At 39.1% G+C, this 144,179-nt stretch overlaps 4 protein-coding genes across 5 annotated transcripts in view; 2 read left to right on the top strand and 2 right to left on the bottom strand.

Moving 5' to 3' along the window:
- The first annotated feature begins 9,668 nt into the window (after nt 1–9,668).
- Nucleotides 9,669–28,036, top strand: LOC124114138. Its single transcript, XM_046474702.2, has 3 exons — nt 9,669–11,329; nt 11,500–12,286; nt 25,926–28,036. Exons 2-3 carry the CDS (start codon nt 11,605–11,607, stop codon nt 26,477–26,479), a joined length of 1,236 nt encoding a protein of 411 aa, XP_046330658.2. The 5' UTR covers nt 9,669–11,329; nt 11,500–11,604; the 3' UTR covers nt 26,480–28,036.
- Nucleotides 28,037–48,855: 20,819 nt separating this feature from the next.
- Nucleotides 48,856–111,723, top strand: LOC124114137. 2 transcript variants are annotated; one of them, XM_046474700.2, is made up of 3 exons: nt 48,856–49,008; nt 103,919–104,779; nt 109,986–111,723. In XM_046474700.2, the coding sequence occupies exons 2-3, from the start codon at nt 104,095–104,097 to the stop codon at nt 110,537–110,539; spliced, it is 1,239 nt and encodes a 412-aa protein (XP_046330656.1). In that variant the 5' UTR covers nt 48,856–49,008; nt 103,919–104,094; the 3' UTR covers nt 110,540–111,723. The 2 variants fall into 2 exon arrangements, with proteins under 2 accessions (XP_046330656.1, XP_046330657.1); XM_046474701.2 differs by lacking the exon at nt 48,856–49,008 and adding an exon at nt 81,565–81,581.
- Nucleotides 111,724–122,427: 10,704 nt separating this feature from the next.
- Nucleotides 122,428–140,430, bottom strand: LOC124114136 (actin, cytoplasmic). Its single transcript, XM_046474699.2, has 3 exons — nt 140,281–140,430; nt 139,410–140,154; nt 122,428–123,174 (listed from the first exon to the last, which is right to left on the bottom strand). The coding sequence occupies exons 1-3, from the start codon at nt 140,401–140,403 to the stop codon at nt 122,438–122,440; spliced, it is 1,605 nt and encodes a 534-aa protein (XP_046330655.1). The 5' UTR covers nt 140,404–140,430; the 3' UTR covers nt 122,428–122,437.
- Nucleotides 140,431–144,044: 3,614 nt separating this feature from the next.
- The window catches only part of LOC124114135 (actin, cytoplasmic-like), an 8,195-nt gene continuing 8,060 nt past the window's right edge, over nt 144,045–144,179 (bottom strand). The window contains exon 3 of the mRNA XM_046474698.2: nt 144,045–144,179. This exon is cut by the window's right edge and continues 793 nt beyond it. The gene's annotated coding sequence lies outside the window, so the exon portion shown is untranslated.

Genomic DNA, 144,179 nt, shown 5'->3' with positions numbered 1-144,179 from the left:
CCCTTCGCATCCTTGTTTTGTTAAATACGGTTCAAAATCATTTTAAAATATTGAAAACAGTAGCGGTGATAGATTTTCGCCCTGTCTGACATCTGATTAAAAGGGAAATACTCCGATTCTGCATTTTTTGATTGTACCATTGGTTTAATATTATTGTACATATTAGAGTTAGAAAACGTCCCTCAATTCCACTGTTTTGCATTTTCGACAACAGTCCTACTCTCCAGACAATATAAAACGCCCTTGTAAAATCTATGCACGCACAATAAAGTGTGTGGGTTTTTTTTGTTATTGTTTTTTTGTTTTTTGTTTTTTTGTTTTTTGGGGGGAGGGGATAGTTTCAAAATATGCATTAATAAGTGGATAACGAATATATTATCCGCAGCTTGAAATTGTTTCCTAAATCCCGACTGCTGCCGAAGGATATTATTTGCATCTAGAAATTTCGTCACTCGTTCATTTAGGATAATGTTTATTTTTTTCCGAAACAGCTTTATATCGTCATAGGTCTGTTACAGTGCATATATTTCATTACACTTTTTATATTTTTAACAAATTAAACTTAAACTAGGAAATTCTAAAATTCGAAAGTCGCTAGACCAGTATTTCTCGTTTTTATCGCCACTGGTCGACCATGACGGCTGCTCCTCGGCAAGCTCATTCACGCGAACAGTAAATTACGTAATCATAGATAAAGTCGGCGCGTACGTCCGCCCCGGCCCTTGTTCTCTTGATAAATGTTTTGTTACCAGCTGGCGCAGGTTTTGACCACCATCTTAAACTGTAATTAAAACAAACTCTTCTCAGGCAATACTGATACCATTCTATTACCACCTGCTTTTGTGTAGTCAACTTTGACAGCCCAGGGCAGATAACAGAGACCGAAATTACAACTTCAAAGTTATTGTTAATGTGTGCTAAGAGTAGAGCTGTGGGGGTATATAACTCCTTGGGTGTTGGTCCTCAGCACACTTGCTTGAATAAACCTTAAGGACCTCACAGCTCTCTTCTCTCTTGTTTCAAGGTAAGAAACATTTAAATATTCTTATTTTATGACTAAACTTCTTATTTCATTGTTATTATTGTCTAGAAAATGTTATAGTTAAGTTGAATCAGTACTGCCATATTGTTACTCTCAATCTACTGTGTACAAGTTCTAAATGACTGTTCATTATATATATTATTTACTGTTTAATACACAGTAACTTCCCAGTGTTATTTGAAGTGTAATGCGTCGTGGGCTCCTCCAGTTTATGTGTCATTAATATGCGGCACCAATAGTTCTCTCCTATATTTCGACATCCATAATTATATTCCCCTTCTATGTCTAACATCATCTGTTCAAAATGCCAGATGCATATACAGTTTATATTTCCGTGCAGTAGCGTAGCGTACATGTAGCTTAGTCACAAAACGGTTCCTAGAGTTAACACAACTGTTTCAAGCAAGATTTATTACTAGGTTGGTTATTCCATACTTTCCGACAGTCCAGGTTATATGTGCAGCTTTACCTTCCGTGTACGCTTACAGCATAGGCTATAACAACGCATTCCATATTTCTTAGGTTTTATCTTCATCAAGTAAGTATCTGAATACATTGTAAAGAGTCCCGTCCCTCCTATAGTTGCATACGCTGCAACACAGCCTATACCACAATTTCATTACCGTAGTCATTTAAATACTGTAAAAGTCATCTTTTATACTTCATAATAACGTACATTCAAACGCGCACCGTTCAAGTATACAATTACCGTATTCACTCCATTAGCTGTTATGGTATAGCTCCGTATATATGTAGGAAATGCGCGTAGTCAATAGCAACATAGCCGCCGTGATTCATTACCGTAGTCACCAAAGTAATCACTACTAAAACTAATAATGACACTAACTAAAACCGAGCTATATCTTCTACCGCGTACATTCGTATCTTTATTTGGATCAAGTATTTACCTTCCGTATAAGCCGAAATTATTATGTTGTGATAATTATTACTGAAACCACAAATATTAATGTTTACCGTCTTTTCATAAGTAAATGTCATGTTCCTCATCTTAGTAGTTTGCGCAGTCTACCGTACATGCTCCATTAAAATATTACGACTACTCAATTTAGCTGTTAAGGAATGTTATTTAGCATTACCGTTATTATTCTAGTAAATACTGCATCTGTTGTATAATGTTACCGTACATACTCCAATTTAAATACATTGCCTTTATTATTATGCCTTTATTAGATGGACAATGTGTTAGCATATTATTATCATTATTATGATTGTACGTCACTATTATATATTAATTGATGTAACTTGAATAATATGACACACTTGCTTGAATAAACCTTAAGGACCTCACAGCTCCCTTCTCTCTTGTTTCAAGGCTAGCTCCCAATAGCTAATTCCCCAAACCGAGGCCTGACAGTATTGGAATCCCAACAAGGCTGTCTTAGGTCTATACGAGTTTGGATCAAGTGGATCACCTTTATATTTAAGGATAGATTTTATAATACACGTCTGGCACGTTTCAGGGATTGCACCATCAATTTCATGAAACGTATCATCTGTCATATACTTTGATCTATCGGGTGGGATATACACAGTTCCTAAGTAAAGATCCTGATCAAAATTGGATAGAGTTTTACATACTTCAGTCCAAAAAATGTAATCACATTTTTCTTGAGTTACGGATTTATAATCTATATATATATAGTTTTATATGCCGCACCAAAACCTCCTGAATGCCTTACACTGCCCACCTTATTTTGAAGAAAGGGAGTATTTCAGGTATATGTAGCTCATCCAAACTGTTTGTTTTTGTTTCTTGAAATCCAATTATGTCTCTTTTAGCTATTAGATAAAGAAATTCCTTGTATTCTAGGCGCTTTCTGGGGCCACATACATACATATCAGTACAGTCATCATTATCATCAACATCACCATCATCATCAGTATATTCATCATCGCCATCTTCATCAACAACAACGTCATGCGCAACAACAATGGTATCAATATCACAATTACTAGCCAACTCAGAACAATGATTACAGCCTTCACATTATTAAGTACGAGTGTGTTGGCCATTTGGTTTACATGAAATATGTGCTTCCTGGACTGCGCTAAAAGTACCTGGGGTACAGGTATGATAATTCAGGATATCTCTGTGCGTCTGTGTTAGTGTGTGTTGAGAGACAATATTTACATCAGCAGAATTGTTTTCCTTATCTGAGGAAACATGGTTATTCCAAATATTTACAGAGTCCATTGTATCATACACATTGTGAACACCATCTGTGGTTTCATTTGCCTTGCTAAGTACATTTACCTCAGAGTCTTTCTCAGGATTATTTGTGGACAAAGTGTGACCTGTGGTATTCGTACTATCAGATACATTGTGAGTATGATTTGTGTTTTCATTTGAATAAACTAGTACATTTACGTCAGAACATTTGTCAAGATTATATGCAGTAGGGGCACAGTTAATCAGTAAATCTGAAAAGTTCAAGTCATCAAGTACTTGGTTGACAACATTTGCCCCAGAATGTGTACAGTTATTTGGGATAGGGTAAGGTTATTACACATATTTTCAGTATCAGTAACTACCAATCTACCCATCTGTGGTTTGAAGTATTACAGTTACAAGGAGTTCGCGCAACAATTTTTCTTTTATCTACTATTAATTATCTATTCTATATTGTCAAACTGTCTTATTTCACTTACATTTCTTGATTGAAAAAAACAAACCTTTATTTAATCTTACTCCATTACTAAGAATTTCAATAAATACACTGCTATATTAATCTCTGTCTGACGTTGCCCAGACCCAAACACATCAATGCCCATTCTCTCCCAAACATTATACGGGTCAGTGACAGCAAGTATTACTCTGAGCCATGGAGAAACCCTTGCATTGTAAAGATATTCCATTGCATTAAGAATAGCTTTAAGAATAGCTTTGTATTGAGGAGGAAGGAGTTTGAAAAGGCTGTTCAAATTGCAAAGCGTGGATACGTGAGTGAATGTGTGCTGCACCCCAGACCAAGTTTGAAAGACATTGGTGACAGATCTGTCAAAGAGAGAGTGGGGTAATATCCACAACACGGATAACTGTGAGACATGGAGAAACCACTCTTGCATGGCGAGACAACCCCGAAGAGTGAATCTTAAGCATAGCTTTCTCATGAGGAGAAAGGAGTTTAATAAGGCTGTTCAAACTGCTAAGCGTGCATATGTGAGTGAATCTAGCAAACGTCTGGAAAAGCTGTGTGAAAGTCATGACCGGGAGTTTTGGAAGAAGATAGGTAAAATCGGTGTGGGTGGAGAGAGACAGAAGCAGATTCCATTGAAAGTGTTAGAGGATTTGCATAGTGAAGCTCTAAGCATGAGACGACCCGGGTGGTAATCACTCATGTTGTGGCAAGAGTTTAATGTTGTGACATGCAATAGACCTTAATTAGTCAGTACATGGGTCTGTAACAACTTATATAATATCCAAGTAACATAATTTTACGTAATTCGTATTTTTTCGAAAAGTGACTGAACATTTTTCAAATATAACTTCGTTTTTGAGGATAAAAGTGAAACTTTTGTTTTTTGAAACTACCCAAATATACACTTACAAATGTATGATCAAAGACTTTCATGATCAAACGTTTCTTGCAGTAATGCCAGACTACACACAAACTGAAAAAAGAAATGCCTGTATTTAGCCAGATATATATATATATATATATATATATGCATAGTACAAAGATTCACATTAAATCATTACGTTGATCATGATTATTAATTTATACATTTCGTTGTTACCGTTATCCTGAAGATGTATATAATGTTTTTGAGAGGTATTTTATTTCTTTAATTCTTTCTCTGAATGAAACTAGGTTAAAACCATATACATGAACAGGAAATAAGGGAAATATAATATGGCATATATCCTCAGTAAATTGGAGTGAACGCTTTTGCATCATTGAAAACTAGATTCCGATTGACGAAACGTTTTTTAAAAAAAATGTTTAACCATACAAATGGTACATATAATATATAGAGATTACTACACGAGTGTCTGTCAGATACTCTTGATCTTACAACGAGTTGTTTCAAAACGTATCTAACCAGCGAAAGCGAGTTAGATACGCTTTGTAACAACGAGTTGTAAGATCAGTGGTATCTGACAGTCACGAGTGCAGTAATCTGTTTCTTACACACCCTAAAATCGCACTTTTTTGCATCGAATCGATGCATTTTGTCTAATTTTCATGATCGCAGCAGCGCATTAATACATAACACCACTGTCATAAGTGACGTCATCCTATGTATTGCGTACTACCCGTAAATAATGTGAGATGACAAAATAAAACAAAGAACACGCTGGATTCCGAGAAATTACCAAAGATGTACAACAATGTTTGCTTCCGTATGACATCACTATAGGTGACCGACTTTTACAAAATGGCGTGTTCACTGACAACAGTACGCGGGATTTCCAGATTAGGGTTTTCGTTGATTGAGGGATTATTTGTACATAAATGTGTCACGTAAGTAATCAGAACCATTCTGACAATCTGTATACTGTTATTGGTTTACCATGTTTTCCAATGTAACGAAGAGAATTAGTCAGAAATGCAGATAACTACCGTCGTTGTGCGTGATTTAGCGTCAGTCATGGCGTCACACAGGACAGAATTTACCACATCATTGTAATGTATATATTTGAAATTCCATACTTAGTGCAACGATACTCTTCTCATGAATATTCTCAAACGCGTGATCTAGCCAATGCATATGCAACAATTAGACGAAAGTACCTCTAAAAATGCTACACAGTGTAAAATCTGAATTTTGCTTGTTTACATTTCAGCAAATACAGTTTTCCGAGCAAAGTGTTTGTTTCCACACCTAATTCATTTCGAATGATTTCATCTAGATAATTTGCAGTGGTGACATTTGTTTCTAAAATGTATGAGGAATTGAGGGATGCATGTAGAGCAGCTGAGTTTGAAATATACCTGATCGAATAGGCGTCTCATAACCGGTGTCCCGGTATAAACTCTCCCCCGTACAAATTCTTCCCCCGGAGATTTTATACCGGTACAGATTCTCCCCCGGCGAATCTGTTCTGAAATAAAATCTCCCCCGGGCGGATATATTTCGCGCCCCCCTCAGTATAAAGTCTCCCCCCTGATTATTCGGTTTGTTGCGTTTAAATGAATGTATGATTTGTTATGCGGTGCGATCCAATGATAGGAAACAATCTATTTTTAATCTCCAACCAGTTCTTTGGTTTTGGCACGGAATAATTGACGCGCTTGTGTCCCCTGTTCTATGTACTTTTTTCAATATCCTTATTTCAATATTGTATTCAATTCCACCCATGACTGTACACAACATTTATATATTTACATGTATACGACGGCTACATGGGCAAGTATAACGGTAAACACAAACGTGTGTTTGTTTAACATTTTTGTGTGTTGAAACACTGTTATATTAAAGGGAAATATAACCATTTAGTCTGTTCGGGTAACCAATTCTAGCTATTATTTCCTGAATAAAATATTATCTACTTCAGGCATACACATATTGTTTTGTGTCATGTGACACCAGTTGTTGTTATGAACCAATACTCATGTCGTAAACAACCATAGAAATGTGAAACATCAATGCTAGAGAATAACCAAGTTCGATTTTCCAACGAAAAAATTCCTTTTGGCGTGAACGTTGACAATAGCGGTACAAATATATTAATGGATCACTGAAAATCTGTTGCCTCCGATGAATAGATGAAGTTATGCCGCAACAGTAAGCTCTTAGAAGTCTTGTTTGCCAGCTGGGACCATGTCAATATATCAGGTATGAAATGCATTTACACGTTGAACGCATTCGACAGAGAGTATTAGTTATCTTGAACGGTTGGTGAAACCGCGCAAATCGAAACAGTTCATTTATGGTGTAGTATTTCCATTGGCAAATCGAAACAGTTCATTTATGGTGTAGTATTGTCCACATGTTGATATAAGACTTTATCACTGTCTTCAATTCAAAAATGTTAGATATAAACTTTCGGACCCAACACAAGCCAAACACAAGTATTTATAAAAATCCCTACGAGATTTTATTTCGTAGGGTTGGGGAGAGTTTATTTCGAGAGGGGCTGAACTGTACCGGTATAAATTCGCCGGGAAGGGGTGGGGGGGGGGGGGGGGGGGGGGGTGGGGTATTCTGGGGGCTAATATATTTCGTGACACCGGAACTACTGATGTAACTGATTTCAGAGATCTTATTAATCCTCGCAAACATTCGGTTTTAACACTAACTACGTAAAAACTGTCAACATATCCACGCCGTTATACTCTGATTAAAGATCTAAAATATATTCCTTAATACAGGCTACCATTTGAAAATGGTATCAGTGTAATACCAGGGGCTAGAATATCATGGTGCAACCAGGTTTCTGTTAAACATACAACATCATAACTATCTAATTCAGCACTGATTAAATCTACTTTAAAATCTACTAAGACTGCGTACGTTTACATGTATAATCTTTATAAGCAAAGTAACCCCAAATATAGATAATGTGTATCATCTTCCCGAAATGATTAGCATGTAGAAAAGATTCAAAAACACCTGTATTGAACAACATCAACCGGCATCGTCAAAGCAAAGTGTACATGTAATTGTTACAATGGGGCTGGCGGTGAATATTAATGAAGAACATCTTGTTAAAAAGACACACCGAAACTGATTTGCATAACTGATGACCACAACATATTGCAAAATATCAAAATAGTAAAAATGATACAGTTTAACCTCACACTGAAGAGAAAACAAGAACGACACAGAAAAGTAAAATAGTACGTCATATAGAACTGAGATAAAGTAATCTGAGAAGGGATTCATACGTTATATACAACTTAAAAATATAATATTATGAAAAACGAAAGGAAAGGTGGGACACCCCCATTTTTCTAAACACACAGTATGTACTCTCTGGTAAATAACACTGTGATTTGTGATTTGGCGAGCTTTGCGATGTACCTAATTTCAAGAAGTCACTTTCAGTAAATTTGCTATGCCTAAAATGACAGTAAATGATAAACAGAAGGGGGAATACAAAACTGTGAAGTGTATTAGTTTGCGTGATGTATTTTGAATTTTATTCGACTTCGAAGTGAGTGTTGAAGAGGAGGGACATTACACTCTAAAAACGATAACGTTGACATAACAACAGATAATGTAACTGATAATTATTATTATTATTATTATTATTAATTACACGATCATATGGTTCAATACAGACGTAGGTGAACATTCGACTGAAACACGAGAAACTATCACGGGCCTGGAATTCGATCTCACACATATTTTTGATACCAGTTATCTCAAATGGGTTTCTCACCCACAGGTGTGTAAGAAAAACATCGTCCTCATAGTCCATATCATTTTTTAACCACAAAACAATGAGGATGCAGATTGAGTATATTTATTTATATAACTTGTTCTTAGTTGATCACGGAGGGTCTGTGAAGGAGAAACTACTTTCAATGAAAATAATATCCCAACTTTTGTAATTTAATCATGGGGACAACATTTAGAATATTCATTCACGCGAAAGGTAATAAGTCATGGAACGATATTTCACTCCAGCCACACTGTGTCGGGCTTGCGTCAATCTGTCCGCGTTGTCAAGAAGCATAACTGATGGGTTTCTATATGTTTGACAGAGTTCCCCATTCTGACACTCAAGACACTCCCTAATTTTATCAATTCCTGTTTTTTGTGTTCAATATTTTTTGCCAAAATGCGGTCATTGGCTGAAACGCACAGTGACAATAGCACCTGTTCTGGAAGGGGTTCCCCCTGGACGACCTTAGATACAGCTGTGCTGACCCATCGCCTTCTACAGGCGCCTCTTCGCTGGTCATTGATGACCCACCGAGATCTTAGATCAGTAATACCATCTGATGACAAGCACAGCGCGCCTGAACTATATCTTCGTCACGCAAAATCTGCACTGTCTTACTGGTCAAATGGCGGTCACTGAACTACTGTCCAAAGTGGAACTGACTCGGCTCTTTCTTTTCCGTCAATCATTGATGACCTCGGTTTAGATAATAGGTCAGGAATTAGAAGCGGTTTCCTTACTTGCTGCATGGATGTGGTTAAACTTGTATAGCTCGTGCTATCTCTGTGTAGCAGGGCGATTGTGGATGTGGTTAAACTTGTATAGCTCTGGCTCTGTCTGTGTAGCAGGGCGATTATGGATGTGGTTAAACTTGTATAGCTCGGGCTCTGTCTGTGCAGCAGGGCGATTGTGGATGTGGTTAAACTTGTATAGCTCGGGCTCTGTCTGTGCAGCAGGGCGATTGTGGATGTGGTTAAATTTGTATAGCTCGGGCTCTCTCTGTGTAGCAGGGCGACTGAGGATGTGGTTAAACTTGTATAGCTCTTGCTCTGTCTGTGCAGCAGGGCGATTGTGGATGTGGTTAAACTTGTATAGCTCGGGCTCTGTCTGTGCAGCAGGGCGATTGTGGATGTGGTTAAACTTGTATAGCTCTGGCTCTGTCTGTGCAGCAGGGCGATTGTGGATGTGGTTAAATTTGTATAGCTCGGGCTCTCTCTGTGTAGCAGGGCGACTGAGGATGTGGTTAAACTTGTATAGCTCTTGCTCTGTCTGTGCAGCAGGGCGATTGTGGATGTGGTTAAACTTGTATAGCTCGGGCTCTGTCTGTGCAGCAGGGCGATTGTGGATGTGGTTAAACTTGTATAGCTCTGGCTCTGTCTGTGCAGCAGGGCGATTGTGGATGTGGTTAAATTTGTATAGCTCGGGCTCTCTCTGTGTAGCAGGGCGACTGAGGATGTGGTTAAACATGTATAGCTCGTTTTGTCTCTGCAGCAGGACGAATGTGGATGTGGTTAAACTTGTATACCTCGGTCTGTCTGTGTAGCAGGGCGATTGTGGATGTGGTTAAACTTGTATAGCTCGGGCTCTGTCTGTGTAGCAGGGCGATTGTGGATATGGTGAAACATGCGTCACTTGAGATGTGACCTGCCTCATCAAATAGTTGACAAATATACTTATAGTCCTAATTTGTATTCATTTGTTTTTGTAATTTAGGTCATAAATGGTTTTTAATTCTTGTTAAGATCACCCTGTTGGCTAATATTAATATATGCACGCTAAAGAATGATAACTGGGCATCCTAAGCTGGCGACATGTAGCTTACTTCACTTGTTTTTAATGATACCATATCTTTACATATTATCTGAACCCTAACGCTTACTATTGGCTGAGGATATTTCTTGTTTGAATGGAGATAAAAACATTGGCACTTGACATTCGGAACAATATGTCATTGCATTTCCTACCAGAACAAACATGTCAATTCACTTTATGCAACCTGCTGTCTTTGTTTTGATGACATCTGTAAGTCCAAATAACTATAATTTTTGTGCTTCAGTACTACTCGCATTGTAAACTATTTGCGTCCATTCACAATAGTTGTGCATATGGGATGTAATCTTTTACGTCCAGCAAAACCTTCTTCGTAAAATGTTTCAAGTAAGGGATAAAGATGACGACAATGAGAATCACGAGCTACGCCCAGTTTAATTGTGGAACGCATCGAGACATACATTGTGTGTATCACAAGCTATTAAGTGAAGTAAGTATGGTTTATGCATTTTATGTACACTCACAAAGAAATTAGGAATAAAACCAGTTCATGGTTTTACATCATCAAACCAACAGAGTTGTGTTTACATTACGGCCCAGCTGAATTAGACGGAGACGGTGTGTGTTACCATCACCACATGTCGTTACTGCTGTTAAATACTCCACACAAAACGCATGATATGAGTAGTTCAAAGCGGGTTCAGTTCTATCGCATGTCAAGCTCAGCAGTATCCAAGATCACAAGTTATTTGCCAACGAGCCCGAAAGATAAGTGACTCATCAAATGCGTTAATGAAAGTTGGAAACTAAATAATGTAAGTGTTACTTGAATATGTGTATTGAACGATGTCTTAAATATGAACAGATTATGGAGTTTAATGAATGACCATATGAATGAGTTTAGTAAAATAAGTGTTACATAGGAACTTTAATGGTCTATTATCTGTCGTTGCGTCATATATGATAACCGCCTTTTCTGTCAATAAACATGTTTATTTCATGTTTATGTCACTCAGTTACGATTGAAATGTCCACATAACGTCATGTTTCCAGGGCACAATACGAAATAAGCAGCGTCTTCTAGAGGCATCATCTACATGCTAGGGCGTGGCGTCGTCTACTGTGACTTCAACAATGGCCATAGCACTACGTCAGCAATGGTATTAACATTACGTCAAAAATGGTGTCAGCATTACGCCAACAATGGTGTTAGCATTACGTCAATTCAGAGAACATGGTATGACAGAGTGTTACATCCACATGTACTTTTATTTTTAGCACTTATTGATAATGATATTTGAAATGTATCATTATAAATTCTCTCTTCCAGTGATGCACAAAAGGAAAAACTTTGGGCCTTTTCGATGGACAGAGCCAGATTATGTGAACCTAGTATGAAGGCACATACACAGTGGGCATCACCGGTGTTGAAGTCATGCTGAAGAAGAATCATGTGTTCCTCACCGCTGTGTTTGTGGGGACTGGACTCCTTGTCTTCACTACCTGGGAACCTGAGCAGTTCATGGTCATCCTGCACGCAGGCTATTCGAACTTCACTTATCACTTTTCTCTCCACCCAAAAGGCTCACAGACCGAGTGCAAAAACGTTTTGGACGAAATGGTGCGAGGAACGTGGACACCGAGGAGCGTGACGTTTGAAGAAAGAGAGAAAGTTGAAAAATTCTTGATTACATCCAGAGGAAAGTATTTTGTACCAACAACCTTGGCACGCCCTGATGGTGTTTGTGGAAATACAACTTTTGACTTTCTGAAAGGCCTACAACACCAGGCTCTGTGGTTCCGACCCCTGTGTGATCCCTTTGGTCCCACACCATGTTGCTATAACAATAAGTGCGTGTATAAGACAGTGAAGGAATGTATGTGTGAGAACTGTTTTGACATGCGCAGGCCTATTAATGCTGAACTTGCTGATTGGAAACCATCCAGCCCCAATTGTCAGATCTCAATGTTGAACAAAGATGAAGCGTGTGAACTAATTAAAGGGGCTACTATCTACTACATCGGGGACTCGTTCTTGAGGCAGATGTACACCGTGACTGTCCACCTCCTCACTGGCAACTATAAGGACTCCACGCTAAAGTCTACAACACCAACAGGTTTGTTTGTGTGTTTGTTTGTTTGTTTGTTTGTTTGTTTGTTTGTTTGTTTGTTTGTTGATGCTGTACTCCGCACTATTCCAGCAATATGACGACAGTCTGTAAATAATCGAGTCTGGGCCAGGCAATCCAGAGATTGACATCATGAGCATCAATCTACGCAACTGGGATACGATGACATGCTTCATTTTTATCAACCAAGACAGCGAGCCTGACCACCCGATCATGTTGAACTATACTGAGTGTATCTTGTTTTCTTTCTGACCAATAAGGGATAAAAATGTCCCAAATGGTGTCATATCTTGTCCAAAAAAAAATCAACTGTTCATTGGGACACCATTTGGATGCATGTTTCTGATGTCATAAATTTTGGCCTTTGCTACAATTACTTGAACTGGGTCTATGTTACTGCTGGTGGACAGAAGTCCCCGACTTTTATCTTAAGCTCAGTAGCATTTATCAAATATGCTGAGACATTAAAACTGCGCCTCTCACCTGCCCGCACACGCACACGCGCACGCACACACACACACACACACACACACATACTCTTTATAGCAAAAGGAACATATCTCTGCACTTGTACACAGCAGACGTAATTCAAAATTAGATATCGTCTTTGGTTTCAACAAAATTAGTGAATGCGCTATCGCAACATGACAGGGGTACTGCTGTAAGGTGTCATCAACAACCACACACTTTCTTTTGCAAATTGTGTGAGTAGCGGGTGGTAGGGTATGTCATGCTAACCCTTTTCGCGTACACAGGGTGTCATCACTGACTTACAGCGATCCACTCATCTAATTTCTATTGCTACATTCCAATGGAATCTCCGGAAATTCGAGCCGTTGACGATTTATATTAAGATGACTGTCAGTGTTGCTTCGACTTGGGTTATAACGACACGGCATTATCAACAGCTCTTTCAACGGTTGATTTAAAGTCCTTAAAGCTGCCAGAGCAACAGCAACGGTAAAATCCTTACAGTAATTACTCAGGTGAGCTAACCATGTGGTAAAAGGTTAAGATTATAGTTACATCATTGTTAATATCAGACCCTAAGGTCCAAGTTTCCATATGTGACGTAAAGGCCAATACAGACCGCGGGTTTCCATTATTCTTATCCCGAATGTCATATTTTGTGTACAAGGGCAGCATCTGACATAAAGTAGTTCAGAAGCCCTTTTATAACACTTTTGTGCTGTTAGGACATTGTGGTGTCATTAGTGCACGGGGACATTGGTACACTGGGACATTGGTACACTGAGGACATTGGTACACTGAGGACATTGGTACATTTATGCCACTGATCAATTGAGGACATTGGTACACTGAGGACATTGGTACACTGATGCCACTGGTACATTGAGGACACTGGTACACTGAAGACACTGGTACACTGAGGACACTTGTACACTGATGACACTGGTACACTGAGAACATTGGTATACTGAGGACACTGGTACACAGAGGACACTGGTATATTGAGGTCATTGGTACAACGAGGACATAGGTACACCGAGGACACTGAGGACACTGGTACACTGAGGACACTGGTACACCGAGGACATAGGTACCCTGAGGACACTGAGGACATGGGTACACCGAGGACACTGGTACACTGAGGACATAGGTACACCGAGGACACTGGTACACTGAGGACATAGGTACACCGAGGACACTGGTACACTGAGGACACTGGTACACCGAGGACATAGGTACACCGAAGACACTGGTACACCGAGGACATAGGTACACTGGTACACTGAGGACTTAGGTACACCGAAGACATTGGTACTTTGAGACATTCGTACACTGGTGATGAAGCAGAAAAGAGAGTTCTGCATCACTTATAAATAGATTTTTCCGGTGCGAGTCTTCTGACTGGCCAATGACAGTCACGTCTGTGATGACGTCACGCTTTAAATAGCTCGCCAGTTGTAAGGAGCAATATCTAACCTGACCCTCGATTTTGCCGGAGGTAAACGATAAACATATGTTATGACTGACTAATCATGCACTGTTGGAAACTTTTAAATGGACCAGCTACACTAAGCCTAATGTGAAGCGTGTCATATAAATACCCCTAGTAAAGAGAGTTGTTATGATTTATAGTTTCAGCATGCCTGGTGAAGGATGGGTGTGGTATTTATTTTAATCCAAAACACCCAGTCTCCTTTTTTGGACCCACTTAACTCTAAATTATTGTGAATAAGGAGGGAAAATTTGATTATATCGCATAGTAAGTGAGTGAGTTGGGTTTAACGCCGTTTTTTACGGTATACCAGTTATATCACGGCGTTTCAGCTTAATGTGGGAGGAAAGCCGGAAGTGATGCAGGCCTCAGACGTTTACCACTTCGGTGAAACCCACGAGCACGGGTATGGTGCTGACAAACCTTGCAACATAATCGCGGCAAACCGGGATTCGAAGCCACTATCATAGGTTTCTGGTGTGCCCAACTCTGCACAGCGAATCGCGACACCTTAGACAACTGGTTCACTCGTGCCATCTTACGTCGCATTAAGAAGTGGCGTGCTTCCCAAGATGCCTTTTCTCTTCAGAAGCCTTTGAATGCTCGATGGGATATAAACCTTGCAGACCTGTCCAACATAGCTTCGGACAATGATAATGTCAATCACTTGTTTATAGCATTCAATATTTTTCAAGATAAATATAACAGGGATGAAAAATTCTCCCAAATTATTTTCTTTGTTTTTACTTTGTTTACCTTCTCTTCTTCTCATTTGATGCTGCCATTTACAGTACCGATGAGCAGCCCCTCTGTACACACCAATTAGATGGTGGTAGTCACGTACCCGGACGAATGCCAATTTTATCTGAGAGATATGACAAATATAAGCTATCTTAAAGGCATTATTTTCATTAACTGTCAGCTGCGTTGGTTCTACAATTTTAAGCCTGTTATCGAAATATACTCCTTCTTTTATCAAACACTCAATGAAATGTTCTATAACATCAGGCCCCCTGTGGACTGTAGCAGGTTTGGAGTAAGTGGGATCTGTACAAATCACTTTATATAATCACTTTATTATATACTTTTCTCGTTCATCTATTTGAGGGTTACATCTTCTGACTTTACTAACAGTGTATTCAAAATCCGATACTGTCACAAATGATTGAATGAGTATGGTTTTAATTTTGACACGTTTTTCTTGTTTTTGAAAGGGTGACAATGCGACAACGCGACAATGTCCCTTCTAGGATTCCATAGTATTCCGTGTAACTAAATTTGACTTATGAGTGAGTTGGTATGGTTTGACGCCGTATCTGTTTATTTTTTTTTATTTAAACATATTTATTCACAGAGAGAGCCGGCGCCGAGAGAGAGAGAGAGAGAGGGAGACATTGTTGAATGAACAGTTCTTTACACGGATCTTTTAGTTGTACATATATAATGTTGTACTGCCTTAAATATAGCTTCATTTCCTGTACCAACGGGATCTGCATTGCCGTGTAACAGTAAGTGTACATCAATAGGTATGTTATGAACAATAATTTTAAGGCTGTTTAACATAATTTCACGCTGATGACTAAACAATGGACATTCCATGAGATAATGATATGCATTTTCACATGTATTCGAACATGTACAGTTCGGGTGATCTTTTATACCAATTCTATATAAATCATAATTCAACTGACTGCACATGTATCTCAGTTTTGTGTGTAAGATATTATATTTTCTTTTTCCATAAGCGAAGTACGCAGGTTACGCGGGTAGGTGCTTTTGTAGCGAATTTTTAAAACAAGAAATCGTAGAATTTCGATCTGATAACGGAATAGAGTTCCACAATCAGATAGACGATGGGTAAAAGGATTCACATGAATGTCTTAGTCTTGTGAGAGGAACACTGATGTTTTCAGAGTTTCTGAGACTGTATGAGTTTTTTGCAGCAACGGTTTTGGGTAGAATATCTGTTAGATAGGAAGGGGCCATGTTATGATTAATTTTGAAGAAAAGACAAAGTTTACGTTTCTTTCTACGCTCAACTAAGGGTTCCCAACCGGTTTCGTAATATAATGAATGCCTGGGGGCATATTTAGGTAGACCAGTTACAATGCGTGCAGCTTCTAATTGTAATTGTTCTAATTTCTCACTTTGTCCTTCGGTGCAACCATCCCATACCTCATATGCGTATTCAAAGTGTGGTCTTATGAACATTTTATATATATTGTTAATAGTATTTCTGTGAAGTAGATGTTTGAGTTTTCTCATTGAGTAAATCATCTTGGAAGTATTTTTAATTATGGTATCTATATGACAAGACCATTTGCAACTGGCTTCAAGTATAACACCTAAGTGCTTATGACTGTTTACAGAGCTGATTTCTTTTCCGTTGAAATATAGTTTTAGACCTCCGTTGTTGTCTTTGCGAGAGAATAGAACCGATTTGGTCTTATCGGGATTGTAAGTTATGAGCCAAAGTTTCGCCCATTCACTTAAGATTGCTAAATTTGTGCTTAAGGAACGTTCCAGTACACTGTTATCATTGGATGACATGCCAATCGATGTATCGTCGGCAAACAGTCTTGTCATACAGTCTAATTTATCAGCAATGTCATTTACATAAACAATAAAGAGTAAAGGACCAAGCACGGACCCCTGTGGCACGCCAGCCTTCATGTATCTTGGTTTGGATATTTCCCCATTCACAAATACGCTTTGGCTACGATTACTTATGTAACTGGTAATCCATTTTAACAATTGGCCTTTTATACCATACCTCTCTAATTTATACACAAGCCCACTGTGCCATACACGATCAAAGACTTTTGATACATCACAGAATACAATACAATAGTTTTCTTTGTTATCTAACGCTGTACAAATTTGGTGGTAAAGTTCTATTAGTTGATGGACAGTTGAGTGACCAGCCTGAAACCCAGATTGGTACTTATACAACAATTTGTTCTCATGAAAATAATTATATAAATGTTTGAACACTACTCTCTCAAACAATTTTCCTAAACAACTAATGAGTGATATCGGTCTATAATTAGAAACGATAGTGTGATCACCTTTCTTAAATAATGGCATAACGTTTGCTTGTTTCCACACTGATGGAAATATACTTGATTGTAGTGACATATTGAACAGTAAACACAATGCTTCGCTTATAGAATATACAGTTTTCTTTAATAATTTATGACAAATTTTCTCCGGTCCGGAGGCTTTATTAAGAGGCAAACATTGTATTATGTCTTCAATTTCCTTTTTAGATATGATTATATTGTTCATCTCTGTCTCTGTGCGAAATGTGAAGTCGGGCATAGTTGTTCTTGTATCGTGGACATCAGATATAGATTGAAAATATTATTCAGTTTCTCTGCCTCTTCAATATAGGTAAAAATTGTCGGGTGTTCGTCCGTATCATACTTTTTAAGAGCGGTTATGTTGTTAGCTGAGCCAGAGTTCTTCACAACATAACGTAAAACTTTCCAGTAAGAGGGTTTGTTTTCTGCATGTAATTCTGATAGCAATTCATCGAGGTTTGAGTAAAAATGTTCTTTAGCGTGACATTTCATGTTATTTACTTTGTTCCTCTGATTTTTATAGGCCCGAATGTCTTTTTCCTTTTTACTTTTTCTAGCCTTCTTTTTTAATCTATCTCTTTTCCTGGATTCTCGTCTTAAACTGAAATCATACCAAGGTTTGTCCTTTGGACGAATGGTTACTACTTTGGTTGGAATGCATATTTTAACATATTTATTCAAGTATTTATAGAACAGATTACATGCTTCATCAACATTTGAATTTTGATTAAATAATTCATTCCAGCAAGTATTTTCAATGAGCGAATTGAGTTTATCATAGTCACCGTTTTTAAAACATGAAATTTCTCTTTTATATGCTAATTTTGTTCGCAAACCAGTGTCTATTTCAATGTAAGTTCCCCTATGGTCGCTAATTTTACTATCAAAATCAATTACACCACTGTCGATGACTTTTATATCTTCACTGATAATAATAGGATCCAATAAACTACTGGTATGGTTCGTAATTCTGGTAGGCTCGGTTATGATATTGTGTAGATTTTTCCTATTTAGTAATTCATTTACGTTTAAGCTCCTAGACAATAACATGTTTTCATTTATGTCACCAACAATAGTAATCTTGCACGAAATATCCAGGGCATTTTCAATGCTATCATCTAGGTGTGTCTCGGTAAAACAAACGACGCTGTAATCTGAAAGGTATTCACTTAAATAAGAGAGTTTGTTACGTATACTTCTAGCATTTAGGTGAAATATAGACAGTGACTGGTCAGCGTTGTCACGGTTCGGTGGTCCAGGATTTGGATGTACGTCCCCGGCTAGCATAAGCAACAATAACAATACAATTGTTACATTAGCGCTTCTGATCTGAGCTTGTATGAAACAAAGAAATACAAACACGCTGCACGCTCAGCATTCGACATGCAGTATATCACACAATTTGTGAAATTCGTTCAGAAAAAATACAGTGAGTGAAGTACTACTTAGGCTGAGTTTATGTGTGCAACGCAGACTCTTTTGATACAAAATACAATTGAAAACCGTATCTGTGTAAAGGGTTCAAATGAATACATTCAATTCATGTTCTTACTCACCGGTGAGGGTGTATTGTTAGAGGCAACTGTGGCTGCTAACAGTTCAGTACGTTTTAGATTCATGTGAGGAAGTCTGAATGCCTGACGTATTTTCACTAGAATATGAACTCTTAACACAGTCTTTTGTGGAATACTGTAAGGGACATTCTCGCTATCTCGACCTTTGGAAACGAGCTAAATATGAGAATCCGAGATCACGAGAACGCGAGATTTGGCACTGACCAATCAGAAGACTCGCACTTGAGAAATGTATTCAACACCATCGTTTCTCCTTCATCACACTGGGCGTTGGTACACTTGGGCGTTGGTGCACAGGGACATGAGTCACAGGGACATGTTCACACCGGGAGAGTTCACAAACCATGACATATATTAAATACTTTGGATAAACACTGCTGTTTCTGATTATACTTTGCTGTGTGTTTCTCCACTGCTATTTCTGATTATACTTTGCTGTGTGTTTCTCCACTTCTGTTTGTGGTTATAGTGTGCTGTGTGTTTCTCCACTTCTGTTTGTGGTTATAGTGTGCTGTGTGTTTCTCCACTTCTATTTGTGGTTATAGTATGCTGTGTGTTTCTCCACTTCTGTTTGTGACTATAGTGTGCTGTGTGTTTCTCCACTTCTGTTTGTGGTTATAGTGTGCTGTGTGTTTCCCCACTACTGTTTATGATTATACTTTGCTGTGTGTTTCTCCACTGCTATTTCTGATTATACTTTGCTGTGTGTTTCTCCACTTCTGTTTGTGGTTATAGTGTGCTGTGTGTTTCTCCACTTCTGTATGTGGTTATAGTGTGCTGTGTGTTTCCCCATTTCTGTTTATGATTATACTTTGCTGTGTGTTTCTCCACTTCTGTTTGTGGTTATAGTGTGCTGTGTGTTTCTCCACTTCTGTTTGTGGTTATAGTGTGCTGTGTGTTTCTCCACTTCTATTTGTGGTTATAGTGTGCTGTGTGTTTCCCCACTTCTGTTTATGATTATACTTTGCTGTGTGTTTCTCCACTGCTATTTCTGATTATACTTTGCTGTGTGTTTCTCCACTTCTGTTTATGGTTATAGTGTGCTGTGTGTTTCTCCACTTCTGTATGTGGTTATAGTATGCTGTGTGTTTCTCCACTGCTGTTTGTGGTTATAGTGTCCTGTGTGTTTCTCAACTTCTGTTTGTGGTTATAGTGTGCTGTGTGTTTCCCCACTTCTGTTTATGATTATAGTATGATGTGTTTCCCCACTGCTGTTTGTGGTTATAGTGTCCTGTGTGTTTCTCCACTTCTGTTTCTGGTTATAGTGTGCTGTGTGTTTCTCCACTTCTGTATGTGGTTATAGTATGCTGTGTGTTTCTCCACTGCTGTTTGTGGTTATAGTGTCCTGTGTGTTTCTCAACTTCTGTTTGTGGTTATAGTGTGCTGTGTGTTTCCCCACTTCTGTTTATGATTATACTTTGCTGTGTGTTTCTCCACTTCTGTATGTGGTTATAGTGTGCTGTGTGTTTCCCCACTTCTGTTTGTGGTTATACTTTGCTGTGTGTTTCTCCACTGCTATTTCTGATTATACTTTGCTGTGTGTTTCTCCACTGCTATTTCTGATTATACTTTGCTGTGTGTTTCTCCACTTCTGTTTGTGGTTATAGTGTGCTGTGTGTTTCTCCACTTCTGTATGTTGTTATAGTATGCTGTGTGTTTCTCCACTGCTGTTTGTGGTTATAGTGTCCTGTGTGTTTCCCCACTTCTGTTTGTGGTTATAGTGTGCTGTGTGTTTCTCCACTTCTGTATGTGGTTATAGTATGCTGTGTGTTTCTCCACTGCTGTTTGTGGTTATAGTGTCCTGTGTGTTTCTCCACTTCTGTTTGTGGTTATAGTGTGCTGTGTGTTTCTCCACTTCTGTATGTGGTTATAGTGTGCTGTGTGTTTCTCCACTTCTGTTTGTGGTTATAGTACGCCGTGTGTTTCCCCACTTCTGTTTATGATTATAGTATGATGTGTTTCCCCACTGCTGTTTGTGGTTATAGTGTGCTGTGTGTTTCTCCACTTCTGTTTGTTGTTATAGTGTGCTGTGTGTTTCTCCACTTCTGTATGTGGTTATAGTGTGCTGTGTGTTTCCCCACTGCTGTTTGTGGTAATAGTGTCCTGTGTGTTTCTCCACTTCTGTTTGTGGTTATAGTGTGCTGTGTGTTTTTCCACTTCTGTATGTGGTTATAGTATGCTGTGTGTTTCTCCACTGCTGTTTGTGGTTATAGTGTGCTGTGTGTTTCCCCACTCCTGTATGTGGTTTTAGTGTGCTGGGTGTGGTTATAGTATGCTGTGTGTTTCCCCACTGCTATATGTGATTGTGGTGTGGGGTTTGTTTCCAAATTGCTGTTTGTGATTATAGTACGCCGTGTGTTTCCCCACTTCTGTTTATGATTATAGTATGATGTGTTTCCCCACTGCTGTTTGTGATTATAGTGTGCTGTGTTTCCCCACTGCGATTTCTGATTATAGTACGCTGTGTCCCCCACTGCTGTTTGTGATTATTGTGTGCTGTGTTTCCCACTGCTGTTTGTGATTATAGTGCGCGGTGTCCCCCACTTCTGTTTGTGATTATAGCGTGCTGTGTCCCCCACTGCTGTTTGTGATTATAGTGTGCTGTGTTTTTCCCCACTGCTGTTTGTGATTATAGTGTGCTGTGGCCCCCACTTCTGTTTGTGATTATAGTGCGCTGGGTCCCCTACTTCTGTTTGTGATTATAGTGCGCTGTGTTTCCCCACTCCTGTTTGTGATTATAGTGCTCTGTGTCCCCAACTGCTGTTTGTGATTATAGTGCGCTATGTCCTCCACTGCTGTTTGTGACTATAGTGTGCTGTGTGTTTCCCACTGCTGTTTGTGAATATAGTGTGCTGTGTTTCCCCACTGTTGTTTGTGATGATAGTGTGCTGTGTCCCCCACTCCTGTTTGTGATTATAGTGTGCTGTGTTTTTCCCCACTGCTGTTTGTGATTATAGTGTGCTGTGGCCCCCACTTCTGTTTGTGATTATAGTGCGCTGTGTTTCCCCACTGCTGTTTGTGATGATAGTGTGCTGTGTGTTTCCCACTGCTGTTTGTGATTATAGTGCTCTGTGTCCCCCACTGCTGTTTGTAATTATGGTGTGCTGTGTGTTTCCCCACTGCTGTTTGTGAATATAGTGTGCTGTGTGTTTCCCCACTGCTGTATGTGATTATAGTGTGCTGTGTCCCCCACTCCTGTTTGTGATTATACTGTGCTGTGTTTTTCCCCACTGCTGTTTGTGATTATAGTGTGCTGTGGCCCCCACTTCTGTTTGTGATTATAGTGCGCTGTGTTTCCCCACTGCTGTTTGTGATGATAGTGTGCTGTGTGTTTCCCACTGCTGTTTGTGAATATAGTGCTCTGTGTCCCCCACTGCTGTTTGTGATTATAGTGCGCTGTGTCCTCCACTGCTGTTTGTGAATATAGTGTGCTGTATGTTTCCCCACTGCTGTATGTGATTATAGTGTGCTGTGTCCCCCACTCCTGTTTGTGATTATACTGTGCTGTGTTTTTCCCCACTGCTGTTTGTGATTATAGTGTGCTGTGGCCCCCACTTCTGTTTGTGATTATAGTGCGCTGTGTTTCCCCACTGCTGTTTGTGATGATAGTGTGCTGTGTGTTTCCCACTGCTGTTTGTGAATATAGTGCTCTGTGTCCCCCACTGCTGTTTGTGATTATAGTGCGCTGTGTCCCCCACTGCTGTTTGTGATTATAGTGCGCTGTGTCCTCCACTGCTGTTAGTGATTATAGTGTGCTGTGTTTCCCCACTGCTGGTTGTGATTATAGTGTGCTGTGTTTCCCACTGCTGTTTGTGACTATAGTGTGCTGTGTGTTTCCCACTGCTGTTTGTGACTATAGTGTGCTGTGTCCCCCACTGCGATTTGTGACTATAGTGCGCTGTGTCCCCAACTGCTGTTTGTGATGATAGTGTGCTGTGTTTCCCCACTGCTGTTTGTAATTATAGTGTGCTGTGTTTCCCACTGCTGTTTGTGATTATAGTGTGCTGTGTTTCCCCACTGCTGTTTGTAATTATAGTGTGCTGTGTTTCCCCACTGCTGTTTGTGAATATAGTGCGCTGTGTTTCCCCACTGCTGTTTGTGATTATAGTGCGCTGTGTTTCCCCACTGCTGTTTGTGATTATAGTGTGCTGTGTGTTTCCCACTGCTGTTTGTGAATATAGTGTGCTGTATGTTTCCCACTGCTGTTTGTGATTATAGTGTGCTTTGTGTTTCCCACTGCTATTTGTGAATATAGTGTGCTGTGTTTCCCCACTGCTGTTTGTAATTATAGTGTGCTGTGTTTACCAACTGCTGTTTGTGATTATAGTGTGCTGTGTTTCCCACTGCTGTTTGTGACTATAGTGTGCTGTATGTTTCCCACTGCTGTTTGTGACTATAGTGTGCTGCGTCCCCCACTGCGATTTGTGACTATAGTGCGCTGTGTCCCCAACTGCTGTTTGTGATGATAGTGTGCTGTGTTTCCCCACTGCTGTTTGTAATTATAGTGTGCTGTGTTTCCCACTGCTGTTTGTGATTATAGTGTGCTGTGTTTCCCCACTGCTGTTTGTAATTATAGTGTGCTGTGTTTCCCCACTGCTGTTTGTGAATATAGTGTGCTGTGTTTCCCCACTGCTGTTTGTAATTATAGTGTGCTGTGTTTCCCACTGCTGTTTGTGATTATAGTGTGCTGTGTGTTTCCCCACTGCTGTTTGTAATTATAGTGTGCTGTGTTTCCCCACTGCTGTTTGTGAATATAGTGCGCTGTGTTTCCCCACTGCTGTTTGTGATTATAGTGCGCTGTGTTTCCCCACTGCTGTATGTGATTATAGTGTGCTGTGTCCCCCACTCCTGTTTGTGATTATACTGTGCTGTGTGTTTCCCCACTGCTGTATGTGATTGTAGTGTGCTGTGTCCCCCACTCCTGTTTGTGATTATACTGTGCTGTGTTTTTCCCCACTGCTGTTTGTGATTATAGTGTGCTGTGGCCCCCACTTCTGTTTGTGATGATAGTGTGCTGTGTGTTTCCCACTGCTGTTTGTGAATATAGTGCTCTGTGTCCCCCACTGCTGTTTGTGATTATAGTGCGCTGTGTCCTCCACTGCTGTTTGTGAATATAGTGTGCTGTGTGTTTCCCACTGCTGTTTGTGACTATAGTGTGCTGCGTCCCCCACTGCGATTTGTGACTATAGTGCGCTGTGTCCCCAACTGCTGTTTGTGATGATAGTGTGCTGTGTTTCCCCACTGCTGTTTGTAATTATAGTGTGCTGTGTTTCCCACTGCTGTTTGTGATTATAGTGTGCTGTGTTTCCCCACTGCTGTTTGTAATTATAGTGTGCTGTGTTTCCCCACTGCTGTTTGTGAATATAGTGCGCTGTGTTTCCCCACTGCTGTTTGTGATTATAGTGCGCTGTGTTTCCCCACTGCTGTTTGTGATTATAGTGTGCTGTGTGTTTCCCACTGCTGTTTGTGAATATAGTGTGCTGTATGTTTCCCACTGCTGTTTGTGATTATAGTGTGCTTTGTGTTTTCCACTGCTATTTGTGAATATAGTGTGCTGTGTTTCCCCACTGCTGTTTGTAATTATAGTGTGCTGTGTTTACCAACTGCTGTTTGTGATTATAGTGTGCTGTGTTTCCCACTGCTGTTTGTGACTATAGTGTGCTGTATGTTTCCCACTGCTGTTTGTGAATATAGTGTGGTGTGTCCCCCACTGCGATTTGTGACTATAGTGCGCTGTGTCCCCAACTGCTGTTTGTGATGATAGTGTGCTGTGTTTCCCCACTGCTGTTTGTAATTATAGTGTGCTGTGTTTCCCACTGCTGTTTTTGATTATAGTGTGCCATGTTTCCCCACTGCTGTTTGTAATTATAGTTTGCTGTGTTTCCCCACTGCTGTTTGTGAATATAGTGCGCTGTGTTTCCCCACTGCTGTTTGTGATTATAGTGCGCTGTGTTTCCCCACTGCTGTTTGTGATTATAGTGTGCTGTGTGTTTCCCACTGCTGTTTGTGAATATAGTGTGCTGTATGTTTCCCACTGCTGTTTGTGATTATAGAGTGCTTTGTGTTTCCCACTGCTATTTGTGAATATAGTGTGCTGTGTTTCCCCACTGCTGTTTGTAATTATAGTGTGCTGTGTTTACCAACTGCTGTTAGTGATTATAGTGTGCTGTGTTTCCCACTGCTGTTTGTGACTATAGTGTGCTGTATGTTTCCCACTGCTGGTTGTGATTATAGTGCGCTGTGTCCTCCACTGCTGTTTGTGGTTATAGTGTGCTGTGTGTTTCCCACTGCTGTTTGTGACTATAGTGTGCTGTGTCCCCCACTGCGATTTGTGACTATAGTGCGCTGTGTCCCCAACTGCTGTTTGTGATGATAGTGTGCTGTGTTTCCCCACTACTGTTTGTAATTATAGTGTGCTGTGTTTCCCACTGCTGTTTGTGATTATAGTGTGCTGTGTTTCCCCACTGCTGTTTGTAATTATAGTGTGCTGTGTTTCCCCACTGCTGTTTGTGAATATAGTGCGCTGTGTTTCCCCACTGCTGTTTGTGATTATAGTGCGCTGTGTTTCCCCACTGCTGTTTGTGATTATAGTGTGCTGTGTGTTTCCCACTGCTGTTTGTGAATATAGTGTGCTGTATGTTTCCCACTGCTGTTTGTGATTATAGTGTGCTTTGTGTTTCCACATGCTATTTGTGAATATAGTGTGCTGTGTTTCCCCACTGCTGTTTGTAATTATAGTGTGCTGTGTTTACCAACTGCTGTTTTTGATTATAGTGTGCTGTGTTTCCCACTGCTGTTTGTGACTATAGTGTGCTGTATGTTTCCCACTGCTGTTTGTTCTTATAGTGTGCTGTGTGTTTCCCACTTCTATTTGTGAATATAGTGTGCTGTGTTTCCCCACTGCTGTTTGTAATTATAGTGTGCTGTGTTTCCCACTGCTGTTTGTGATTATAGTGTGCTGTGTTTCCCCACTGCTGTTTGTGAATATAGTGTGCTGTATATTTCAGGGTGGCGGGAGTACTGTTCAGGCTGGATGCAGCTGCTGTGCGACTCCTACTTAAACTACGCCGCTCCCGTGTGTGGCGGCCAGACCAACGTCATCCATGTTGAACTCATCACACACAATCAAGGCCCAAGATTACTCAGCTTACTGAAAAGTAAAAAGAACCAGAAGTCTATTTTCTTTGTGGGCATTGGTATCCACGGGACCTATCATGAACAGCTGGTCTGGAAGAACTTTCTTTCTCCATCAATCAACCTTCTACACGAAAACGCAAGAAATAAGACAGCATGGCCGAAACTGGTGTGGGTTTCCCCCCACGCTCCCGGAATACTGAAAACACCACGGGTTCCAGGCCAGAGTTACAGCAGCGTTGTCAGATATAACGCCTTCATCAACAGCCATGTCAGAGCAGCTGGGATACCAATACTGGACACCTTCAACATGACAGACGGCATCATGAGCTACGATGGGGCACACTACGGGTTCGGAATTAATATGATCAAATCTCAGATTGTGTTTAACTACCTTACACATCTGCGGGCACATGGCATATGGTGACTCAGCATGAGAAAGTGTGAGTGTGTGCCGGCACGTGGCATGTGATGCATATTTAAGCAATAGTTGTACATTGAGGGATGGGGTGGGTGAGTTAGAAAGTCCTATTTCCTTTTTTTATTTTATATACTTATATCTTTTCATTTGTTTGTACCAACTATGATAATAGACCTTTTATAATTTTAATGTAATTGGGCATCTAAAATTAAGCTGTATTTGTATAGGTTTGGTTTTGTGTATATTTAGAGGAGTCAGGGTGCCGATTTGTCTAAATTGTTTATTTCTGAATTTGACGTAAGACGTTTGGAATTATGAACAGGACTATCACACTCAGCCAATGTTGGAAGCTCAAAGATGCAACATTATGATCTTTTTAAATCAACCTCCACTGTGATATATTATCTATCAGTTGCCAATTTTGATAAATTTGGATCGACAATGGCTAGATTCCGCTGTAGCTCACATGCTTTACCCGAGTGAGTAAGTTAATATCTAATGTCAAATCGGCAGTATTTCAGCCATGTAGTAGCGAGCGTGCTTTACCTATGGAAGCTAAATTTAACATTTGAAACCTCACGCTGCGCGTTCGGTTCCAAATTCAATTTAGCGAGGTTAAATCTACAGGTAACCTAGCTCTACATTGAAAACACAGTATGTTTATCTCCTAATTAGAAAATGGTAACAGATAGGAATAAACCAAACCGTTGATAGCTGCAATGAGGTAGTTACATTACATACACAACGTTCGTGGGAGAGAACTATTACTTCCAAAGGAATTAAATTAAAAGAGAAAGGACATTTCACATTTGTCACATGAGTATCCTAGACATTTCATATTGATCGTTATCACTGAAACCATGCATCACCCTCACTGAAACCATGCATCACCCTCACTGAAACCATGCATTACCCTCAATGAAACCACGCATCACCCTCACAGAAACCATGCACCACTTCACCGAAACCATGCAGTACTTCACCGAAACCATGCTGTACTTCACCGAAACCATGCAGCATTTCACAGGAACCATGCATAACCCTCACCGAAACCATGCATCACCCTCACAGAAACCACGCATCACTCTCACAGAAACCACGCATCACCCTCACAGAAACCATGCACCACTTCACCGAAACCATGAATCACCCTCACCGAAACCATGCATCACCCTCACAGAAACCACGCATCACTCTCACAGAAACCACGCATCACCCTCACCTTTCATATTGATCATTGGATTGGTTCCATGTTATCGTTATCACTGAAACCATGCATCACCCTCACAGAAACCACGCATCACTCTCACAGAATCCATGCATCAACCTTGCTGAAACCACGCATCACCCTCACAGAAACCACGCATCACCCTGACTGAAACAATGCATCACCCTCACTGAAACCACGCATCACCCTCACAGAAACCAAACATCACCCTCACAGAAACCACGCATCACCCTCACTGAAACCACGCATCACCCTCACAGAAACCATGCAGCACTTCACTAAAACCACGCATCACCCTCACTGAAACCAAACATCACCTTCACAGAAACCATGCAGCACTTCACTAAAACCACGCATCACCCTCACAGAACCCACGCAGCACTTCACTGAAATCGTACAGCACTTCACAGAAACCATGCATCACTTCACTGAAACGATGCAGTACTTCACCGAAACCATGCTGTACTTCACCGAAACCATGTAGTACTTCATTGAAACCATGCAACATCTCACAGGAACCATGCATCACCCTCACCGAAACCATGCATCACCCTCACAGAAACCACGCATCACTCTCACAGAAACCACGCATCACCCTCACCTTTCATATTGATCATTGGATTGGTTCCATGTTATCGTTATCACTGAAACCATGCATCACCCTCACTGAAACCACGCATCACCCTCACTGAAACCACGCAGCACCCTCACTGAAACCACGCAGCACCCTCACAGAAACAACGCAGCACTTCACTGAAATCGTGCAGCACTTCACCGAAACAAAGCAGTACTTCACCGAAGCCATGCATCACTTCACTGAAACCATGCATCAACTCCCTGAAACCACGCATCACCCTCACAGAAACCTTGCAGTACTTCACTGAAACCGTGCAGTACTTCAATGAAACCATGCAGCACTTCACTGAAACCATGCAGCACTTCACCGAAACCATGCAGCACTTCACTGAAAACATGCAGCACTTCACCGAAACCATGCAGTACTTCACTGAAACAAAGCAGTACTTCATCGAAAGCAGGCATCACTTCACTGAAACCGTGCAGCACTTCCCTGAAACCATGCATCAACTCCCTGAAACCACGCATCACCCTCACAGAAACCTTCAGTACTTAACTGAAACCGTGCAGTACTTCACTGGAACCGGGCAGTACTTCACCGAAACCATGCAGTACCTCACTGAAACAACGCAGCACGTCAATGAAACCATGCACCCCCAACGATGGAGATTTGATCCGGGTTCGATGTTGTAGTGAATGAACTTACACCGATTCACTTAGCGGTTTCAGCTTGACCTACTGTGATGAATGTTTACATGGAGTGATGTTTCGAGTCATTATTAACTCGTAAGCTACGCTCTGATTGCCCGGATAAAAGGTCGTTCTGATATAACATTTACTTAGATTTTTTAGTGGCAGTAGCGAGCTCTAGGATCTGGTTTTAAAGAGATTGTATAACGACAAGTATCAACTTTGATTTCAAAATTACTGTTTATTATAAACTTCAGTGTGAAAGACTATATTTAACGCAGTACAACATTATATATGTACAACTAAAAGATTTGTGTAAAGAACTGTTCATTCAACAATGCATCTCTCCCCTTCAAACTCTCCCACCCACCCCACCCCACCCCACCCCACCCCACCCCATCCCCATCCCCCACCCCCATCCCCCACCCCCTCTCTCTCTCTCTCAACATTTTATGTCTCTTCTATTGTGCTGTATGCATATAAATTGAATTTGAAATTGTGATATTTTGTAAAGACCAGGGAGGGGGCAATCTGAGTTGAAAGAACTTGTCCCCCAATCCCGTTCACTTGTGAATAAATATGTTTAAATTTAAAATCAAAGACTGAGTTTTCCGAAGTTGAGAAAACTGACATTTTCATTTCAATATCACGGTGGGGGACACCAGAAATGGGCTTCACACATTGTACCCTTCTCTGAATGAAACTAGGTTTAGATCATGTACATGAACAGGAAATAAGGGAAATATAATACGGCATATATCCTCAGCAAATTGGAGTGAACGCATAATTGAAAACTAGATTCCGAGTGACGAAACGGTTTTTTAAAATAATGTTAACCATCCAAATGGAACATATAATATAACATCGTTCTTATCATAGTCCATATCATTTTTGAACCACAAAACAATAAGGATGCAGATTGAGTATATCTATTTATAGAACTTGGTCCTTGTTGATCACGGAGGGTCTGTGAAGAAGAAACTACTTTCAATAAAAAAAATCATCCCAACTTTTTTTAATTTAATCATGGGGACAACATTTAGAATATTCATTCACGCGAAAGGTAATAGGTCATGGAACGATATTTCACTCCAGCCACACTGGGTCGGACTTGCCTCAATCTGTCCGCGTTATCAAGAAGCATAACTGATGGGATGGTTTATGTTTGACAGAGATCCCCATTCGGTCCCTAATTTGATCAATTCCTGTTTTTTGTTGTTGTTGTTTTTTGCCGAAATGCGGTCATTGGCTGAAATGCACAGTGACAATGGCACCTGTTCTGGAAGGGGTTTCCCCCTGGACGACCTTAGATACAGCTGTGCTGACCCATCGCCTTCTACAGGCACTTCTTCGCTGGTCATTGATGACCCACCGAGATCTTAGATCAGTAATACCGTCTGGTGACAAGCACAGCGCGACTGGGCTATATCTTCGTCATGCAAAATCTGCACTGTCTTACTGGTCAAATGGCGGTCACTGAACTACTGTCCAAAGTGGAACTGACTCGGCTCTTTCTTTTCCGTCAATTTTATTGTTCACGGACATTCTTCTTTACAGTGTTTAAAAACAAGTAGACCAAGATAAAATAAAAATTCTGAACTTGTAGCCGGCATGAGCAAATAGTACAACAGACGATAAAGAACACCACCAAGAAATCTCAGAAATCCCCACGTCAACGGTCTGCACACTTTATGATCAGCCTCCCCTACTTTGGAACAGTTAGCCACAAAATCCAGAGACTCTTAAAGAAACAGGCCAACATTGATGTTTGTTGTAAGACCCAGAGATATGTTAAACCGTTTCTACCCAATACGATAAGCTTGTGGAACGCTATGCACGGGAAGTGTATTGACGATTGGTCACGAAGAAAATTTACAATCATTTCCCCTAGCTTAAACAACACACTTGAACTTCGGTACTAGTCTTGTTACCTTATTCATTGTTGCCACAGGCTCTGTTGTAGCGAGTGAAACGCTGATAAATCTAACTGACATGTATGGGGGAGATAAGACTGATTATGTTGTTATCATTTTAAAGGTGCTATACATTTTCCATTTACATACAAATACCAAGCAAATATCAGAAATAATATGCATTTTTACACCCATGGTTATAATCTGAACATAATTTTCAATAGTGACTCAACTCATATTGAAATATTTAAATCAGTGCAGTACTTTAAATAATGAGAACTAACTTTTTTTTAATTAAATGTTGATGTTTTGCAACTGCAACATTCTTAAACAGATTCCATTAAGTAAACTAACGGTATTCGATCTAACCATATGCATTTAGTTATGTTTAGAGTTAACATGTTTATTTTACCAGCTCTAAGCCAAACGATGCATATATTTTAAATGTTTGTCACATAGGCCATGGAGTAAGCACAGAGACGAGGTTAACGTGGGTGGAACGTCGGGAGAAAATTGATAGCCATGACCAAGCCCTGATAATATTTCAAAATATATTTGTCCTTTGTTAGACTTTATCGCAGTATAAAAGGGACCCAAAGCCTAGCTTATATTCAAATATCAGAAAAACTCTTGCTGAAAACATTGTATAGCTTCACATATACACTTGATCAAAATATTGAAGAGTAATGAAGTAACAAAACTATTTCGTAGCAAACGTTTGTTGTGTAAAACAGATAGATGTCAACGGTATGTTTGCAAATTCATCTACGCATATCCCAGGAATTGGCGTTGTTTCAGTTTTGACGTATAATCTCGCTCTGAAGGCATCGACGTGCAGAATGAATGGAATCTCTGTGAGGGTGTGAGTATTATCATCTGTTAGGGTGTACATTTAGCATTTCGAATCACCAACCTTCCAGAATGGAAACTTCATGTATGTTTTGATACTTATCTTTTAGGGGAAAGGGGTTGTGTCTGAAAATTATTTAACAAGGACATTTCTTAGGAATATGGAATGAGTTTTGTCGCTTGAATTTACAAGTTGAAACACACATATGTAACAAAATAAAAGATGGTGAAAGGATGTGTAATTTATGCAAGCAACATGACTTTGATGATGAGTATCAGTATTTAAAACAAAGTGATTTCTTGGAAGGGAAAAGAATGTCGTTAACCATGGAAACATTTAAAGTAGCCAGGAATAGAACAAGAGCTTTAAAAGTAGATTGTGTTAAGACATCTTAAGACCAGAAAAGCACACATCTATTGTTTACAGGATGCACACTTTACAGGTGATATGGAGACACATAGATATTAATGACACTAAAATGAGTGCAGAATTAATTTATATTCAAATTATATTTTGACTTTGATCTTGTCAGAGAAAAAAGTACGTTGGTAAGGAAAATTATCACGCACGCCAGACTTAAATTTCTTACAAAACACCTACGCTAACACACCACCTAACACATATAGTACGGTCCAAACCATGAATCTGCCTATTTCCTGTTTTCTATTTTCTATTCGAGGACGTCAGAATATTGTCTTGTCGAAATTCCAACCCAAGCTAAAGATTAGATCATTCACGATATCGAATTACACTACAATTGACTGATACTGAATACACCAAACTGCTGAAAAAGTAAGGAAGCTGAATTGCAATATATCATGGGCAGTGATAGCATAAACGTATTTAACTTAAATGGAAAACTGTCTTGGGAAACACTTTAACCGATGTTAAAAGTAAAAGTATTAAATCGTAATATCACAAAATGATAAGGAAAGAAATCAACAAATTATAGCACAAATTTTGCTAAATGAACCTGAACTACATGCTAATTGCTAATTTATACGCAAATAATACCAAACATAGATATAACAAAAACTAAATAAGATGAAGTCACTAATACAAATATCGAAGGTCTTATCATTAGATCAAAAGGCAATGGATTGAAAATTAGAGAAACCAACTAAACATATTTTTGCCATTGAGGGAAAGACGTTTTTAAGCAAAGCACTTTTGAAACTTGAAACCAAAAACGGGAAAACTGTATCAAAAACAAAACAATTCATCAACCAAGCACAAATGTATTAAGATATTACCAATATCACGAGGATTTCGAACATTTGGTACACCTAAGCCTAATACAGATTAACATAATAGCATAGAGGGAGAATTAACCCATAATGAAGTACCAAACGCCCTCAAACATAAAGGAAATGAAAATGTCCCGGACCATCGGGTTATACTGTCGAATTTTAAATATCCTCTTGGAAAGACGTTAAAATTTACTTTAGCATAACAAAAACAGGGATATATTTCATCTTTGCCTCAAAGCGTTGAACCAAAACACTTTCCAAAAAATTGGTAATCATTCACAATTCAGGGATGTAGTCAACAAACAAACTCTCACTATTTCATGCAAATTGAGTGAGTGTTGGGTGCTACCGGGAGGACAGTACTTGTTCATCCTTTTTCGCTAACTCTTATTGCCATTCATATATTTTTCACACATAATTCACCGCTTTATTGCTTTTTACGCCAAATATTTTGTTTGTTTGTTGTTTAACGCCGCGCTCAGCAATATCACAGCTATATGACGGTTTGTAAATAATCAAGTCTGGACCAGACAATCCAGTGATTGATATCAAACGCATCGATCCCAGCAATTGGGATACGAGGACATGCATGAACTAAGTCAGCGAGCCTTACCACCTGATCCCGTTGGTCGCATCTTACGACAAGCATAGTCGCCTTTTACGACAAACATGGCTTGCTGACGACCTATTCTAACCCTTTACGACAATGGAATCTGTTTCGGCGGATAAGCGAGACTGGTTATTCTCCGGGGTTGACCTTTGTATAACCATGAATAATTAACTTCGATCTTCGACATCCTGTTGGAAGTCGCACTTTTCAGATCATAACAACGCCAATACATGCCGGGCACAAGAAACGGTTCTCATGAACGGCACATATGATCATGTTAGTTCAGGTTCGAGCGGGAAATCTCGCTATTAAGATAATTACAATGCTAAGACAAACTGCGGAGGTCCAAGAAACTGTTCTCACGACCTGCATGTATGATCATGATTATTCTGGTTCAAGTATATGATGACTGGATAAATGTTTCATGTTATAATGCGACTATAAAGTCGGTAAGACTACCATTAAGATTTGTATATATTTTGCATTTACAAGTGGGCAGAGACGAAAAGGCTGTGTGTGGTTTGGAAATGGCAATTCATTTAACAAGAGAAACCACATCTTCTTAAAAAGACATTATTCTCTGGACAAAGTGACGTCTTTACATTAGTCATGGGCTTGTGACAGTCCCAATAGAAAATCAAATTCGTTTGTATCTAAAGCTTTGACACCAGATCATGTGACCGGATCCTTCGGTGAATGTGCCTTTGAAATCATATGACTTTAAAGTGCTATTTGGTACATTACGAAGAGCTTTCAAAAGCGAGTGTCGTCAACTTCACGGATACATTCCACGCCGACAGCAACCGATCCACGGCAACAGCTCACAGTGATTTTAGATTTTTGTGAATGAGCCTTTATAATTATGTTGAATGAGGTTTTTGATTTGCTACGCGTCCTTACAGTCCTAGTCTCCTCTCATATTAAATCTCAGTAGGTATCTGTTTCCGCGATATTTCAAGGACACGGGAACTTTGTCACTTGTTGTTCCAACACATGATATGTATGTAATGGAGCATAGGAAGAATGGTCTTATACTTCGATAAGTTAAGCAACAACTTTAGACATGGCAATTAAAACATAATCTATGTGTCATAATCTCTAGGCTCCAACTAAAACAAAACACATATTAGCTTATAGGAGCTGAATCCATTTTGTTCCATTCAACTACTGCAGTGTCTGTCTTGATACAGAGCTCAGTGTCTTAGTGAATCATGATAGACTCACAATGGGAATTTTGTCTTGTGAAAACCACCCTGACTAGATCTGTGCATTGTAGCGTACGTGACATTCTACTGGGGAATTACGTGGATATAATGCATTCATTAAGACGTCTTCTTAATGACGAATACATACACATCCACTCGAGTCAATGTATGTGATATAATTATATTTTAGCTAGTACTGACCGTTATTCATTATCAAAGAAATATAGGTTGTGATATTTAAAGTTTAAATTTGTCATTCAAAGTCGGCATGGAGCGTCATTTGTACAGGTGCGTTGGCTATTTAAACTCAGTATGGAGCATTAGTAATTACCAACATAACATAAGGTGTGTTATATTCGTTCTAAAAACCTATTGGGTGTAATTTTCAAAGTTTCTGCGCATGAATTAACATATCCTATACTTGTTATGCTGCATCATAAGAACATCGGGCCCTTTGTTCTCTGCCGCCTAATACATTAATATATGCAACACACGTTAAAACCTTACAGTGATTAATTATTGATCATAGCCATAGTGTTACATAAGGAGAAAACATTTCCGCGCGTCGGTCGCGATATTTGTCCCACACGGGAGACACCGTCCCTAAACATGTAGAGGACGTAACGTGTACGCAGACGGCTCTCCCGTCTCGCGTACAAGTGACCAACTGAGAGGGGGTCACTCGTATGCGTGACGGTCTGTCAGTCGACCATGGATTTCTGCATGTTGCACAAAAATGTCTCTACAAGTGTTATTTGTGAAAATAATAAAACAAAATTACGTAGAGTCATTGATAATCATACTAGTTATCGTATGACATGAAAAAAATGTCATAAGAAAAATAATAAACGGTCAAATTCGGAGAAAAATGTGCAAAAATTGAGCAAAATGTTCCGTTTTTGACAGCGATTTTCTCCTATGTACATATTTTTCAGAAACTAACATGTAGTATTTTCTAAAAGCTTATTCATCGTAGAGTTACAAAATATATGAATTATTTCACGCACATCAACGCACACCCATTTGCCATCGCGTTGAAACATGTTTACTTTCTTCGAAACTGCGCGAACCGTCTCGCGTACAAGTGACTGGTCGACAAGCCGATAAAGGGAGGTAACCGATGCCTGACTAAAATGTTCAATCGGATCATCCGTCTTGTTACAATAAATGTGTCTGAATCAGAATGGTGCGTGTATAGTATCCACGATATTTATTTAGCGCGTAGTTTCGTGGTTAGAACAAGGAGGAAATGTATTTTGATCACGTATAAGGAAAACAATTCTGAATAGCACAACATGGGCAAGTGCAGACTATACAACAAACATCATCTGGAACTCAAGACAACAATTCTGCAGTAATATTTTGATGGATTAGATCGACAACCAAGAAAATGGACAATCATTCCATGCTAGTGCCAACCCAGGGAGCTACAACTGACAAAGATGGCGCCACAAGAGAGAAACCCTACACCATAAACAGGGCCAAGGCACTCAGAGCCAAGATGGATGCCACAGAGAGGGAGGCAGTACAGATCAGAGAAACAGGTGGGGGTCTTTGTTTGGACATGAATACTGGTACCTATGAAATATTCAGACACAATTGTGATGCATTCTTCTCAAATCACCTCAGCGACAGTATTCTCAGTGTTGATAAGAGTGGGGCCAAAATAGAAACAATCTATAAGGTAAACTGTTGTGATGCACAGTATACCATCAACCTCTACCACACAAGCAGTTCTGCTTTGGTCAATGGAAAAGCCACTGACACATTCCGATATACTCATCTACCACTCATATTATCACAAGATGACACCAGAGAAGGAAATAAGCTATCGATTGCGCTTCAAAAACTTCTTGTGAAGAATCAAACCAAAAATGACAATCCATGCCCAGTTTGCAATATACAAGATGATGAGGATCACCAGATCATGTGTGACACATGTGGAGGATGGTGCCATCAATCCTGTGACAATTTCACAGACGAAGAATATGCCGAGCACGTACAAAACCCAACCCTGAAATTTAAATGTACAGTGTGCAACAACAACAACCTGAATATCACCAGCCAGCAAAGTGATATCAAGGACACTCCAATATTTCATCGGAAGAAAAAGATCATTAAAGCAAAAGGTAAAACACCATGTTTCAGCACGAAAACACTGCGGTCAAACTTTGCGAAATCAGACTCAAGAAACACGTTTGCCATCCAAAACTTGCAAACAAAGGTGTATCAAATACAAGAAGTGACTAATTCCTTAGAGTCAAAGCTATCTGTAAGCTCAAATCAATGTTGTGAATCATGCAAAGGCGCCGATGAAACTGTAAGACAACTAAAAGAAGACATGAAAACAATGGGAAACCATATCCAACAACAGAGTAAAGAAATAAATAGACTAAAGGATATGAATTGTGGGGTGGATAAACTCAGAAGAGAAAACGCAGCCCTGCTAGACAGAATATCCTATCTGGAGCGGATTATAACTGACCTCAAAAGTCACATGCTGATGTCATCTGATACTGCAGAAAATGTGCCCCGAGCCGCAAGTATCCCTCCTACCACAGCAGCCTCCCTCCCACCATGTCATGAACCCCCTCCCAAGGCTCAAGATGTCCCTCTTACCCCTGCACCTACGCAACAAGAAGCCGAACAAACAGGGAGACAGTCCCAACCAGCAGGAGGGGAATCTGACCCGGACGATGAGGTCAGCTTCACCATCAAAACTGACCATGAAAATACTCCTTCTCCCAGGAGCAGACAACTGCCTGGTACAGTGCAGCATCTCATTGTGGGTGATTCCTTACTGAAGAACCTAAGTAGGAGGAAAATCAACAGTGAAGGAAATGCCCACGTTAGGACCTTCTCAGGTGGCACATATGAAGATTTAATATTATTTGTGCAGCAGCAGCAAAGACACCTTGAGACCAAAACAGTGACATGCCTTGTTGGGTCCAATAACTGCATCAGAAAATGTGATATGCTCCCTCAAGTCGAACGACTGCAACAAGCTTACACAGAGAAGTTCCCAAATGCTAGACTAGCCTTCTGTGGTATCCCTCCCAGATTGAATGATCAAGGCCGCAAATACAACAGGAATATTTGGAACCTCAATCACATAGTTGAACAAATGTGTGCTGAAAATAGTTTTGACTTCATACCCCTCGATAGCTACTTCACTGACAAAAATAATTTTGCCAAAACCTATCTATATACAGACAGTGTGCATCCAAATCACATTGGCTCTGCTGTTATGGGCAAATTAATGAAGACATTCATATATAAACATGGAAAAAGAATGCATAATCTTGTAAATTTGACTAATTCTCCACCATCTTCGAACACAGAAAGCAGGAATTCTAGTTGCAAAGGGATTTCACATGATGATGTAACATCTCAAGCTGTGAGCTGCACAGAGACAACAACTCCCAGCATCAGCCACCCAACAATGACTACTGAATACACCAGATCCTCTCCACCTGCTGTGACAAGACATACCTCGATACCAGATGTGACAGAGGATCCACCAAAACAATCGCAAATAAACCCCCAGACAACTTTTTCACCACCTCCGATGTTCCCTTGGGCACAACTACCACGACCCTGGCCCACAATGATTCCGCCCCCACCCCCTGGATACTCACCACCAAGAATATCACCATACTGGATGGGTAATCCCTATGTGAACTCCCTTACCAGTAACATGACTGCGTCACCGTTCTTGTGGAATCCCTGGGGACCTCATTGTGGAGCCTGAGATATACAGACTTGTTTGTGAAATATTGTCATATGACTGGACTGGGGGTATCCCTCAGCGTTTCTGTTCATACAACTTATTGGCATTAATCTCAGTTTGACTATTATTTCAGCGAACATTTTGATGATATATTTGGACTCTGATATCCATATGATATAGTTAGAGTGTATCCACTTATGTTTTTACATCATATATTGCTTACCATAATCTCTATATTGTACTTGCCCAAGTGCCTAGTGATTAGCTATTTCTTCGTTACAATCCAAAATGACAAATTCACTGACTTTTGGCTTTTGGAATATACAGGGACTAGCCAGCAAGACTAATGTACTTTGTAGTGTAGAATTTCCACATTTCCTAGGCTTAACAGAGTGCTGGATTAGCCAGGACGACATAGAAGATATCAGAAGTAGATTTAACGGTTATAATGTTATAGTTAATCCAAGAACGTGTGGTGTAAATACTAGAAGTAGCATATCTAGAGGTGGCACAGCTCTTATGTACAGGAAAGAGTATGAGTCTGCCATTCAAATTCTAGACAGAACTGATGGGGATATGCTGTGGATAAGAGTCAGTGGCAAGCCACTAAATAGTTCCCATGATATCATCATTGGAGTTATATATATACCCCCAGAAAATTCTAGCATATGGAAAGTGAAATCACAAGACCCCTTTGCTTCTCTTGAACAACATCTAGCTAGTTATGGTCAAATAGGAAAACTAATAGTTGGTGGCGACTTTAACGCAAGAACGGGAACCTTAAGCGATCAAATTACATCAGAGCAAAACAATGGCCATTCTCCCCTACCTTTGCTAACTAACTACCCCCTTCTTCCCTTAAGCAGGAATAACACAGACCCTGTGACAAACAAATTTGGACGCAACCTCATTCAAACCTGTCAAAATACCAACACTTGCATCCTAAATGGTAGAATAATAGGTGACTTGTTTGGAAACTATTCATCCTTCCAGTATAATGGCTGCAGCACTGTGGACTATATCATAACAAAGTGTGAAGATTTTGGTTCCTTTAAAAGTCTGAAAGTACATCCACTTACCCATATGTCAGACCACTGCTCTCTGTATGCAACTATGACATTTTCATTAAAACCAAAGATTAAGAGCAGTTCCAAAGCAAGGAAGACACAGTCTAAAAGACTTTTCAAGTTCATATGGAAGGATGATTCAAAGACGACTTTTAGTAATAATCTGCTTTCGGTAAATTCCAAAATTCTTTCAAACAATTTCCTCATTACTCCGCATGAGAATTCCCAACGTGGTATTGATGATGCTACAGCCAACCTCTACGTATTCTACTATATGCAGCACAGGGGGCTCTAAGACTTGTCCAAGTAAAAAAGAAGACAAAGAGAAAAAATAAATGGTTCAACAAAAATTGTAAAGAACTAAAAGATATAATGCAAGTCGCATGGCGGGACCTAGCAAAGGACCCATATGATAGAAATAGACAACATCAGTTTTATAATGCCCGTAAAAAGTACAAACATTGTAGAAAATGGACAGAGAAGAAATATACGGAGGATTTACTAAACAAACTTGAAACTTTGTCTTCAAGAAACCCACAGGAATACTGGAGACTTGTCAGGGAACTCACTGAAAATAACGTTGATGAAAAACAAGGTGACATATCTACTGAGGAATGGGAAAATCACTTCACTACGCTAAATTGCGACGTACCAGATAGCACAGAATTTCATTGTAATATCTCAGAATCCCTATTAAATCAGGACACAAGAGAAAATAAACTAGAAGATAAACCTGGAATATGTAATTCTCAAATAACAGCCTCAGAACTTTACACTGCTGTGAAGAAATTAAAACGTGGCAAATCTGGTGGCCCAGGTTTTGATTCTGAATGAAATGATTTGTAATTCTGTTACTTTATTGGCCGACCACTACCTGAAGTTATTTAATATGATTTTGGATAGCGGTATATTCCCATCACAGTGGAGAACATCCTACATTGTTCCAATATACAAGAAGGGGGATGTTGACGATGTTAATAACTACAGAGGGATTGCCCTCGGAAGCTGCCTATCTAAATTTGTGCTCGCTATTATCAACTCGCGAATCATATCACACATGGAATCATCCAAGTTGTTTGATAAGAGACAGGCTGGCTTTAGAAAAGATTTTAGAACACCTGATAACATCTTCGTACTGCGGACTCTGATTCAGAAATATAAGAAGTCTAAGAAGAAATTGTATGCTTGCTTTGTTGATTTTAGTAAAGCTTTTGACACTGTGTGGAGAAATGGTCTAAGACACAAGCTACTAAATAACAACATAAATGGGAAAATCTATAATCTACTTGATAATATATACTCTACACTCTATTATGCTGTGAAAACTCAAGAAGGCTCCAGTACCCCAATTTGTTCTAATATTGGTGTCAAGCAAGGATGTGTCTGCAGCCCTACCCTCTTCAGTATCTACGTAAATGACCTCCAGGATTACCTCATGTCAGACAATTCTAACAATGCCCCCCTACTAAATGATAAGACCCTAACCCACTTACTATTTGCTGATGACCTTGTACTATTTTCATGCTCTGCTCGTGGTCTGCAAAACAGTCTTAACAGCCTACAGACCTTCACTGAACATTGGAAACTTAAAGTTAACTTATCCAAAACTAAAATAATTGTATTTGGGGGCTCCTCAAAAGAACATAAACTTCAATTTAAATTGGGCCATCAAATCGTTGAGGTAGTGGACTCCTACTCCTATCTTGGAGTAGTACTAATGAGGACTGGATCTTTTAAGGCCGCTGTCAATACACTGAGAGGAAAGGCCATGCGAGCATGGTATAAGATCAAAAGTTCACTGAAATCAACTTCTCATCTCCCAGCAGACATTCTCATTCGCTTGTATAATGTCTTAATTGTACCCATTGCGTCATATGGAGCCGAGGTATGGGGCTGCAGCCTTCTAAGACCCTCACATGAAATGTATCATAACTGGTCAAAACAACTATGTAATGAGATCACTATCAAAATAGCAAAACAGATTCTAGGAGTACCAAAAAGGTCGAGTAATATTGGATGCCTCAGTGAATTAGGAATGTACCCTCTTACTTTACAAATATATATGTCCATGTTTAGATATTACCAGCGCCTGAGAGGCTTGGAAGGTGACAGGCTCTTATTCGATGCATACCAGGAGGATATTCTCTTGGCCTCACAAAAAATATCCTGGACATCCTCGATCAAATATATGATGGCACACCTACTTCCCAAATCCAACAGTGAAAATGCCCCTTGCTCAAAATTCTATGAAGCTCTTCAAACAAAATTTAGAAATATATTTCTCATTGAAAGTGACCAAGTAAACACTGATAACTCCCACAAACTTAGGCATCTAGGACTTATTAAAGATAAATTTGAACTTAAGAAGTATGTTTCAGCTGTAAAATGTAAAGATCATAGATTAGCTTTAACCAAATTAAGACTCAGTTGCCATAATCTGGAGATTGAAAGAGGCCGATACACTAACACGCCTGTCGACCAGAGAATATGTAAATTATGTAACCTAAATAAGATAGAAGATGAGAAACACTTCCTTTTGTACTGTCCAAATTATCAGAACGAAAGGCAGATACTTCTTCGAACACTAGACCTCCAAACCTGCAAAAATGATAATAAAATCCTAGCAAATATCCTGAACCCCTGTCCTGAAAGTGCAAAATGTGTTTCACAAACTATCTCCGACATGTTTATTAAAAGAACCTCTCTTATAGACAACATCAAGATATGACCTTATGACTATTATTATGTCTTATCTGTACAGTATCAGCATCATTAAAGTACACGCTGCCAACCACCTCATGATATATATATATATAAATGTTTATACACTATGAATGAAATAATATGTAATATTTATATATATAATGTACATTATGTATATATACCTCTCATGTTGATAGTTATATTTATTCCATATGTAGTTAGTTTGTACCCTGCCCTACGAGGGTGTTCCGTACAATAAAAATTCTTGATTCTTGATTCTTGAATGGGTAATATATTATATGGTGGAAGATATAAAATGTAGAAAAATAAATTAAACGAGTCAAACTTGTAGAGAAATGTACAAAATTGGAGCCAAATTTGCCGATTTTGGATAGCGATTTTCTCCTATGTGCATATTTTTCAGAAACATAATTTCAGTATTTTCTTAAAGCTTATTCGTCGTAGTGTAACAACATATATATACTTATTCGGGCACACGAACGTACACCTTTGTGCCAGCGCGTTGAAACATGTCTACTTTCCTCAAACTGCTCGCAACTAGTAAACAAGTCGTCCCACAGCCCCGTTACGCGTACGAGAGACGGCTCTCCGAACAAGCGAGTGAAAGGCTAATAGGCTAACTGATCACCATGGATGAACTGACTGCATAATGTATGACATTGTGCTAGATCTGTACCTGCCTTGATAGAAACCACAGAATAAAAGTAAAAAGTAAAGGTATAATCACTTACCTTGACGTTCTCGCTATAAAAGCTTCAGCCACTTGGCCTTCAACTGCAAGGTTCAGACGGTCATTTTGATCAAGTTGTGAAGGGAGGATAACTCTTACTGTTGCTTTGTCTTGCAAATTTTAATGTCAGTTTCAGTTTCAGTTTCAGTTTATTTCTCAAAGAAACCACCACCGGTGTACATGTGACAGAACATGGTCAATGATGACAGAGCATGAGATAACACGTTCAATTCTCTATTAGTAATGGGTTTATGAAATGTATGTTATTTGTCTTAAGTTGGTAATTTTGAAGCCTTTCTAATTATTTCAATCATATTAAATGATATTATTTAGATTCCATATGTATCAGAGACCATAAAATATTTAACGGTCTCTCCATATATATGAGGACATTTTGCTGGCAAAATGGTTATGAAAGCTGCAATGTATATATGTCAATAAGCTACCAGGAATGGTTCAATGATTTTCCCAGTTAACACTCTCACATTCCGCATCTGCTATGCCTTGAAGCAGTTACATGCACCTCAAACATTAATTTAAAAAATAGTTGCTTTTATCATCATGTACATAATAATCAAATGGAGTGATTTTGAATAATTCTTACCACACCATTCTTGCATTATTGTGATAATAATATTTACAAAAAATGACTTTGGGACTTGAGAATACAAACAAAAATACACGCATCAGTTGCCAGAGGGCTGTGAGGTATTGGGGCTTAGAAATCTCTTGAATAATACAAATGTAAATGTACCCCTTTTAATTTGTGTATCATATTCTCTGTTTGATGTTTAATGACACACTCAGTAATATTCAAAATAATAGTATAATTATATTACTGCACATACCCTCCTACATATATGTGTGAACATCATCGCCTTTTGTACAATGTCATGAGTGTATACTCATATATATTTTCATCCTGTGTTTCTGTGTATGAGAAGAATAATTAAAATAATCTTGAAAAATAGCATAACACATTTGGCTTTTGCTATTTCATAGGAAAACACTGTGTTCAGAAGTGGCCAAGATAGCTATTTAACAAAAACTTTACTCTATTGTTAATCATGTCACCACCTCACGAAGGTTATGATATGATAGACAATCAAACAATACATTTGGAAGTGATGTCATGGTTAGAAATTAAACATGGCAATGGGTAGTAATTACAGATAATAAGCAACACGACCATTTTTTATAGGAATTGCATTTTTTCATTAGCGATCTGTATAAGAGAAGAAATTGTATTCCGCTTTAGTTCCGCATTACCACTTTTATGCGCTGCTATATTTAGCTACAAATGACGGATATCGAGTCAGTAGCACTGCCATTGGCGCACTTTGCAGAACGGAGTAAAAATAAAAAACACAAGAAGTGCAGATGATTTTGCTCTCATTGTCAATCAAACACATAGTTGCATGTGACAGATATAATTCTCAATAGTGTTTATGCCAGTTCTGATCGTATCCCACTTCTGGTCGCTACACACGTGCATGCACGTCGGTATGTAAGTCCAATAATCTTGGTCGCGACGTTAAACCCCATTTCACCTCACCTCATTTGGATAGATTCTGTGATGTTCGCTGCGCAGATTTAACTATTTCTTTCACTCTTGTTATCTTGAACGTTGAAAGAAAGGATACTGAAAGTCAGCAACCCAGTTAAACTGATTACGCATCCATAATTCATAATTCGTTCAATCGCTTAAAAAGTAAATGTTGTAATTCGTTCTATGCATGTTTAAGGATATACCTCTTTCTCACGGTATGGACGCGCCATAGGCATGTGTTTTGTACCAGGTAATGCCAAGATTTCTTGCTCGATCTTGTGAGCTATCAAGGTGTGCTGCTGCTTCAGGTATTACTTGGGTACCTTTCGGGAAAGTGTGGTCTATTCCGGAAGGTGTGCTTTGTACAATGTATTACTTAGCACTTTGCTGGAATGTGTGAGCTATGCTATGTGTGATGTTGTACCATGCACTATCTTGCTGGAATGTGTGAACTGTTCTGTACGTTGTGTTTTGTGCAATGTATTACCGGCGTACCTTGATGTACGGTGTGAACTATTCTGTAAGGTATGTCTTTAGTACTATGTATTACTTCGTTACCTTGCTGGATGGAGTGAACTATTCTGTAAGGTATGTTTTTGTACCACGTATTACTAGAGTACCTAGCTGGAATGTATGAATTATTACATAAGGTTAAAGTGTGTTTTGTACCATGTGGTACCAGGGTACCTTGCAGGATGGTGTGAACTATTCTGTAGGGTGCGTTTTCTATCATGTATCACTTGGGTAGCTTGCTGAATAGTTCGGGTTATTCCATAAGGTGGGTAAGTTCTTGTAGAATGTATTACTTGAGCTAATTGCTGCATGGTGTGAACTATTCTGCAAATAATGTTGTTGTTTTTCACAGGGCGATTGTGGACGTTGTAAAACATGTATAGCTCGGCTCTGTGTACCAGGGAGATTGTGGATGTGGTTAAACTTGTATAGCTCGAGCTCTGTCTGTGTAGCAGGACGATTGTGGATGTGGTGAAACTTGTATAGCTCAAGCTCCGTCTGTGTAGCAGGTAGATTGTGGATGTGGTTAAACATGTATAGCTATAGCTCTGTCTGTGTAGCAAGGCGATTGTGGATGTGGTTAAACATGTATAGCTCGAGCTCTGTCTGAGCAGCAGGGCGATTGTGGATGTGATGAAACTTATATACCTCGGGCTCTCTCTGTGTAGCAGGGCGATTGTGGATGTGGTTAAACTTGTATAGCTCGGGCTCTCTCTGTGTAGCAGGGCGATTGTGGATGTGGTTAAACTTATATACCTCGGGCTCTCTCTGTGTAGCAGGGCGATTGTGGATGTGGTTAAACTTATATACCTCGGGCTCTCTCTGTGTAGCAGGTCGATTGTGGATGTGGTTAAACATGTATATCTCGAGCTCTGCCTGTGTAGCAGGGCGATTGTGGATGTGGTGAAACTTGTATAGCTCGAGCTCTCTCTGTGTAGCAGGGCGATTGTGGATGTGGTTAAACTTATATACCTCGGGCTCTCTCTGTGTAGCAGGCCGATTGTGGATGTGGTTAAACATGTATAGCTCGAGCTCTGTCTGTGTAGCAGGGCGATTGTGGATGTGGTGAAACTTGTATAGCTCGGGCTCTCTCTCTGTAGCAGGCCGATTGTGGATGTGGTGAAACTTATATACCTCGGGCTCTCTCTGTGTAGCAGGTCGATTGTGGATGTGGTTAAACATGTATAGCTCGAGCTCTGTCTGTGCAGCAGGGCGATTGTGGATGTGGTTAAACTTATATACCTCGGGCTCTCTCTGTGTAGCAGGGCGATTGTGGATGTGGTTAAACATGTATAGCTCGAGCTCTGTCTGTGTAGCAGGGCGATTGTGGATGTGGTGAAACTTGTATAGCTCGAGCTCTCTCTGTGTAGCAGGGCGATTGTGGATGTGGTTAAACTTATATACCTCGGGCTCTCTCTGTGTAGCAGGCCGATTGTGGATGTGGTTAAACATGTATAGCTCGAGCTCTGTCTGTGTAGCAGGGCGATTGTGGATGTGGTGAAACTTGTATAGCTCGGGCTCTCTCTCTGTAGCAGGCCGATTGTGGATGTGGTTAAACTTATATACCTCGGGCTCTCTCTGTGTAGCAGGTCGATTGTGGATGTGGTTAAACATGTATAGCTCGAGCTCTGTCTGTGCAGCAGGGCGATTGTGGATGTGGTTAAACTTATATACCTCGGGCTCTCTCTGTGTAGCAGGGCGATTGTGGATGTGGTTAAACATGTATAGCTCGAGCTCTGTCTGTGTAGCAGGGCGATTGTGGATGTGGTGAAACTTGTATAGGTCGGGCTCTGTGCAGAAGGGGGATGGTAGATGTGGTTAAACTTGTATAGGTCGGGCTCTGTGCAGCAGGGCGATTGTAGATGTGGTTAAACTTGCATATCTCGGCCTCTGTCTGTGTAGCAGGGCGATTGTGGATATGGTGAAACATGCGTCACTTGAGATGTGACCTGCCTCCTCAAATAGTTGACAAATATTCTGGTCTTAATTTGTTTCCATTTGTTTTTGTTATTTCGGTCATAAATGATTTTTTTATATTTTTTGGTTAAAATTACACTGACGACACTAAGAATCAAAAGCTACGCCCAGTTTAATTGTGGAACGCATCGAGACATACATTGTATGTTTCACAAGCTATTAAGTGAAGTAAGTATGGTTTATGCATTTTATGTACACTCACAAAGAAATTAGGAATAAAACCAGTTTATGGTTTTACATCATCAAACAAACAGAGTTGTGTTTACATTACGGCCCAGCTGAATTAGACGGAGACGGTGTGTGTTACCACCACCACATGTCGTTACTGCTGTTAAATACTCCACACAAAACGCATGTTGATATGAGTAGTTCAAAGCGGGTTCAGTTCTATCGCATGTCAAGCTCAGCAGTATCCAAGATCACAAGTTATTTGCCAACGTGCCCGAAAGATAAGTGACTCATCAAATGCGTTAATGAAAGTTGGAAACTAAATAATGTAGGTGTTACTTGAATATGTGTATTGAACGATGTCTTAAATATGAACAGATTATGGAGTTTAATGAATGACCATATGAATGAGTTTAGTAAAATAAGTGTTATATAGGATAGTTTATGGTCTATTATCTGTCGTTGCGTCATATTTGATAACCGCCTTTTCTGTCAATTAACATGTTTATTATATGTTTATGTCACTCAGTTAAGATTGAAAATGTCAACATAACGTCAACATTTTCAGGTCATAACACAAATTAAGCATCTTCTTCTAGAGGTATCATCTACATGACATCTACCCTGATAGGGCGTGGCGTCGTCATCTAATGTGACTTCAACAATGGCCTTAGCATTACGCTAACAATGGTGTTAGCATTACGTCAACAATGACGTCAGCATTGCGTCAACAATGGTGTTAGCATTATGCCAACACTGATGTTATCATTACGACAACAATGGTGTTATCATAACGTCAACAATGGTGTTAACAATACGTCAACAATGATGTCAGCATAACGTCAACAATGGTGTTATCATTACGTCAACAATGGTGTTATCATAACATCAACAATGGTGTTATCATTACGACAACAATGGTGTTAACATTACGTCACCAATTATGTCAGCATTACGTCAACAATGGTGTTATCATTACGTCAACAATGGTGTTAACATTACGTCGACAATTATGTCAGCATTACGTCAACAATGGTGTTATCATTACGTCGACAATTATGTCAGCATTACGTCAACTATGGTGTTACCATTACTTCAACAATGGTGTTAACATTACGCCAACACTGCTGTTAGCATTATTTCAACAACGGACTTAGTATTACATCAACAATGGTTCAGCATTACGTCAACGATGATGTTATCATTACGTCAAACACATGGTCTTTGCATTATGTCAACAATCCGCGTGTATTTTTATATAAATCGCTTATTGGGGTGTATTTATACGCTGCAGTCGGAAAGCGCACGTTAAATCTTCTATATCAGTCAGAGTATTTATGCTGTAAACCCTCCGGTATTATCGCTGTTGCATTCGTTGAGGGAACACTGTTGCAGAGCTTTTCTTACAAAAAGTTTTTACCTCTGATATTACGTGTCGGGCAACAGTGAAGGGTATGTGTGTATTTGTGATCGGTGATGGCAGTTGTATGCAAGCCGGGGACTGGCCATGTATTATGTTGTAATAAATTCGGTCGTGTATCGCACAGCGTGTTCCACCGTTATATGTGGTATATGTTGTGATTCGGTGTAACGGGTGGGTTTAGGAGAAATAGGTGGTGTTGGATCGCCAGGACATGGCAGTTCCTGGAGACGCGTGCATTTAAGCGTGACCCACGGTAACAGGTATAGCGAGACAGCAGTAGCGCTATCACACAGTTATTGACCGCGCTTTCGGAATACTGCGTTGTTGACCAGGTAAGTACTTCCCTGATATCAATTATATCTAATATATTACGTAATAACCAATCAAGTAACGGCACTCAATCTTCAAATACAATGTACATGTGTACATGTACTTGCCTGGAACAATTAGAAGCCTCACCCTGCGACATATCCTAAAGATTTGGGTTGTTATCAATGGGTATAGTTCAGACTTACCACCAGTTACGGCCGGAGTTCCACAAGGGTCAGTTTTAGGACCGCTACTGTTTCTAAGTTTCATAAACGACATTATAGACGATATTGATAGTAATTTAAGATTGTTTGCCGATGACACATCCCTATATGTCGTGGTAAATGACCCGAATACAGCAGCACATTGTCTGAATAACGATCTAAGTAGAATATCCTCTTTGGCAGAAAACTGGCAGGTCGATTTCAATCCTAATAACACAGTATCTATCCAATTTTCCCGGAAGATTCTTCCAAATGTAAAACCAGTTTTGAAAATGAGTAACACAACTGTTCAGGAAGTTCATTCTCATAAACATCTTGGACTTACTCTCCAGGAAGATTGTATGTGGAACGATCACATTGATAGCCTAGTCAAGAAGGTCAGTCCAATGATTAACTGTCTCAGGAGTTTCAAGTATCGTTTAAATAGAAAAACACGAGAAACTATGTATAAATCTTTCATATTACCGATATTTGATTATTGTTGCCACATATGGGACAACTGCACAAAGGAACAGGCGTTACTACTTGAAAAACTAAATCTAGATGCACTCAGAACTATTTGTGGGGCTGTTCGTAGCACCAGTCACGGTAAACTTTATAAAGAAACAAATCTTACATCATTAGAAGAAAGAAGGCATTTTCAAAAGTTAAATATTTTTTATAAAATGGTTAACAATCTAGTATCGGACTATCTCTCATCCTTAGTTCCAAATAGAGTGTCGGGTGCAAGTGATTATAATTTGAGAAACTGCTCACAGCTGCAAACCACAAAGTGTAAATCAAATAATTATGCCAAATCATTTATTCAAGATACAGTTAATATTTGGAACTCACTACTTATTGAATACACCAATGCCAGTAGCTTAGGAAGTATTAAAAGTTTTATAAAAAGCAATGATAGGAATGGTATATACTTTGATACAAATTATGGATCAAGGTTCTGTCAGGTTATACACTCCCGTCTCAGGCTTGGATGCAGTCATCTAAACGCTGACAAATTTGCCAGATTTATATCCGACAGCCCGAGATGTTGTTGTGGCTATCATACGGAAGATGCACTTCATTTCTTTCTTACGTGTCCCTTAAACAGTACAGTAAGGCAAAACATGTATTATTTCGTAAAAGGCTACGAATTAAATTCAATACTAAATGGTAATTCAAATGTAACGAAATCGGTGCACAGTTTTATTCTATCTTCTTGCCGATTTAGAGATTTTGTCTGAGATGATGGCTTTGTTGTGCTGAATGTAAATAATAATGTAACTGTAGTTAAGGAAGATAATCCAGTAATTAAACACTTACAGAACAATACTTACCTTTAATGCCAATTATACAATGTATGCTATTTCTCATGTCACTATAAATACATTGCTATTTGTATATGTATTATGTTTGGGAGAGGCATTAAGATAAGCAAAATGTGTTTGTTTGCCAATCCCTCCACTTTATGGATAAAATAAGTTTATATCACATATCTTAAAGATTTGGTGACCCCCCTTCGAGATGAACCAGACGAAAATATATTCACAGAGGCGTGTTCAAGATGGCCGGCGATCGTGCTTTCTCGCTCTCACGACACAACATTCCAACTGGTGTAGCCGGGGCTGAAACAGCACCATCCACAAGTTTGAAAGGGTCACACATTAACTTTATGACAATATTGATGGGTTCATTCTTTGATGTACAAAATGTTTATTTTTGATATTGAACATATTTGTTTGTTCGTCGTTTTCCGCCGTATTCAGCAATATTCTAGCTATATGACGGCCGTCTGTAAACAATCGAGTATGGACAAGACAATCCAGTGAACGATTTATGGGATATGATGGCATCAACCAAGTCAGCGAGCCTGACCACCCGATCCCGTTTGGTAGCCTCTTACGACAAGCACAAGCGGATTTTCAGGGGTTAAAACGGCAATGAAGCTTTTGAATGGTAGATCTAGTCAAACATTGTACAATGTGCGAGGCCATCTTGGATTTCAAGGCGAACGACCTCCCGGGCTTTATCGCGAGTAAACCATGCGATCGTTCAGTCAGTCATGTTCAAAAGGACTTGGCAAAAGAATAATCAAAGGGATCCTTTTGGGAACACTCTGCACAATAGTACCTATTGTGCTGTCAGCTTGTATCGGTTTCCTACTAAAACAAGACATTGTCTTAGGTATGCGGTTCTCATTGAGGTGTATGTGCGCACTCACCCGTGACGATAATGGTCAGAATAAATAGAGGTTATCACGCGAGTGTGTTTGGGGATGGTAAATATCCTGCATTAGGAATAAACATTGTATTTAGCGAGCCTTGGCAAGCTAAATACATTGTGTTTATTCCTAATATAGGATATTTACCATCCCCAAACACACAAGCGTGATAACCTCTTTATCATATAATGTCATTCTTAAATTCTGTGCTTCAAAATCGCTTTCCCTCTCTCACAAACATTACCGAAACATTGCGAGTTTTCCTGGAATGCGCGCATTAATATTTATTACATCACAGGGTAAGTGATGTGTCAGTCTGACAGTGACAGTAGCCAATATAGTTCCAACTGAAATCTGTTTCTTATACACACTGCAAACACGAAAACGTCGTTTTTTTCCGTATATGGTCATTGGACGGAAAAACGACTAAAAATTCATTAAAATTGATTAATTGGTCAGCGTCTAGAAAGTGTCCAGAAAAGGGTCGAGTTTTTCAAGCGTAAAATGGACGGAAAAACGATGCATTTTGCTCCGCCTTGTACAACTGTTAACGGCCAATCAGATGGCGCTGGTCCCCCGACGCACGTGATGTCCAAGGCTTTCTTTCGGAAGCTTTAGGTTTCGTATTTCTGGCATGCCTTGCTCTAGTATCTGTCGCGCGCAGTGCAGCGAGATTTGCTGATAAGCTAGTTTTAGGATATGTTACATGTTAATGGAATTCAGACACGCGCCAAGAAGTCAAACCAAACAATGTTACTAAGTTTATTGTGGTAACGGCTATGTACAGTTACCCCTATCGGATAATGGGTTGTGTTTCATTTGGTTATAACAATAACTAATTTTTTAATGTGAAGTTTACAAGATATACGACTTGGACGCGAGGTCGGTCACATGACGTTCTTCACGTGACTGTATTCTTGAAAAGGCGTAAACACTGACTATTTCCACATTCCTGCGGAAAACCCTTGGAATTCCCTGGTACGAATTCATACAGAAGCGTGGTTGCAAGCCCATTTAAGGATACCCTCGCTACAACCCATCCCAGAGAGAAAAAACACGAAAAAAAATCCAAACTGTCGCAGTGACAATTTACAGAAATCTATGAATTTACCTTAGTATCTATTTGACACATCTTCACAATCACCTTTCAATGATCGGCCAATTGATCAGTGATGCCAAAGGCTTGAAATAGCCACAGGTTAATTAACAACTTCGAAAATATCTCCCGTCATGTTTATCGTGTCGGCCATTTTGACGTATTGTACTTGATGTAAATGTATTACGACGCTCTGTCATTGTAATTGACTTACTGAGGTAATTCTGTAAAAGATCTTCTCATCTAATGAGGATATTGTTTGGAATATATTTCTTGTAAACATACTAAAACATATGTTCCTCGCTTTGGGGGGAACTATTTTATTCCGGGGTGGCCCATTAAATCTAGTAGTAAGTCAAGGCACCATGCGTGATCTGTTATTTTATGTGTTTAAATTACGATTTGGGGCGTTAATAAAATACACTGACGCAAGTATATTCTATTCTAATGATGCCCGTCCTCAGTTTAACCGAGCATGTAAATTATTTTGTCCGTCAAAAACATGGACGAGTATAAACAATATGTTCATTCACGTAATACATGTCATACATTTGACAAAATGTATTGACTCGGAGCATTATTGTTAATCACAGCGTATGCAGTTGAACTCATCACCCATCCCATTATTGATAACCCTTCTTGAAGATCTATGAAATCAGAAGCTGCAACACTCTATCTTTTAACTGGCATGTCAGACTTCTATTTCATTACTCAGTTTTATTTGCACGATTACTATGGAAGGGACATTGTCTCGTTGTCGCATTGACGCCTTTACAAAAACAAGCAAAACGTGTCAAAATTAACAAAAGCGCGACAATTGGCCATTTGTCGCATTGTCGCGTGTTCGCATTGTCGCTCTTTGATAATCCTTTTCTTTATTTTACAAAAGGGCGACGATGCGGTAACGCGACATTTTCAAGGTCAAAATATGTCTCGTTGTCGCATTGTCGCCCCATCACAAATGTGTATAAAAGGCGTAAAGTTCAGTTATTGTTACAGTTAGAAAGTTCAACCTGATAAATGTACGTCTTGAAATGAAAACACAAGTCCGTCCGCGAGTCCAAAACGTTTTATTGTGAGTTCTTCTCTAAAAGTGCTTAGTGTTCAACTCCCAGTTCCAAACACGTAGTACCTCCTCAATAATCCACATACCTCCAGTGCAGTGGTCTTCCGGAAGATCTTACTCTTGACCGTATTAGACAACTGACGAGTGCACGCCTGACCTGTGACCTCGTTGCAACCCTCGTGGTGTGTTTGCCGAAGGGAGAGGTGTAGGAAATGTGTGCTCCAGCCCAGCGCAGAGCTCGCGACACACTCTATACTGATGTATACATAGACTAATATATAGTCTCTGAAATGAACATATCATACAGAAAAAAACAGTTGTTCAGTTATCTTAATAAAAATCTAATAAAAAGGGAGCCCATTGATTCTCTTCATTTTCAGATACTGCAGTAATATAGACTTGCCAAACATTATAGACTTGCATGGGCTGTAGTTGATATAAATGTATCAGGGTCTGTAAGACAGACTAATGTATACAGTATATTGCAGTTGATATACTGTATACTGCATGTGATACTTATTTGCGGAAATGTTACAACTTTCAAGATTCAAAATTCAATTTGTATATATTTCATATACAACAGACCGCCGTCATATATCACTGGAATACTGCTGAGAGCGGCGTGAAAACAAATTGTTTTCATAATGGAGCGCTGCAGTCATTTAAAATAGAACCGTATACATATGTACATGTAGTACCAACTCACTCTATTTGTTTCGAATATTCAGCAGAAAATATATTATTAACCAGGTCTTTGGGAAAAGATATCAGATTTTTATAAGCAGCCACATAGGGATGATAAAGGACCCCTCGCTGATTAGGTTCTTGTTTACTTAAGAGCAGAGTTGGCCATGTTAGATGATATAACCAAAATCCGGGAGCTCCTGCGGGGGGCAAGCTGGTCTTGTTAGTGTATGGTATGAGCTGTGACGTTGACCCAAGAGAATAATGTAAAACATGAGACCAACTCAAGTCTATAATGATTGGGAAAGTCTAGATTTCCACAGCCCTAGCCTGAAATTAAGAATGGTTCTATGCTCCATTTTAATTGTATTATTTTCATTTTGTAGACATGGATGGACCAACCAGGAAAGAAATTGATGGAATATTAATACCACATGTTACCACTGATCCAGTTAAATTCATCACACAATAATAAATTAGTATTTGACATTACGGCATTTGATTATTAGGGCATGATCATGTACATGTTCACTGTAGTAATGTACACACCAGTCAACTTGATTATAAGTTTTATCAAAGTGTAGCGCGGCATCAACGATTACTTTATGATATCCTCACTTGTCATCGATGTATTGACATCGAACAATGGACGGCAATTCGAAATTCTTATGGATAGCTTCAATAGGGACAGCGCCGGTGTCAGTACAATTTTCCTAGTTAAAATAAGTATCTACAAAACATAATCTGAAGCAGACAAGAACAATATTTTTTTATTAATGCTTACTTTCATGGATAGAATTAAGGCAATCTAGGCTTGCCAAATCGTTCTAAACTTGAGCTGGATTCCTTTTAAATTTATTTTGTATGGTCTGGGAGACGAACGGGCGTCAGTATCGCATGGAGAACTGGGACAGCCTTAATCAGTGTGATCGGATATGTTGTGGAGTTTCGGTTTTGGGCTGTTTGCTGAATATATAGAATTGCGAGTTATGTATACTCTGTATTCTTTCGTCTTGGTAGCACTGAGTGCGGCGTTAAACAACAAACCAACCAAAAATCGTCTTGGTAGCATATATATTTTCTATGTTGCTTTTTGAATTATCCACAAATAATGAGAACTACAATGTTAACCTGTCTCTGGAGATATGCAATAATACTACTGAAGGGCATATCTGAAAAATGGGACTTCTCGACAAATATTTCTTTCTTAAATACTACCCGTTACAGGCATTCTGATCATTATATCATACTTTGTACAGTTTAAAAGTCAAATAATGGCAAATTGTGTATCTTTCTAAATTTTGAATTAATTATATTTTCTGAAATAAAACCTTAGCATCAGATAGTGATATACACGAATATGATCTATACTATTATAAATGAATTATCAATTTCGTATTATGAATTAGATAAACAGAAATATGATAGTAAAACAAATTATTTTAATCTATTCTTGTGAGTAGGTAACGAGAGATCTAGGCAACGCACTAACGTAGCCATTTATAAAAAAATGAAATATTAAAAGTTTAGGGGTTTGAACATGCACATTGAATGACAGGGAAGAAAGCAACGCAATAATTAAATTATGAATCAAATTATGTTATAAATATAAAAGAATATTTAGAAAATATAAGTTTAATTTCTCATTGTTGGAAGGTGTTTAATAATTATATAGATTTTGTTTGATTGTTTGGTGTTTAACGCCGCACTCAGCAATATACCAGCTATATGACGGTGGTTCGTAAATAATCCAGTCTGGACCAAACAATTTAGTCATTTTCATCAAGAGCACCGATCTACGCATTTGGGATACGATGACATGCATCAACCAAGTCAGCGAGCCAAGTCGCCTTCGTACAAGCATGGGTTGTTGAATGCCTATTCTAACCCGGATCTTCACGGGTATTTTTTTAAATAATGAGGTACAATGAAATTCTGTATATGGATAATATGTCCATACACGCCAAGTAAATGGTATATGCAGTAATTTAAATGCAAATGATTCAATGATGAGTTCTTTCACAAGTCCATATTTCAAGGCATGTATTTGATATTCATAATAACTCCACAAAAGCTACACAATGGCAACAAAACGGTACCAGCATCACAGATACCAATAATACATGAGATACATATAATTACTTTAAAGTTAAAACATGTATCTAAATAGAAAATTAGAAGGAGACACCAAAATGAAACAAGCCTTGTTCAACAGGTTCAGACTCAAATTTCTATCCCACTTGGGCTCCTTTTAAATTTAAATATAATTTCTCGTGTCGATATGTGTCAGAAGGAATGAAATAGTACAGCACTGGTGAATAGGTTATATGCGCATGTCAGCGTCGATCCTATAATATCCTTTTATGCAAAATACTTATATACTGATGAATTAAGGTAGTAATACTACGCAAATATATGTCCAGATGCATACATCAGTATCATCTCGTGATCTTAATTCGTGCTTTGAGCCCTTTTTCTACCGGAGATTCTGGGGTGTTACATCACACCAGAAAGCCAGGTCCAAATTCAAGTCATAATTTCATGGTCCGTCTTGTATGTTGGAAACCAATATCGCAATATGGCTAAATATTGCTGAACGTGGTATTAACCCGATTACTCACATAATTATTCCATTTTCTACAATCATCTACGAACACTATCTTTAAGGAGAGTATATCTGTATCATCCAAATGTCCATACATATATGTCCACATTTATATGTATAAAGCAAGTCGTCCTGCACTCTTCCTTAAAAGATAAATGTTAAGCATTTCCTCTGTATGGATTTATATAATGTAATATCGTTTTAATGTAATGCTGATGCAGTAAACGTACCACAGACCTAATGCTAGAATAACATCTAATTTCTGAAATGAACATATTTTACAGAAATAAACAGTTGTTTAAACAATACTTACAAAATTTAAGAACAAGGAGCCAAGAGCCAAATATTGGGATGTGTTGGACATATTTGTTTCGGGGTCTTATGACAGACAAACCTGATGCCTTTAAGTATAAAGATAAGTAAGTATAGATGTTGTACATATTCAAATATGTTCGTGATTAACCCAACCTTGAAAAATATTGAAAGATGAGTGGTAACTATTTATGCCATTATTTCAAATTAGAATGAGAGCACATCAGGAAAGCATGGTACTTTAATATACGTATCTTGTTAACCCAATATTCTTTTTTAAGTAAGAGCAGCATGTATATCGAGAGTATAGGTTTGGTGCGTGACTTATCACACAGTACTTTCAGAAAGTGTGCATATTCTGTTTATCGGCAATAAATAACATAAGACGATTCAAACGGGTAAATACGATTTACTTCAGAACTAGTATAGATTATTTAAGGTTAGGGGGAAATGTATGTAATTAACAGAACTTTGGCCGTGTTGGAAGGATTTGGGTCCTGGCTTGGGCTTTGTGTTGGACGTGTAGACGGCATTTCCAGGTTTGACGTATCAATGACAAAAATGATGTCAGGTGCAATTCTCTGCCTTTTCGGGTGAACAATTGGCTTGCCTTTGGATGTGTTTGTGGCGGGTGCCACTAGTGGATCGGAATGTGCTCGCGTTTTTGCGAGCATCCAATGTCATCATTTATTATGATGAATCATGAAACATGCTCCTGATGTTGTCGCAATGGTGCAGTTGGCGCTACTTTTGGCAAGGGTTTCTCATGATAATGGAAATGCTTATGTCGCTTTTGTTGACCGATAAACATGAAAAGATATAATGTTAGTGTATATGGTCATGTAATTAAGAAACAAACGACGAATGGGAGTTGTTTATTGTACGATAAACAACGACCGAGATTCTTTTATTTCTATATGAGATATCAACATTACGTACAGCCTCTTTTAGGGTGTTAAATTAGGAAAAAATACACGCTTTACAATTTTTACCCGTACTTAAATAATGATGATTCCTTTAATAGAACCCGACAGCGGCCATGCTAGATAAATCCATTTTAGGATTTGAGTATTCTCACAATTTTCTCGTCAATCATCTGTACCTTTACTCCCAATACCGATTGTCATATCACTCTCACTTTCGGATTCTCAAGCAACATTTATTGGGAACAACTCACTAGACACATACCTCTCAAAAATAAGGTCAAATTTACAAATTTTACTTTTCAAGTTGCGAGTGCATGTTCGAATCTCAATAAATGACGTCATGATAGAACAATGTTTTATCGTGAAATAAATATCGCTTCCTTCTTTGTTCTTTGTGATTTATCGCGTAGCTATCTTATATCATCAAATGCCAATTTATAATTGCTTTATCATGACGTATCCGTGTCATGGAGCAATAACATACACAAATGTCGTTGACTTCGACGTTGAATTGTGTCATGAAATATGATTATCCTCTTGTGTGCAATATTTCTGGTTGATAAATCTAACATATTCTTACTTTAAGAATAGCGACTATACATTATTATATATCCCTTATCGGGCCTCTGTAACATTTGCAAAATGATACAAATATAAAAATACAACTGAACCTAAATGTAATGTTTTAATATCCTTACGTTGCTGAGTGCAGCATTTAACAACAAACAAACAAAACATAATATCTTTAAGAATTATGTTAACAATTCCGATGCTAAAAATAATCTCACAATCTCCATACCTCTCTCTCTCTATGAAAACATAATAACCTTTTTTTTAATAATCTGAAGGGAAAATAATGCCAATACTATCCTAATTATCATCATTATTTATGTTACTTATCCTCAAGTGAAGTAGTCCTCCACACTATACATTCAGTGAAGAAGCCCATGAACATATGAACTATGTAACATACATTCATGGAAATTAGATGAACAGTTGAAGTTAGCAAATGATATTATTCGGTCGAACGTCTATCAGCCATCTATTCTATTCATGAAGAACATTTCACGTGGAACCAACAGAGGGAATTATGACTATCGACTTGCTAATTATTTTTTTATATTCATGCCAGCTCAAACGATCTATTGGCTTGATTTATTGTTATGGTATCCACAAAATAAGTAGGATCCGATTTTTTCCGTTTTTGTTGAAATAAAACTGAATAATGTTTGCTGTTTACATATCAAAGTTTGCCAAATTGTTACAAAATGTTTGCCCACAGCAAGGCTACGTATCCCCAACATATTGTGCTAGGCACAGTATCACTGGACTGAGGGAGGGCGGTATTCCTCCTTGTGGGTCACCTGCTTGGCAATATGGGACGGGAAAACTGCAGGAGGTGAGGGCAGTTAAGTTGATGGTACAGACAGATAAGAGAGATCATTTTACAAATGTGAAACCTCAGTCCACAAAGGAAGAGGCGAAAGCTGAAACTTGGTGAGGTTTACAGAACAAAGGCAGTTATTTCTAGTTTCTTACTGACTCTCGAAGATACATTTAATAAAACAATTAATGCGCGTGTGTGTGTGTGTGTGTGTGGGGGGGGGGGGGGGGGGGGAGGTAGAAGAATAATTGTACACCATAAAAATGGCTACGTATGTAGTTCGGGTAGATATGTTGAATGCCCGGCCAGTATGACCTTTGAGTCACTACAGTTTCAGCAATTAAAATGCGTAAAACAGTATTTGAGTGAAAGAAAACACTATAAGTGAGTGAAACAAAAGACCTCAGTACAGGCACACCCAGTCCCCCAACCCCAAGTCTGCATGTATCAATACTCATACCTTCCACATCCTCAACCACTTAACTTACTCACACAATCATCTGACAACATGTTCGCCGACCCTCGTATCACAACGCATGCACGCACGCACGCACGCACGCACGCACGCACGCACGCACGCACGCACGCACGCACGCACGCACACACACACACACACACACACACACACACACACCACATTCTTCTTTCCCCACCATTATGTCTACGTCAGCCATCATGGATCCATGCGCATGCTTTCATACATAATCCATCCTCCCACCATTCCCCAACATCCATCGAACTTTAACTATATCCGCCCTCATGTATCGGTATTCGTGCTTTCATACATACATACACCCCCCTACCATTCCCCTACATCCATCGCAGTATAACTATGACTACAACCGCCTTCGTGCATCCGCACTTATGTTCACATTGCATTGCATATGCATCGAATTACACGTTTAAAATATCGTAAATATTTTACAACATGTACATATTATATATCAGCAAACAAAGATTATTATAACGCAATAGATTTCATCCGTCAAAACATGACAGAAAGAGGGGCAGCCTTTTTTGCTACAATGGCATCTGAATGCTCTAAGACGTTCAACTGGTCAGGAGGTGAGAGTTGCGGAAGATTACGGTAAACTTCAGTTACAGAATTCTATTACGAATATCTAAAGTATGAATAAAGATCACAGCTTGCTATGACGTGTACTTCATGCCTGCAGAATTAGCAATGTCCTTAGCTCTAAATTGTATGTCTAAATGTTTATGTAGACAAAGACCCAAATGTATATAGGCATGACCATATTATATTCTACGCAAATATCACCACATTTAAAAACAAAGCTAGATTGTGTCTTTGAAGGGCATTAAGAACTTATACACACAAGGAAAAATATTTATGGATGTCAACGGAGGAACACTAGTAGTATAGGTAATGGGGGTTCTGGACCACTTCCACTGGAGCCAGATTCATATACCTATACTGCTACTACAGGGGGGATTTTTTATGTCAAAATGATGATGCGATTTAATGATAGTCATGAGTTGTATTAAACGAAACATCAATATTAATTAATAATGGATAAAATTTACTATAGCCCACGAGGATATTGGAAAGGTGTAGGAGCAATAAAAAAATTAGCCACCACGGCTAAGGTATCTAAAGATGTGGCAAAGGATTGGTTAAAGAAACAAGCGATGTGGCAGATATATTTACCGGCACCGCGTTATATACCGAGGAAGAAGTTTGATATTTTTACGACGAATCAAGTTCATCAGGCTGACCTCTTGTTTCTTCCCCACGATAAGGTAAAACGCAAAACGTACAAATACGCTTTAACGGTAGTGGATGTGGCTAGTCGATACAAAGAGGCTGAGCCATTAACATCGAAAGAATCAACAGAGGTAGCTAATGCACTGAGTCGCATATATAAACGTGGACCGCTAAAATGGCCTAAGCTATTTCAAGTAGATCCCGGTCGCGAGTTTATGGGATCGGTAACAAAACTGTTAACAAAGAACGATGTCAAAATCGTCCGTGGTGAAAGAGAGGCCCACCGCAGTCAAGCTATCGTCGAAAGATTTAACAGGACATTAGCGGAACGTTTGTTTGGCTATCAGTATGGGATCGAAATGAAATCCGAGCGATTGAGATCAACCGAATGGGTGACACGATTATCAGCCGTTGTATCAGCGCTGAATAATGAAGTAACGAGATTAATAGGGAAGAAACCATCCGATGCTATTAAAATGAAATCCGTGACTTCCGAATCTTCAGCACCGAGGAGAGGCAAAGAACGAAAACTTCCGGACAGAGTAAGGGTAAGATATTTATACCAGGCCGGTGAACTCGAAGGAGGCCTACATCGCGCAACCGATCCCATATGGTCCCTTAAGACGTATAACATTAGTAGATTGGTTACGAAAGAAGGAGAGCCCATTCTTTATTATCTTCAAGATGGACCGGGTAGGGCATTTGTACGAGAAGAGTTGTTCATAGTTCCCGACGGTACGGTATTACCACCATAACCATAAGCATAGGTATTTACACCATCATTATCAATCCATCTCTTTGTATCTAAGGGGGATAATGATGTCTTGTTCATTCTTAATCCATATATCCTATGATCGTAACTTCTTAAAGAGTTCATCTCGTGTTTGAACGTTCTACCGTTAAATAATGATTCTTTATACTGTTCATGTTTGATATGCTTTTTTACAACATACTTCTTAACGCCCTTAGCTTTTCTTATCTCTCCATTATCGGACTTCTTTATAGAATACATCTTAGGTCTTAATCCCACATACTCCGCTATAGGGGTCCCAGCACATTCATCCTTCATCTTACCTAACACCTTTTTATTTACTACGCTGTGCAGTGGATTATCTTTTGGGTAATCGCTCGTGTCGTACATATCTATTTTTTCTGCCATATCTTTATACACATCCTCGGTTTGTATTTCCATCAACAAAGAATCTGTGTCGGTATATAACACCTCGCATCTATCGCCGTATTGCTTATTAAGTTCGTTGTAATAAAAGTCATACATTAAGTGTTTTGACAAGTCAAGAATACTCATACCGACGTACACCGGTCTGTTGAATTTTATATTACTCTTCTGCATATGCAACGCGGCTAAGTCGTTATCAAATATCTTGCTTCTGTTAAAAGCCGGACTGGCTATAAGTTTCCTGAGTCTTTCTTCCTCATTAGATCTGACTAATTTAACATCAACACGCTTCCTTAGATTCTCCATAGTTTTACCAAATACCGAGTTATTCATGAGCTTATATAGATTCTTTTCGAAATCGCTGGTAGCTATCTTTCTTAAATCTGTGTTCAACCTTATATAGGGCTCCATCCAAGGGCTTTGATCAAACTTTAGAACTCTGTGTATTTTCTTAAGTTTCATACCTAACGATAGATACAACTGGAGATTTCTATAGTGAACTATATATTTTGTCTTATCCATCAAATTCGGTACGAGTTTTTCTACGTTAGCTAACCTACTATTACCCATCAAGGAGCGTTGATATTCCGACATCCAATCTTTATTAACCATTAATCTTTCGGGAGCTAGCGGATAACTGTTATGATCTTTATGTAACGAACTTGGATATTCCAAGTCAACTTCTAGTATGTACCCTTTATTCTCATTGATATTATTCACTTCGATATCATCGACCCATTCAAAACCACCCGTGGGTAAAGGTTGACTCATAGCCCATCCGTACAAATTGTTAGCGTCGAGATATAATATGTGGGTGTCGGGTTTACTGGGATCGTATCCTTCCACTAATTTATTATTAGCCTTAGAATACCTTTTAGCTGCCATCGATATACCACCTCTTAATCCTTTCTCAATAAACAAGTGCATATCGTAATCTGTGAGTAGTTTTAGTTCTACACCGGTCTTCTTCAACAATGCATCCCACGATAGTCCGGGACTGGAATAGTACCATGCCGGGTCCAAGCCATATTGTTTGAAACATGTCTTTCTAAATATCTCGAATATATCGGCGAGTAACAGTACATCGGTTTTTAAGTACAGATCGTGATAATCGCCTAAATTCTTACAACCTAATTTATCCCAGACCGTCAGAGCGTGTTCATAATCGGCATCTGTTATTCTAGATTCTGTTAAGTTACTATAGAATGATTCGAGGGGTGGTAATTCAGTTTCTTCGAATCTAGACCAATCATCCATATATTCGTAAGGATATACACCTTTTCTCAGCAACAAATGACGAGTTATCTTATCGGTATTTTTATTTGTTATCGCGAAGTCATCGGGATTGTTCGCATTAGCTAAATTGTCCAGGGAAGATAACAGAAACTGTACGGAGTCTATGAATCTAAGCCCATTACTTTGCTTTGTTCTAGATTTCCCATCCTTGTCCCTATAATGTATAGGTTTAGTCAACGAGAACGATATGTATTTTTCCATATTGTTAGGAATGCACGTTAAACCGCCGTCGGTCTTCGAGATAGCTTGCATAATGAGATGTGAATCGTATCCCCTAAGGTTATGAAACACAACGGGGATGGGTATTGTTTGAGAGTTCATTTTTAGTTTCAAGTTACACTCGTTATGAGCGGCTCCCCGATAATTACCCGTGACGTGACAATGATCTCTTACGGAATCCCCATCCAGGGGTTTATTACAAACGTGACAACTCGTTGACTTCTTATAGGTACTCTAATCATCCCTCGTCATACGCATGGGTATCTTACATGATAATTTTTCCCTGATTATTCTCTCTTCATTTTGTAGATATTCTAGGAACTTTCCCGCTGCATCGGGACCTCTGTAAATCACGGGTGGGTTTGTTTTCCCATCATACCTTACAACTATATATCCAAACCCACAAGGAATATGTTCTTGAGTTTTGTACGTAAAACTATTATCAGTATTGCTATAGTTGGTATTTTCTATGGGTTTGATAAGCGCTTCGAAGTCGGCGTAAATTACGTACGGTACTGGCATTTGATTACAATAATGTTCAAATTTTAATATATTTTTTCCTTCTTTAGGCATATCGATCCTAATAGCATTCTGTCCAACACCTCTACAGTCTTCTTTATGCGCTTCTAATAGATCTTGTCTGCTGTACCCATGCAGGCATCTTTCACAGAAATATTTCTTTTCTTTATGTTTTGTTTGATCGTATAATAGCCTGTTTAAACTCTTTATCCACGTATAATGATATTTACCATCTTTTTCGATCAGAAATGAATTGATTCTGGGGATATTTTCCGGAGCGGAGCTTATCCTGTGTACAACAATTCCTTTAGAATGTCCGAAAACATTTATAGCTAAATTATTTTGCTTTTCCACCTTATCAATTTGTGATATTGGTGTAGGTTCGTCTATACCATCAAAGTTGAGTCCATCGTTTTGGGGATAGCTAGAAGGTCTATCCGGATGCTTGTCTACGGGGAACAATGCAGATCTTATCATCATTCTTAAACAGTCATCGGATTTATTTTTTACGTTAATTATGGCTTTTTTCTTCTTATAATACGGAGGTAAATCTATATAAGATCCACCTTTGAAAGGCATATAATTCGCTATATCTAAATATAAACTATCGATTTTATCAACACCCCAACCCGAACCTCTATTAGTCCAGCGTTCTAAAGTTTCCTGTATCCTCTGAATTGATGTATCTAATGATGAGTTTATAGTATCGGATTCGGTTATAACTTCTTGATTGCTACGGAAATATGGTTCGGTATATTCGGTGCTATCGTCTGTGTTACTTTTACTCAATGTCATTTTAATCGTCAGCTGGTATTTTATACTATGTAAATCATCTAATTCCTCGTTAATTTCACTCGATATGATGGGCTTAATATCGTTAACATCCATGTTGGAATTAATATCCATCTTCCAACCTCTTAGATATTTACCAACGCCGGCGGATGTGGGTACAAATATTAATTCTTGTTGTTGTTGATTATCATCAACATTATTATGTTGAATATCATCATTATCAATAGGTTGATTATTATCTAGTAAAGCAATCAATTCAGCTCTTCTCATTCGAGAATAACCTCTCAGCCCACTGTTTCTCGCTCGAACTTTGAGTTCTCTAACAGTCTCGGGTCTGTTGTATTCCAAACCGAGTAAATCAATCAATTCAGCTTTTCTCATACGAGAATATCCACGCAGTCCACTTTGCTTTGCCATAGCTTTTAATTCTCTGACAAAAACCATTGTGGTTGAATGGTATATACAAAATGATTCATTTGTCTAAATGGTTGTTTTTCATATATAAATACGTATTCTCCCCAACCTATTCCTCTCATTGATGTAATCTCTCTTCCTAGCATAAATAATCTGCTTCCTGACCTTATCAGCACCGTGACTCTTACATAAACTGTAACTACATTTGACTCCAATCCCACATACAGAACAAACGTAATTTTTAAAACCCTTTCTGATGTTATAAGCGTGAGTGCCACAGTAAATACCCACCGATGGCTTCTGACATTGAATCGATTTCCCCATGAGTGTATATTTGCATAGATTCATGGTGGTTATACACATATCATATCATTTGTCTAAAAGGTAAAACACATCTACACTATTGATTAGGCAGTCAGCCAACGCTATTTATAGATCGCTCATAGCCACAGCTGTCACTCTGACTTATGCATGGTATAGCTGAAAATCAATACACCAGTCAAACCAATAATCATAAATGTCATCTCTCGGTTCTTTTGAGCCTCTGATGGTGTATAAAACTGACTCATTGTTGGTCTCAGTATTGGGTCTAGTTTTTTCCCATAAACGAGGAAGTATTCGTGCATGGCAGATTCGACATCCTTAAACGTTTGAATTGAATGTCCTTCCTTAATCAGTTGTTCATGAATAAAGTCTAATCTCTTCATTCTCTGCTGTGTATATTGTAACTGGGCTGCTTGGTATTGTTCTAAAGCTTTATTATGTCTTTCTGCTCCGAACCTCTCATACTAGAAAATAAAAAATTACTCCCTGAAAAAGCTAGAGCATTAACAATAGCTCCACCGACCATCATCGCAATTGATGCCATATGTATAATAATATAAAATGTTTATATGAATATAAATATTCAATGTTTAATTACTTCATTATGTCTTCCGGGATAAGTCCTTGTTTGATGAGCATATCCTTCGTTGCCATAGCTAATCCAATATCCAGAACCATCATTGGTATGTCATATCCATTAAAATCTAGCTTGGGAGGTGTGGCTTTAGTAATCATTTTAGCCATACGGGCATAGCCAATGGCCAAGCCGGTGACCACCGCTGAATGATACGTCGCGTTTACCAACATTTTACCGTCTGTAGCTGGAGTAGTCATGCTTCTTATAGCATTATATGGGGACTAACCTCTAATTGAACTTGTTGTTGCGGCGGGGGTGACGATTTCTCTTCTCCGGTCTTATAAAAGAACCATACAACCGCTATACCAGCAACTCCTACTAGTGCCCATGTTTTAATCGGATTTGAATTATTTATTAATTTTGCTTTCCTCGCCAGCCCTCCCTTTCTTCCTGCAGCTATTTTCAAAGGATTCTTTGTCACTCTGGGTTTCTTATTCACATGTGGTGCATTCACATTCACTGGTGGTGGTTCCTCATTCACTTGTTGTGTGTTCACTTGTTGTTCCGCAATCTGTTGTGGTTCCTCGTTCACAATCTGTTGTGGTGTCACCTGTTGTGATTGTGTCTCCATTATTATTAAGTGGGCACGTATGTTTAAATTGACAATACCTAGCCGTTATTAAAGCTGTGGTGAACGGAGCTAAGTACATTCCGAATCTATGATAAAACTCACAGCTCACTGAGCTTATAGCATGTTCGATGAATGGGTCTTTCTCGAGAGATTCGCATAAATACAGGCGATGTTCTGCCGGGATGGGGAGAAATGTACTAGCTACGGCTGTGTATAGTTGTAATATAGAAGACCCTATCGTTTTAGTCATGGTAGCTCCCAGTCTAGACTCGTAACGAGCGTACAGTTTTTTAATCTCTTCGTCGGTCATGTTATCAATTTTTTCGATGGTATAATTTTCCCCCAAATATTGGGAACATTTTCCACCGGCTACCAAAGCGGTAAGTCTTTCTCTATGTTTATCTGTAACATCTGTAACATCTTTATCTGCATCAGATTCTTTGAGCATTTGTTCGATGAGTTCGTCGCATTCCATAATGTAATACCTAAGGAGATATTTAAGTCTAACATAATATAATATGACATATCCAATACATCCCGTAATAATGAACTGTTGTGAAAGAATGAGGATTTCGAACCACATTTTTATGTAATATTAACCGCTAATGTTCAATTTGCTACATTTTTGCTACATTTTGCTACAATTTTGCTATAATTTTGCTACAATTTGCTAAGCAATTGCATAAGTAGCTGGTTGATCGGTTTTTAATACGAGTTTACAGTGCTTCGCTGCCGCTAACACTTTTCTGACTTTGTCTCGTTCGCCCTTGGTATAAATGACATCATTTTCGCGTAAACATTCCTCGAATGAATCTCGATCTTTGCAATGAAACAGGGCTACCCATTTGGTCTGCTCTCTGAGATCTTTCAGGACAGAGTTGTATTTTTGAGTAAGTACCCAAACGCTATGTTGAGTATGCCGACCGGAGAATGCTAAATACGAAAGCATATCTTTCTTTTTTGTGAGTTCTTTACTCGCGCTACAATCGTCTATTACGAAAAGGGTTGATTCTCCTTTGTATTTTTCGTGACATACTCGGAGGCAGTCTTGTAAACGATCGCCCGGATCGACTCTGTGTACCCCGTCGTCATTCATTACCCAATCTCTCGATAGGTAGGTTTTATTAACGCTTATAGTCGGGCACAGAATAATGATATGATCGAAAACGTCCCGATAATGACTTTCTAAAATATCTAGAATAAAAGCTGTTTTTCCGCAGCCCGTTTGCCCGCATATGATAGCGCAGTGCGGATCTTTAGGTAAAAGATTATCAATAGATTGCTTGCACAAATCTCCCATTCTGTATATTAAGTTGCGCATCCATAATCACGTACAAATATATGTTTAATTTACCAGCCGCTTCCTGGAGCTTCGTTATCTGTATTGTGGCACCCTCGCTAGCATTTTCTATTCTCCTCCCACTGCCGTGTAATTGGTCATCGTCCGTTGTTCGCATGTCGAGCCATAGCGCGTACTTCGTGGTGAGGTATTCACCCATCGATACACTCCCGAGAGACAGATCTTTCACGACCGCGTTAACTTCCGGAGAACGTTTTATAGAAGGAAGTTTTTTAATCTCATCCCACTGGTGATACGCTAGCATTCCTTGGCTATATAGTTGATTAGGAACGCCCTCGATAGTCAATTCTACTTTTGTAATCTTGGGATTGTAGAACTTCTCGGTATTTCTTTTAAACGCATCGGAGGGGTCCTCGAACAACATTAAAATACCCTTCAGCAACCTCGTGGGGACGTTTAGATTGATATTCCACATCGTATCTTTTTTGTCCCTCGTGATCTTTCGGTGTCGCAGCACGCGATCGTACAAAATGGCTAAACTTCCCGTATACTGGTTACGAATTTGTCTGGCTAATTCGGTATCCGTTATCATATCGTACTCCAGTGAGATATTGTCAATGGAATAGCTAGCATCATCATTAGCAGATCTGATTACTCTACCGTAGTCATTAAAACAGAGTTCGTATTCTAACCTATCGCCTAGGGATGCTTGATAAAAGGGCATGTGGGAATCTAGTAATTCAAAGTCTAGGGGAACATAGAATCTGTTACCTAATGCGTCGGCAACGGCCTTATCTTTTTCGTTGGTATCAACACCATTTTCAGCACCCACGCGCAGTCTCAATGTGTTCTTATTACAAATACCTTGGTACTGTAAGTTTTCCCGCTCTTTATCCGTTCTCCAGAGATCCATGTAACAATAGTATACATCGCTATCGTCGATACTCAAAACCTCATTACCGCTAATTTTAATGGCAATTTTCTTAACGATAGCACGACCTATGTTCTGAACGGGCTCCCTGTTAACGTCTGTAGAAGTCAAACTAATCGTAAATGCTAGTCGGACAGTTCCCGGAACTAACACATCGTGTGCGCCGAGATTAGGAAAGCGAACCAGAAGCGTTTGATTCTGATCTATGGTACTAGGGTTATTAGTTATAGTTACAGACTGACGAATTGCTTTGACCCCTAATGGATCTCGAAGTCTACGTTGTGGGTTTAACTTGCGTCCGTATTGCAAAGACATTGTTTATATTGAAATTATGTACCCTATGTTTAATATAAAAATGGCTAATTTTGAACATAATGACTTAGATCTAAGTAACTTTGATGATCCGAATCCAAACGAAGAGGGTACTGATGAAACCAACTTTGGTGGCACGAATCTTAACGATGAAATTTTACAATCAACCGTCAATGATTATTACGATGCCTTAAAAGATGATAAAAATTATGTTATCCCAATAGGTCGTGACTATTCAAAGTTTAAGCTAGATGGTAAAGGAATATTGCGAGTGCGTGACTCTCCGCATATTGATCTTATGCATTATAGTACTCGTAAGCCCCTAGCCTTGTCTACTATAGCTGGTAAACATAGTCGCGAGTTTGTTCGTGATAAATTAGGTTTTGTAGAATACGGACGACTTCCCGCGAAGACTACTAAAGTTCTTCGAACCGTGCGTACTGAACTCGGTAATACAGATGATTTGGAAGAAGCCTCTAATGTGGCCACGAACGGACTCGGAGAAATCTTAGATACCTATTACGATAATTCCACGGTCAGTGTATCACCATATTCGGAGTTTAGTATTAGGGAATTACGAGGTCTTGACAAGTCAATGCGAACAATGCGGGGAGAACTCATCAATAATACAGCCAAGATATCCGAAATCGACAAGCATATAGCTAAAGAGAAAACAAAACTCGAACAGGCGGGCGATGAGTTCAGTAGACGCCGCGTAGCGGAAAGATTACGTAACTTAGAAGACGAAAGATCGGCCCGCCTCGAAGCTGCTTCCAGTAATAGAAAGGCACTTCGTTCGCAAATCAGTCGTATTCGAGAAACTATCGATCAAGTCCTCAACGATGACACTACACTGGCCGATAAAATTAAAACATTGTTCAGAGAACAGGGAATAACCATTGCCAGTATTTTAACCGCGTTGGGATTTATTATATCGACTTTGACTCTCTCGTTAACAGGTGGTAGTACAGGTGGTGGCGGATCACCGCCTAGCGATAAAAATGGTATAAAAGAGTGGATAAAAAAGCATTTAAAAGCATTAGGTTCAGCACTAGGAAAGCTCGCTGAGAAAGCCGCAGCCGCACTTCCTGGTATAATAGGGAGTATAGTTTCCTGGCTATTGAATTTATTAGCTAAGACCACCACTTGGCTTAGTCAAAACTTGTGGGGGTTGATCGTAGCAATTGCAGGGCTGTTGTACGTGTTCGCTAAGAACTATTTAACCAAATCATGAGTAAGCCAACCGAGACTCCACCCACTACGAGCGCTGTTTTTTCATCGATATGTTGTTGATTTTTAGCCTCAATATGCGGTGGTACTTGTGCATTAGTAGATGGTTGAGCGATAGTTGGTGTTTGCGGTTTGACTATTCCCTTTTCGCCCGTGATCGTTTGCGTTATTAATTCAACGTTAATATCTGAATTTATACCTGGTTTTTGTTGATCGGTAGCGATAACAGTTTTATTATTATAGCCTATCACTTGACCGATCTTAAGTTCCATATTACTCGGAGACATGTATAGTCCCGGTGCATAAACGAAGTCCACTTTGGATTGAGCGTACTGTAATGCATCTTGAAAACGCTTTATAGACGATGGTATGTCAACTGGTGAATTAATGGCGTCCTCCACGTTTGCGACAAACTGTTTTTGTGCATCGAGCGACGTCCCAGTACCGATAATGGATGTTCGTGTTTGCGATTGTGCACCGAGAATTGCCCATACATAAGTTCTTATCGATTCATTAAATCTTACAAATCCTGGGTTAGTAAAATTATTTTCCGTTTTATCATTAAGAAATTCATTCCAAGCGTTTGCGGTATCGTTCATTTGTATAAATTTTGTAACAATATAAGCCAAACCACCCTTAAAACTCATAAGAGAACCTCTCCAATCGTTACTCGAAAGTTCCCAGCCATGATTAAGATTATGCAATCTTACAAAAAGATTGTCTTTCTGTAAGAATTTAAATGGATCGAATGGTTGATGAGTTTTTGTAACTAAATCATCGCTGACTTCTTTAACAGTTCTTTGTCCGCTGTACGGAACACCTAGACCATGGTTTGCTCCTTTAATGCGCCAATCTTTACTCGTAGAAACATTAAATTCATTACAAATACGCTCATACGCGGACCTATCATAATTATTATTTGTGGAATTCCACGCTCGATCCTGCGGTAATGGAGCACTAATTTCTTTAAGTATACGTCTAATCTGATAATACACATGAAATAATAAAACAGACTTATTTAGCATAAATCCTGGGGCATTAACAGATACGCCACATCCCGTTGTGGCACACCATATGGCAAAGTTTAACTGATTCTGCCAAAATTGCATCGGATTGTGAAACCAATCGTGCACCATTTTATCGCTAGTTGCCGTGACCCTGTAATTTTCAAAGATATCTGGGAATTTAACGAAAAATTCAGCACCAGAGGCAGTAACTATAATCGATTGATTAGTAATGTATCTCGATTTCATATTTAAGTTATGATATAGTATCATTGTATATTTAATATGTATGTTACACTACCTGGAATAACAAATGGTCAGTCTATTGAACTGCTTCATACTATCGATAACTCGGATGGACAACTCGAAGTAGCTCTATGCGATGTAACGTATTACCAACGGTGGACCAATATAAGTGCTGCGAGAGGTAATAATAAGATATGGATATTAGATGACCAAAATAGAATTAATAGAATTTTTACTATACCTGATGGGTATTACAGCATAAGCTCACTCAATGATTATTTTAAGGCTGATATGGAATTTTCATTTTTAAATACTATTAAATTTAGTATCACACAAAATGAGTCGAATTGGACAATGAAAATCATCAATGGAAACGAAAAAATACTTATTGGTGAGAACTTAGCATACACACTTGGATTGGGAAAAGAAACAACATTATCTCCCGACGTAAGAATGTTTTTACCTAGTACATTATCCGATTTAGTTCCCTATAAAGAGTTGTTCATTCATCTTGATCAAATAAGCACGACGGATAATATTCAACAAGAAAGTCCTTCAACTCTTCTCAGAAGTGTTCCAGTTAAAAATGAAAAATATAATAGCGGTAGAACGGAATCTTTCTCGTTATTACAATATAAAAAAATGAAGCGGGGTATTATTTCAGACCTTAAAATTTCTGTATTAGATGTAAAACATCAACCTGTACATATAGGATACTTAAGTGTAACACTCCATATTAAAAATAATGGTTAATTCCATATTTAAGTTATGATATAGTATCATTGTATATTTGATATGTATGTTACACTCCTGGGAATAACAAATGGTCAGTCTATTCAACTGCTTCGTACTATCGATAACTCGGATGGACAACTTGAAGTCGCTCTATGCGATGTAACGTATTACCCACTGTGGACCAATATAAGTGCTGCGAAAATTAATAATAGGATACATATATTAGATGAAGATGCTCCTGACAAATACATTACTATACCTGATGGGTATTACAGCGTATGCTCACTCAATGATGAAATTTTTAAGCCTAATGGAATTAGTCTCTCACAAAATGAATCGAATGGGATGCTGAAAATCGACACTGGAGAAAATGGTGTAATTCTTATCCCATACTTAGGAATTACACTTGGATTTGAGCTTAAAATTATAAGTTCTAACGAAACACAACATGGAAATACATTGCCCGATTTAGTTCCCTATAAAGAGTTGTGCATCCATCTTGATCAAATCAGTACGACAGATAATATTCAACAAGAAAGTCCTTCAACTCTGCTAAGAAGTGTTCCAGTGAAAAATGAAAAATATAATAGCGGTAGAACGGAATCTTTCTCATCATTACAATATAAAAAATTGAAGCGTGGTATTATTTCAGACCTCAAAATTTCTATATTAGATGTAAAACATCAACCTGTACATATAGGATACTTAAGCGTAACACTCCATATTAAAAATAATGGTTGATGCATCAGGCCCTGGAACAGTAAGAAAATGTAATACAATTGCGCTTTCCGATCTCGGAGACACGGAAGGATTTGATAAACCCGGTGACAATGGTAAGTTATACGCTTTACACTTACACGATAATGTATACAAGCGGAAAGAAGTCACATTCACGGGTAATCTAGGAGATTTAAGCGATGTCGACGTTAGTAGACTCCTTAAAAACACTTCGTACAATATTACTCGCAACGACGATAAAAAATGGACTATGGTCGAAGCAAACATCGAGTGGCTATTGAATATCGTCATTACCCCACCTTATGTGATGATGGGTAAGGGACATAATTTAACTAAGATAATAAATAGTGGCATCGTACTCGCGGCTTATATCCCGTCAAAACGAAAAAGTGTGTTGGTCACTCCCCTGCCAGGAAACCCAGGTCATATGTTATATAGTCGTCCGGACTTAAAAAACATTAGTTTAAATTTGGTTACTGAATTCGAAGAAATTAAAGTTAACCTAAGTGCAATACCTAATCTTTCTACGCTTATTATTGAAGTCTTGTTCGGAGATGCACCGGTAGATGCCTTCGAAATATTACCAGGTCTATCGATTAAATGGTTCAAGAATCACGAGCGTCAACGTTGCAGTATTATTCATATCGGAGCATCGCCCGTTGCAACCCTCGAGGGGGTCCAAATTATTAAAAGTGGTAGTATTTCTCTTTCTAAGATATTATTGCCGTATAATATACATTTGATAAGGTTGATGTATAGTCTCAAAACATTTAAGCAAGACCAATTAAAGACTATTATATGATCGTTATATACACTATGAGTTTATATCCGGCGCTCGGTGAAGCATTTGAAAAGATGGAAACTGTTGATGGATTTCGATTACATCAAATAAGCGACATAAAACATCGAATAGGGAAGGATAGGGAGTTGGGACTTGGATTGTATAAAAAGTATCGCAGAGCCGTGAATGCTCTGGACGGAGTTGACACCGCTCTTGTAGTATCTGGCATGGGACTCGGTGTAGCGGGTATCGGTTTACTATCAACTATAATCGCCGCGCCTATCGTGCTCGGCATGGAAATAGCCGCTGGAGTCTCGGGACTGGCAGGAATAGCGATAAAATTCATTTCTCGTGGGTTACAAAAGAAAGCATTAAAACACGATAATATTCGGATACTCGCCGAAGCAAAGTTGAACAGCATCGAGGATCATATTTCGACAGCAATGGCCGATTGTAAGATATCCGAGGATGAGTTTCGTTTAGTGCTGTCGGAACTCAACAAATACAATAAAATGAAGCAGGAGATTCGATCAAAATCTCGTAAGACCAGTGGTATTAGCGAAGACGAGAAAAAAAAGTTCATAGAAGAGGGGAGGCAACAAGCGCGTCAATTATTCCGTGCCAAAACCAAAGAACTGGTTGGAGATTAAAAATAGATTGCTTACTATCGTTTGATCACATTTAGACAATTGCTTACATAAATATATATAATAATGGAGAAATCTATTAAATGGAAAGAATTACCACAAGGTTTTTATTATATCAGTGATGTCAAACCAACCAAATACGGTTATCAATTGTTTCTTATCAATTTACAAAAAGAGTGTAGTTATATAGTCTGGTCTCCTAGTAAAATTAACGAAGAACTTAATAAAAATGTTGAACATCGCTTTATCGATAAAAATAATCAAGAATATTTTTATTACCATTTAGGCTCATCTAAAGCAATGATTGGCCCCAGGTATTGGTGAGCTAGAGCCAATTTAACTTAAACTCATGACTATCATTAAATCGCATCATCATTTTGACATAAAAAATCCCCCCTGTAGTAGCAGTATAGGTATATGAATCTGGCTCCAGTGGAAGTGGTCCAGAACCCCCATTACCTATACTACTACACTGCGTTTCGGAATATATACTTTCTCCTTCTTCAGGTGAATATTATTAAATGCTATGAGGCAGAGAACATATATTTGTACCTGTAAGAACAACAAAAGTAAAAAGATAGCAAAGAAGGGAACGCAACAAGGGAAGCCAACAGATAACTGGCATGGCGTTGATTACCCCGCCTCCCGTTTGCCCATTGTCCATTTCCCATTACCAATCATTCATAAGTTAAGTTTTGGCTTTAATTTGTCCATTGATAATCAACCATCAACGTCTATTATCTCCACCCTAAAAATATGTAGTTTACTGCGAAAGTGGTATCCAAATATATAATGTGTGTTACTGTTGACCACTTTCTTAAAGGCATTGTTGGTTCAAAGCTTTCGGTCATAGAAGCCGTGCCATTTTTCTCTTGTCAGAGGAGTACACAAAGTATACGTCATCTGGACTAACATTTTTGGTTCGGTGGCTGGCTTAGATCGCCAACTTTGTGTTCTGGCGATTGGGTGCCTCACTCACAGTGTGGGTTCAAATCCCGGACGGGACTCAACCCAAGAAAGTACGAGAATCTGTACTTTACTCAGAAAGTGTTATCCCAATTATAACATTTGTTGTCAAGAAAACACAATAAATGTATATTCGGCTTTGGATGGGTAATGATATCACAGACGAATACGGATATTGATGATGACTTGGAGGAGCTTCGTAACGCACGTCTTCTCAATTCAGGGATTGGTAAATCCAAATATGTGTGTGCGCGTGCGTGCGTGCGTGCGTGCGTGCGTGCGTGCGTGCGTAAATGTGGGCCTGTTGGATGTTACATAAAACATTCATCTTCAGCGGGATGGTAGTTCGAGTTGGATTAGCATGTTAACTATATGATCTTCTTTAGGCAGAGAATGCCGCGCATGAATGTATTGATGAAATTCCTAGGTACATGGGGCCTTTTCGTCCCCAGGAATACCCACAGTGGAGACTTCAATGGGGATAGGGTGTACACAATGTGCTACCTGGTAGATTGGGTGTCATCAGACCGGACAACGTTGGTCTTTGACTGATCGTGGCGTAAAACACACTTATTCATTTACTTATATCGGAAATTGAATGTTCATCTTAATTGTTATTGTTGAACATGTAATATATTTTAAGAAATAAAACAGTGACAAAATAACTACAACTTTATGTGAGCGCGAGTAGCTTTTTTGGAATGAGATGAATAAGTCTTATAAAGTTGTAAGCTTCTTCACAACCGTGTAACTATGAATTGACGTTATTGGGTAATCAAAAAAGAGATAGGACCTAAAATAGCCAAATTTCATACGATTTCACTTGTCCACCATCTTGGATGCAAGGCGAAAACATTTCAGCGCGTTTGAAGCCACTGAGAATGCCCCCTGCAGAGTTGGACGAACATTCTGCGGTGGCGCGGCTGAGATGACCAGAGGCTATCAGCAGTATTTCCTGTCCAGGTTATTTAGGTCAGTTGTTTGTGTGTGTGTGTGTGTGTGTGTGTGTGTGTGTGTGTGTGTGTGTGTGTGTGTGTGTGTGTGTGTGTGTGTGTGCGTGCGTGCGTGTGTGCGTGTGTGCGTGTTTGCGTGCGTGCGTGCGTGAGTGTGGGGGTGGGGCGTGGGGGGTGAGATTGGGGGGATAGATGATAGATTTAGCAACAAGTAAGGTCATCTTGAGTGGGAGGGTATTCGCAGATGGATTAGCATATGAACTACGATTCTCTTTAGGCAGAAAATGAGGATCCACGATGTTCGACCTGGTAGAAGTGTGTTATCAAACCTCACACCATTGGTTTTTTGACTGACTGTAGCGTCAAAACAAACTCATTCATTTACTTGAACTGAATGTTCATCTTAATTGTTATGGATAGTCACGGATCCATGATCCAGAGAACAGGGTGTCATTAGATAGAAATAAACTAAGTTATAATAGGATTACCAGAAAAACGGGGTTTTACACACAAGCCAATAAACTTCGCTCATTAACACCAGAGTAAGTCAGTACAAGATTGAAAACTGCCCCATAATTATGTATGACATGCTTGTCGGGTATTGCTACATATATATGTGAAAACAAAGCTATTAAAATGAAGAGCAAAACTGATGAAAGTTACCAATAAACGTGTATAAGTGTTATATCGTCACTGCAAAAATAATGATTGTTTGTCTTTAGTATTAACATTCAAATACGTTATATCTGTATTAGCGATATTGTCTTTGTTCCACCGGTGAGTCAGCGTTAGCCGTACTATCTCGTAGTATAATTGTATTTCTGAAGACATCACGATACAGTTTTTACAATGCATCACGTCTGCACTAGCGCTTGATAACAGCCTTGTGTTTGGGTGTTTCAGTGGTTTAAATCGCTGCTCTTGATATTGTTGATTAAACTTTGATACTATGAACAATATAATGTTATGTGAGAGGTTGACTTTAGAACGGAAACATACTAATAGTATATAGGATGACATGAACAGAACAATGAGAAGTTCGTCCAGATAAGTGTATAGGCAACATTTAATAATTAAAATAATTACATTCAACAACTCCCCTTTTAAGTCCATTTTCCTGACTTATAAGTAAATGCAAGAACAATCGGCCGGAATACAATGTATAGTTCTTGTCCACTTCCATATGACTATATAGCATACAATAAGCTATCGGGTCCCGTTTAGATCGGTTTGGGTGGCAGCCTAGATAGCCATAGAATAGTTTCATCTTGGAATCTCCCATATCACTGGGGATCCTCTTCAATTTAAATGGAGTTACTCGTTACGATTCCGAACCTTCACGTGACTGTGTTTGTGAACCATTGTCAAATAGTGGTGACATTAAATCTAGGAAACAATACGCGAAATCGTGCATGCACCGAACGGAAAATTTGGTCAAGGCATTAAGTAATCCGCATGCGCAGAACGATTGATTTCAGTACTTCCGCTAAGCGCTTCGAGTGCAGCGTCAAACGCGGGCCTGTAATCTAACACGCGGGGACTGACCAATGCAATCTGAGAAGTAGAAATACCGGTAGACGCTGTTGCTTGATTGACAATGTCAATCAAGAAAGGGAGGAGCTTAACGCTATCGTTCTCTCCCAGTAAATTCCGATGTCAAATAACGACGTTATTTGGACGGAAAAACGATGGTTTGAAAACGTCCAAATAACGTCGTTTTTCCGTCCAATGACCATATACGGAAAAAAACGACGTTTTTGTGTTTGCAGTGTACAGTAAGCAACATATACGCAAAACAACAATTGTTTTTAATTGCCTCTCGCGGCAATCCCTCGTTCTGTCCGCTAGAGTAACTGCCCTTTGTCAAAGGGAAGCTACTCTAACCCTAGTCTATGTGACGTCACGGCCACGGTCAGACGTTGTTGACAGTCGGTCTGTCCTGTCATAACGTTAAGAAGTGTAGTCAGATGTACACACAGAGACAAAACGAAACATGGTAACAATTCAAACATATTTCGTCCAAACTAACTATTTTAATTTGTGGAGAAGGTTTCAAGCCGCAGAGGTCTACGAGCACAGATATGGCTACTGATCCAGCTTGGCTAGGCCTCGTGCCCTCACAAAATTTGTTTTGAAATTTATATCTCCAAAGTTGCCAAAACTTATAAAATGCCTTAGCTACGTCACAGTTAGACACTGGTTTTCAGTATATATGACTGTTCTTTTGATAATGAGAGCAATTATCCCTGTATCCAGATTCCCGATGGTTAATTCTGACTCGATCGCCGAATGACGAGGACGACGCCATGTTCGTTTATAAACAGTGAAAGTAGTCCCTACTTGACCTTTGATATTTGCATCTCTATCTGCATATGACCCCAACGGATATCGTTTTTATCCGTTGGCTTTATCCTGCCGAGAAACCTACCCATTATATGATAAAGGTCTTCAACCACCCATGCTTGGTGTAAAAGGCGACTATGCTTGTCGAAAGAGGCGATTAAAGGGATCGGGTGGTCAGGCTCGCAGACTTGGTTGATGCATGTCATCATATCCCAAGTGCGTAGATTGCAGCGTTAAACAACAAACAAACAATATATGTGTGCAGCGGAGTTTCGGCATATGCTGTCCGTCGAAACTGCTGCATCTCGCTACACATGTTTGGCCAGATATAACAATTCTTTGAGAATGGCGTTGAGCAAACAGATGGGTTCATGAATACAGTCCGACATCATTTAGTTTTTTTCTACTGCCGCTATCCAATTAAACGATTTTGCATTTACATCATAATCTTGTATGAAATAATTATATAAAATATGAGATACCTTTGTGGGGCGTTCAAATACTTTAATTTTGAGGGGTTCCCTGCCAAGTTCCCCAGAAACCATAAAACTGGGTGTTGAGTTCCTCAGATCAGTTACTATTTTTGTAAAATTTGATTATTTTTTTTATCATTTCTAAATTTTCAACTCCCCATATTTCGGAACAATAGAGAAGGATTGGCACTACCATCACGTCAAACGCCCTCAATAGACAATCTAATGGTAGGTTAACATTTCGTGCTCTTTTTATTAGGCAGTACATTGCTTTTATCGCGTTTGCTGTTAGTGATGTCATAAAAAACACAAATTTTGTATTTTGTAAGATTTATACCTAAATATGTATAATTATCAACAATTGCCAGTAAATAAAGGAATATAATGATTTTTATAACCCTAAATAGGACTGTAGCGTCTGCATAGAGTAATACTTAAATGTGTAACCATACTGTGATGTCATTTCCATTTATACGATCAAATAAAATACCTTCGCATCCTTGTTTTGTTAAATACGGTTCAAAATCATTTCAAAATATTGAAAACAGTAGCAGTGATAAATTTTCGCCCTATCTGACATCTGACTGACAAGGGAAATACTCCGATTCTGGATAATGAATATATCATTCGCAGCTTGAAATTGTTTCCTATCGTAATAGGTCTATACGAGTTTGGATCAAATGGATCGCCTTTATATTTGAAGATAGATTTTGTAATACCCGTCAGGCACGTTTTTAAGGGGTACACCACATATGATATGTAATATACTTTGATCTTTCGGGTGGGATATAAACAGTTCCTAAGTAAAGATCCTTTTCAAAATTAGATAGAGCTTTACATACTTTAGTCCAAAATATGTAATCGCATTTTTCTTGAGTTACGGATATATAATCTATGTATATAGTTTTATATGCCAAACCAAAACCCCATGAATGCCTCACAGTGGCCACCCTATTTTGAAGAAAGGGAGTGTATCCAGGTATATGTAGCTCATCCAAACTGTTTGTTTTTGTTTCTTGAAATCCATTTATGTCTCTTTTAGCTATTAGATAAAGAAATTCCTTGTATTCTAGGCGCTTTCTGGGGCCACATACATACATATCAGTACAGTCATCATTATCATCAACATCACCATCATCATCAGTATATTCATCATCGCCATCTTCATCAACAACAACGTCATGCGCAACAACATTGGTATCAATATCACAATTACTAGCCAACTCAGAACAATGATTACAGCCTTCACATTATTAAGTACGAGTGAGTGAGTGAGTATGGTTTTACGCCGCTTTTAGCAATATTCCAGCAATATCACGGCGGGGGACACCAGAAATGGGCTTCACACATTGTACCCATGTCGGGAATCGAACCCGGGTTTTCGGCGTGACGAGCGAACGCTTTAACCACTAGGCTACCCGACCGCCCCTATTAAGTACGAGTTTGTTGGCCATTTGGTTTACATGAAATATGTGCTTCCTGGACTGCGCTAAAAGTACCTGGGGTACAGGTATGATAATTCAGGATATCTCTGTGCGTCTGTGTTAGTGTGGGTTGAGAGACAATATTTACATCAGCAGAATTGTTTTCCTTATCTGAGGAAACATTGCTTATTCCAAATATTTACAGAGTCCATTGTATCATACACATTGTGAACACCATCTGTGGTTTCATTTGCCTTGCTAAGTACATTTACCTCATTGTCTTTCTTAGGATTATTTGTGGACAAAGTGTGACCTGTGGTATTCGTACTATCAGATACATTGTGAGTATGATTTGTGTTTTCATCTGAATAAACTAATACATTTACGTCAGAACATTTGTCAAGATTATATGCAGTAGGGGCACAGTTAATCAGTAAATCTGAAAAGTTCAAGTCATCAAGTACTTGGTTGACAACATTTGCCCCAGAATGTGTACAGTTATTTGGGATAGGGTCAAGGTTATTACACATATTTTCAGTATCAGTAATACTTGTGTTTACATCGGGTTTATTTTGAATATATCTTTCAGAATGTTTGTTCAGCTTATGGTAGAAACCCCCATTTTCCTCAATAAACAATGTTGGTGCTTCTGTTCTACCTACATCTAATGTAGAATCCTCCTCCGGGAAATGCTCCGGAATACTAAAGGGTTTAACTCTCAATTTCCTCCCTGCTCTTTTAACTGCATCTCTCTCAGATGTATACGTGTATTTGGCTATCATGGCGCGTGGTCAGGGTCGCCTGGGTCAGCTGGTGTGTATAGTCGGCCAATGGTGTAATTGCTGTGCTGTCCATATGTAATTCTGGAGATATAACGTTCCTGTGGAGTTTTTCACATTCTTCAAAGTTTGATTGGGTTTCTGAGTATGAAATGTTGTTGAAGATCATTTCCAGTCGATGAGAGCTTCCTTGAGGTGTGTGTTCTCTTGCTGCAGATTCTCTATAAGTGAGGTGTGAGCTAAAACTGAATCTTGTAATGACTTGATGTCTTTTTCCATGTGAACTTTACATTCTCTCCTTTCATCAAAACTTGAGCTCATATAGTTGTAGCCTTCTTCTTAGCTGGTTACATTTTCTTTCAGTTGATCAATTTCTTGTACTTTCAGTTCCAGATAGGAGTTTTGTGATCATGTTTGCATTTGAAACTTCAGTGGAGTTTTGAGAGCTTGCGGTTCATTGTGTTTAGCGTTGCCAGGATCTGAGAATTTAAGTCAATTCGGGGTATTAGATTATCATTAGTTTGTGCTGGTTGGGGTAGACTATATTCAAGGGAAGTTTCTGTCAATGTGTCTTGTGACTGCTTTAAAATGCTTTTTGTTGTACCAGCGCTCATTGGGACTTGTGGGACTGTGAGCTCTGGGGTGTCACGTGTATTCGTTTCAGCTGTATTCACCGACGAGGAAGACTGCTTCTTACGTGTTCTGTTCTTGGTCATGTTCCTCCCAGGTCAGTAGTATGTTGAGTGCAATGGGATACACGAAAACCATGATCCAGGTGTCCAGGCAATGTAACTTAATGAGACTCAACGAAACGGCAGCAACATGTTTGTCTGTTCGGGTTACACACCAGCCTAGTCCTGCACCATGACTGTGAAATTTATATTTTTTCGGTATTTTGTTTTACTAAAAGTTTAGGTAGGTCTAGGTCAAACTAACCAAGTCTAGTTTAAAAGCAGCAGAAGAGGAAAGGTTCTTTCAAAGAAAAAAATATATTTAAAGACATGTTTCCATTTACTAAGTGTTAGTCTAACACCAGCCTTTCACTGCCAAATACAAGTTAGTGAAAAATTCTTTGACATTCATGTGTAAATGTTGAACAAATGGGAAGCCTGTTTGTCAATTATAACAGATCCAGTCGGAGCAAAATATGCTGCGCCACATATATACAGGCATCCGTGGAGAATTTTGCTGAGGGCACCGGTTAATTTTCAATCAATTTTAGCGTAACGTTAAAACATTCACAAAACTCATGCCACCACATGATATCGGCCTTTGTGCATCTGTTAAACCTGGTATGGGTTTATTACAAGTGTTTTAATTGGTTTCGGTGAAAATTCCCACTTTTCATCTTACTGTTTCCACTGTGACCACTCATCGTTAATTGGGATCTTAAACTAAACAACAAAACAAAGTATTCATATTATACATTTTTTACCGTTTGCATTAAAAAAAAGTTTTGTGTGTTTATTATTGTTCATTGTCACCATTCACTTGTGTAACTGCTCACTTATCAGTTTAATTGTCAAATGCCTTCAATTTGAAGATGGATAATGTTAATATCTTAATTTACTACAAACAGCAATACTTAAAAATGCTTCAGAACATATCTGGTGATGACAGAATTTTCTTCATCAGTACAGAATTAGTTGCTTATCCCTCCTTACTCAATTACTTAATTAACTGCGATCAATTGTCTGAACTGAACTTTATTTACACTCAGGCCGCTATAAGCGGCAACGGAGGTACAAAATTATTTCGACAACATAATACATATACATATACATATAAATATAGAGTATATACAAAAACATCTTGCCGATCATGCATGCATATTTATACAGATTTACTAGGGTAGCAATATATGTGCAATTCAAAAAGAGGGAGAGTGACTTGATAGGTTTAAACAATGACATGATGATTTTACAGAATTAGGACAGTTTTCTCAATGCTCCTAGTCGTGAATTATTGAAAAGTAAATTCATTTTATGCATATTGGGTTTGATGTAGTAGAATCTGTGTAAAAAATGTTTTCTTTCGTTTTCTAAACAAATAAACAAATAATGGACAAATAAACAAATAATGAAATTCATCACCTATGTCAAATAATTTGCAAAGTTGGCATTTCCTTTCGGTTTAAGGTATTTTTCTCCATCTCCCAGTTTCAATAGGTAGATTATTATTACAAGTTCTAAACTTATGTAAGACTCGCCAAGCGTTCTCCTGCAATACGTTTAAATAAGATTCGAAATTTAGGCAATCACTTTTTTATGATAGTATATATTGTGCCTTTTGGAGACTTTTCCCTTGCACTGGTCCAACACTGCAGGTTAATGTCATTTAATTTATCATGGACTAAATGTTTTAGGTATGTAGGGTTTTTTAAACTTTGAGAAAACCAAATGTAGCTAAGTCCAAGTTCATCAAAAGTTCGTTTGATATATGTAATCCATTTATGTTTACATTTTCCAAATAGGTCGTCATTAAATAACAACTTGTATACAAGAAAGGATGATTTAGATGATTTCCCGGAAAGTAATTTTGCCCCAAAACTTGTCATTCTCATAGTGGCGATGTTTGATAGATGGAGTCTTCCAAGCTCCACATGTACCATGGATTTTGGAGTTCATTTTCCTAAATGAAAAAAGATATTTTAGGAAACGCAAATGTACACCTTCTAGTGCTGAGATGTTTTCTAATCCCCATACTTCGCATCCGTAGAGAAGAACTGTTATAACCATACTGTCAAAAAGCCGCAGTTGACATTTAAGTGACAAATTTAACTTCCGTCCTTGGCATAAACATAGAACATAGCTTTTGTTGCTTGTTCTATTAGCTTTTTCTTTGTTAAAGTCAATTTTAAACTTTTTTAAAGATAACAACCAGGTAGTTATACCTTATCCAAAACATCATGACCAATTTTGAAAATATGTTTATAATTATGTTTTGATCCACCAAATATTGATATTTTAGTTTTGGTAGTATTAGCCTTAAGCCCCCCGTGTATACAATAATTATGAAATGAGTCTAACATATGTTTTAGATCATAAGCTTTTGAGGTCAATAGCACCCCATCATCTGCGTACAGTAATACAAATATTGGTTTCAACTGGACACCTTTACATAAATCCTGTACAAGAAATGCTTCGAGGTCATTTAAAAATATTGCAAACAATACAAGCGATAGGTTTCCCCCTTGTCTTACTCCAGATTTACATGAAAAGAAACCTGTGTTAAATTAACATTTGATAGTCTTGTACATATCATATTATAACTAACGTTAAAACAGTTTCCAGATATGTTATTTTGTAACAGTTTTTGCCAAAGTCCTGATCGCCAAACTGTGTCAAATGTTTTTTGAAAATCTGCAAACGTACAAAATAATTTCTTTTTCCTAGCTTTTAATAATTCCATGAGATTATATACAGCACACATGTGATCACTGGTAGAATAACCCATTCTGAAACCTGTCTGAGGTTCCGACAGTATTGAGGTCGTTTGTTTGTTTGTTTTAAACATATTTTATTGACATATATGGTCAACGGGATTGGGCAAAAGTTATCCAACTTAGGTGGCCCTTTCCCTACTCTATGTGTACAGACATTGATTATACATATATATACACATATACATACACACATACATATACATACGTATACAGAAATACAAACATATACACATAGTCATATATACACACAATCATACATACTCATACATACATACATACACATACTCAGATACATAATATACACTTATTACAAAGAGAAGTAACAAAGAGAAATATATTTACACAAGAACATAAACATAATGTTTGCAAGAGTAACATAGACAGTCATGCATAAGAATTGTCTATAGACACAGTTTACTTGTATGTACACATTAATCCAAAATACATGCAAAACTACATATATAATTACACAATCATACATACACTTATGTACATGTACACATATGCATACCTACACACACTACATGTACATACATACACATATACCCTTGAATACGCATGCATACATATATATACATACATATATTTACACACATACACCAGGATATATATACCCGTAAACATTATGTTTACAGAAGGAGGCAGAGATACACATGTATTCATATACATGCATGCAGTTTATTCACTGATGGCGTAATTAATAATAAATGGTCGCAGAGCGATATTCTGTATTAATGATAAAGGGTTACTCGAATCTATTAGTCGACAGTATATATTTTTGAACGCTGTTGAAGATGAGGTTATTGTGACTTTCAGATAGGGATACATCACCGTAGAGAATATTTTGTATTGTACATGTAGTTCCAGCTTTTATAATGTTAGCGAACATGATATTTCTGGGAATAGTGTAATTGGGACATTCAAGAAAAAAGTGTATGTTGTTTTCACATGGGTTTCCACAAGAGCAGGACAAAGTATCAGATAAATTTACTTTAAAGAGGTCTGCATTTAGGGAACTGCAAGAATGCCTTAGGCGTGTATGTAATATATTAGCTCTACGGTTGCCGATTGAGAAGTATGGAGGTGGAGCTGTAATGGTTGTTTTAATCATGTGTTTAAAATTTGATAATGATGTTGCACTTCTGTATTCAGGGGGTAACTCATTCCATAATTTGATTGAAGGAGTTATAAATGATTGTTGGTATGTGACTGTTCGTGCTTGCGGCGAATTCAGATTATTCTGATTTCGTAACTCATATCTACTAAAAGTTGATACTTTGGGTGGTAACATGTCATGTAAATACGATGGGCATAGGTTATTAACAATACTGTAGATTGTGCAGAGTTTTTTATTTGACCTCCTATAAGATAGTGATTCCCATCCTGTCTCAAAATATAAACTCGATCTTGAGGAGAATTTAGGGAGACCTGTTACTATGCGAGCGGCTTCGAGTTGAATCATTTCAAGTTTTTCGGAATTTTCATGACTGCAGTTGTCCCATACCTCTGAAGCATATTCTAATATAGGCCTTATGAAAACAAGATAGACTTTGGACAGGGTTTTGTCTATCAAGTAAATATTTAACGGTTCTTAACGAACAAATCATTTTGGAAGCTGAGCGGCAAATGTTATCAACGTGAGTTGTCCACTTCATATCATGGGAGAGAGTAACGCCCAGATGTTTGTGCGAGATAGATGCGCTTAGTGCGGTATTGTTATAAATGATATCTGCAGTGCGGTTTTTACAATGAGTGAACAGAATAAATGTTGTTTTGTCCGGGTTAAACTTAACTAGCCATCTATTGGCCCAGGTATTGAGAAGCTCTAGATCACTGTTTAATCTGTGTTCTATCATTTGTAAGTGAAGAGATGATGTACCAATGGAAGTATCGTCTGCAAAAAGGCGAGTGGAATTCACTAGATTATCTGCGAGATCGTTAATGTAGACCAGAAACAAAAAGGGACCTAATACGGAGCCCTGGGGGACACCGGCTCTGGTGAATTTCAAAGATGAAAAGCTGCCATTTACAAAAACCTTTTGTCTCCTCTGACTAATATAGTCTTCTAACCATAGTAATAGCTTGCCCGTTACACCGTATTTTTGTAATTTATGAAGTAATCCTTTATGCCAAACTCTGTCAAATGCTTTCGATATATCACAGAATACCATACAATAGTATTCGTGCTTGTCGACAGATGAGACAATATCATTATAAATTTCTATTAATTGTGAGGTAGTAGAATGTCCTGGTACAAAGCCGGATTGATATTTGTACAGGAGACTATTCATATTAAAATAGTTGTATAAGCGTTTAAAAACTAATCTCTCCTGTAGTTTTCCAAGAATAGATAACAAGCTAATTGGTCTGTAGTTCGAGGGTAATGCTTTGTCACCTTTCTTGTATAATGGCATGACGTGAGCAAGTTTCCAGTTTTCTGGAAAGATTGCTTCTTTTAAAGATCGATTGAAAATTATACATAATGGGATGGCAATACTGTCAGCCAAGGGTTTTAAAAGTCTAGGGTTTATATTATCTGGTCCGCTTGATTTATTGCATGGTAGTGACTTTATGAGATCGCTTATTTCTAATTCAGTAACTGTGATATCCGAGAGAGAGGTTTCACAACGTTGACTGAAATCCGGAAGCGGTTGATTTCCGTCATCAACATCACAAATAGAAACAAAATAATTATTGAGCACATCAGCCTTTTCGACATCGGTAAATGCCGTGGGTTTATTTAGGTCTGTACACAGAGGGGGGATACATGCTAGTGAATTAGCATTTTTGATGATGAATCTCAATAATTTCCAGTAGTTGGTACTGTTTGAGTTCAGATGTGTTTCCAACAAGCCATTAATGTTGCTATAGTATTTTTCTTTGGCTATCTTTTTCATATTATTAAATTTGTTTCTTTGCTTTTTGTAATTGACAGCGTCGCTTACTTTACCAGTTCGTAGTGCCTTCTTTCGATAGCGGTCCCTGGAGCGACGCTCCCTTCTGAGGTTATTATCGAACCATGGTTTGTCCGTTGGGCGAATAGTTACACACTTAGAGGGTATATAGTCGTGCATGTATTTTTTTAGTTGGGAGTGGAATTTGTCACACATTTCATTAACGTCCAGACATTCTTTAAAAAACTCGTTCCAATTATTATTCTTAATTTGTATATTCATTTTAGCAAAGTTAGCTTGTTTGTAGAGCCATACGTTTCTTCTATATAACTTTTTTATATTAAGATATACATTAATAGACACGAAAACTCCCCTGTGATCCGATACATCGGAACTAAAATCTAGTACACCGGATAAGGAACAATTACAATCATTACTTACTAAAATAGGGTCAATAAGTTTAGCCGAATGTGTTGTAATTCGTGTTGCTTCATTTATAACACTACGTAAGTTCTTGCGTGTTATTATGTCACGTAAATGGTGGATATTCGTATTGAAAAGATCCTCATTTAGGTCACCAACTAGGACGATGTCACGGGAAACATCAAGTGCAGTTTCTATCATGTGCTCAAGAACAGTCCAATATGCGGCAGGGGTGATGGGTGCGCGATAGGTGACACAAAGCAGAAAACTGTGCTGTGGTGAATAAACTTGAAACCACATAGATTCAGAATTAATTACTTCCAAGTCTGTTCTATGCTTGACACTAAGTGAATTAGAAAAATATACAATTATACCACCTCCGAAACAATCCCTGTCCCTCCTGTGAGGTTCGTGGAAGAGATCAAGGAGCAGGTCGGCTGACTGAATGTTGGCGTCCAGGAGAGATTCAGTGAAGCATAACACATCGAAATCGCAGATATCATCGTAGATTATAGTCAATTTATGCCGGATACTTCTAATATTCAAGTGGAATATGCTTATATCATTGGTTGTGTTATATTGTTTTGGGCCGGGATTTGGATGAATATCACCAGCAATGAACAATAGAAGGAGGGAGATTAATTTCATATTTACGCACAGGCCATACGTCATGACAAAACAAAGGTGCAGTATGTACATCGTGGAATACATTTTGAAATGGATATATACTTCATTGGTAAAAGCGTGATGCCTGAGGTAAGTTGGCATACATTTATTGTAAAATAATCCAATCGTCGCCCTGTATGACATGATGTCAATCATTGCCTAATTTGGAGAGAATAATGAGCTAGGTGAGGGCGACGATGAACGTATTCTCAAAGTGTTTGATAATTAGTTTGGTGAATATGACTAATCGTATGTTAAGCGCGCTGAAGAGGCATAATGAATATATAAGTTCTTCTTGATTGTGCAGTACAAAATGTTCAAAAGTGTTAAACTGTAGTCTCTTTGTGGACAGAGGACAAACACATGAAGTATGTACAAGTAATATAGAAAAGATCCAGGAAAAAGCTGGGTCTAGTGCAAAATGAATAGAGGGAATATGATACAAAAGCGAACAATGTGAATCATAATGATGGCGACAAGTAGGGAGTGTTGCCACAAATTGATTTTCTTGGCTTGGGTGGGACTGTGCAAGTACAGCAATAGCTGTGACCAAGATGCATCTGATTAATGGTCGTTTCTATGAATGTTTGCAAATGGTTATTTAAAACTGCTGTAAAAAGTACTAGAACAGCTTTCGGGGTTTTGTTGGTTACCTTTACCCTTAAAAATGGGTTTGATAACACCTACTAACCATTTTCTGGGAATGTACCAGTACCAAGAACCATGTTAAAAGTTTGATACAAATATCTATAAAGACATCAGTGGTGTTTGAAATATATTCATTAACTATTTTATCAAGACCAGTAGCTTTATTATTTTTTAAATTCTGCACACAGATTATAATTTCACCTCTTGTTATAACATTGTGCTTTCTTCCATGATTACTTTACGTAGATTATCAACATCAAAGTTGTAATCTGCCGAAACTTCATTTAAAGATTTAAAAAAGCTGAATAAGGCTTAACTATCTGGTAGGTTTTCATCGCCAGACTGCCTTTGCTTAAGAAGTTTCAAAAATGAACGGGGGTCATCTCTTTCAACATTATATACTTTGTCTGGAAGTTTTTTTAAATATATATTTGAAAATTTATGAATGCAGTTTTTATAACTTTTACTTGCATGAACTAGTCGCTGTTTATTTTGGAATGTTTGACTACTTTTGAAATATTTCTTGTCCTAAAAGTATTTTCCACTGGCGATATTACATTATTTAAAAGCAAATTTTAGAGCGCTGGTGGCATGCTGATTTTCTTTGACACTTTTTAACAAATCCGAACATTTTGCCAGCAGTATGAAGAAGCACATCACTTATTTTGTCATTTGCGTTTGTTATAACATCAATTGGATTACAATAATCAGCACAATGTAGCTCAGATTCAATGGATTGTATAACCTCTTTGTCAGTAGAGTCGACATATTCAGTAGCAAGCGTCCTATTCCATTTTCTAAGGCGGGGGCTTGTGTCGTTCTCTGATCTTAACGCTTGGGGTGAAGCAGGCTTATCGTTGTTTTTTGTTACGAGGTGTTACAGTGATAGGTGCATGAATATCTGAGAACAATGGTTCAAAATCAAGGACCTCGAAATCTTCTATAGTTGGGAAAACATTAGCGCTTGCTACCGCATAATAAACCAAGCATACTCCTTTACATGTAACTTTGCCAACTCCTTTGTCATGTCCAACCCGGCCATTGACAATGTATATATTATCGTTAATACATAAATCAACTAGCTTATAACCATGTGAGGTTGGATTCCCCACATCCTAACTTGACCTTTCTGACAATACATCAGCATATTTTAGTCTTTCAACATCATTCATATAGTCAACAAAATTCGTTAGGGTATATATCTTCGTTGATAGAGCTTGAGTTTGTTGTAATAAAATATGACAAAGTATGTGTCCTTGCATTGAAATCACACATGATAAAAACACTATTGTCGCAATCTGCTGATAGCTTACACGAGATTTCATTATGTAGTTTTGGAAATGTTTCGTACGAGTAATATGGCGGACAATCTGGTGGGATATATGAGATACAAATATATATATTACAAGATACATTTAATATTTCATGGGAAGCGAGAAACCACATGGCATATTCCGAGGATTCGGTTATTCTGTGCAAATGCTGTACGTATTCATGCTTTATAGCAACGGCTATACCGCCCGATTTTCTACCAGTACTTGTAATTCTAGGTTTATAAAACATTGCATATCCAGGAATGTCAATACAATCAAATTCATGTAGTTTTGTTTCCAAAAGCATAAAATTTCATAGTTTGTAACAAAATTCGTAAATTCGGTAATAAGCAATCTAGATTTCAAACCACACACATTTAAGTAAATCAGTTTAAAACGAGAACCATTACTGAAACGTGATATGAAAGCGTCTGTTGGCGAAGGCTCATACATAGGTTGCTCTGTTCGTATATGATACTAACATCACTAGAAGAACGACGATACATGTCGAAACTAAGTACTTTTTATAAAATGGTAAATAATTTAGTACCGGCTTATCTTTCTGATCTCATTCCTCAAAAAGTCTCAGAAACGAGTAGGTTCAATTTGAGAAATAGTTCTAATTTGCAAACTGTTAACTGTAAAACGGTAAATTATGCTATCCTGATACTGTCCAAATTTGGAATTCGCTATCGGACGAATATATAGATGCAGATACATTGAGTACTTTCAAAAAACATATAAAGAGGACTTCAAAAAATATGATAAGTTTTGATCTAAATTACGGGTCCAGATTTTGTCAAATTGTGCACGCCCGCCTTCGACTTGGATGCAGTGATCTTAATGCAGACCGGGTCGCACGATATTTATCAGATAATCCCGCATGTAGGTGTGGCCATCACACTGAAGATGCACTTCACTTCTTTCTCATATGCCCAAATTACAATGATTTAAGACAGAATATGTACTATTATGTTAAGGGATGTGATCTAAATTCAATTCTATTAGGTAATCCTGAAAGGACGTCAAAAATAAACTTAGAAATTCTTAAATCAGTACAAGACTACATTCAGCTATCCAATAGGTTTTGTGATTTTACATAGCATTTTAAATCTATAATACTATTCCTTGCCGTATATTGCAGTACACTATTACTACTAAAAATGAGACCTGACAGCGCCGACAACATAGTTTCAACGTAGTTTCTATAATAAGAACATGTATATAATTGTATTCCTTGACTGTACTTTTGTCATATTATATTGTATTCTAATTCTGGAGCGGTATTCAAATAAGCTTTTGCTTGTTTACCAATCCAGTTCGCAAGTTGTGAAATAAATATGTTTAAAACATATGATACAAACATATTTATTTCCATAAAGTGGAGGGTTTGGCAAACAAGCAAATTTGCTTTTCTGAATGCCTCTCCCAAACATAATACATATACAAATTACAATGTATTGAAAGTGACATGAGAAATAGCATACATTGTATAATTGACATAAAAGATAAGTTTTTTCTGTAAATGTTTACTTACTGGATTATCTTTTCGTAACTATAGTTACGTTATTATTTACATCCAGCACAACAACATCGCAGAATATATACACAGAACAACAAAGGTTCCTGTGACATTGAATAAGATTTAATGCAAAGTTATGTTTTTACCAAATCTGAAACAATTTCGGTTTGCAACAGATAAAGGACTCCTGTAAGTGTTCAAATATTTTAATTTGCCATACAGACTTCAGAAAATGCGTGATTTCATAAAGAAAACATGAACATGCCAAAATGTCAATTCACAAATCAATAGCGTGTGTGTCCACCTCTGGTTGCGATGCAAGCAACACATCTTCGTCTCATGAAATGGACCAGGCGTCGCACAAAGTCCTGTGAGATATCTGTCCATATCTGCTGGAGCATGTTTCGAAGTAGACGCTGTCTGCACCACTGTAGACGTGCTTGGCGGTGGTTTCCTGTCAAAATGGGACGTCTGGCGACAATCCCTGTACATCTGAGGCGACGACGTACGATTTGTGAAGATATTCGTCGAAGGTCAGGGATGCTTCTTGCAGTCACTGTTGCTGGCTGGAATCGATTTCGTAGGCGGGTTGTTCGAATCCATTTGTCTTGTCGATTATTGGTTACGCGTGGCCTGCCACTCCGGGGATGGTCTCTGACTGCATTCGTCTGTTGCCAATATTGCCATAAACACCAAATTATGTTCCTGTGGACGTTAAATTGTCTTGCAACATCACGTTGACTCGATCCTGCTTCAAGAATACCAATGGCTCGCAGACGCTCATTTTCGGACAGGCGTGGCATTTCGTAATGTTGAATAATTGCGTAATGTTGTTGTTTTTCTGAGTGGTTGTTGTCAGCGCGATGCTTAACAATGCATATGGAACCCCGCTAACGCACGTGTTTTTCTACCCATTCTTGGGTAGTGAAATGCATGGGGCTTGCATAAAAGTCAACTTTTGCATGGAATGCATGTTTGTCTGTAGCTGCTGCGTTTTTGGGACTTGAATCCAAACATGTACTACAATATTGAAATCCAAACCTTACTTGTTTGAAAAATACACTAAAATATTGGTGTCACAGGAACTTTTGTTGTTGAGTATGATTATGTTCATATACACATACACACCACATTGTTCTTCACGCACAACATTTACCGAGATATTTACATTTTCATTTGCATTGACATTGTATGCCTACAGATGTGTTATGTCACGATCCTATTCGATTCGTTACGTCTTGCATAGTTGTCTATCTCGGGAATGTTCAAGAACATTGGCATACGAAGGTCTGAGTGCCCACATCGACTGTCACGAATCTTCAAACGGATTCTCACCAGGGAAACACCTTCTATTGTTAATATAAAGTCAACAGTTAGACTTGCTTTAAGTCCTCTGCGTTTAGCCTCTTTCAGCAGAGGGAGTGGATACAGTGACTTCATCCAATTCCTAGTGTGGACACTGTGCCCAGTGAGGCGTAGGCAGGTTTGGTGGCCACAATGTGAGGTTACCATGTAACCCTGGTATGATCATTCATTTTGTTTTTTAAGGGTACCACACAAGTAAATTAGTGTGCGCACAGATATGCGGCCTCCATGAACTTCTAATGCAGTACAATTCAATTTACATTGATTTAAGTTGACGCTTTGTTGCGTTTCTTTTCGTAACCCCTTCCAATGAAAGTGGTTCAAGACAAGCAACATATCTTCAGGTACGGATAAACTGCAGGTTGTAGAGTCATTGTCACCAAACTACGACTGTAAAATTTATTGTACAACAGACACAAGAAAATAAATAAAAATGTTACAAATACAATTTTATAAAAAATATTTTTAGTTCCATTTAGTCAACATAAATGTAACTTTGGTAAATGAGGTATATACGTGTAGCAATTCATAGAATGTTAAAACATGATCAGATATGGGTGTGTACACATATTGATAGACTAAGAAATTAGGCTGGTAATTCCTTCCATTTTCTGTCGGATCTCTTAATACTACTATTTTACATTGCGATGAATTTTTCTATTTTACATATATCTTTCAATATTTTTATGAAAAAAGGAAAGCATAATGGAGTTTTCTTAATGCTTGACTGGTGAATGTAGTTTTTGCAAGAAGAATTATGTGGTTGAAGAGGGAGTTGTTTTTGCTGTAGCAAAATAACCTATCCAGAATGGTAATATGAATATCATGCGCAAGTTTCGAGTTTAGGTACATTTCTGACCAAAATTCCTTTACAAAAAACGCATTCTACATACACATGGTATAAGTTTTCAGATTCAGAGACACAAAATGAGCAAATGTCACCATCCATTAACTTCATTTTCAATCATTCCTTTTTGTTATATAGAGCTCTATTTATGAATCTGCACTGGAAATCTATTAGTTTAACATCATTGGTACACAATCTACAATTAGAGAAAACATTATTCCATAAAATGCTTTGATTAAGTTCATTTTTCCATTTATCACATATCAGAGGAAAGATAGTTGTAGCCTTTAAGTGTATCATAAAATATTCTGGAGCCCATTTTTCTTATCAACAAGTCTCTCAAATGTTATTTATGTATAAGTTAGCTGTGAAAGAAAACCTGCCATTTATTGCTTTTTTCCATGATTTAGGGATATTTAGCATTACTCTGTTGTAGTCAAGTATAGTACCTTTAATTTGAAATTGGTTTTGTAATTCTTCAAATGTTAGAAATCTGTTGTTGCTACATAAATCTTTTAAACTATGAATACCCTTATTAAACCAATGTTTTAGAATGAAATTATTTTTAAATTGGTGATTGAACCATAATGGCTCTGATATAATTCGTCTATATTTTGTGTATCAACTTTATGTTTTCTGTAGTAATTACCCCAAATATTCAATATATCCCTCCAAAAGGGATTTTTCAAAGTAATAAACTTATCAATATTTGCTCACACAAGGTTATCTGTTTTGATTGGAAGTTCTTTAATGTTGACAAAGTCGGTTTTTGTAAACTTGTCCTTAAAAATGATATTTCAATGAATCAATAAATTATCTATCATTCTCAGACCACCTTATTCATATTTCCTTATGAAGGTAGTTCTTTTGTTTTAGTCTGGTTTGTAATTCCAAATGAATGTATACAATAGTTTATTCAATTTGCCAATAAAATCATCAGGTGGGTTTGGAAGTGCTGAAAATATATGAACTAATGTTGAAAGAGTCAGAGTCTTAATAACTGTGATATTACCTATTAATGTTAGATGTCTTTTTTCGAGCTTCCCAGTAATCTATTAATGTGTTCGAGTCTTTTTCTTGTATTTATTACCCATAGATCATGTGATGTGGGATTAAATATTATTCTCAAGACTTCAAAGTTCTCAAAGTTTCCCTCATGCCAGTGTAGTATTATGCCTTCAAAGAGTTTGATGCTGCTTCCTGCCATTGAACCTATCCATATAGCTTTAGTTTTGTCAATATTTACCTTAAGACCGGATATTCTACAAAATTTATTCAAAGTATCAATTGCAGCTCTAAGACACTTTTCAGATCCATCTAAAAATAACTGTATGATCTACATATTGACCTAATTCATACTCCATATCATTTATTGCTATTCCTGTTATGCCTTTATCATTCCTAATCATTATTCCTAGTATCGCAGCTACAAGCAAACATAGGTAGGACGAAAGTGGGTCACCTTGCCGGTGTCCCGGTATAAACTCTCCCCCGTACAAATTCTCCCCCCGGATATTTTATACCGGTACAGATTCTCCCCCGGAGAATCTGTTCTGAAATAAAATCTCCCCCGGGCGGTTATATTTCGCGCCCCCCTCAGTATAAAGTCTCCCCCCTGATTATTCGGTTTGTTGCAATGTCTTTAAGTACTATATTCTTTAAAAAGTTATCTTTAATGTAAGGAGGGTTACTTTAAAAAATAGATTATGAAATATGGTCATAATGAATTGATATTTCAGAATATTTTATTTGGTAACTGTACCTTCCATCCTAAAATAATTATAAGACATAATCATACCAAACAAAGGATGGGAGACATGAGTCTCTCCAGAACTTGTTGTTTCTAATACAGTTGTTGTTGTCTGTATACATTTTTTTAATATACCAGTTTGAGTCTACATGTGAACACAATCGATGGTTGAAATGTTAGTCTAAGAACAAAACATGAACTAATTCTAAAGAACTCTGATGTATAAAGTTACCTTCATCTTTGATTGACTGATGTATTTTCAATCTTTATTCAGCACTGAAGAGGCCACAGGCCTATAGTACGAAGCATTAAGTTTATGAATAAACTGTTATAAAGTATTCATAAAGTATCAGGGGTCATTTCAACTTACAAAATGATTGACATGGTCCTTTATAAAGCGAGGATTGGGCTGTTTTCCCATCCGATTGACTGATATTACTACATTCACATGGTTTAGAATGGTACAATGAATAAAGCATGCAAATTACACTAATACGCGATATTTCATAAGAAAATATCATATCTCCGTTGAAACATAAAACCAATATTTATGAGGCTACATATTGATATAAGACTTTATCACTGTATCCAATTCCAACATTTAAGATATTAACTTTCGGACAGTTCAGTTCAAAATTCTTCAACCTTTAATACATCACAGGGATTTGTAGCTAGACGACGGGAATCTGCAGTCTTGACTCTGTGTGTGTTTTTTTATGAGAATGTTTCTCACCGACCTTAGCGTGTAGGGGTGTGATGTCCTGGGCAGGAAATGACAGTGTTTTGACTACTCGTCTTTCATTAATTAACGTTATGGGCATCCCTAGTTAACATTTACTAATTCATGTTAAACCAACACAGGATGTTTTCTGGAAGTGGACAATCGCGAATGTAATAGGGCTGACACGACATGTGTTAATAACTGTCCTAGAACTTCTTAAGTTACTAAACATTCTTTATATCTAACGACTAATATTATATCCACCTATACACCACTTTATTGTCTCATATTGCGGTAGTAAAGAAAACACAGTGCTCAAAGTGAAGCCCTTTTCACTCCACATTCTCAACATCGTCTCTATCAGAAGTGTTTGGCAACTATTGAACTGCATGGCAAGTATTTATAAAACGACCGGGGGAGGAAATATTCTGGGGGGAGATTTTATTTCGTAGGGTGGGGGAGAATTTATTTCGAGAGGGGCGGAACTGTACCGGTATCAATGACACCGGCCGCATGGAACTCTGGGTTGGAGAGTGTAGTTGTCGCAGCGCGCATTGATCCGGGAACCAGACCGGAAGTGACAGTTTGGACCGTCGCCTATATCATTTCAAAAGGAGAGTTATTTCCCTTTGGAACAAAAAGATTGCCCAATAGTCAGTGTTGATAAGTCAATAATGATCGGTTAATCATCACACGAACAGTGATGATGGCGTTGAAATATGAGCACATACAGTCGTGCTGTGACTCGTTTGATTGAATTTGTTGTTATTTATTGTCAAAAAAGAAAGACGATATTTGCAATTGCAATAAGCTCCCAATTTATGCATCACACAATATGTTATTGCAAATTTCCGTTTCATCTACCCTGAGCCTTTTTCCAATATTAAATGTTCAGCTCTTACAAGGAACGTCACAGAAAGTAGTATAGGTAATGGTGATTCTGCCGCAACCCCACTGCATCCAGATTTATATACCTATACTGCTACAACAGGGGGAATTTTTTATGTGTAAACGCTGATGCGATTCAACGATCGTCATCAGATTAAGTTAAATTGACCCTAGCTCACCACTACCTAGAGTCAATCAATGATACCATAGAGGGAATTTTTAGCACAAAAACGATGATGAGACTAAACTAAATTGTAATGAAAATATTCTCTATTATTTTTACTCATACGCATACCATAATTTTTTAACAAAGTGATATTCAACATTTTTACTAAGTTCTTCGTTCATTTTACTAGGAGACCAGACTATATACTCTTCTTGGTAATTGGAAAGAAACAATTGATGACGGTATTTGGTTGGTCTGACATCATTGATATAATATATACCTTGTGGTAATTCTCTCCATTTGATAATTTTGTCCCTGAGCATAAATGCTTCGATAGCTTTTTCGAGTTCTTCCTTTGTTGGTTTGTAATTCTCCATTATTATATATTTATGTAAGCATTCGTTTAAATGAATGTATGATTTGTTTTGCGGTGCGATCCAATGATAGGAAACAATCTTTTTTTAATCTCCAACCAGTTCTTTGGTTTTGGCACGGAATAATTGACGCGCTTGTGTCCCCTGTTCTATGTACTTTTTTCTCGTCTTCGCTAATACCACTGATCTTACAATATTAAGATCGAATCTCCTGCTTTATTGTGTTGTATTTTGGTGAGTTCTGACAACACTGAACGAAAATCCTCCTCGGATATCTTACAATCAGCCAGTGCTGTTGAAATATGATCCTCAATGCTGTTCAACTTTTCTTCGGCGAGTATCGGGGGCACGGGTGGCCTAGTCGTGTAAGGCGCCGCGATTCGCTGTGCAGAGTTGCTTCCCTTGGGCACGCCAGAAACCTATGATTGTGGGTTCGAATCCCGCTTCGCCCCGATTATGTTTCTAGGTTTGTCAGCACCATACCCGTGCTCGTGGGTTTCACCGAAGTGCTAAACGTCTGAGACCTGCATCACTTCGGGCTTTCCTCCCACATTAAGCTGACACGCCGTGATGTAACTGGAATACTTTTAAAAGCGGCGTTAAACCCAACTCACTCACTCATTCGGCGAGTATCCGAATATTATCATGTTTTAATGCTTTCTTTGGCAACTTACGAGAAATAAATTTTATCGCTATTCCTGCCAGTCCAGAGACTCCAGCGGCTATTTCCATGTCAAGTACGATAGGCGTGGCGATTATAGTTGATAGTAAACCAACACCGGCTACACCGAGTCCCATGCCAGCCTTTACAAGCATACGTTATCAATGTACCTCGAGTACAAGCAAGTAATATCCATGTACTGGTACAGCATAGCATTATTATGAATATGAAATCACAATAGCACATTTTCTAATTAAAACAGACAAATTGTGCGTTGATAATGCTTTAATCTCTACATTAACAATCCCGGAAGAAAACTAACCCCTTTATTGCATCACTGTGCCCAAGCTTGTTCTATTATGCCAACAGTTCAAACTCGAGACCTAGCAACATGTCCGATTACACTTGGCCCAGGCTGACCCTAGCGGGATTCCGTCAGTTCTCAATGCAATACTCACGCGGTAGTCTGTCTCCTAGGCCTGGTCCTGCGCCATGACTGTGGAATTTATATTTTTTAGGTATTCTGTTTTACTAAATTCCTAGGCAAGTCTAGATCATACTAACCAAGTCTAGTTTAGTTGATTCCATAACAGCAGAAGGAGAAAGGTTCTTCCGAATAAAAAAAATATATTTTAAAGAAATGTTTTCATTGACTATGTGTTACTCTATCTGTCCCCAGATCCTAGAGAATATATTTGAAACGGACTCCAAGTAAAGAATGATTTGACAAGTCTAGATTGCCTAAGTTCTGGTCCTGAAATCAAGCATCGTTCTGGGATCCATTTGTATTCTATTGAGTAGATTTATAATTTTAACTACGTGAAATTGTATTTCTGGGATGTTGGTTGATTTTAGATGTGGGTATTTATAGATAACAAAAAAATATGAAATATATATTATTTATGATGTAGCTTAGGTATGTGCACGTGTAAAAACTGTAGTTTGTAGTCAACCAAAGAAGATATTCAACACTTTAGATTGTATATTGTTTTGAAATGTCTCGCCTCATGAACACGTTCCTTATTTCAATATTGTATTCAATTCCACCCATGACTGTACACAACATTTATATATTTACATGTATACGACGGCTACATGGGCAAGTATAACGGTAAACACAAACGTGTGTTTGTTTAACATTTTTGTGTGTTGAAACACTGTTATATTAAAGGGAAATATAACCATTTAGTCTGTTCGGGTAACCAATTCTAGCTATTATTTCCTGAATAAAATATTATTTACTTCAGGCATACACATATTATTTTGTGTCATGTGACACCAGATGTTGTTATCAACCAATACTCATGTCGTAAACAACCATAGAAATGTGAAACATCAATGCTAGAGAATAACCAAGTTCGATTTTCCAACGAAAAAATTCCTTTTGGCGTGAACGTTGACAATAGCGGTACAAATATATTAATGGATCACTGAAAATCAGTGATGACGCAATTGTTCGCAAAAATCTGTTGCCTCCGATGAATAGATGAAGTTATGCCGAAACAGTAAGCTCTTAGAAGTCTTGTTTGCCAGCTGGGACCATGTCAGTATATCAGGTATGAAATGCATTTACACGTTGAACGCATTGACAGAGAGTATTAGTTATCTTGAACGGTTGGTGAAACCGCGCAAATCGAAACAGTTCATTTATGGTGTAGTATTTCCATTGGCAAATCGAAACAGTTCATTTATGGTGTAGTATTTCCATTGGCAAATCGAAACAGTTCTGGGGGCGAATATATTTCGTGACACCGGAACTACTGATGTAACTGATTTCAGAGATCTTATTAATCCTCGCAAACATTCGGTTTTAACACTAACTACGTAAAAACTGTCAACATATCCACGCCGTTATACTCTGGTTAAAGATCTAAAATATATTCCTTAATACAGGTTACCATTTGAAAATGGTATCAGTGTAATACCAGGGGCTAGAATATCATGGTGCAACCAGGTTTCTGTTAAACATACAACATCATAACTATCTAATTCAGCACTGATTAAATCTACTTTAAAATCTACTAAGACTGCGTACGTTTACATGTATAATCTTTATAAGCAAAGTAACCCAAAATATAGATAATGTGTATCATCTTCCCGAAATGATTAGCATGTAGAATAGATTCAAAAACACCTGTATTGAACAACATCAACCGGCATCGTCAAAGCAAAGTGTACATGTAATTGTTACAATGGGGCTGGCGGTGAATATTAATGAAGAACATCTTGTTAAAAAGACACACCGAAACTGATTTGCATAACTGATGAACACAACATATTGCAAAATATCAAAATAGTAAAAATGATACAGTTTAACCTCACACTGAAGAGAAAACAAGAACGACACAGAAAAGTAAAATAGTACGTCATATAGAACTGAGATAAAGTAATCTGAGAAGGGATTCATACGTTATATACAACTTAAAAATATATTATTATGAAAAACGAAAGGAAAGGTGGGACACCCCCCACCCCCCACACCCCACACAAGTAACTAAATGTATAATTCAGAAAAAATAAAGGAGATAAAAAAAAATGAATAAAAAAACACATAAACAAATTAACATTAAAACTATTGGCAACTGCATGGCAAGTATTTATAAAACGACCGGGGGAGGAAATATTCTGGGGGGAGATTTTATTTCGTAGGGTGGGGGAGAGTTTATTTCGAGAGGGGCGGAACTGTACCGGTATAAATTCGCCGGGGGGAGATTTTATTCTGGGGGCGAATATATTTCGTGACACCGGCATCCTCTTTGGTTCTGAAAAAAGTGGAGAGATGTCCATTTTGTATTACACAAGATGAAGCATTCTTAGTTAAGATATTAACCCATTTTATTATGTTTGGCCCAAAACCAAATTGTTTCATAACCAATTCAATAAATGTTTTGGAAACTGTGTCAAAAGCCTTTTTCAAAATCAATAAGTAAAGTAAGTCCTGCCCTATTTTGCTCTTTCAGCTCATACATGATATCATACATGGTTCTCAAATTTCCACTATGTATTAGCGTATCTAATGTTTTCTTAATTCTGTTTGCTACACTTAAACTAGAAACCCATCCAGGCCAGGGCTTTTGTTATTCTTCAATGATTTAAACACTTTTGCAAGTTCAAACATTTCAATAGGTTTTTCAAGGCTATCCGCCAGTGAGTCTAAAACTTGTCTGATTTCAAAAGTATGTTCCCTTTCAGAACTTCTAGATGAGGATAGGTATTTATAAAATTCTTTCTGTTCAGACAGTATTTCGTCACCTTCAGTGATGACTTCACCATTAGCATTTATTAAATTATTAATAGTTTTTTTTGGGTAAGTTCTGTTTTCCATGTGACAACAATACTTAGACGGTGTTCCCCTTCGTCATACCATTGAATCCTATTTCTTAAATGCCTTCCCCTCTCTTCATCTTCCTTTAATTATTCTAATTCTTCCTTATACTTTGATAAATCAGAGAAGCTTCGCTCACTTACTGACTGAAAGTCATTTCTTATCGTTTCTTCTAATTCTAAAAAAAAAATCCATTTTGTTTAGTGCTTTCGCTTTTTTAATTTTTTTTCAGAAAAGATGAGAATGAAATGGATTTTCCCCTTATTTTCATAAGGAGGGTTTCCAAAAATAGAGAATCACTGATGGACAGTTTTAATTCAGAGTCATTTCTATTTCTGAGACTATTTTCATCAAGTGCCAAATCTGCATGTTCCCTTTTGTTTCAACAAATGTTTTTTTCCACAAGATCCACATAATCTTTGTTATACAATAAAGAGGTATTAAATTTCCAATAACCGCCAAGAATTCAGTACCAATCAAAGTGAACAGTATATAATGAAAATCATTGAAACTGAGCCGATGTTATGAAAAGCAATCATATGATAGTCTAAAGTGACAATTATTAACAATCAGGCAGTTTGTCAACATGATGACAATAGAATTGGCACCTCGTGTTATTTGTAGAACAAAGGTGATGTGGTCCTACTTCAAAGGAACTGTTATTTGCACAGTATCACTCATTACGCGTATATATAGAATACTATACAACCTCCTGTGTAGTACGGTTTTTAGGAAACGAGTAACAGTTTTGTATAAGATTTGCGAGGTTCATAAAAATGGTATTACGCGGTAGCTCGTTTCGTATTTTATAATTATACCGCTGTATTTGTATATAAATCGCTTATGGGGGATAATATTGTAAAATGTATCATTATAAATTCCCTCTTCCAGTGACTCACAAAAGGACTAACTGTGGACATTAACGAGGGACATAGCCAGGTTATGTGCGCCTAATATCAACACATTTTCTGATGATTGTCATACTGAACTGTTATCAAGGTTGCACCACTAAGCCACCCATCTTCTATAAAGGCACATACACGGTTGGCATCACTGGTGTTTAAGTCATGCGGAAGTGGAATCATGTGTTATTCCTCACCGCTGTGTTTGTGGTGACTGGACTCCTTGTCTTCACTACCTGGGAACCTGAGCAGTTCATGGTCATCCTGGACGCAGGCTATTCGAACTTCACTTATCACTCTTCTCTCCATCCAAATGGTTCAAATGCCGAGTACAAAAACAATTTGGACGAAATGGTGCGAGGAACGTGGACACCGAGGAACGTGACGTTTGAAGAAAGAGAGAAAGTTGAAAGATTCTTGATAGCTTCCAGAGGAAAGTATTTCGTACCAACAACCTTGGCACGCCCCGATGGTGTTTGTGGAAATACAACTTTTGACTTTCTGAAAGGCCTACAACACCAGGCTCTGTGGTTCCGACCCCTGTGTGATCCGTTTGGTCCAACACCATGTTGCTATAACAACAAGTGCGTGTACAAGACAGTGAAGGAATGTATGTGTGAGAGGTGTTTTGACATGCGCAGGCCTATTAATGCTGAACTTGCTGATTGGAAACCATCCAACCCCAATTGTCACATCTCAATGTTGAACAAAGATGAAGCGTGTGAACTAATTAAAGGGGCTACTATCTACTACATCGGGGACTCGTTCTTGAGGCAGATGTACACAGTTACTGTCCAAATCCTCACTGACAACTATAAGGACTCCATTTTAAAGTCTACAACACCAAAAGGTTTGTTTGTTTAGTTAGTTGGTAACGCTGTACTCCAGCTTTATGACGGCGGGCAGTAAAAAATCGAGTCTGGACCAGACAATCGAGATATTTACACCATGAACATCAATCTACTCAACTGGGATACGATGACATGCATCAACAAAGGCAGCGAGCCTGACCACTCGATCCCGTTAGTCGCCTACCCCAAACGTTATGTAAAGCAACTATGCAACAACTATTCTACTGGTGTATAACAACCATGCCAAACAATTCATTTCAGCTGACCGTACAACTTCAACTACATTGAATGTATCTGATTTCCCTTCTATCCAATTAGTAATATAAATGTCCCCAATGCTGTCACGCCTTGTCAATAAAACAATTTCCATTGGGACACCGTTTGAATTCATGTTTCGGTTGCCATAACTTTGGCCTATGATACAATTACCTGAACTGGGCCTATGTTACTGCTGGTGGCTCCCCGAGATGTATCATAAGCCCAGTAGCATTTATTAAGTATGCTGTCACACACACACACACACACACACACACACACACACACACACACACACACACACACACACACACACACACACACACACACACACACATAGACACACACAGACACACACACACACACACACACACACACACACACACACACACACACACACAGGGGTGGTCGGTTAGCCAAGTGGTTAAAGCCTTCGCTCGTCACGCCGAAGACGCGGGTTCCAAAGAAACATACATACACTTTTTAGGAAAGGAACATATCTCTTGTGCGTTTTGTCTTTACTTTTAAGCAGCAGAATCTCTACACTTCTACACAGCAGACGAAGTTCAAGTTCAGATATCGTCTTTGGTTTCAACAAAATTAATAAATGCGCAATATCTGTCCCATCACTTGCCGTCGCCACATGACAGGGCACTGCTGTAAGATGTTAGGCTGCAACCGCACACTTTTTTATGCAAATTATGTGAGTCTTCGGCGTGACGAGTGAATGCTTTAACCACTAGGCCACCCGACCCCCACCACCCCCCTGACTGATAAGAAGCAAATCGATTTCTTTTGTTAGATTTTGTGTATTTTTGTGTAACACATTCACAGACATTTTTTTACAAGAGTGATAGGCATATCAATTCCTTGAGCTCAGATTCGAAATGTATGTATTGTATTTAATTACCCCCAGTGGAAATGTTTTGTCTATTAACAGGGTGTAGAACTGATAACACAGACCAAACATTTATTATCTTCATTCTTCATGTTAAGAATGGCTTTCTTATGGGTAAGATTGTCAGGAAGGGGAGCATAGCTGCTTGCAGAAAGAGGGACATGCTCTGCTGTATTAACTTGAATGTGAATAATTTTGTCTATAAACCACCCACTACCCTCTGCTTGGAAATCCCCAGAGGCCGAGTATAATTTTATAAATGTTAGTGCGCTTTTGTTTCCCCACTGCTGTTTGTGATTATAGTGTGCTGTGTGTTTCCCCACTGCTGTATGTGATTATAGTGTGCTGCGTGTTCCTCCACTGCTGTATGTGATTATAGTGTGCTGCGTGTTCCACCACTGCTGTTTCTCATTATAGTGTGTTGTATGTTTCCCCACTGCTGTGTGTCATTTTGTGTGCTGTTTCCCCACTTCTGTTTGTGATAATAGTGCGCCATGTTTCCCCACTTCTGTTTGTGCTAATAGTGTGTTGTGTGTTTCCCCACTGCTGTTTGTCACTACAATGCGCTGTGTGTTTCCCCACTGCTGTATGTGAATATAGTGTGCTGTGTGTTTCCCCACTTCTGTTTGTGATAATAGTGTGTTGTGTGTTTCCCCACTGCTGTTTGTCACTACAATGCGCTGTGTGTTTCCCCACTGCTGTATGTGATTATAGTGTGCTGTGTGTTTCCCCACTGCTGTATGTGAATATAGTGTGCTGTGTGTTTCCCCACTTCTGTTTGTGATAATAGTGTGTTGTGTGTTTCCCCACTGCTGTTTGTCACTACAATGCGCTGTGTGTTTCCCCACTGCTGTTTGTCATTATAGTGTGCTGTGTGTTTCCCCACTGCTGTATGTGATTATAGTGTGCTGTGTGTTCCCCACTGCTGTTTGTGATTATAGTGTGCTGTGTTTTTCCCCACTGCTGTACGTGATTATAGTGTGCTGTGTGTTTCCCCACTGCTGTTTGTCACTACAATGCGCTGTGTGTTTCCCCACTGCTGTATGTGATTATAGTGTGTTGTGTGTTTCCCCACTTCTGTTTGTGATAATAGTGTGTTGTGTGTTTCCCCACTGCTGTTTGTCACTACAATGCGCTGTGTGTTTCCCCACTGCTGTATGTGATTATAGTGTGCTGTGTGTTTCCCCACTGCTGTATGTGAATATAGTGTGCTGTGTGTTTCCCCACTTCTGTTTGTGATAATAGTGTGTTGTGTGTTTCCCCACTGCTGTTTGTCACTACAATGCGCTGTGTGTTTCCCCACTGCTGTTTGTCATTATAGTGTGCTGTGTGTTTCCCCACTGCTGTATGTGATTATAGTGTGCTGTGTGTTCCCCACTGCTGTTTGTGATTATAGTGTGCTGTGTTTTTCCCCACTGCTGTACGTGATTATAGTGTGCTGTGTGTTTCCCCACTGCTGTTTGTCACTACAATGCGCTGTGTGTTTCCCCACTGCTGTTTGTCATCATAGTGTGTTGTGTGTTTCCCCACTGCTGTATGTGATTATAGTGTGCTGTGTGTTCCCCACTGCTGTTTGTGATTATAGTGTGCTGTGTTTTTCCCCACTGCTGTACGTGATTATAGTGTGCTGTGTGTTTCCCCACTGCTGTTTGTCACTACAATACGCTGTGTGTTTCCCCACTGCTGTATGTGATTATAGTGTGCTGTGTGTTTCCCCACTGCTGTATGTGATTATAGTGTGCTGTGTGTTTCCCCACTGCTGTATGTGATTATAGTGTTCTGTGTGTTTCCCCACTGCTGTTTGTCACTACAATGCGCTGTGTGTTTCCCCACTGCTGTTTGTGATTATAGTGTGCTGTGTGTTTCCCCACTGCTGTATGTGATTATAGTGTGCTGTGTGTTTCCCCACTGCTGTATGTGATTATAGTGTGCTGTGTGTTTCCCCACTGCTGTATGTGATTATAGTGTGCTGTGTGTTTCCCCACTGCTGTTTGTGATTATAGTGTGCTGTGTGTTTCCCCACTGCTGTACGTGATTATAGTGTACTGTGTGTTTCCCCACTGCTGTTTGTCACTACAATGCGCTGTGTGTTTCCCCACTGCTGTATGTGATTATAGTGTGCTGTGTGTTTCCCCACTGCTGTATGTGATTATAGTGTGCTGTGTGTTTCCCCACTGCTGTATGTGATTATAGTGTTCTGTGTGTTTCCCCACTGCTGTTTGTCACTACAATGCGCTGTGTGTTTCCCCACTGCTGTATGTGATTATAGTGTGCTGTGTGTTTCCCCACTGCTGTATGTGATTATAGTGTGCTGTGTGTTTCCCCACTGCTGTATGTGATTATAGTGTGCTGTGTGTTTCCCCACTGCTGTCTGTGATTATAGTGTGTTGTGTGTTTCCCCACTGCTGTACGTGATTATAGGGTACTGTGTGTTTCCCCACTGCTGTATGTGATTATAGTGTGCTGTGTGTTTCCCCACTGCTGTATGTGATTATAGTGTGATGTGTGTTTCCCCACTGCTGTTTGTCACTACAATGCGCTGTGTGTTTCCCCACTGCTGTATGTGATTATAGTGTGCTGTGTGTTTCCCCACTGCTGTATGTGATTATAGTGTGCTGTGTGTTTTACCCACTGCTGTTTGTGATTATAGTGTGCTGTGTGTTTCCCCACTGCTGTACGTGATTATAGTGTACTGTGTGTTTCCCCACTGCTGTTTGTCACTACAATGCGCTGTGTATTTCCCCACTGCTGTTTGTGATTATAGTGTGCTGTGTGTTTCCCCACTGCTGTATGTGATTATAGTGTGCTGTGTGTTTCCCCACTGCTGTATGTGATTATAGTGTGCTGTGTGTTTCCCCACTGCTGTTTGTCACTACAATGCGCTGTGTGTTTCCCCACTGCTGTATGTGATTATAGTGTGCTGTGTGTTTCCCCACTGCTGTATGTGATTATAGTGTGCTGTGTGTTTCCCCACTGCTGTATGTGATTATAATGTGCTGTTTGTATCCCAACTGCTGTATGTGATTATAGTGTGCTGTGTGTTTCCCCACTGCTGTTTGTCACTACAATGCGCTGTGTGATTCCCCACTGCTGTATGTGATTATAGTGTGCTGTTTGTATCCCCACTGCTGTATGTGATTATAGTGTGCTGCGTGTTCCACCACTACTGTTTGTGATTATAGTGTGCTGCGTGTTCCACCACTGCTGTTTCTCATTATAGTGTGTTGTATGTTTCCCCACTGCTGTGTGTCATTTTGTGTGCTGTTTCCCCACTTCTGTTTGTGATAATAGTGCGCTGTTTCCCCACTGCTGTTAGTCACTATAGTGCGCTGTGTTTCCCCACTTCTGTTTGTGATAATAGTGTGTTGTGTGTTTCCCCACTGCTGTTTGTCACTACAATGCGCTGTGTGTTTCCCCACTGCTGTATGTGATTATAGTGTGCTGTGTGTTTCCCCACTGCTGTTTGTGATTATAGTGTGCTGTGTGTTTCCCCACTGCTGTTTGTCACTACAATGCGCTGTGTGTTTCGCCACTGCTGTTTGTGATTATAGTGTGCTGTGTGTTTCCCCACTGCTGTTTGTCACTACAATGCGCTGTGTGTTTACCCACTGCTGTATGTGATTATAGTGTGCTGTTTGTATCCCCACTGCTGTGTGTGATTATAGTGCGCTGTGTGTTTCCCCACTGCTGTATGTGATTATAGTGTGCTGTGTGTATCCCCACTGCTGTATGTGATTATAGTGTGCTGTGTGTATCCCCACTGCTGTACGTGATTATAGTGTGCTGTGTGTTTCCCCACTGCTGTACGTGATTATAGTGTGCTGTGTGTTTCCCCACTGCTATATATGATTATAGTGTGCTGTGTGTATCCCCACTGTTGTTTGTCACTACAGTGTGCTGTATGTCCCCACTGCTGTTTGTGATTATAGTGTGCTGCGTCCCCCACTGCTGTTTGTGATATTAGAGCGCTGTCCCCCACTGTTGTTTGTAATTTTAGTGTGCTGTGTGTTTCCCAACTGCTGGTTTTGATTATAATGCGCTGTATATTTCAGGGTGGCGGGAGTACTGTTCAGGGTGGATGCAGCTACTGTGCGACTACTACTTAAACTACGCCGCTCCCGTGTGTGGCGGCCAGACCAACGTCATCCATGTTCAACTCATCACACACGATCAAGGCCCAAGATTACTCAGCTTACTGAAAAGTAAAAAGAACCAGAAGTCTATTTTCTTTGTGGGCATTGGTATCCACGGGACCTATAATGAACAGCTGGTCTGGAAGAACTTTCTTTCTCCATCAATCAACTTTCTACACGAAAACGCAAGAAATAAGATAGCATGGCCGAAACTGATGTGGGTTTCCCCCCACGCTCCCGGAATACTGAAAACACCACGGGTTCCAGGCCAGAGTTACAGCAGCGTTGTCAGATATAACGCCTTCATCAACAGCCATGTCAGAGCAGCTGGGATACCAATACTGGACACCTTCAACATGACAGACGGCATCATGAGCTACGATGGGGCACACTACGGGTTCGGAATTAACATGATCAAATCTCAGATTGTGTTTAACTACCTTACACATCTGCGGGCACATGGCATATGGTGACTCAGCATGAGAAAGTGTGAGTGTGTGCCGGCATGTGGCATGTGATGCATATTTAAGCAATAGTTGGACATTGAGGGATGGGGTGGGTGAGTTAGAAAGTCCTATTTTCTTTTTTTTATGTTTTATATACTTATATCTTTTCATTTGTTGTTGAGGAGTCAGGGTGCCGATTTGTCTAAACTGTTTATATCTGAATTTGTAAGACGTTTGGAATCGGCTTATGAACAGGACTAGCACACTCAGCCAATGTTGGAAGCTCAAAGATGCAACATTATGCTCTTTTTAAATCTACCTTCACTGTGGAATATTATCTATCACTTGCCAATTTTGATAAATTTGGATCGACAATGGCTCGATTCCGCTGTAGCTCCCATGCTTTACCTGTGGAAACAGGTAGATACAATACTACTCCCAGAGACCAGAGGTTTTTGAAAGACATGTTCCATGGCCTATGTGGGGGACGAATATCACTTCTTGTTAATTTGTCCAGAAGAGTTTCTTGTCCATCCCACGTTATCTAAATTTTAATATTCTAATGTCAAACCGAGAAAAATTAGAAATACAGCCATGTTTGTACATCAAGCATTGACTTACTGTTTGGTCGTACTGTCTTCTGTCTTTATTATGTTTATTCAGCAAGGTTCCGTATGCCATCGGCCCATGTCACAGCAGTTGTACATCAGCCATTATTGTAATTGAAATTTACATCAGCAGTTTTGTTATTTTGTTGCATAGACTTATGAATATACATAGCCAAATTTCTTATGAAATTACATTTATCATTTGAAATCAAGACATTGAATTTATGTAATGTGGGACATACATTGTAGTTTCTTGGAATGTACTGTTCACGCAATTCGGCATACACCGTGCATACAAACAAGAAATGATGCTCATCCTCAACGAAACCGTTTTAACAAATGTTGCAAAACCTTTCATTTCTTGGAACATTTGCATATCTGCAAGTCTCAATTTTCAGTTGGTGAGAGCTACATCTGAACTTTTCTAAAGCTATACGAAACTTATGGATAGAAATATACTTAATATAATACTCTTGACACACTATAGGTTTATACATAGAACAATTGAATGTTTTTGCACCAGGTGACAAGGATGCATGCCGGTCTTGCTGATAAATACATTTTGCTCTTATCATAAATTCTAATAAAAATGATTGAATACTACCGATGCTTTGATTATCCCAAACATAGCCAAATTTCTTAACTTTGAAGCCCAATTGCTTTTATCATGACTCATATCTAACAATATCATATTAGAGCATTTCTTTAGTAGTCGCGAGTCTGGCATGGATATTAATTTATACCAATATTTTATACACCGCTTGTAGGCATAGACATATACAGGGTATCTCCGATACTCACCACGTACAACATAATTTGGAGTTGACGACTTCACACCCAGAAAATATTTGCATGCCTGGACATGAACGCCTTCAATAACTCTGCTAACCTTACAATCTAAATCAAATTCTAGTCCCCATATTTCAGCACCATACAATAACATTGACATAATTTTACTATCTAAAACTTTGCAGAAAACATCATACGTTAAAGGTCTAAGTTTCGAAAGGTATTTTAAGATACCAAATAATGCCTTTCTAGATTGCAACGAAGAATTCATGAAGTGTATATTCCAGGTTAACTTACAAGAAAATATTATACCCAAATACTTGTAAGATGAAAGACATTCAATGCACATGCCCTCAAAATACCATTTCTCTGCCTAGAAAGAAAACCACCATTCTTAAAAACAACAAGTTTAGTTTTATCTAGATTTGCGTTTAGGTCATATTGATGACAATACTGTTGTAACGCGTTAATTCGTTTTTGTAAACCTCCAATAGTATCTGATAAAAGAACAACGTCATCCGCAAACAAAAGTAAGAATAAATGAGTCAAGGCTGGATACAACTGAATTTGATGCCAGGATAGCATGACCTTTTTCTACCTCATCAATAAGATCATTAATAAACAATGAAAATAACAAGGGGCTTAAGACACATCCCCAACGAACGCCCACGTTACACTCAAACAAATCTGAAACTATTTACTAATTTAACGTACGATTTCACACTTTCATGAATAGACTTGATACAACCAAACATTTTTTTGACGAAACTCCCTTGTGTTGTGTTGTAGGACTTACCATAATTTAGAACGATTAACTAAATCGAAAGCCTTAGCAAAATCCACAAATAAAACATACAATTTGCCTTTCTGTTTCCCCAAGAGACGACCAGCAACAGACTGTAATATGAAAACATTATCCATTACCAAATAACCCTGCCGGAAACCGGCTTAATTGCGATTCCGATTTTTTTTCATACGCATGTCGACCCTCAATTGTACCATGGACCGTAGGCCTACAAATGGAATGAATAAATGAATAAAGAATTAGAACTGAGTCATAAATATGCGATTAAACCATTTTATCTTTACATTATCTGTCCTGTGTGCGTTTAGTGACTGATTCTGGTCTGAACAGTATTTCATGGTGTGTCACCTTGATGAGAGAGGAAACTTCACTGAAACCAGGCAGTAATTCACCGAAACCGTGCAGCACGTCACTGAAACCATGCACCCCCTCGCTGAAAATTTTATCCGGGTTCGATGTTGTAGTGAATGAACTTAAACCGACTCACTTGGCTGTTTCCGCTTGACCCACTTTGATCATTGATCACAAGGAGTGATGTTTCGACACACACATGTGTAGTATATATCATTTACTTAGATCTTTGGGTGGCAGATTTCAAAAATACTTTATCTAAAGCGAAAGGGAACAACGTTCTAGTGTCTGGGTTATCAGAACATATCAATTATCCCCCGTGAAGTAATGTTGGAAGTTACTTTCCAAGACCCGGAACTTATTAATTAATTAATTCTCTCGGGACAGATAATTCGTTATTCCTCCTAGCTCACAAGTTGCCGTGCGTGTGGTCCCAATTGCGCGGATCGATGCTCATGATGTCAATCACTAGATTGCCTGGTCCAGATTCGATCATTTACAGACCGCTGTCATACAGCTGGAATATTGCTGAGTGCGGCGTTAAACAACAATGAAAGAAAGAAATCGATGCATTAGGGTCGTATTCTAGGAAGGACATTTTGTTACAGTTTGGGGAGTGTTGACGGAGGAGGTAAATGAATCTTCGCAGACATGCAGACAGAAGATCATGGAATGACTACGTCAGACAAAACAAGGAATGGAACGAACGTGATATATTACGTGCGCATCGCGTGGGCAAAATCTTTGAAGATGCATCATGACAAAAAACAGTGACAATGAAATTCCTCCATACCCAAGATAGGGAATGTGTGCTGCGGGCCAGACAAGGTTTAAAAGACATTGGTGTCAAAGTCGCAACAGATCTGACAAAGAGGCATTAACAAAGCACGAGAGGAAGGGAAGTTTCTTACTATAAGAGAACGGAATAAGTCTGCAGCTGACTTGGGGATGACCAAGACCCATCATTTCGTTCGTGTGAAAGAACAATAAGCATAGGTGTGTGAAATTTCGCGGGAATAAAATCAAAACTAGGGTCACATGAGGTCATGGATTATTTCTATAAAAAAATCTATTATATTTTTGATAGAAACTTGGATTCGGGATAAAGACTTTCAGCTAAAGCTTAATGACTATATATGCAGCAGTACACCTGACTTAGATGATAGAAGAACCTTTTGGAAATTATTCGGCGGACCAAATCAATCATAAGGAAAGAACAATATATCTATCGAACAGTGCCTGTTTCAGTATTCGAACAAACATTCCAGTGGCATTTCTCACAGTCCAGACATCCTCGGTGTTTATTTTGAGGATGATATAACATATCATATCCTCAACACTGAAATATCAAGAGGAGAAATAATAGATGCAAGACAGTCTCTGAAGAGAAACAAAGCTTCAGGAGCAGATGAACTTCAGCAGAATTCCGAGAAGAAAGTAACGATATTGTATTAGTACTTTTTACTTAGTTTTGAATCGGCGGAAATTTCCAGAGGAATGGTCAAAGTCTATTATAATCCCTATTTATTGAAGTGGTATGAGAAATGACCTAAATGCTTATCGTCGGCATTTGGTGGATCACCAAAACTTGATCCTTAGCAAACTACGAGTACTATATGTTCAATTGTATAAATTTCTTGCCCTCGTCGAAGGGGCCATAGGGTAGCCTAGTGGTGACAGGGTTCGCTTGCCACACCGAAGATTTGGTTCGACTCTCTACTTGAGTGCAGCGTGTATACATCCTAGTCACAGCTGCACCATTCGCACCGGCAAAATTGTTCAGACTTCTCAACAACAGCTGATGCTACAGTGTGTCATACTGTTGTCCGTAAACATTCTTTTTGACATTCGATGTATGATCAATTTGAATTGTGTCTCTTGTCTTAGGCAAATCTACAAGTATATGTAAACAACGTTGTGAGTGAGTGAGATTGGTTTTACGTCGCTTCAAATAATAATCCAGCAACATCACGGTGGGGAACACTAGAAATAGGCTTCACACATTGTACCCATGTGTGTGTGGGTGTGTCTGACTCATTGTCGACGTACATAGGTGGTGGATAACTGCATAGCTCACATCAGAACCCACAATTGTTAACCGTACAGTTAACAGAAGAAGAAGAACTTGCATAAAATACATACAACATCAGGCCATAAAAGGCCGATGAGACACAATGGACAATGAAAAACATTATTTATATAAAAGAATTGTAACTTATAGGATTGGAAAACCCGATAAAAATGGATTACAATTTTAAGTGAGGAAATGTTTCAAAAAAATTTCAAATAAGTGCGGCAAGAGGTTTTATATACGTGTTACTGTTCATTAAGAACACTGTCTGTTCCACAGGAGAGAATGAAATAAATGTAGGATCAGACTTTATAATTCTCATGTATCTCATCTTCTACAGCTTTATCATTACATAATTTACAAATTCTATGTGATAGGTTTAGCAAATCTACCAATTTCAACTTGTAAGGGTAATGTGCCGCAGCGTAACTTGCTAAGGATATTACGATGAGACCTGTTCATAATATATGTAACATAGGGTTCAGCAGACAACGAGTGTTTGAACAATCGATAAGTACGAAGCTTATTTCCATTTTGTAAACCTCTATCATTCCACAATTCTGAATATCAATTATGCTCATCTAACGCTAATAGCTTATATTTTTTAGGGGTAAAATCGAATTGGGTTAAATGCAGACCGTCAGAGACAGTTAGTTCTAAACTATTAAGCACATCCAAAACATTGTTTACCCAGGATTTACGGAATTGTGGGAACCATTTACTAATCCAACAACGAAGTCTATTGGTATCGACCGCTTGAATTCGCCGCCAAAAACGAAAAAGTTCAATATGCTGTTTTGTAAGTGGGCTTTTGTCCATCCCAAATCGCCACGGACAGATAGATTTGGAGTTTTGTTATTAACCGCAAGGAAGAAACGAGCAGCTCTGTTGTGAACAGAATTAATACAGCTGAATTGCTTGAGGCCCGAGATAGCCGAACCGTACGAAAGTATAGACTGAACAAGCGTGTCATACAGCTTATTAAAAATTGAAAAAGACATACCACCCGCTAACTTAAATTTACAGATAAGAACACCAAGAGCTCTATTTGCTGATTTTGCCAATTTTCTTAACAGAATAATTAAAATCCAAATGCTCATGAAGCCAAAATCCTAAATATTTATAGGCGTTAATAATGTCAAAGTGAGAAGAGCCGATAGTAAAGAAAAAATTCGACCTTTTATCAGATGGGGGTATGAAATGAACAACCTTAGGTTTTTTTCACATTTACTTTTAAACGCCATTGTGCTGCCCAGCGAGAGACACAGTCTAACATACGCTGTAAGGAAATTTCGTCTGGAGCAATCAAAGCTACGTCGAAGCGTACAGTAAAATACTTAACATATTATCGTCTACCTAAATACCACATTTATGTTTATTAATTTCCTCTGCGAGATCGTTAATAAATACCGAAAACAATGTCTGAGATAACACTCATCCTTGCCTGACTCTAGAAGTTACTGGAAACGGATCTGTTAAGCAATTATTTATCCTTACACGTGACCAGGTGATATCATACATTGCTTGTACAGCATGAAGAAATCTACCATTGACGCCAAGCCGACGAAGTTTATACCATAAACATGAACGATTCACTTTGTCAAAAGCCTTCATCGCGTCAATGAAACAAACAGATGTGGCTTGTCTAGACAACTTTCTGTTATTGATAACGGAAAATAAATTAAATAAATGTTCTTGATTACTTCGCTTAGAACGAAAACCGTTTTGTTCATCAGCAAGAACGTTATTAGTTTCTAACCAGCTGCTTAAAGGAGTGTTTAACACATCGGCGTATAGCTTACATGGGACCGAAATTAAAGAAATACCTCGATAACTTAACGGATCATGTGGATTGGTATCAGGTTTTTTTAATCAGGTCAATAACACTAGTGCGCCAGGTTTCTGGACATGTATTGTTTTCGAAGCAAAAAGTAAAAAGCCTTTAAAAAATGTCGGTACATGTGCTGTTCTTAAGCGCCTCAACTGGGAGAAGGTCAAGGCCGACTGCCTTTCCACGTTTTGCACGTGCAATAGCTCGCTCGACTTCCGCAGGTGTAATTGGAAGATCCAAGTCAGTAGTATCAAATATCCGGTCATTTGTAACCCTGTTGTTCGCGATCTCATTTTGAATCGAACTCAAATGATTATCATCAAAATCCGAGGAAGAGCTTTCCACAAATTACGACAAATAATCGCTTTACCATTTATTCAAAACCGTGGTTTTATCAAAAAATTCATTACCGTCGGATTCAACCTCCCAGGGAACAAAATTACTTCTGTCATTCACAATACCAACCCTACCTATAGTCTTCCAAAAAATGCGCGCGTCGGCTTGATTATAATTGTATAATATACGCTGCTGTTCAGCTAGTTTATACGAACGTTTATGTCTACGTAGAATTGTGTCAAAATATTTACATTCCTGAACAAAATGGAACTTCAAAGCTTTCTTTCGGACAGGAGATTTACATTAAAGATACCATTTAGACAGAGAATTGTTACATAAATATGTATATTCCTGCTTGAGCCTATACCTGGCGGGAAAGGTAAACTCCATTTTACAAGCGCTTTAGCATTAAATTGTATTCCCGAAGACAGTTTGATCGAAAGGAATTATAAAAAAGAGTTGCTTATAAATAAGATTTACAACGCATTTCATTTCTATATTCCAAGGAATGAGGTAACGGGATACTGACGCTCTCAAAAGTCGTATATGTGACTTAAGGTAGAGACATATATGTAATCCATATGTATTTTGTAAGGGAAACATAACTGTGTACATGTATAACAGTTGTCTGCATAATGTACATGCATCTTTATCAATATAATTGTCATCCCGAAATCGGACGAGCACACATTCGGCTTCAACTCCAAATCTGATGACCGACAAAATAATTCTTTGGACGTTGCAAACAATACAAACAGTGGCTCACAATACTGACAATTATTTGTCAATATATGATCTATATGTAATCATTATTTGTTCCAATTCAATTTAACCTTAAAAGTTTCATATTTAAGATTGATGGAAGAATGTGTGAGTGTGTTAGTGTGTGTGTGTGTGTGTGTGTGTGTGTGTGTGTGTGTGTGTGTGTGTGTGTGTTATGAACAAAATGAAAATATGAACAGCGACTATTCTGTTGTTGTCTGTGAATCTTGCATATTTACTTCACTACAAGAAAATAAACACGTGTGGATACAAACTAAACGAGATAACATTATGTACATGTATGCATAAGTAACATATTTATCTACTACAGGTATCTAATTATAAGAGGCAAAATAGCGGTGGTTACAATAGGAATGGATCACTGAATATCAGCAAAAACCGTTTTAATGTACGGAATTATGGGAAATATCGCCCTCTCGCTTTCTCGCTTTCTCGCTTTCTCGCTCTCTCGCTTTCTCGCTTTCTCGCCTTCTCGCCTTCTCGCTTTCTCGCTCTATCGCTTTCTCTATATGACTGATCACGGTCATATGAAAGAATCGGGTGTTCTTTAACTTCTTTTGAATAGTATGTACTGTAAATCTTGAAATTAACGTTAGAGTTAATTATAAATGCCAAAAAATGAGAGTAGATTAATTAAACTTTGCATTTATGTCTCAGAAATGACTGTTGATAAGACGGCCTCACAGCACATTTTGAATAGCGGAAATACCAACTTGAATATAAAACCAATCAACTATCTATTTCCACATTACGGTTTACTGTGAACAATATGTCATTCAAACACTAGAAATAACATAATGCACATCCGGTAGTATTACCATTGCTAGGGTGAGGACTTTCAGTTTGAGGACATATACTCCGCAAACAGAATAAACATTGATATAACCTGAGTGTTGTTTTTAGGAAAACACTATTGTTGTTTATGAAGTACACAACTCAGTGCAAATAAGCGGTGTTATTTGCTGTTTGTTTGGATAACTAGGCCTGGGGACGGGGGATCCAATAAAACTCCTAAATAGGGATAAATTAATCAAATACTTTTTTACGCAGAAATCCGAGGGTTGTTACAAAAGCACCTACGTCTGTACTGTTAAATTATGTTTAAGTAGATAATAAGAATTTCAACATTCCCTCTAAATGTATAATTTAAAATGTGACTGGAAAAAATCTCAGCTCTCTTTTATGATTAAAACCCACCTCAGCCTCCGCCTACTGAGGTCAGATTTAACAATTCATTAATGTTGTTTTACGTATTTACTTTTCATGGTATAGAAACACATAACCCATGCGACCCCTATAGTGACCAAAGGGGGATATTGCTATATCGCGAGAAAGCGAGAAAGCGATAAAGCGATGTCCCCCCTCGGCGAGAGTGTTCAGTCGCCACAAAAACAGGCTTACACCCTTGTCACAGCTACACCCCTAACAGCACCGACGAGAGTGTTCGGTCTCCCCAAAGACAGGCTTACACCCTGGTCACAGCTACACCCCTAACAGCACCGACGAGAGTGTTCAGTCTCCACAAAGACAGGCTTACACCCTGGTCACAGCTACACCCCTAACAGCGCCGACGAGATTGTTCAGTCTCCACAAAGACAGGCTTACACCCTGGTCACAGCTACACCCCTAACAGCGCCGACGAGAGTGTTCGGTCTCCCCAAAGACAGGCTTACCCCCTGGTCACAGCTACACCCCCAACAGCACCGACGAGAGTGTTCAGTCTCCACAAAGACAGGCTTACACCCTGGTCACCGCTACACCCCTAACAGCACCGACGAGAGTGTTCAGTCTCCCCAAAGACACGCTTAGGTTTACACCCTGGTCACAGCTACACCCCCAAGAGCACCGACGAGAGTGTTCAGTCTCCCCAAAGACACGCTTAGGTTTACACCCTGGTCACAGCTACACCCCTTACAGCACCGACGAGAGTGTTCGGTCTCCCCAAAGACAGGCTGACACCCTGGTCACAGCTACACCCCTAACAGCACCGACGAGAGTGTTCAGTCTCCCCAAAGACACGCTTAGGTTTACACCCTGGTCACAGCTACACCCCCAAGAGCACCGACGAGAGTGTTCAGTCTCCCCAAAGACACGCTTAGGTTTACACCCTGGTCACAGCTACACCCCTTACAGCACCGACGAGAGTGTTCGGTCTCCCCAAAGACAGGCTGACACCCTGGTCACAGCTACACCCCTAACAGCACCGACGAGAGTGTTCGGTCTCCCCAAAGACAGGCTTACACCCTGGTCACAGCTACACCCCTAACGGCGCCGACGAGAGTGTTCGGTCTCCCCAAAGACAGGCTTACACCCTGGTCACACCTACATCCCTAACAGCACCGACGAGAGTGTTCAGTCTCCCCAAAGACACGCTTAGGTTTACACCCTGGTCACAGCTACACCCCTTACAGCACCGACGAGAGTGTTCGGTCTCCCCAAAGACACGCTTAGGTTTACACCCTGGTCACAGCTACACCCCTAACAGCACTGACGAGAGTGTTCAGTCTCCACAAAGACAGGCTTACACCCTGGTCACACCTACACCCCTAACAGCACCGACGAGAGTGTTCAGTCTCCCCAAAGACAGGCTTACACCCTGGTCACAGCTACACCCCTAACAGCACTGACGAGAGTGTTCAGTCTCCACAAAGACAGGCTTACACCCTGGTCACAGCTACACCCCTAACAGCACTGACGAGAGTGTTCAGTCTCCACAAAGACAGGCTTACACCCTGGTCACACCTACACCCCTAACAGCACCGACGAGAGTGTTCAGTCTCCCCAAAGACAGGCTTACATCCTGGTCACAGCTACACCCCTAACAGCACCGACGAGAGCGTTCAGTCTCCCCAAAGACAGGCTTACACCCTGGTCACACCTACACCCCTAACAGCACCGACGACAGTGTTCAGTCTCCACAAAGACAGGCTGACATCCTGGTCACAGCAACACAACTGTGAGTGTGCGTGTTGACAGCCAGTGTGTTTGTTGACGTTGTTCCGGACACCGACTGAGTGAGTTAACGTTGTTTCAGACACCGAGTTTGTGTGTTAACGTTGTTTCACGCCGCAGTTAGTAACAAATCCCTTTTATCATTCCCTCACGTCAGAATGATGAGATCTGATTGGTCCACGTGATCCCTATAAAATACTGTGTAACCCGCCTTGGAGGGTAATAAATTTCTCAGCGGGGAATAAATCTCTGATATCCCGCCACGAGCACTACAGGCTGCACGGGTCTTCTGGTGACAATCCCTGCACATCTGAGGCGACGACGTACGGTTTGTGAAGATATTCGTTGAAGGCCAGGGATGCTTCTTGCAGTCACTGATGCTGGCATGAATCGATTTCGTAGGCGGGTTGTTCGAATCCAGTTGTCTTGTCGATTATTGGTTACGCGTGGCCTGCCCCTCCGAGGAAGGTCTCTGACTACATTCGTCTGTTGCCAACGTTGCCATAAACACCAAATGATGTTCCTGTGGACGTTAAATTGTCTTGCAACATCACGTTGACACGATCCTGCTTCAAGACAGGACAGGACAGGCATGGCATTTCGTAATGTTGAATAATTGCGTATTTGTTTTGTTTTTCTGAGTGGTTGTTGTCAGCACGATGCTAAACAATGTATATGGAATCCCGTTAACGCACGTGTTTTTCTACCCATTCTTGGGTAGTGAAATGCATGGGGCTTGCATAAAAGTCAACTTTTGCATGGAATGCATGGTTTTATGTAGCAGTTGCGTTTTGGTGACTTGATTCCATACATGTAGGACAATATTGAAAACCAAACTTTACTTGTTTGAAAAATATACTAAAATATTGGTGTCACAGGAACTTTTGTTGTTGAGTATATATACAGAAAACCTGACCTGACAATAAACTCAAATGTGAAAAAGATAATAATAGTCTCTTTATTAATGAGAATCTGTAAAAGGAGACTAACGGGATCGGGTGGTCAGGCTCGCTGACTTGGTTGATACATGTCATCGATCCCAATTGAGTAGATAGATGGCCATGATGTCAATCACTGGATTTTCTGGTCCAGACCCGATTATTTTATAGACCGCCGTCATATAGCTGGAATATTGCTGACTGTGGCATTAAACAATAAACAAATAATGAGAGGCTCGCCATTTTCCGCATCAGTTTGATAATTCGCTGTACTTCATCTATCTGAATGATCGACAAGACCTTTATCACAACATGTGAAACACGAGACTAATAATTTATTTAACACATCCATAAGATAACATCTCGTAACATACAATCTGTAGTTTGTAACAAGTATTCAACCGAATGTTACATAATCGTCTAGTTTGTTGAGCGTTCCATAGGTTTCGCCTCTGAAGCATTTAGAAGCACTTCCTGTGCACAATGGATGGGCCGGACTCATCGTACTCCTGCTTGCTGATCCACATCTGCTGGAAGGTGGACAGAGAGGCTAGGATGGAGCCACCGATCCAGACGGAGTATTTCCTCTCTGGGGGAGCGATGATCTTGATCTTCATTGTGCTCGGGGCAAGGGATGTGATCTCCTTCTGCATTCTGTCGGCGATACCAGGGAACATGGTGGTACCTCCTGAGAGAACAGTGTTGGCGTACAAGTCCTTACGGATATCAACATCGCACCTCATAATAGAGTTGAATGTGGTTTCGTGAATACCAACCGTTTCCATACCCAAGAAGGAAGGCTGGAAGAGGGCCTCTGGACAACGGAACCTCTCGTTACCAATGGTGATGACTTGGCCATCGGGCAACTCGTAGCTCTTCTCTAGGGAGGAAGATGATGAGGCAGTTGCCATTTCCTGCTCGAAGTCAAGGGCGATGTAGCACAGTTTCTCCTTGATGTCTCTGACGATTTCTCGCTCAGCAGTGGTGGTGAAGGAGTATCCACGTTCAGTAAGGATCTTCATGAGGTAATCAGTCAGGTCACGGCCGGCAAGATCCAACCTCATGATGGCGTGGGGAAGAGCATAACCTTCATAGATGGGGACAGTGTGGGTGACACCATCACCAGAGTCCAAAACAATACCTGTGGTACGACCAGAAGCGTACAGGGACAGAACAGCCTGGATGGCCACATACATAGCTGGAGAGTTGAAGGTCTCGAACATGATCTGGGTCATCTTTTCACGGTTGGCCTTGGGGTTGAGGGGAGCCTCTGTCAGGAGGACGGGGTGCTCCTCTGGAGCTACTCGGAGCTCGTTGTAGAAGGTGTGATGCCAGATCTTCTCCATGTCGTCCCAGTTAGTGACGATACCATGCTCGATGGGGTACTTGAGGGTGAGGATGCCTCTCTTGGACTGAGCCTCGTCACCGACATAGCTGTCTTTCTGACCCATACCGACCATCACGCCCTACAACATAGATTCATTACGTCATGTTTTACGAATTGTTACGTGTATGATTCAAATAAGGTATTTATGGCAGTAGAGATTGCTGGAGCTATACTTGTGGTGATTGTCAGCGGCGGTAAATGACTGAGAAGCTCGTAAAATATCGAGCGCTGAAGTGACCAGATTGTTGCAGAAACTTTTATTGTATCCAGAACCGTCACCCGAAGAAACGTCACCCCAAGTAACATTGCATGAAAAGTTGTCATTTAAATATCTGGGTAATTTTTGTCAAAGTTTCTAAAATTTAACATTACCTTGTCCGAAAAAATGAATTTGATGATAAAAAAACAAAGCAGATGACAATAAAACATATCGCCCGAACGCATCACGGCAACGGCCATGGTAACCCGATGCACGTGAGTTCCGTGCAAATTGAAATGCACATGCGTTCCCCCATTTCTTGCCCTATAAAAATCCACCCAGATCGGATAATATTAATTCGTTATTGAATTGCTACAACATGCCAAGATTGACAAGAAATCAGCGACAGTTGGACGATTGCAAGCTGGACAAACCGCCCGGCAAGTAGCCAATGCATTTCAAGTCCACACAAGGACCAAATACAGGCTCAAGCAACGGTACCAGACCACCAGCACTACAGATGACCGGCCACGTAGTGGAAGACCAGGGGTCACCACCCGACGTCAGGAACGTCAGATTGTGCCACAGCATCTTCAAGATCGCTTTGTTACTGCTGCGGAAACTGCTCGATTTGGAGAAATAAGGTTGCTCATATCTCTATCCATGGTTTCTTTTGCGGTTCAGTATAGTTACTTCCCTTTGATTCTTTTTCACAACTCATAACAGAAATCAGGGAAAGAAATCAGGGACAGTTTCTGGCTGGTTGTACCAATATAAGAGCAATACATAGGAGGTTCGAATCTTTTTACGACCCGATATCCGTCTACTTGCCTAATGCGCACGAGATACCTATGTGAAAATATCGAATTCCTGTGGGTGTCTGTTTCAAGACATTCGATTTTGTTATATTCTGGACGTTCGTGAGTGAACTGACATGCAATAAAGGCTGTTACTTTCTGCTGTTACCATATATTTGACCCATTGTGTTGCTTTTTGTGATTGTATTGACATTTAGTGATTACACAATTTAGTTCTCAACAAACACATTTCTGGTTAATCTTTGCCCTTCAATTTGCCAAATCAACTTGTAACAATATATTATATATTTATATTGTCTATAACTAACCGAGTCCAGGGATATCCAGAGATTGTCATGATGAGCATCGATCGACGTAATTGGGATACGATCATATGCATCAACCAAGTCAGCGAGCCTGACAACGCGATCTCGTTAGTCGCCTCTTGCGGCAAGTATGAGTGAGTTACTGAAGACCAATTCTAACCCTATATAGAGAGAGAGGAGCAACAGAGAATCTGTACTTGTTTATACAATTGAAGACTGAAAGAACATTTGTTAAATGTGATAATGTTTATTTAACCATTACTCAGTCCTGTGACAGTTTGTAAAACGTAACCTGGGGTCTAAAACAAGGACTGGTCGGCTCGGACTCAGTATGCTGTGTCTGAGTGGGGTATTCATGTTAAACTGCGGCATGGTATCTCAATGACCTGGCACTATAAATCAGCATCAGTCCGGACTAGTACAAGCAGCCACACACACAGCCCACGTGCATGTACGTCGCTATATAAGTGCAATAATCCAAATTCACCTCACCTCACCTGGATAATTGTACGTCAATATTAATTAGTTCAAAGAAGATTGGGGTAAGAAATGAATTTACAGCTACATGACTTCCAGCATGTTTGAAATGTCTTAAATGTCCGCCGAAAAAAGCAAATTTATTGTTTTTCCAAGATAAAATGTCTTGAGGCAGCAGTTGTGTATTATGCAAATTGTTTTCTTCTAATTTTTAAAAGTTTAAAGCAATAAAACCATGTGGAAGTATTTTTTGAGTGCACCAGTACAGTTCGATTGTTTTATATAATATCACTAACTTTCAATCGAAAATCAAACATATGACAAAAACAGCCGAGAGTTATAATTTCTTGTGCTCCTCATCTTGTAACACACGTTACAAGATTGGCGTTTCAATACATAGCAATAATATCAACAAAATGTCTTACCTGATGTCTGGGACGACCGACGATGGAGGGGAAGACAGCTCTGGGAGCGTCGTCACCGGCGAAACCGGCTTTGCACATGCCGGAGCCGTTGTCACAGACCAATGCAGCAACATCATCATCCATGGCTGTAGGTAGTTGTGAAAAACAGGAAACAAGATGTGTCAACTGAAGACAGAAAGCGACTACTGAACACGTCCAGGTCCCTGTTATATTTATACGTCTTCCGTTACCTTAGGACCAATCATATTTCTCTGAGGAATAAGCACGCCAAGCATAATACACAGTAATGACCATTGCTAGAAACCATGTCATACGTTCGCATATGCTATTACATAACCCTATTTCATCTTCCCGGCCTGAACCATCATCTCACAGAGGAGTCTGCAGTAACCCCATCTGTCAGTGGATTTCGGCAGTCAACAGGGGGTAGCCCTTGTAGTCATACCACCTACTTAGAGAGTATATGCTAATTAGATCAGCGGTATGATGTGCGTTCATTCATTGCTGGGGTGGTGGGGTAGCCTAGAGGTTAAAACGTTCGGTTGCCACGCCGAAGGCCCAGGTTCGATTCCTATCAAGGTACAATGTGTGAAGCCCATTTCTGGTGTCCCCCGCCGTGATATTGCTTGAATATTGCTGAAAGCAATTGCCAGGTTTCAGATGCTGAGATATCACATAGCCATCAAGAAACGCTCACTTGTCCCCGTTCCTTTCCTAACACCAAAGTACACTTAACACCTTACACACTTAACACCAACAAAGTAACACCTTACACACATAGATATTCTTCTTCGTACATCTTACATTTATCATTTGTAATGTAGGTTATTCCCTTGTCTTTTGTACGAGTGTGTGAACATCGTGTTTGGATGACGTACGGCCTACGGCGACTGACGGATCATACGTCCATAGTGAGATTAACGTTAACAGTCCCTTGACGAGGAACATATTAGGGCTGGGACGAGTCCAAATTTGCTACCCGGGTACCCACCCCCACCTTTTATACACAACACACCTCTTAAACACAACACACCTCTTATACACAACACACCTCTTAAACACAACACACCTCTTATACACAACACACCTTTTTAAACATAACACACCTCTTATACACAACACACCTCTTAAACACAACACACCTCTTATACACAACACACCTCTTAAATACAACACACCTCTTATACACAACACACCTCTTATGCACGACACACCTCTTAAACACAACACACCTCTTGAACACAACACACCTCTTATACACAACACACCTCTTAAACACAACAACCTCTTAAACACAACACACCTCTTAAACACAACACACCTCTTATACACAACACACCTCTTAAACATAACACACCTCTTATGCACAACACACCTAACTTCCGTTATTTATGGAGCGGGTGAGCAAATAGTCATCCAAACTATATACTTGTAATTAAACAAACAACAGAACTGGGATTGCTATGGTGGCCGAGAGGGGACATCGCTTTCTCGCTTTATCGCTTTTTCGCTCTATCGTTTTCTCGCTTTATTGCTTTGTCTCTTTCTCGCTCTATCGCTGTCTCGCGGTATAGCAATATTCCCTCTTGGCCACTATAGCAGTCGCATGTGTTTCTATACGATAAAAAGTATATACGTAAAACAATATTAATGAATTGTTAAACCTGACCTCAGTGGGCGGAAGCTGAGCTGGGTTTTAATCATTAAAGAGAGCTGAGATTTGTCGAGCCACATTTCAAATTATACATTTAGAGGGAATGTTGAAATTTTCTCACTACCTACTTAAACATAATTTTAACAGTACAGACGTAGGTGCTTTTATAACAATCATCGGATTTCTGCGTAAAAAAGTATTTGATTGATTTATGGCCCTATTTAGGAGTTTTATTGGATCCCCTATCTCCAGGCCTAGTTATCAAAACAAACAGCAAATAACACCGCTTATTAGCGCTGAGTTGTGTACTTCCAAACAACAATAGTGTTTTCCTAAAAACAACACTTAGGTTATATCAATGTTTATTCTGCTTGCGGAGTAGTATCATCAAACAGGAAGTCCTCACCCTAGCAGTGGTGATACTACCGGATGTCCATTATGTAATTTCTAGTGTTTGAATGACATATTGTTCACAGTAAACCGTAATGTGGAAATAGATAGTTGATTGGTTTTATATTCAAGTTGGTATTTCCGCTATTCAAAATGTGCAGTGAGGCCGTCTTATCAACAGTCATTTCTGAGACATAAATGCAAAGTTTAATTATAGAAGTCTACTCTCATTTTTTGCATTTATAATTAACTCAAGTTTTATTTCAAGATTTACAGTACATACTATTCAAAAGAAGTTAAAGAAACCCGATTCTTTCATATGACGATGATTTGTCATTTGAAAAAGCGATAGAGCGAGAGAGCGAGAAAGCGATAGAGCGATAGAGCGATAGAGCGATAGAGCGAGAGAGCGATATTTTCCATAATGCCGTACATTAAAACTGTTTTTGCTGATATTCAGTGATCCATTCCTATAGTAACCACCGCTATTTTGCCTCTAATAATTAGATGTTTTCAACATCTTGTAGTAGATAAATATGTTATATATACATACATGTACATAATGTTATCTCGTTTAATTTGTATACACACGTGTTTATTTTCTTGTAGTGTAGTAAATAAACAAGATTGACAGACTACAGCGAAATAGTCGCTGTTCATATTTTCATTTTGTTCATAATACGCACGCACGCACGCACATACACACACACACACACACACACACACACACACATTCTTCCTTCAATCTTGAGACTAAAACTTTATAGGTTAAATTGAACTGGAACAAATAATGATTTATAGTATATATTAACAAATAATTGTCAGTATTATGAGCCTATGTTTCTATTGTTTGCAACGTCCAAAGCATTATTATAATGTAAGAGCAGTCGTCGTGAAAGAAGATACTGGTCCTGTATTGTCAAGGAGTGCACTGCAAGGATCACAACTCAGGGCGAGTTGCTCCACGCCACCTCGTGACAAGGTGGATGATGTTTGGCTTGATGCCATTGCTGACTCTCCTGCTGGCCCTAAAGTGACTGCCTTCATGGACTATGTGACAACCAGTTGGGTTCAAGGACAGGCCTTCACCCCAGAGATTTGGAATCACTTCGACAACCAAGGCCCAGTACCAATAATCACCTAGAAGGGTGGCACAACAAGATAAAGAGACTTGTCAAGAAGTGCCACCCGAAGGGCCGATCTACGAGGTAGTGAAGCTCTTTCAGCGCGAGCAGTCACTCACAGAGGTTGCAGTCCTGAGACCCTCTCACCAGTGGTCAGAACCTTCACGAAGAAGGAAGTACAATTCATTACACAATCGTGACCTGTAATGTGACAATGTAATGTGACCTGTCATGATATCCATCAATGTAATGTTGAATAAATTATCCCTGTTATGATCTGAATAAAAAATGAGAAAACAAAACTTGTTTTGTTAAATACGGTAACCTGTTAGAATCACAAAGCATGTTTTGACAGCATAGCCACGAGAGCCACATTCCACAATCACGCAACCGTAACCATTGCCACGAGAGCCACATCAATTTTGGCTATCTATTTTCGAAATGTGGCTTAGGCGGCCTGTAACCATTTTGTCGGTCATCCAATTTGGAGTTGAAGCCGAATGTGTGCTCGTCCGATTTCGGGATGACGATATATCGATAAAGATGCATGTACATTATGCAGACGTTATACATGTACACAGTTATGTTACAGATCGATTAGATACTAGTATATGTCTCTACCTTAAGTCACCTATACGACTTTTGAGAGCGTCATTAACCCGTAACCTCATTCCTTGGACAATATAAATGAGATATGTTGTACATATTATTTAAAAACAACTCGTTTCTTATAATTCCTTTCGATAAAACTGTCTTCAGGAATTAATTTTAATGCTAAAGTGCTTGTAAAATAACGTTTAACTTTCCCGCCAGGGGAGACTAGATATCCGATTATAGTATAGGCTCAAGCAGGAATATACATATTTATGTAACAATTCTCTATCTATTAACTGTACGGTTAACAATTGTGCGTTCTGATGTGGGTTATGTAGTTATCTGCCACATATATATACAGACAATGAGTCAGACACACACACAAACAAACACATACATAATTGTGACAAAACTATACTTAAGATATACATAACATATTACAATGACAGCTGATTTAACATATGTTATAGATAATCATAGTAATGCACTCCAGATTATTTTCAACATTAACTATGTGGCCACACTAATTTGTATGTCTCTCCATATGTGTAGTTTACACAAGTACACATATCAACTGTGATAACGCCACAGCGATGGGGGCAGTCGGGTAGCCTGGTGGTTAAAGCGTTCGCTCGTCAAGCCGAAGACCCAGTTTGATTCCCGACATGGGTACAATGTGTGAAGCCCATATCTGGTGTTCCCCGCCGTGATATAGCTGGATTATCGTTAAAAGCGGCGTAAACCCCTTTTCACTCACTCACAGCGGTGTTTATCAAATTATTATATGCGAGTACATTTACTTGTAGCTTTGCACACGACAAGAGACACAATTCAAGTTGATCATACATCAAATGTCAAAAAGAATATTTACGGACAACAGTATGACACACTGTAACATCATATACTACCTAAAACACCCACAATTACAAGATTGTATTTTGCAATACAATCAGCCATAACTAATTGACCATAGTCTTCTTAACTTCTTTTGAAAAGTATATATTTAGATTTTAACCTGATTTATTTAGAGCGTATTGCCATGATCTGCCACGCGCTTTCGGCGTGATGGTCACATAAAACTAAATAGGACCAGAAATCAATCAATTACATTTTACGCTAAAATCTGTGGATTGTTTCAAAATCACCTACGTCTGTACAGTTAAATAATGTTTCAAGTAAATAGTAAAAAAACATTTTCAACATTTCCTCCCCACTGAAGCAGTTAGCACATGCAGCCCCTATAGTGGTCAAAAAGGGATATTGGTTTTCCGCGAGACAGCGAGAAAGCGATGTCCCCTCTCGGCCACCATAGTTTGCTGCTGTTTGGACACACAAAAACATATGAGAATGATACTGTTATTGTGCCAGTGAAAATGTATCGCAAAATCACCGATCTCTAAAAGAACCAAACGCTGATAGACCTGGATTTTAAACAGGTTGTTAGGGCGAATGTCGTGTTACATCTGTAAAATTTGCAAGATATAAATTCTGTGTTTACAATAACAAAGAACGGCGAATGATTAACAATCTTGTTAGTGTTTCTCAAAACGAGTTTTTGACTAATTTCCCAAGACGTATGTTTGGAGAGTCTTACAGCTGATTAATGACACATATTTATGGTAATAAATAAAAGCGACAAATAATAATTCCATAATTATGAGAAATATGTGCTAACAGCAGAGTTCAGTGTACGATTCCGACTTTAATAATAACATAAGCATGTATGTAAAACGGTCTACTATTTTCTAACGTGTTCAAAAATAATCGTAAATGTGACGCGGATTTTAGTAGCCTTGAAATCTAGTGTGATCGGGTGTATATTTATCCTGTGTTTCATATTCACCTGCATAAGGTAAACGGAAGATTGCCCTATTAGCATGTTTATTCAATGATAGCATAACTGGGTGACCAGCGTGGGGTCGCTACGGTGCATCAACCACGGCAGTGTTGTAATGCGGTGTAGACATTGGTGGTAGTCTCCTCAGTCTTTTGATGTATGCTGATGACATAGCATTAATTGCGCCAAATGAACATTCATTAAAATCAATGCTTCACTGTGTTGCTGAATGGTGTAAGAGATGGCGAATTCAAGTTAATACCAGCAAAACTAAAGTAGTCCATTACCGGCCACCATCTGTGAAACGAACATCATTTGAGTTTCAGTGTGGCAATGACAACATTGACATATGCTCATCATACAAATATCTTGGTTTATGGCTAGAAGAACACTTAAATTTGAATTCTACAGCCAAAGAAATCGCCAAATCCGCGAGTAGAGCTCTTGGTGTAATTATAAGTAAATTTAAACTATTTGGAGGAATGCCATATGACGTATATAACATGCTATTTAATAATCTTGTTCAACCAATTTTATCATATGGCTCAGTTATTTTTGGCAATCGAGATTTCAGTTGTATACACGCAGTTCAAAATAAAGCTTGCCGTTTCTTTCTCAGGGTGGGTAAATGTACTCCAACTTTAGCTGTCCGGGGCGTGATGGGTTGGCTTGCTCAGCTCACTAAACAGAAAATAGAAGTTTTCCGATTTTGGAGAAAGATAAACTCTGTTCCGCTATCTAGACTTGTTTCACAGATTCGAAATTGGTCTCTTACCTTCCGCAAATCATGGGATAAGACAGTTAATGCAATGGATTTGTTTAATTTCTCTATTAGTGAATTCCATCTAATCACACGCACTTTGAGATGTAATGACGCCGATTGTTGGTCACGTGATTTATGGAATGACACTGGTCATGAACATGGGAATAAGTTGAGGACTCTTAGACTCTTTAAGAATACTCTAAATACGTCGACCTATGTCCGCGCCGTTTTAGACAGACAGCAACGTAGTACCTTGGCAAAACTACGCTGCAGTTCTCTCCCTTTGGAGGTTGAAGTTGGTCGGTACTCCCGTCCAAAGACACCACTACACCTCCGTTTATGTAGGTAATGTGACCGCCAGTGTGTCGAACACGAAGTACATTTCCTCACAGAATGTGAATACTACTCTGATCTACGATATGACTATTCTCATTTGTTTCCTCCAGCACATATTTGTCTAAGAAGTTTAACCCCAGAAGGCCAATTTATATATGTTATGCAGAATGATAGTCTAGCTATTCCTCTAGCCGCAGTTGTTACTGCTATGTATAAAAGAAGAAAATTTCAACTTGCATTGTAAATAGTGCACTTCTGATCCATAAGTAATTGTTATTCTTCCTTATGGGATTTAACCACACGTTTATACAAGTCTAAATATATTTAGTTTTAATGGTATTCTTCCTTAAAGGATTCCTCAACAGTTACAAAAGATATTAACAATGGGACATTTTCAAATAAGTACTTATAAAATAGTTCTGTTACCACACGTTCGTATATATTTTGCATTTGTACCTCACTAAACGATTCTAGTATAATCTCTTTACATAAAACTGAGTTATTTTTTATCTCTCGTGTCTCATAGGCCAACTGACCGGGTGGTATATTTTATATTTTGTTATGTACTTTGAATGTATGTTTTTTTATACTGCGTGACACGCAAATAAAATATTATCTTATCTTATGTAATGACGACGGGGGGGAGGGATGGGGGGCACTTTGATGTGCGCTGTACACTCCCATGCTCGGCCACGTGCACGCTGGGTATGTGTTAACCCAGACATTATCGACGTGGTACCATCGACGTAACGTACGAATGGCTCAGAGGGAGTCTGATGTAAAGGTTGTGAATATGGTTTCAAGAAGGCAAAAGCTATGTACTCCCATACATGTTCACGGGAGTTACGTCTTGTCAAGTTGAACCTTCATCAATTTTGTGTTTTTTGGTTTAATACTGAACTCTGCACTTTTCCACCTACACGACGGCGATCTGTGAATCTTAATCTGGAACACCATGAGCATCGTTCTACGCAATTGGGATACGATGACATATATGAACCAAGTCAGCGAGGCTGACCACCCGACCCCGTTAGCCACCTCTTACGACAAGCATACTCTCCTTTTACGTCTTACACGGGGTTGCTGAAGCTATAATCAAATGCAGATGCGTTATGAACAAATATCACTTGTGTACACGTTTTTTAAAGTGAGTGAGTGAGTTTGGTTTTACGCAGCTTTTAGCGATATTCCAGCAATACCAGTGGACACCAGAAATGGGCTTCACACATTGTACCCATGTCGGGAATCGAACCCGGGTCTTCAGCGTGACGAACTTACACTTTAACCACTGGGCTTCCCGACCGCCCTTTTTTGTATTTGTATGTCGTGAAGCGCTGTCTGAAAGTAACATTCTGTCTCCAGCTACAGCTCCATATAAACAATGTATGTGAATGTACTTAATCCAGTTGACTTTGGCACATGAGTATTTTTCTTTTAAACGATTTTTGTTTGTTATTCAAGTCGATCTTGACTGCCACGCATAATGTTCTTCCTTCACACATCATGAAAAAACCGTTTTCTCTTATCCTTCATTACATGCATTTCAAGTAGGGTTATGTTTTCAATGTCCATGAAATGTTAACTTACAAGGACGTTTACCTGGACGTTCGCTTGGACGTTTACCTGGACTTTCACGTGGACGTTCCCCTGGACGTTTACCTGGACTTTTACGTGGACATTCACCAGGATGTTTACAAGGACTTTTACGTGGACGTTCACCTGGACGTTTACCTGGATTTTTACCTGGACGTTTACCTGGATGTTTACCTGGACGTTTACAAGGACTTTTACAAGGACTTTTTACCTGGACGTTTACCTGGACTTTTACCTGGACGTTCACCTGGACGTTTACAAGGACATTCACCTGGACGTTCACCTGGACGTTTACCTGTACGTTTACCTGGACGTTTACCTGTACGTTTACCTGGACGTTTACCTGGACTTTTACGTGGACATTCACCAGGATGTTTACAAGGACTTTTACGTGGACGTTCACCAGGACGTTTACCTGGATTTTTACCTGGACGTTTACCTGGATGTTTACCTGGACGTTTACAAGGACTTTTACAAGGACTTTTACCTGGACGTTTACCTGGACTTTTACCTGGACGTTCACCTGGACGTTTACCAGGACATTCACCTGGACGTTCACCTGGACGTTTACCTGTACGTTTACCTGGACGTTTACCTGTACGTTTACCTGGACGTTTACCTGGACTTTTACGTGGACATTCACCAGGATGTTTACAAGGACTTTTACGTGGACATTCACCAGGATGTTTACAAGGACTTTCACGTGGACATTCACCAGGATGTTTACAAGGACTTTTACGTGGACATTCACCAGGATGTTTACAAGGACATTTACGTGGACGTTCACCTGGACGTTTACAAGGGCTTGTACCTGGACGTTTACCTGGACGTTTACCTGGACTTTTACGTGGACGTTCACCTGGACGTTTACCTGGACGTTTTTCCTGGGCGTTTACCTGGATGTTTACAAGAACGTTTACCCGGACGTTTGCCTGAATGTTTAAAAGGACTTTTATCCTGGCCTTTACCTGGACGTTCACCTGTGCGTTTACCCGGGCGTTTACCTGGACGTTTTCCTACAGTTCTACCCGGGTCTTTACAACGACGTTTAGCTGGGCGTATACAAGGACGTTTACAAGGACGTTTACAAGGACGTTTACTTTGGCGTTTACACGGACATGTACCTGAACGTTTTCGTGGACGTTTACCTAAGGCGCTGTTTTCCACCCACTAGGTGGTTGCTCTAAGTGCACACGAGGATTTGTGACAGGAGTACTTATCAAAAAGTTATGTCTAGATTTTGGCCTTGAAAACAGTAAGGGGTGGAAAAGTGGGTTTTACAGGACAGGAGCACATTGTTAAACAGATCTTTGTCCACTGGACTTGAGGCTGCAGGAGGACCAGAGGGAAGTATCTTATCAACAGATCGCAGACTCCGGGCGAGGTTGTACTCCTGAACCAGGTCTGTTAAAGGGCTTCTAAGTGACATGTCAGTTCAAATACTAGTATGTATACATATCTAAAACACGTGCCCCTTTCATGGTGCTGTGTTTATAAAAGCAACATTTCCAGTGAATCATGTGTGAAATGTTTTAGTGTGTTTAGATTGGACGTATTTATCAAAATAAGAATATGTGTTTGAGTAAATAGTACCACACAATGATCGACAGTTCTCTTTTGACAAATGCTTGATTGCATTGCTCCGTGGTGGCGTTTCCTCAATACTTCGTGATTTTGACATTACGAATGATACTGCAGGAGGTGTCTGTATGTGCTTCGTGTTGACATATATTGTTTTCTTAACCTTTAAGAATTAACCCGCGCGACCTCGGCCTGACGGGACGGCTACTTTATAACACGTGTAAATGTACATAGTTAAATGTACAGTTATATTATTGTGAACTATATGTATATGGGCCTGCAATGAAGCGAGGCTGTATGGTAATGGATATAGTTATATCTGGTATGAAAATTGTACGTGGTATGTGTGGGTGTATGTGGTATTGATAAGTGTATATGGTATGTATATGTGTATGTAATATGTATAAGTGTATGTAGTATGTATAAGTGTGTAATGTGTATACGTGTATGTGGTATGCTTAAGTGTATGTGATATGTATACGTGTATGTGATATGTATACGTGTATGTGGTATGTATAAGTGTATGTAATATGTATAAGTGTTTGTGGTATGTATACGTGCAAGTGATATGTATACGTGTATGTGGTGTGTATAAGTGTATGTGGTGTGTATAAATGTATGTGATATGTTTAAGTGTATGTGGTATGTATACGTGCTAGTGATGTGTATATGTGTATGTGGTACGTATACGTGTATGTGGTACGTGTAGGTGTATGTGGTATGAATAGGTGTATGTGGTATGTATACCTGTATGTGGTATGTATAAGTGTATGCGATATGTATACGTGTATGTGCTATATGTAAGTATATGTGATATTTATCGTTATATATGGTATGTATAGTGTTTGTGGTATGTATAAGTGTATGCGATATGTATACGTGTATGTGCTATATGTAAGTATATGTGATATTTATCGTTATATATGGTATGTATAGTGTTTGTGGTATGTATAAGTGTATGCGATATGTATACGTGTATGTGCTATATATAAGTATATGTGATATCTATCGTTATATATGGTATGTATAGTGTTTGTGGTATGTATAAGTGTATGCGATATGTATACGTGTATGTGCTATATGTAAGTGTATGTGATATTTATCGTTATATATGGTATGTATAGTGTTTGTGGTATGTATAAGTGTATGCGATATGTATACGGGTATGTGCTATATATAAGTATATGTGATATTTATCGTTATATATGGTATGTAAACGTGTATGTGCTATATATAAGTATATGTGATATTTATCGTTATATATGGTATGTATTGTGTTTGTGGTAAGTAGAGGCGTATGTGGTACGCATAAGTGTATGTGGTATGCAGAGTTGTATCTGGTAAGCATAGATGTATGTGTAGGTATGGGAATGTGGTTTAGCGGATGTGTGTAGGTGAGGGATATGTGGTATGTGGAGGTGCGCAGGTGGTGGGTATGTTGTATGTGTTATGCGGAGGTGTGTAGGTGGTGGGTATGTTGTATGTGTAATGCGGAGGTGTGTAGGTGGTGGGTATGTTGAATGTGTAACCCGGAGGTGTGTAGGTGGTGGGCATGTTGTATGTGTAATGCGGAGGTGTGTAGGTGGTGGGTATGTTGAATGTGGTATACGAGGTTGGTAGCTGGTGGGTATGTTGAACGTGGTATGCGGAGGTGTTTAAGTGTGTGAGTATGTTGAATGTGGTATGAGGAGGTGTGTAGGTGTGTTGGTATGCTGTATGTGGTATGCAGAGGTGTGTAGGTGGTGGGTATGTTGAATGTGGTATGAGGAGATGTGTAGGTGGTAGGTATGTTGTATGTGGTATGCAGAGGTGTGTAGGTGGTGGGTATGTTGTATGTCTTATGCGAAGGTGTGTAGGTGTGTCGGTATGTTGTATGTGGTATGCGGAGGTGTATAGGTGATGGATACTTAGTATTGTAATTTGGAGGTGTGTAGGTGTGTGGTGGTGTATAGATGTGTAGTATTTTGTTTGCGTAGGTTTAAGTATGGGGAGATGTGTAGGTGTGTAGTGTGTTGTATTTTGTATGCTGGGTAGTGTTGGTGTGGAGTGTGTTGTTTGAACAGCCGGGCTCTGTCGTTTAAAGTGAACCCACCTGCCGACATTACATTTAGCTTGTGGTTATCAATAGTCCTCCTGGGTCAACGTATACCTCTAATGTTGAGTGTGGTCTAGCTACTGAGCATGTGCTGCTGTTGTGGATCACATAAATAGATGACGATCACTCAAATGCATGATGAGTAACGTCTTCGTCAACGTTAAGCTACTTAAGAAGTGTTATATTTTGACCTGAAATAAATGTCCCTTTTATTCGGAAAAGCATTTAAACCAATGATGATGGAAACGTGCTTTTGCTTCAATGAGAACTGAAAGTTTTCTTTACATGTGAAATCTTCGTTGTTCGCCCAGCTTGGTCTAAATTACATGACATTTAATAGCACTGCTATTGGGCAACTAATACAATTTTCACAGCGAGTTTGCACATTACGCCAAATGGAATCTGTTTCGGTGGATAATCAAGTCTGTTTATGACGTTGTATGTAAGGATATCTATTATTTAACATTTCTAATAGCATGAAACAGACTTTGCATAATGAATCAAGGTAATAATAAGCCCCTCAACACTAGAGTAGCACATTATTTATCATTAAATATACTAAATACTAAACATAATCATAGTGCCCGTCTTCACGACCTCTCTTTAACATGGATGCCCATCACAGGCCCCGCTCACCTGTCTGGTATAGGCCTATCACACATGTTCGCAACCTTCTCCCCAGCATGCATGTCTGGTATAGTCCTATCACACCTGTTCGCAACCTTCTCCTCAGCATGCATGTCTGGTATAGTCCTATTACGCCTGTTCGCAACCTTCTCCTCAGCATGCATGTCTGGTATAGTCCTATCACGCCTGTTCGCAACCTTCTCCCCAGCATGCATGTCTGGTATAGTCCTATCACACCTGTTGGCAACCTTCTCCTCAGCATGCATGTCTGGTATAGTCCTATCACGCCTGTTTGCAACCTTCTCCTCAGCATGCATGTCTGGTATAGTCCTATCACGCCTGTTGGCAACCTTCTCCTCAGCATGCATGTATGGTATAGTCCTATTACGCCTGTTCGCAACCTTCTCCTCAGCATGCATGTATGGTATAGTCCTATCACACCTGTTCGCAACCTTCTCCTCAGCATGCATTCATGGTATAGTCCTATTACGCCTGTTCGCAACCTTCTCCTCAGCATGCATGTCTGGTATAGTCCTATTACACCTGTTCGCAACCTTCTCCTCAGCATGCATGTCTGGTATAGTCCTATAACGCCTGTTCGCAACCTTCCCCCCAGCATGCATGTATGATATAGTCCTATAACGCCTGTTCGCAACCTTCTCCTCAGCATGCATGTCTGGTATATTCCTATAACGCCTGTTCGCAACCTTCTCCTCAGCATGCATGTATGGTATAGTCCTATCACGCCTGTTTGCAACAAAGAAGTAATCAATTCAAATTGGTTTATTACCCTCATGTGTACACAGAATCCCTTCTATGTTAACATACACAATTTATCGAGTTGTAGTCAATAATGAATAGATTTACAAATGTTATAGAAACAAATATTAAGCGCACCATTACGCGACCGAAGGTCACATAGTCTTCAATGTTCGTTGAATAATCCCTAGGTTTTGCCTCTAAAACATTTAGAAACACTTCCTGTGCACAATGGATGGGCCGGACTCATCGTACTCCTGCTTGCTGATCCACATCTGCTGGAAGGTCGACAAAGAGGCAAGGATGGAGCCACCGATCCAGACGGAGTATTTCCTCTCTGGGGGAGCGATGATCTTGATCTTCATGGTGCTCGGGGCAAGGGATGTGATCTCCTTCTGCATTCTGTCGGCGATACCAGGGAACATGGTGGTACCTCCTGAGAGAACAGTGTTGGCGTACAAGTCCTTACGGATATCAACATCGCACCTCATAATGGAGTTGAATGTGGTTTCGTGAATACCAACTGTTTCCATACCCAAGAAGGAAGGCTGGAAGAGGGCCTCTGGACAACGGAACCTCTCGTTACCAATGGTGATTACTTGACCGTCAGGCAACTCGTAGCTCTTCTCCAGGGAGGAAGATGACGAGGCAGTTGCCATTTCCTGCTCGAAGTCAAGGGCGATGTAGCACAGTTTCTCCTTGATGTCTCTGACAATTTCTCTCTCAGCAGTGGTGGTAAAGGAGTAGCCACGTTCAGTGAGGATCTTCATGAGGTAATCAGTCAGGTCACGGCCAGCAAGATCCAATCTCATGATGGCGTGGGGAAGAGCATAACCTTCATAGATGGGGACAGTGTGGGTGACACCATCACCAGAGTCCAAAACAATACCCGTGGTACGACCAGAAGCGTACAGAGACAGAACAGCCTGGATGGCCACATACATAGCTGGAGAGTTGAAGGTCTCGAACATGATCTGGGTCATCTTTTCACGGTTGGCCTTGGGGTTGAGGGGAGCCTCTGTCAGGAGGACGGGGTGCTCCTCTGGAGCCACTCGGAGTTCGTTGTAGAAGGTGTGATGCCAGATCTTCTCCATGTCGTCCCAGTTGGTGACGATACCGTGCTCGATGGGATACTTGAGAGTGAGGATACCTCTCTTGGACTGAGCCTCGTCACCGACGTAGCTGTCTTTCTGACCCATACCAACCATCACACCCTGAAACAAGAAATCATTTGTCATTATGTACGACGTCGTGTATTCTACAGAGACGAAATGTAGGCGAAACTAAATATTTCAGGTCTTGAACCTCTATGTTACCATGGTGACAATAAACGGTGTTACCTGATGTCTAGGACGGCCGACGATGGAGGGGAAGACAGCTCTGGGAGCGTCGTCACCGGCAAAACCGGCCTTGCACATGCCGGAGCCGTTGTCACAGACCAATGCAGCAACATCATCATCCATGGTTGTAGGTTGTTGTGTGAGAAACGGGAAAGACGATGTGTCAGCTGAAGACTGAAAGCGGATGCAATATCGATGTTCTGACCCAGGCGTCTTTTATACATACCCCATTAGTAGGCGACCAATCAGATTGTGTTTGAGAATAATAGAAACGTAACCATTGTAATTGTAATAAATATACCCTTCTAATGTATTATATTGCATAACAACCTTTCATGCGTACATGTGGAAGAATGTGTCACAGTCGGGGGTGATCTGCACTGATCTCTCTTTCCCCTAGAAGTAAGTACCCCCTACCCCCGTTCCCGAAGCAAGGACAACGCCACGTGGTATGGTGCCGGAGAATGGGGAAGCGCTTCTCGAGCTGACGAGCATGAATGCAAGAATGTGATGCTGGTAATAAATTAAGTTAAATGAATATATCAGCATTATTGGGAAATGCATAGATTCTAAAATCCATACAACGCTTACTACTCATCAGTTATAAAGCATTGTAAAGTTATATCCAAACTTCCTGGAAGAAATGCAGTGTGTAATAAGGATTGGACCCAGAAGTAAAATATCTAACGAATGTACAGAATGTAACACCCTGATATTGCTTGTTCTCGCCGTGCAAAGTAGTTGTGTTGGCTTTACTTGCCCTTTAAACTGTGAATATTCATATTTCAGAGGGAGTTGTAATCTTTTCGACTTTCATTGATAATCTGGATGATAAAACGTATGTCAACATAGAGATGATGGAAGATCATTCTTAGGTGCAGATAACGATTTTATTGATGAAGTTAAGTGGCTTTTTGCATGAGAAAAATAGAATTTCCTAAGTATTTATATATCAGAAATAATATGCTAAACAACAAGTGACAGTAATAATGCTAATATTTCTCACCATCAAGCTTGTATATATGTTTGACACTGTTCCCACCGTTGTGATGTGTATGTGTATATATGTTTGACACTGTTCCCACCTTTGTGATGTGTATGTGAATATATGTCTGACACTGTTTCCACCTTTTTATGTGTATGTGTATAAATGTTTTACACTGTTCCCACCCTTGTGATGTTTTTTTGCGCATATATGTGGGACACTGTTCCCACCCACCTTTGTGGTGTATATGTGGGACACTGTTCCGACCTTTGTGATGTGTTTTGTGCATAGATGTTGAACACTGTTCCCACCCACCTTTGTGGTGTATATGTGTATATATGTGGGACACTGTTCCCACCCTCCTTTGTGGTTTATATGTGTATATATGTTTGACACTGTTTCCACCTTTGTGATGTGTATTGTGCATATGTGGGACACTGTTACCACCTTTGTGATGTGTTTTGTGCATATATGTTGAACACTGTTCCCACCAACCTTTGTGGTACACATGTGTATGTAAGTGGAACACTGTTCCCACCTTTGTGAAGTATATTGTGCATGTATGTAGAATATGCTCCCACCTTTGTGATGTGTATGTGTATGTATGTTTGACACTGTTCCCACCTTTGTTGTGTGCGATGTGCATATACGTGGGACACTGTTCCAACCTTTGTGATGTGTATATGTGTATACATGTGGAACCGTGTTCCCACCTTTGCGATGTGTATGTGTATATATGTATGGGACACTGTTCCAACTTTTGTGGTGTGCATGTGTATGTATGTGGGTACTGTGACCTTTTTGTGATGTGTATTGTATTGTATGTATATGGGACTGTTCACACCTGTATAATGTTTTCGTTCGTTTGTCCGTCCGTCCGTCCGTCCGTCCGTCCGTCCGTTCGTTCGTTCGTTCGTTCGTTCGTTCGTTCGTTCGTTCGTTCGTTCGTTCGTTCGTTCGTTCGTTCGTTCGTTTGTCCGTTCGTCCGTTCGTCCGTTCGTTTCAGCACCAATCAATCAATCAATCAATCAATCAATCAATCAATCAATCAATCAATCAATCAATCAATCAATCAATCAATCAATCAATCAATCAATCAATCAATCAATCAATCGAAAGGCCTTAGGCCCATGTACAAAGGTGTTGTCCTTAACAGTCACGATGTAACACAAGTAAATGACTCCTTGATGTTGTTACTGTAATTAACAAGACTTGCTTGAATTAGCAGATGTCATTTTTTTATATTTAATAGTCCCTTTTGACATGGAGGGGTATATCATTAAGATATTTTTTTGTAAATCTGCATACACAGGATACATTTATACAAAAATAGTTTCCTCAGCATATTTAACATCATGTAGATGTAACATATACGTAGATGACGGGGTACACCTTCCCTTCCACCAGTATTGTCATAGGATGGAAGTACTGCAATTCTCAACAAAGTAATTCTACGTCTTGTTTTGTTTTTTTAAATTTAGTATTAACTAGGAAAAGTCCAATTAAATAAGATTTTTTTAATATAATTGTATACATGCCCAAAGATGAACCGTTGTTGATATCAGTGAAACTGACTGAAAATAATCATTTTTGGCCAAGCTGTTAAATAAATGGACAATCAGTTTATATAATGACGGAAATATTTAGACATATTATAAAGTACCTAAATGCCCAAGGGACTGTAACATATACACGCCTACAAACTAAAAAGCTTGCGAAAATAAGGACTTAGAGTTCTCTTCTCGCGTCGAAGAATATCCCAACGAAAACGTAGAAGAACATGAATGATTCTGTATAATGTCACAGCAAATGAATAAAAACAAAATGCAAATTTCGTTATTACAACCGACAAAGTTATTTGTATAATATTAGATAGTTCCCTTGTTCGAGGAATGTATCCTTCAACATCTACATAAAGGAACAATATCCAATACATCTGCAGTCGTATAAAGAAACTTGTCATGTGAAACGTGTCTTAGTAACAATCTAGTGTGTAGGGTTACACCATGAAACATGGATGACAGCAACGGAGTAGTAATCGTTGTAGTATATGTAATTTAGCTGCCTCAAAAATAAGTTTTCAGTTTATTAACTGAACTTCATTGTTGCAAAAGTAATATGTTCACGTATTTTCTGCATACTGAAGGACATAATTGTACATACACTTTTACTTTAATGATTTGTTTTCATTATGCCCCGCCCAAATGAAGGTTTACAGGGGATGTGGAAAAGTGGTCCGTCCGTCACGTTTCGTTTCTGTTGTTAAACTAATACACCATTCAATATTTCTTCATGTAACGTTTGTGTGCAGATCAGGCATTGCACTGAAGTGGTTAAATAAAGGCATCAGATATGCTTCCACCGTTCTTTTTGTCTGTTTGTTTAAATTAATTAACATGCGCCCTTTGTAATATCGAAACCTTCATAGATCACGTGTAACCAATTAGTGTTCTGAAATGCATATAGATGGTGCCTCAATGCTTATTTCTGCTGTCCTTACGTACGGTAGCCCTGTCTCTTGTCAAGCTTGTTTGCGTTGTGGAGCAAATCGACTCACGGCAGCTAGTGAGCCCTTGCGGGATAGGTTCACTGCCCGGTAGAACCAGAGTCTAGTGCCCCTGTTAAACAACAGGCCCTTATTCCTCTGGTTGCTTTAATGACTTCAGTTCAATCAACCGTTCAATGGATTGTTGATGAGATCGTGTCCTTATGAACGAAAATGTTACTTCTACGACAGAACGTCAATCACATAGTCATATAGCAAATACACGAAGAAGTATTCAATTCCAATTGCTTTATTGCCCTCGTGTGTCCACAGAATCCTTACTACATCATCATAAATAATTTATCGGGTTCTTCTAAAAAAACAATTAATTTTAAATAAGTTATAGTATCATATATGTGGAGTGCCATA

This window comes from Haliotis rufescens, unplaced genomic scaffold (assembly GCF_023055435.1).
Source record: "Haliotis rufescens isolate VD_foot unplaced genomic scaffold, xgHalRufe1.0.p SCAF_2, whole genome shotgun sequence".
NCBI classification, from domain to species: domain Eukaryota; kingdom Metazoa; phylum Mollusca; class Gastropoda; order Lepetellida; family Haliotidae; genus Haliotis; species Haliotis rufescens.
Note: the sequence above shows the minus strand (reverse complement) of the source record. Positions and strands in the feature narration are given on the sequence as shown.

Coding starts and splice junctions, on each gene's coding strand:
- LOC124114138 (XM_046474702.2), top strand. CDS start 11,605: ATGCTGAAGAAGAATCATGTGTTCCTCACCGCTGTGTTTGTGGGGACT. Junction 12,287..25,925: donor AAAGTCTACAACACCAACAG/GTTTGTTTGTGT, acceptor TGTATATTTCAG/GGTGGCGGGAGTACTGTTCA.
- LOC124114136 (XM_046474699.2), bottom strand. CDS start 140,403: ATGGATGATGATGTTGCTGCATTGGTCTGTGACAACGGCTCCGGCATG. Junction 140,155..140,280: donor TCGGCCGTCCTAGACATCAG/GTAACACCGTTT, acceptor TTCTTGTTTCAG/GGTGTGATGGTTGGTATGGG. Junction 123,175..139,409: donor GAGGTGCGATGTTGATATCC/GTAAGGACTTGT, acceptor TCAACTCTCCAG/CTATGTATGTGGCCATCCAG.
- LOC124114137 (XM_046474700.2), top strand. CDS start 104,095: ATGCGGAAGTGGAATCATGTGTTATTCCTCACCGCTGTGTTTGTGGTG. Junction 104,780..109,985: donor AAAGTCTACAACACCAAAAG/GTTTGTTTGTTT, acceptor TGTATATTTCAG/GGTGGCGGGAGTACTGTTCA.